The sequence below is a fragment of the Anabrus simplex genome, chromosome 5, assembly GCF_040414725.1.
Source record: "Anabrus simplex isolate iqAnaSimp1 chromosome 5, ASM4041472v1, whole genome shotgun sequence".
In the NCBI taxonomy this organism is placed as follows: domain Eukaryota; kingdom Metazoa; phylum Arthropoda; class Insecta; order Orthoptera; family Tettigoniidae; genus Anabrus; species Anabrus simplex.
In genome coordinates, this window is record NC_090269.1 from 452121344 (window position 1) to 452230002 (window position 108659).

At 40.0% G+C, this 108659-nt stretch overlaps 1 protein-coding gene across 1 annotated transcript; it reads left to right on the top strand.

Annotated features, from left to right (window-relative positions):
- The first annotated feature begins 810 nt into the window (after window positions 1–810).
- On the top strand, window positions 811–87752 carry LOC137501077 (gastrula zinc finger protein XlCGF17.1-like). Its single transcript, XM_068227993.1, has 5 exons — window positions 811–896; window positions 27239–27357; window positions 59488–59568; window positions 78320–78399; window positions 86618–87752. The coding sequence occupies exons 2-5, from the start codon at window positions 27301–27303 to the stop codon at window positions 87147–87149; spliced, it is 750 nt and encodes a 249-aa protein (XP_068084094.1). The 5' UTR covers window positions 811–896; window positions 27239–27300; the 3' UTR covers window positions 87150–87752.
- The last annotated feature ends 20907 nt before the right edge of the window (window positions 87753–108659 follow it).

The following is a 108659-nucleotide window of genomic DNA, read 5'->3' on the forward strand; positions in this document are numbered from 1 at the left end:
GCGTCTTTCAGAAATCTGAACACTGAAACCTGTTCACTACCCCTATAATTGTACTTACATCCAGGCACACAGCACATACGACCTATCGTATTAAACTATACAGATACTGCACAGTTAACTGAAAATATAGTAAAAACACTTTTAGTGAAGAACACTAGAACAATAACCTAATCACCCAGTAAATTGCTTAAAAAAATAAGCTTTTTAAGAATAAACGGCACTGAAAAAGGCTCCATAGCTTCTTTGAGGCTATAAATATATAAAATTTACGCTTAATAATAATCAAATTTAACGTAATTATTGAGCAACAACACAACTTCCACAATCAAAGCAAACTCATACTAGCACGCCGATATCCGCCATACTGGACAGTTTCGATAGATCGTTTAAGGTTTCACGTTTTGAAAACTATCGATTAATATCGATAGTAGAGCTCATACTATCGGAAAATATCGATAGCAATTACTATCGATAGTTTGTCTCTTCTAGGTACGTAAATGTCTGTTTTCTTTAGCATTGACCAATTCCATAGTGGGTATTATTAATACTCTAAGCGATTAGTACCGAGGATATGTATTGTGTGGCCCAAAGGTTCCGTAATAGTTATGAATTACCAAATAATTCAATTACCTATATCCGGTTCGGTTTCGAAGTGTTAGCTTTGTTGTCTAATTTAGAGTCCTTTATACGTATCACCATACTTTGTGCAGATATTTTTCCCATCATTATGTTTTTGATGTATAGTTCGTTTCATTACGGAATTGTGGTGAGGTTTTTGCAATCATTCACTGCGAGTCTCAAACCCTCTCTGCTACCTGTGCAGGATTTTTTATTTAACTCTATTTTGGCTGCCTGGGTGCCAGTTTCTTGTAGATGTCAAAATTGTATTACATGAGGTAGGTAGTGCATTACATTCCCACGGTTGTGTGGTTTGTACCGCAATGTATACAGCCTAAACAAGATGTCCTTCACGCAACCTGACAACCAGAATGTCTCTTTCAGATATATTAAATGGTACTCTCATCTATTTTTCACATTCATGTTTTGGTCTACCTCTACTGTTCGTACTACACTTGCCTTGAAAACTAAAACAAATCCTGGGTGTTCTAATATGTGTCATACTATTCTATCCCTTCTTCTAATCAAATTTCACCAAATTGTTTTCCTCTCACCACTTCTATTCATGATCTCATCATTTGTGATAATATCTACCCGTCTCTGCTTCAGCATTCTTCTGTAACACCACATTATGTGGTTATGTAACTTAGGTAGTTAATATCCATTATGTAACTTGTCCATTTTTTAAACTTGTGTGAAACATACCAAATTTGCTTAATTATTTCCTTTAACCATGTACAGTCCTCTGTATGTAGTATATTGTAACGGGTTGGCGGGGTAGATAAATAAATGAGTACAGCACCTGGTAGCAACCTATTTCTAAGATTTATTAACTAAGCACTACCACTACAGATTTACACACACACAGAGACGATAGCCGAGCTTACAAGTTACACACGTACACTTACACACTTACCGTTCGCGCGCTCTCTTTCTTAGTTTCTCTTGGGTTCCATCTACAATGACACACACACACATAGTAATCGATTATTTACAGTACACTCTCTCAGCCACTCAGTCAAACTTGTTACCGCTGTCACGGTTCACAGCCTACATGTCAGCCTCGTAGGTCGGGATAGTATCTGCTGTTCACTCGACCCGTTGAACTCCGCAGTCTTCACATGTTGTCTCCTAGTGTTCCCTTCTTCGCCGCTCCAGAACACTCCAGGTTCTCCTCCAGCAGCCAGCCTCAAGGGACACACACACACACACGACATCAGGAAAACAGGAACGAGTCCTCGGCTCTGACAGACAGATACTCGATCAGGCTGCACTCTCCCAAGCTATCACTAACTGTGCTCCAGCTAACTCAGTCTCGCTCCCACTCACTCACTAACTAACTCTCGCTCTCCACTTCTCACTCTCCAGTTCTCACTGACTCCATGCAGGTCGTTCCTCTCTTATATACCTGCGCTGGTTCTTCTAGAATCGTCCGGATGTTCGATGGATCGAGGAACCTCGTGAAACAGAAGACTCCAGATTAATCTTCCAGTCGTTTCCGTTGTCTTCTGCGGTGCGACCACGGATAGAAGTGAGAAGGGCCGGCCCAGCGCTTGAGTGTTGCTCGCGGATTGGCGCGCTCGAGCGTAAGGGGGGTGGGGCGATGGGAGACGCCCCCGGCGTGTAGTGAGTTAGCATGGCGGACTCTACAACCATTACAATATAAACTAAGTGTTGTGTTTGGTTTTGCCAGAATGAAGTAAGTCTTTTCATCATTTTGCTCAGCAAATGTACAGTAACTGAATCAGTCATTTGTTGGTTAACTCACCACTAGAGTCCCAGTTTGATCTGTTGGGTAATATGAGTAAAACTGAGATTCATCTCATGAGACATATCTCATAGGAGGATAGAGACTGAAGTCATTGACGAGATTGATCTCGCTATGTAGATGAATAAAATTTGTTGTCCGCTAACAAGATGTCTCCTTCCGCTCCACTGTCAGCTGACATCACAGTTATGTAAACATCTTGTGATCCTGCTTGATCTTTTACAACTATTCTATGTGAGAATAGTGGCGATGAAAGAGAATTTGCAGAGGTTCTGTTTCGTTTGATGAAGAATTTACAAATGTATGATCTGAACTTCCCAAAAGTGCTTCAAGGAAAACGCCGCTCAGGGTCGAATGTGCCACAAATATTGGAATATTTTAAAAAATTCAGGTTAATTCATTGGAATGAATCTATAGTATACTTAACAAATACAAAGAGTGTGTGAATAGCATGACAATTTTGTGCTTTGAAAAATATCCTTGCATCCTGTAACAAAGTGTGATGATTGAATCACACTCTCTGGTGCTGCGTCCTTGTTGGGTCTTGGTCTATCAAGTGACTGATGCCCAGCCTGAACCTTCAGGTTACGGGGTGATGCATGTTCGGCGCGACAAATTCCTTGGTCATTATTCTTTAGATCGGGTCGATATCTCATCTTTAGATAGCTCTTTGGTTGTTCCTCGTGTAGGCTGAGTGGACCTAGGACCAGCCTTTATATTGAGATAAAAATTCCTGACCTCACCGGTAATCGAATCCGAGTCCCTAGTTATATGTCAGACTCGCTACCCCTAAAATGCAGTGCCACCGTGAGTTGAAACAATGATAAAGGTTAGTTACATTTTGTAACCAGGAAACTGGTGAAGTAAAATGGAGTTTCAAAAGTGATGGAGAGACATGGCATCAAATTATATCATCTTCAAATGGTAGTTGAATTATTAGCATCATTAATTATCTCCTGCCTGATGTAACAGGCAGTTAAAGATAAACCCAGGAACTCTCAACGTGGGGTTGGTACCATGAGGTCCTTAGCTGAATCTGGGATTACTTCTACTTAGTTGTACCATTCTTTTCATGTTCAAATTTGCTAGCTGATGTCCTTCGGTTAACTCTTGTTCCTTCTCAACCCAATAATATTACTTTTCCTAGTCCTTCATTTTCACATTCTTACTGTTCCGTCTGTGCATTCTTCTAAGGACTGGACCTCATCCTTCCTCTGTTTCTTACTTTCTTTTCTCTTCTGAATAGAACTAAGAGAGGATGGTTGCCGAGTTGCATTTCCGCTTCGAACAATAATTGCTACCACTAGAATGAAGGCATTGGCAAAAGAAAAGTAAGACTTAAAGAGGGTGTAAAAGTACTCCCCAGGTCTCTAACGGAACAATAGTTTACTGAAGGAGATCAGATAGGGTAGATGAAAGTGTATAGCCTGATAACAGTTCAGAATGGGTCGTGGACTATGAAGTATATCTGGGAAATGATAGACAAAATTAGAAAAAGAAAATAAGTAATTGAGAAACCCCCCCTTACCCTTCTTCTGCCTTTGTCCCCTCCTCCACTTCCCATGGTCCAGCTTTCTAGCTTGCCGGTGTGAGTTTTACAGTACTGCTTATCAACTAGTGGTGAGCCTCGTAGTCGTTGTTTTCATTCCGTTTTGAACTGCAAATTTTATCATGGACACATCTGGCGGATAGGAATCATCTGGTTTAAGCATCATGTATGTAACATTGATGCTCCAACCATCATGGGGCCGCTTCTATTTTCCTTTTACTGCATGAAGCTCCATTTTTAGCAGAGGAACCTTACAAGCACTATGCATACAATCTAATGCCTCTTAATTCCAAGACGTAGTTGATCCATTTGAGTACCATATAACCTCATACATTTGCTATGACTTTACCATGTCGTTATATGGAAACTGTATCCGGACAATTTCTTGAACTCATACAAGAAACATTTTAATTTTTATTAGACTTCAGTTTTAATACCGCTACTTGAATTTGAATCATGTACCATTGGAGTGTTTTTACAGTATTATCACTGTCGATCTGATGCACTTTTAATATTGGAGCCTATGCACTTATTTGAATAGTTCTAATATGTGTTGTCTAATTATTGTCTCCCAGCTGATGATGGTCACATGTGAGCGAAACTAGTACCACCTATACAGATGTAATATAATATTTACACAGTAAGGATGTATTGAATACGTGGACCATTATATTCATTCTCTTCTTGAAGTTGCAATTCAATGCAGAACAATGTGAAGTTAATAGCATATGATTACAGCCTTATCCCTGTAACCACCTTCAACCAAGAACTCATTCAACCATCAAATCTCACTGCACCTCAATTGTCAAAATAAATGCCTTTGATTACTTTTAATAATGTATACTTAATAGCATAGTCCCCAGTACAGTGAACAGCTTTTCCCTCAGTGATCTGTCATATGGCTTCTCTAGATCTATGAAAAATTTGTAGCATTTTTGAAATCAGTCTGCACTTTTAATCCGAAGGCATAAAATAAATTTCATTGTAAAGCTCGTACTATCGTACCTATACTTAAACAAAAGGTATGGTCAAACGTTCCATCAATACAATAACTTACTCATTTTTTACTTATTTAAATAACATTTATAAATTACCTAACATGTTTCATCTATCTTGTAGAGATCATCAGCCAAAATGTTTTAAGGCTAAATACAAACGACAAGGATAAAAACACATTAAAATAATTTGGAATATTGGTTGCATCAGTTAAAATGCTGAAGGTTATGTTGGAATGTTCTGAGCCAATATTTGACACTGTTAAAACTGAAACTAAAGATACATGTTGAACACATGAGATATTTTAGTAAAATTGGTAATAGAGACCTTCTTGACGTGATGATGTTTTGTTGAAATACAGTTTGCCAAATGCGTCGATAGAAACTTGTTGATATGGAGGATAATATTTAGTTCTAGTAGAATGAAGATGAAATTGTTGCACATATGTTAAACATGAATGTTTGTTCGAGTAAAATAAAATTGAGTTCGTCTTGTCGTGATGATGTTAACAATTCTTGATAATAAGGTAGGCAGAATACCTGATAGTGATTTGACAGGTGGAAAATGTACAGTATAGTGCCCTAGAATGATAATGAAGGCTATTGTTGACGTTAAAAGTAGACAGGTATTGGAGCATCTAGTAGTACGAAAGAATGAAATAAAATGCCGTACATCTGACTACTTGCATCCCCGCCTTCTCAAGCGTGTATTGGTGTGACTGGAGGTGAACTGTGGAGGCCTCATGAGCACTCATTTAACAGAGTCCAATCATTCTTTCATCTCCATAAAGCAGGACTTAAACATTCTCTACTTTTATAACTAGGGCAATTTACTCAATGTTTTAGAAAATGTCTTTATTAATATAGACCAAAAATATAATCCTGCTTACAATTTAAATGGAATTTCAGAAACTGTGAACAAAATTTTCAAGGCATTACCCAACAGTTCTTATTTGAACAAGCCTCGCAACAAACTTCTATGCACTCGCTCCCCGCCTACCCTACCAGCTTCCGTCACACACGCCCTCCACAGTTCACCTCCAGTCAGCCATAAATATCAATGGATGCTGAAGCTCTTTGGCTGGTAGGGATGTGCTGCATTTTATTTCATTCTTTTGTACTACAAGAACTTGCCTACTTTTAACATTCTTGTTCTAGGGCATTCTACTGCACATTTTCTACCTATGAAATCATGATCACGTATTCCGCCTACCTTATTATCAAGAATTATTAACATCATCACGACAACAAGACAAACTCAATTTTATTTCACTGGAACCATCACTTCGGTTTAACATACGTTTAATAATTTTATCTTCATTCTACTAGAAATCAGTATTGTGCTCCATATCACCAAGTTTCTATCGACGCATTTGGCAAACTGTATTTTAACAAAAATCAAGTCAAGAAGGACTCTATTACCAATTTTACTGAACTATCTCATGTGTTCAGTATCTTTATTTTCATTTTTAACGGTACCAAATATTGTGCTCAGAACATTCCAACATAATCTTTCGCATTTTAACTGACACATTTGGTTTTATGAATTATTTTAATATGTTTTTCTCCTTGTCCTTTGTTCTTAATATTAAAAATTTTTGGCTGATGATGTCTATATGATAGATGAAACAAGTTCGGTTATTTTTAAATGTTATTCAAATAATTAAATAAATTAATAAGAAATTAGTATTGTAAAGGTGGAAAATTTGACCATATCTTTTGTTTAAGTATACTTTAAATGTGATCCTGGTAGCCCCTCCGTGGTCTGAAACCACACTGGTTTTCATCCAACTTACTCTCAACCACTGATCGCACCCTTCCTTCCAAAATGCCAATGAGGACCTTGCCTGGTGTAGTTATTATAGAGATACCTCTATTGTTGTTGCAATTCATTCTATTCCCATACTTATAGAGAGGTGCAATTACTGCTTTTATCCAATCAGAAGGTACCTTAGTAAAACTCCATGCTAATCTTATTAGTGTATGAAGCCATTTAATCCCTGCCTTCCCACTATATTTCACCATTTCAGGTCCGATTTCATCTATTCCTGCAGCTTTATGACATCAGAGGTTATTTACCATCCTTTCCACTTCCTCAAGTGTAATTTCACTAACACCTTTGTCCTCTCTCCAGAAGCTTGGTTGTTTGCGAAGTCACCAGGAAGATTTCCTTCTACATTGAGGATTTTAAAAATATTCCTTCCAGCTCACCAGTGATTCCCTGGGCTTTATTATGAGTTTGTCTGATTTACTCCAAAAGCCATTCATTTCCTTTTGCACTCACAATCTTCCTTTATGACTGTCCAGATAGGTTTTCCTGCTGTTTGACCTAGCCTTTCCAGTTTATTACAAAAATCTTTCCAAAGCTTCTTCCTGGACCCAGCAACTATTTGTCTTACTTAGTTTCATTCACGTATGTACAGATCCCCATCTCCATTAGTCCTTGTTTTGAACCATTTCTGATACACCTTCCTTGTACGTTTACAAGCTGCCTTCACTTCATCACTGCACCACCATGTTTGATATTTCCCATCTTTACACTCAGTTGTTCCTAGGCATTCCCATCCTATTTCTACTTCAGCATCCCTGTATGCTATTCATCCTCTTTCTATATCCATAACCTGCTTACTATACATTGTTTGGAACTTTTTGCTAAGTGTACTTAAGTCCACTTTCCTCATCATGGAGATTTTCTACCCTTATTCATCTGCAGACAGATTACACTTTTTATAACCCAGGTCTAGAGATACTTAGATCACTACAAATGACATACTAGTCCGAATCATCGAAAAATCCCCAGTAAACCCGCACATTCTGGATGAAATTCCCGAATTCTTAGTTGGTTATTATATTTTATGCTCTGGGGTATCTGTGGAATGCAGAGGTGAAAGAAGGTGCGGGCTTGATTGGGTCTATCTATAATATCAAAAATTAAGTTAAAACTTTAGAAGATTACATTTCTTTTCTGAAAACAAACTTAACAATTTTTATGACAATATTACAGGTATAAATAGCAAGCATTAAACAAGATTTGAAAAAATCCATGATTCAGAACCTTAACACTTTGGGCTTTAAGCCCCTAGTTTTACAATTTTACAAAAGGAAGAGGTATTATTTAATGAGGGGCAGAATCCCCTAATTCAAGAGCACTTGCTCTCTAAATCACCACTTACAAATTGAACTTATTTTTACAGGGGTTTTTAATACCCAACCTACGGGGCCTTCATGAAAACAGAACAAGTTAAATAACTGGCCCAAACACAAAAGGAATGGAGGCGTGCACTGCGCTCCAAGATAATGAACACTTAGAAAACTACAGGGCTCCAGGCCGATGAAACAGGGGATATTCCCAAACTACTGAGGTGACTCATATAGAAATTAAAGTTAAAGCATTATGAAATTCTTACATTAGCTGGAGAAGATTTACATTTTAGAAATGTTTGTTACATAATTAAATGGTGGGACCTTTTCCTCGCGTTGAACTGCGGAGGTAGCAAGAAAGAAAGAAAGAAGTTATCTGGCCATTACCTTGTAGATGTTCTGCTGACCAATGAAAGAGGCTGCCTGCCTCCTGCTTGGCACACACACTAAGATAGACGACGATCAATTGGCCAAGAAATGTGAAAAGCCGCAGTTGATAAGCCCTCAGGGAAGGTTTGAGATCATTCAAGACAAAACCAGCCACACCCTCACAATTTAATTGGTTACTCTCAAAGTTACACTCAGAATCGAACAAGACGCCTGTGATAGGTTGAAAATTAGTTACAGAAATTAGTGATTGTCTAGATTCAAAACTGGCGGAAAGGAAAAGGAAACATTGCCGACCCAAAAATAAATGAACATCAATCAGTTACAAAAACCTAGAAATACAAAACTTCTTTAAATTATAAGTTATTTCACTTTGCACCAGATGGCATGATTATAAATTTTTTAGTGGTGTTATCTGTTGAAAAATGTCCGAACTTCTTGATGAATGGCAAACATAACAAGGAGACATTCACTCATGTTAGGAAACTCCACAATAACCAAATTACATAATATATTGGTAGTGACATGTTCTGATTAAAGTTCTAACTTGTATTATTGGTTTCACATTTCTTTGATAGAGGAGTTCTTTTAGGCGCTAATTTTGAATGCACGGCGTTGAGGTGTACCTCCTGGTACATTTTATATCATGGATCTGATGCTTCTAATCTCCTGTGTGCAACGATGGGTAGCATTATCATTGAAGAATATATTTGTAACTGCTAATTCAAACTAGCACAGATATCCAGCAGATGCTTCCTGTTCCTATTAACTTCAAAATCTCCCCCACATTGAAGAGTTTTACTGTAATAATTATATAAAACCAGTGCTCAACTCATATACTCATATGATGAAAACACATAAGCATTCATAGTATCAAAGTGAAAAATGGATAACTGCTGACACAAATGGCATAATAGGAACCAATGGATTGTGATGTTAACCATATATGGTAAGTCAGATGAATAGTTTACATTACAAATAATGATATTTTAAATAAGGATGATAAGAGAAGAAACTTTAAGCAAAAGTAGGCCTTAGGTTCAGATTCATGGGATGCATATTGAGAAACCTAGAACTCATTTGGCTAAATTCAAAGGTAAGTATATATGGTAGGAATTTGGTATCAGTCAGGAAATGATACAGATATGAATTGATGGAGGATGTAATGTTTCAGTAGAAATGGGTAGGTAAGCACAGGGTATTGCATAGTGAAAATGGGTATTCAAATATTCTACAGACCTGCAGGGTAGCACAGGATATGGTGACATGGAGATCTGTAACAAAATACTCATCAGACCTGGAGGGTATTGCCGGATATTGTGACATGGAGATCTGTTCAAACTAGTCTACAGACCTGCAGGGTAGTGCAGGATATGGTGACATGGAGATCTGTATAAAAATTGTCTAATGACCTGCAGGATATGATGACATGAAGATTTGTATCAAACTAGTCTACAGACCTACAGGGTAGTGCAGGATATGGTGACATGGAGAGCTGTATTAAACTAGTCTACAGACCTGCAGGGTAGTGCAGGATATGGTGACATGGAGATCTATATCTAACTGGTCTACAGACCTGCAGGGTAGTGCAGGATATGGTGACATGGAGTTCAGTTCAAACTAGTCTACAGACCTGCAGGTTAGTGCAGGTTATGGTGAAATGGAGATCTGTACCAAACAAGTCTACTGACTTGCAGGGTAGTGCAGGTTATGGTGACATGGGGATTTAACTAGTCTACAGACCTGCAGGGTAGTGCAGGATATAGTGACATGAGATCTGTTCAAACTAGTCTACAGACCTGCAGGGTAGTGCAGGATATGGTGACATGGAGATCTGTATCAAACTAGTCTAATGACCTGCAGGATATGATGAAATGGAGATCTGTATGAAACTAGTCTACAGACCTGCAGGATATGGTGACATTGAGATCTATATTAAGCTAGTCTACAGACCTGAAGGGTGGTGCAGGATATGGTATCATAGAGATCTGTATCAAACTAGTCTACAGACCTGCAGGTTAGTGCAGGATATGGTGACATGGAAATCTGTACTAAACTAGTCTACAGACCTGCAGGGTAGTGCAGGATATGGTGACATGGAGATCTGTACCAAACAAGTCTATTGACCTGCAGGGTAATGCAGGATATGGTGACATGGATATCTGTATCAAACTAGTATAATGACCTGCAGGATATGACATGGAGATCTGTATCAAACTAGTCTAATGACCTGCAGGGTAGTGCACAATATGGTGACATGGAGATCTGTATCAAACTAGTCTACAGACCTGCAGGGTAGTGCAGGATATTGTGATATGGAGATCTGTATCAAACTAGTCTACAGACCTGCAGGGTAGTGCAGGATATGGTGACATGGAGATCTGTACCAAACAAGTCTATTGACCTGCAGGGTAGTGCAGGATATGGTGACATGGATATCTGTATCAAACTAGTCTAAAGACCTGCAGGACATGACATGGAGATCTGTATAAACTAGTCTATAGACCTGCAGGGTAGTGCAGGATATGGTGACATGGATATCTGTATCAAACTAGTCTAATGACCTGCAGGATATGACATGAAGATCTGTATCAAACTAGTCTACAGACCTGCAGGGTAGTGCATGTATGATGACATGGGGATCTAAATAGTCTACAGACCTGCAGGGTAGTGCAGGATATAGTGACATGGAGATCTGTATCATACTAGTCTACAGACCTGCATGATATGGTGACATGGAGATCTGTATCAAACTAGTCTACTGACCTGCAGGGTAGTGCAGGATATAGTGACATGAGATCTGTTCAAACTAGTCTACAGACCTGCAGGGTAGTGCAGGATATGGTGACATGGAGATCTGTATCAAACTGGTCTAATGACCTGCAGGGTAGTGCACAATATGGTGACATGGAGATCTGTATCAAACTAGTCTACAGACCTGCAGGGTAGCGCAGGATATTGTGATATGGAGATCTGTATCAAACTAGTCTACAGACCTGCAGGGTAGTGCAGTATATGTGACATGGAGATCTGTACCAAACAAGTCAATTGGCCTTCAGGGTAGTGCAGGATATGGTGACATGGATATCTGTATCAAACTAGTCTAATGACCTGCAGGACATGACATGGAGATCTGTATCAAAATAGTCTATAGACCTGCAGGGTAGTGCAGGATATGGTGACATGGATATCTGTATCAAACTAGTCTAATGACCTGCAGGATATGACAGGGAGATCTGTATCAAACTAGTCTAATGACCTGCAGTGTAGTGCAGGATATGGTGACATGGATATGTGTATCAAACTAGTCTACAGACCTGCAGGGTAGTGCAGGATATGGTGACATGGATATCTGTATCAAACTATTCTAATGACCTTCAGGGTAGTGCAGGATATGGTGACATGGATATCTGTATCAAACTAGTCTACTGACCTGCAGGATATGACATGAAGATCTGTATCAAACTAGTCTAATGACATGCAGGGTAGTGCAGGATATGATGACATGGGGATCTAAATAGTCTACAGACCTGCAGGGTAGTGCAGGATATAGTGACATGGAGATCTGTATCATACTAGTCTACAGACCTGCAGGGTAGTGCAGGATATGGTGACATGGAGATCTGTACCAAACAAGTCTGTTGACCTGCAGGAAGTGCAGGATATGGTGACTTGGAGGTTTGTTCAAACTAATCTACAGACCTGCAGGCTATGGTGCATTGGATATCTGTATCAAACAAGTCTATTGACCCGCAGGGTAGTGCAGGATATGGTGACATGGATATCTGTATCAAACTAGTCTAATGACCTGCAGGATATGACATGAAGATCTGTATCAAACTAGTCTAATGACCTGCAGGGTAGTGCAGGATATAGTGACATGGAGATCTGTATCATGCTAGTCTACAGACCTGCATGATATGGTGACATGGAGATCTGTATCAAACTAGTCTAATGACCTGCAGGGTAGTGCAGGATATGGTGACATGGAGATCTGTATCAAACTAGTCTAATGACCTGCAGGGTAGTGCAGGATGTGGTGACATGGATATCTGTATCAAACTAGTCTACTGACTTGCAGGGTAGTGCACAATATGGTGACATGGAGATCTGTATCAAACTAGTCTACAGACCTGCAGGGTAGTGCAGGATATTGTGATATGGAGATCTGTATCAAACTAGTCTACAGACCTGCAGGGTAGTGCAGGATATTGTGATATGGAGATCTGTATCAAACTAGTCTACAGACCTGCAGGAAGTGCAGGATATGGTGACTTGGAGGTTTGTTCAAACTAATCTACAGACCTGCAGGATGTGGTGACAGGGAGATCTGTATCAAACTAGTCTATAGACCTGCAGGGTAGTGCAGTTTATGGTGACATGGAGATCTGTATGAAACTAGTCTACTGACTTGCAGGGTAGTGCAGGATATGGTGACATGGAGATCTGTACCAAACTAGTCTAATGACCTGCAGGATATGATGAAATGGAGATCTGTATGAAACTAGTCTACAGACCTGCTGGTTATGGTGACATCGAGATCTATATTAAACTAGTCTGCAGACCTGCAGGGTAATGCAGGATATGGTGACATGGAGATCTGTACCAAACAAGTCTATTGAACTGCAGGGTAGTGCAGGATATGGTGACATGGATATCTGTATCAAACTAGTCTAATGACCTGCAGGACACGACATGGAGATCTGTATCAAACTAGTCTATAGACCTGCAGGGTAGTGCAGGATATGGTGACATGGATATCTGTATCAAACTAGTCTAATGACCTGCAGGATATGACAGGGAGATCTGTATCAAACTAGTCTAATGACCTGCAGTGGAGTGCAGGATATGGTGACATGGATATGTGTATCAAACTAGTCTACAGACCTGCAGGGTAGTGCAGGATATCGTGACATGGATATCTGTATCAAACTAGTCTACAGACCTGCATGATATGGTGACATGGAGATCTGTATCAAACTAGTCTAATGACCTGCAGGATATGACATGAAGATCTGTATCAAACTAGTCTAATGACCTGCAGGGTAGTGCAGGATATGATGACATGGAGATCTAAATAGTCTACAGACCTGCAGGGTAGTGCAGGATAAAGTGACATGGATATCTGTATCAAACTAGTCTACAGACCTGTATGATATGGTGACATGGAGATCTGTATCAAACTATTCTACTGACTTGCAGGGTAGTGCAGGATATGGTGATATGGAGATCTGTACCAAACTAGTCTAATGACTTGCAGGGTAGTGCAGGATATGGTGACATGGAGATCTGTATCAAACTAGTCTAATGACCTGCAGGGTAGTGCAGGATATGGTGACATGGAGATCTGTATCAAACTAGTCTACTGACTTGCAGGGTAGTGCAGGATATGGTGATATGGAGATCTGTACCAAACTAGTCTAATGACCTGCAGGATATGGTGACATGGAGATCTGTATCAAACTAGTCTACAGACCTGCAGGATATGGTGACATGGAGATCTGTATCAAACTAGTCTACTGACTTGCAGGGTAGTGCAGGATATGGTGACATGGAGATCTGTATCAAACTAGTCTACAGACCTGCAAGATATGGTAACATGGAGATCTGTATCAAACTAGTCTACAGACCTGCAGGGTAGTGCAGGATATGGTGACATGGAGATCTGTACCAAACTAGTCTAATGACCTGCAGGATATGATGAAATGGAGATCTGTATGAAACTAGTCTACAGACCTGCTGGTTATGGTGACATGCAGATCTATATTAAACTAGTCTGCAGACCTGCAGGGTAATGCAGGATATGGTGATATGGAGATCTGTACCAAACAAGTCTATTGAACTGCAGGGTAGTGCAGGATATGGTGACATGGATATCTGTATCAAACTAGTCTAATGACCTGCAGGACACGACATGGAGATCTGTATCAAACTAGTCTATAGACCTGCAGGGTAGTGCAGGATATGGTGACATGGATATCTGTATCAAACTAGTCTAATGACCTGCAGGATATGACAGGGAGATCTGTATCAAACTAGTCTAATGACCTGCAGTGGAGTGCAGGATATGGTGACATGGATATGTGTATCAAACTAGTCTACAGACCTGCAGGGTAGTGCAGGATATGGTGACATGGATATCTGTATCAAACTAGTCTACAGACCTGCATGATATGGTGACATGGAGATCTGTATCAAACTAGTCTAATGACCTGCAGGATATGACATGAAGATCTGTATCAAACTAGTCTAATGACCTGCAGGATATGGTAACATGGAGATCTGTATCAAACTAGTCTACAGACCTGCAGGATATGGTGACATGGAGATCTGTATCAAACTAGTCTACAGACCTGCAGGATATGGTAACATGGAGATCTGTATCAAACTAGTCTACAGACCTGCAGGATATGGTGACATGGATATCTGTATCAAACTAGTCTACAGACCTGCAGGATATGGTGATATGGAGATCTGTACCAAACTAGTCTAATGACCTGCAGGATATGGTGACATGGAGATCTGTATCAAACTAGTCTACAGACCTGCAGGATATGGTGACATGGAGATCTGTATCAAACTAGTCTACCGACTTGCAGGGTAGTGCAGGATATGGTGACATGGAGATCTGTATCAAACTAGTCTACAGACCTGCAGGATATGGTAACATGGAGATCTGTATCAAACTAGTCTACAGACCTGCAGGATATGGTAACATGGAGATCTGTATCAAACTACTCTACAGACCTGCAGGATATGGTGACATGGAGTTCGGTATCAAACTAGTCTACAGACCTGAAGGGTAGTGCTGGATATGGTGACCTGGAGATCTGTATCAAACTAGTCTACAGACCTGCAGGATATGGTGACATGGTGATATATATTAAGCTAGTCTACAGACCTGCAGGATATGGTGACATGGTGATATATATTAAGCTAGTCTACAGACCTGCAGGGTACTGCAGGATATGGTGACATGCAGATCTGTATCAAACTAGTCTACAGACCTGCAGGTTAGTGCAGGATATGGTGACATGGAGATCTGTATGAAACTAGTCTACAGACCTGCAGGGTAGTGCAGGATATGGTGACATGGAGATCTGTATCAAACTAGTCTACAGACCTGCAGGGTAGTGCAGGATATAGTGACATGGAGATCTGTATCAAAGTAGTCTACAGACCTGCAGGATATGGTGACATGGTGATATATATTAAGCTAGTCTACAGACCTGCAGGATATGGTGACATGGAGATCTGTATGAAACTAGTCTACAGACCTGCAGGGTAGTACAGGATATGGTGACATGGAGATCTGTATCAAACTAGTCTACAGACCTGCAGGGTAGTGCAGGATATGGTGACATGGAGATCTGTATGAAACTAGTCTACAGACCTGCAGGGTAGTGCAGGATATGGTGACATGGAGATCTGTATCAAACTAGTCTACAGACCTGCAGGGTAGTGCAGGATATAGTGACATGGAGATCTGTATCAAAGTAGTCTACAGACCTGCAGGATATGGTGACATGGTGATATATATTAAGCTAGTCTACAGACCTGCAGGATATGGTGACATGGTGATATATATTAAGCTAGTCTACAGACCTGCAGGGTAGTGCAGGATATGGTGACATACAGATCTGTATGAAACTAGTCTACAGACCTGCAGGGTAGTGCAGGATATGGTGACATGGAGATCTGTATCAAACTAGTCTACAGACCTGCAGGGTAGCGCAGGATATGGTGACATGGAGATCTGTATCAAACTAGTCTACAGACCTGCAGGGTAGTGCAGGATATAGTGACATGGAGATCTGTATCAAAGTAGTCTACAGACCTGCAGGATATGGTGACATGGTGATATATATTAAGCTAGTCTACAGACCTGCAGGATATGGTGACATGGTGATATATATATTAAGCTAGTCTACAGACCTGCATGATATGGTGACATGGAGATCTGTATCAAACTAGTCTAATGACCTGCAGGGTAGTGCAGGATATGGTGACATGGAGATCTGTATCAAACTAGTCTAATGACCTGCAGGGTAGTGCAGGATGTGGTGACATGGATATCTGTATCAAACTAGTCTACTGACTTGCAGGGTAGTGCACAATATGGTGACATGGAGATCTGTATCAAACTAGTCTACAGACCTGCAGGGTAGTGCAGGATATTGTGATATGGAGATCTGTATCAAACTAGTCTACAGACCTGCAGGGTAGTGCAGGATATTGTGATATGGAGATCTGTATCAAACTAGTCTACAGACCTGCAGGAAGTGCAGGATATGGTGACTTGGAGGTTTGTTCAAACTAATCTACAGACCTGCAGGATGTGGTGACAGGGAGATCTGTATCAAACTAGTCTATAGACCTGCAGGGTAGTGCAGTTTATGGTGACATGGAGATCTGTATGAAACTAGTCTACTGACTTGCAGGGTAGTGCAGGATATGGTGACATGGAGATCTGTACCAAACTAGTCTAATGACCTGCAGGATATGATGAAATGGAGATCTGTATGAAACTAGTCTACAGACCTGCTGGTTATGGTGACATCGAGATCTATATTAAACTAGTCTGCAGACCTGCAGGGTAATGCAGGATATGGTGACATGGAGATCTGTACCAAACAAGTCTATTGAACTGCAGGGTAGTGCAGGATATGGTGACATGGATATCTGTATCAAACTAGTCTAATGACCTGCAGGACACGACATGGAGATCTGTATCAAACTAGTCTATAGACCTGCAGGGTAGTGCAGGATATGGTGACATGGATATCTGTATCAAACTAGTCTAATGACCTGCAGGATATGACAGGGAGATCTGTATCAAACTAGTCTAATGACCTGCAGTGGAGTGCAGGATATGGTGACATGGATATGTGTATCAAACTAGTCTACAGACCTGCAGGGTAGTGCAGGATATCGTGACATGGATATCTGTATCAAACTAGTCTACAGACCTGCATGATATGGTGACATGGAGATCTGTATCAAACTAGTCTAATGACCTGCAGGATATGACATGAAGATCTGTATCAAACTAGTCTAATGACCTGCAGGGTAGTGCAGGATATGATGACATGGAGATCTAAATAGTCTACAGACCTGCAGGGTAGTGCAGGATAAAGTGACATGGATATCTGTATCAAACTAGTCTACAGACCTGCATGATATGGTGACATGGAGATCTGTATCAAACTAGTCTACTGACTTGCAGGGTAGTGCAGGATATGGTGATATGGAGATCTGTACCAAACTAGTCTAATGACTTGCAGGGTAGTGCAGGATATGGTGACATGGAGATCTGTATCAAACTAGTCTAATGACCTGCAGGGTAGTGCAGGATATGGTGACATGGAGATCTGTATCAAACTAGTCTACTGACTTGCAGGGTAGTGCAGGATATGGTGATATGGAGATCTGTACCAAACTAGTCTAATGACCTGCAGGATATGGTGACATGGAGATCTGTATCAAACTAGTCTACAGACCTGCAGGATATGGTGACATGGAGATCTGTATCAAACTAGTCTACTGACTTGCAGGGTAGTGCAGGATATGGTGACATGGAGATCTGTATCAAACTAGTCTACAGACCTGCAAGATATGGTAACATGGAGATCTGTATCAAACTAGTCTACAGACCTGCAGGGTAGTGCAGGATATGGTGACATGGAGATCTGTACCAAACTAGTCTAATGACCTGCAGGATATGATGAAATGGAGATCTGTATGAAACTAGTCTACAGACCTGCTGGTTATGGTGACATGCAGATCTATATTAAACTAGTCTGCAGACCTGCAGGGTAATGCAGGATATGGTGATATGGAGATCTGTACCAAACAAGTCTATTGAACTGCAGGGTAGTGCAGGATATGGTGACATGGATATCTGTATCAAACTAGTCTAATGACCTGCAGGACACGACATGGAGATCTGTATCAAACGAGTCTATAGACCTGCAGGGTAGTGCAGGATATGGTGACATGGATATCTGTATCAAACTAGTCTAATGACCTGCAGGATATGACAGGGAGATCTGTATCAAACTAGTCTAATGACCTGCAGTGGAGTGCAGGATATGGTGACATGGATATGTGTATCAAACTAGTCTACAGACCTGCAGGGTAGTGCAGGATATGGTGACATGGATATCTGTATCAAACTAGTCTACAGACCTGCATGATATGGTGACATGGAGATCTGTATCAAACTAGTCTAATGACCTGCAGGATATGACATGAAGATCTGTATCAAACTAGTCTAATGACCTGCAGGATATGGTAACATGGAGATCTGTATCAAACTAGTCTACAGACCTGCAGGATATGGTGACATGGAGATCTGTATCAAACTAGTCTACAGACCTGCAGGATATGGTAACATGGAGATCTGTATCAAACTAGTCTACAGACCTGCAGGATATGGTGACATGGATATCTGTATCAAACTAGTCTACAGACCTGCAGGATATGGTGATATGGAGATCTGTACCAAACTAGTCTAATGACCTGCAGGATATGGTGACATGGAGATCTGTATCAAACTAGTCTACAGACCTGCAGGATATGGTGACATGGAGATCTGTATCAAACTAGTCTACTGACTTGCAGGGTAGTGCAGGATATGGTGACATGGAGATCTGTATCAAACTAGTCTACAGACCTGCAGGATATGGTAACATGGAGATCTGTATCAAACTAGTCTACAGACCTGCAGGATATGGTAACATGGAGATCTGTATCAAACTACTCTACAGACCTGCAGGATATGGTGACATGGAGTTCGGTATCAAACTAGTCTACAGACCTGAAGGGTAGTGCTGGATATGGTGACATGGAGATCTGTATCAAACTAGTCTACAGACCTGCAGGATATGGTGACATGGTGATATATATTAAGCTAGTCTACAGACCTGCAGGATATGGTGACATGGTGATATATATTAAGCTAGTCTACAGACCTGCAGGGTACTGCAGGATATGGTGACATGCAGATCTGTATCAAACTAGTCTACAGACCTGCAGGTTAGTGCAGGATATGGTGACATGGAGATCTGTATGAAACTAGTCTACAGACCTGCAGGGTAGTGCAGGATATGGTGACATGGAGATCTGTATCAAACTAGTCTACAGACCTGCAGGGTAGTGCAGGATATAGTGACATGGAGATCTGTATCAAAGTAGTCTACAGACCTGCAGGATATGGTGACATGGTGATATATATTAAGCTAGTCTACAGACCTGCAGGATATGGTGACATGGAGATCTGTATGAAACTAGTCTACAGACCTGCAGGGTAGTACAGGATATGGTGACATGGAGATCTGTATCAAACTAGTCTACAGACCTGCAGGGTAGTGCAGGATATGGTGACATGGAGATCTGTATGAAACTAGTCTACAGACCTGCAGGGTAGTGCAGGATATGGTGACATGGAGATCTGTATCAAACTAGTCTACAGACCTGCAGGGTAGTGCAGGATATAGTGACATGGAGATCTGTATCAAAGTAGTCTACAGACCTGCAGGATATGGTGACATGGTGATATATATTAAGCTAGTCTACAGACCTGCAGGATATGGTGACATGGTGATATATATTAAGCTAGTCTACAGACCTGCAGGGTAGTGCAGGATATGGTGACATACAGATCTGTATCAAACTAGTCTACAGACCTGCAGGTTAGTGCAGGATATGGTGACATGGAGATCTGTATGAAACTAGTCTACAGACCTGCAGGGTAGTGCAGGATATGGTGACATGGAGATCTGTATCAAACTAGTCTACAGACCTGCAGGGTAGCGCAGGATATGGTGACATGGAGATCTGTATCAAACTAGTCTACAGACCTGCAGGGTAGTGCAGGATATAGTGACATGGAGATCTGTATCAAAGTAGTCTACAGACCTGCAGGATATGGTGACATGGTGATATATATTAAGCTAGTCTACAGACCTGCAGGATATGGTGACATGGTGATATATATTAAGCTAGTCTACAGACCTGCAGGATATGGTGACATACAGATCTGTATCAAACTAGTCTACAGACCTGCAGGTTAGTGCAGGATATGGTGACATGGAGATCTGTATGAAACTAGTCTACAGACCTGCAGGGTAGTGCAGGATATGGTGACATGGAGATCTGTATCAAACTAGTCTGCAGACCTGCAGGGTAGTGCAGGATATGGTGACATGGAGATCTGTATCAAACTAGTCTACAGACCTGCAGGAAGTGCAGGATATGGTGACTTTGAGGTTTGTTCAAACTAATCTACAGACCTGCAGGATATGGTGACATGGAAATCTATATCATACTGGTCTACATAAGTGGAGGGTAGCAGAGGATATGGTGTCATGGAGGTCTTTATCAAACTAACCTGCAGACCTGCAGGGTAGCACAGGATATAGTGACATGGAGGTCCTTATCAAACTAGTCATTAGACTTGCAGGGTATTGCAGGATATGGTGACCATATCCTGCATTACCCTGCAGGTCTGTAGACTAGTTTGATACAGATTTCAATGTCACTATATCGTGCACTACCCTCTAGTTGTTCAACTCAGTAGCTAGCCAGTCTGCTCTTTGTACTCATAGTGCCCACACACCCACAAGATTTTTGCATCTTATGTATGATACTTTTTATCGTAATATTTGTTTCTCAACTCAGCATGGTTACCTTAAATACCATTAAATTTTAGTTCATTTCTCTTTTCTTACCGAGAAATGAAAAACTCATTTTAACCTGGCGGGCTCGATCTACATATTTAAAGATTTACTTCCGTTAAGATATTGTAATTGTAGCAGATGGTCTCAACACCAAACCTGTGGGACTATGAAAGAGCATAATAATGCCACATTTAAGTACAATGGATCAACAGTCAAGCTGCTGTATTTCATTAAATCATATGCAGATATTTCATAAATTTGGGACATATAAATATAAATGTTCATATTTCAGTTTTTAACATTGTTGTAATGTCACCCACCGAGCTCGATAGCTTCAGTCGCTTAAGTGCGGCCAGTATCCAGTATTCGGCAAATAGTAGGTTCGAACCCCACTGTCGGCAGCCCTGAAAATGGTTTTCCGTGGTTTCCAATTTCACCCCAGGCATATGCTGGGGCTGTACCTTAATTAAGGCCACGGCCGCTTCCTTCCAACTCCTAGTCATTCCCTGTCCCATCATCGCTGTAAGACCTGTCTGTGTCAGTGCGACGTAAAGCAACTAGAAAAAAAATGTATTGTCACTTTGTCCACAAACTGTTGGCACATGGATCACTTTAAGTAAGGTTTTGATACACAGACATTTCATAGAACGGGGATATGATATGAAAGGATTTTCATGTTTGAATTTTCTAACATTGTAGTATTTTCAGTTTGTTCACAATCTGTCAGCACATAGTTCATTTTAAAAATGGTATTTGATACATGTGTTTTAGTAATAAGCTGAAGAAGAGGATATGTTCTTTTCTTTAAACATTTGCTTGTGTTTCTGTGTATAAGTGTGTAGATAAGTAAATGATAGTTTATAATAGTTTAAATATTAATACGTTCTGAACTGTATTCACTAGCCAGAACCTAGACACAATTAATTCTTATGGAGATATGTATCAAACTAGACAAACTTGCAGTGTAGTGCAGGAGATGGTAAGATTGACATCTGTATGAAACTAGTCTACAGACCTGAGGTGGGGGGGCACTGATAGTGTATTGGCATTGGCACTGTCTTCTCACCAAGATGCCCATGGTTCAGTCCCAGGGTGTGCATGTCGGATGTGTGAAACAACAGCCTTGTCCCTGTGATTTGATTTCCATGGAAGACTGAGTTTTGTGGCTGGGATAAAAACGTTGATGGTAATGGAGAACTACAGACCTGCTTGGTTAATTTGTTGGTCTATAAATGATGATGACGCGTTTTGTTTAAAGGAGCCTAACATCGAAGGTCATTGGCCCAGGTATAAAAATGTTGGCTTGATAATAATAATAATAATAATAATAATAATAATAATAATACAAGATGGCATCAGCGAAGGATGTAAGTGAAGATAGCTTCCGGTTCTCTTGCGAAATAATCGGGAATAAATGTGGTGTAAACAAGAAGCGAGTGAAGAATGGTATCCAGTGTGAAAAGTGTTTAATTTGGTACCATTTTGAGTGTAATTGTAGTGCTGGTTTTGCTAAAAATGAAGATACTTGGACTTGTGTTAGCTGTGGCGAGAGCAATTTGAATAGCGGTAGCAAACCTAGGCCTACAACGGTCAACGAATCGCTGGCGTCTCATTACTTGGAGGATGGAGGTAATGATAATGTACTTGTAATTTTCTCTTTATTGCAACAGGATTTACAAGCATTAAAAGCGGAGAATGAGATTTTAAAGGAGAAGGTCCGTTTACTGGAATCGAAAGTACCGGTACCAGTAAACACTCAGAACTCAGGTGGCTCCGAGAATTCTAGCATGTGGTGTCAAGTTGCTTCAGATTCTAGGAGGAAAAGTGTACAGTTTAATAAGGACAACTTTGTAATTGACACCAAAAATAGATTTTCAGCCCTGAGGGAAGTAAGCGATACGCAAGGTATCCGTATAGGAAGCAGTCAAACGTATAGCGCAAAATCCGTTGCGAGAAGCGGCAAAGTTAGGCCTAAAATCCCACACAGTGCACCGGCGAAAGTGTCGAACATTCTTATATTTGGTGATAGCCAGGCGAGGGGAATTGCAGAGAAAATGGTCAATGAAGATATTGCAGCATCGGCAGTCATCTATCCTGGGGCCCCAATGAAGAAGGTATTGGAAAATACGGAGCAGGCGGCAAGAAATCTCAGAAGTCGTGATGCAGTAGTGATCATCGGCGGGACGAACGACGTAGCTCACAACGACGCTAAGAATGTTATTCCTGAACTTAAATGTACACTAGGTAAGCTGACTCACACTAACATCTTTGTAGTGAACGTGCCCCACAGGCATGATTTGATTAGAGACTCATGTGTGAACATTGAAGTGGACAAAGTTAATACAGATATGGTTAAAATTTGTAAACATTTTCGTAATACACAGGTAATTGATAGCAGCAGTTTCGAGAGACACTGTTACACAAAGCATGGCCTTCATCTAAACAATTCAGGTAAACGAAAGATAGCAAATATTGTTCTAGATTTTATTAATCATAAAATATGTACTGTAAAAAAGGCAACTCCCTTGAGTTATAATACTGACCAGGAAAACTAGTAGAAAGAGCCAGCTGTACTTCAAGTTGGCTCTGCCAAATAGAAAATGAAACTCAGGAAATTAAGGAATTTCAAGTTACCCAATTGCAACAGTCAATTTTTAGGGAGGAAGGGGGTCTGAGATTGCTCTTGGTAAACTGTCAGAGTGTAGTAAATAAACAGTTAAAATTCAGTACATTGATGGAATCTTATGAGACTGATGTGGTGATAGGAGTGGAATCGTGATTGAGAGAAGGGGTGGGTAATAGAGAAGTATTTTCAGAAGGGTACACAGTCTATCGTAGAGACCGAGGAGATAAAAAGGGAGGGGGAGTGTTTATTCTGGTGAAGGAAACATATTGTTCACATGAATGGTTTACCGATGAAAGGGATGAAATATTAGGGATAAAATTAATTTGTGATAATATGAAGGAGGTGGGAATTATAGGAACATACAGGCCTGGAAGAGCGGAAAGAGACATGGAAATATTTGAGAAAATAATAGATTATACTCATAAAAACAATAATAATGATGTGGTAATAATTAGGGGGGATCTAAACTTGCCTGAGGTTGAATGGAATGGAGCTGCAAGTGAAGCCCATGAACAGAAACTGGCAAATAAGTTAATTTGGGACGGAGGATTTACACAAGTAGTACAAGAACCGACTCGTCTCAATAACTTACTAGATGTATTCTTGGTTAAACCATGGGAAATTGTTGATAAAACTGAGGTAATTGAAGGAATAGGTGACCATAAGGCTGTAATAATGGATGTAGGACTGGTTCCAAAAAGGCTTAATAAGAGGGTCACACAAGGCAAGAAATTGTACAGAAAAACTAAAGTTGATGAATTTGGGACTTACCTTAAATCACAATTCAGTTGTTGGATAAGCGAAGGGAGTAATGTGGATACACTTTGGGCTAAATTCAAAGGAATCGTTTGGGAAGGAGAGAAGAGATTTGTACCTGTTAAGAAGGGTAAAATGACCTCAGACCCTGTTTATTATACAAGGGAAATAAGAAAATTAAAAAGAAAATGTAGAATAGTAAACAGGAAAATGAAGGAAGGTAGGGAGAGTAGAGAAAGTAGAAAACAGCTAATGAGGGAACTGAATAGAGTGAAAAAGGAAGCAAAAGAGAATTATATGAATGGCATTCTTCAAGAGCGTAATGACCACAAAGGGAAATGGAAAAGGCTGTATTCATATATCAGGAATCAAAAAGGAAAAGGAATCCAAATTCCTACAATGGTGGGGGAAGGGGGTGAACACTATTTAACAGATACTGAGAAAGCAAACCTCTTTAGTAGGGAATTTAGAGATTCAGTAGATGATTATCAAGAGTTGGAAACCGAAACAGAAGTTACAGAGGGAAACAAGAAGCTTCTCGTTCACAAATGAAGATATTTCAGAGAAATCCAACTGCTTCAGCAAGGAAAAGCAGCAGAAAGTGATCAAATTACTGGGGAGGTGGTAAAGACAATGGGGTGGTACATAGTGCCGTATTTAAGATTTCTCTTTAACTATGTCATAAATAATAGTGTAATACCAAAGGAATGGAAGGAATCTATAATAATACCAATTTATAAAGGAAAGGATGATAAAAGGAAACCAGAGAACTACAGACCAATCAGCCTGACCAGTATAGTTAGTAAAATACTGGAGAGTTTAATGTCAAAGTACATCCGAGGGATATGTGATGATAAAAATTGGTTCATGAGGAGCCAGTATGGATTTAGAAAGAAATTTTCTTGTGAGGCACAACTGGTGGGATTTCAGCAGGACATATCAGATCAGTTAGATTCAGGAGGCCAGTTAGATTGCATAGCCATAGATCTTTCCGAAGCCTTTGATAGAGTGGAACATGGAATATTATTAAAGAAATTGGAGGGAATAGGATTGGACGTAAGGGTTACACGTTGGGTAAAAACATTTCTAAATTCAAGGGTTCAGAAAGTCACAGTAGGAATTAACGTATCGCAGGAAGAGAAAGTTTGGAAGGGAATTGCACAGGGTAGTATAATCGGTCCGTTACTTTTCTTAATATACGTAAATGATTTAGGGAACAATATAACATCAAAAATAAGATTGTATGCAGATGACATAATTGTTTATAGGGAAATAAACAACATTGAGGATTGTTCAGAATTACAAAGAGACCTTGAGAGTATCCAACAATGGGTTGAAGAGAATAATATGAAGGTTAATGGAGGCAAATCAACTGTTACAACATTTACAAACAGGAGTTTTAAAACTGAATTTGAATATACTTTGGATGGGGTAGTTATCCCAAAAGATGGCAAGTGCAAATACTTAGGTGTAAGATTTGTAAGTAATTTGCACTGGAAGGGTCATGTGGATGACATTGTTGGGAAAGCATACAGATCGTTACATGTCATAATGAGGCTACTTAAAGGATGCAACAAAGAATTAAAAGAGAAAAGTTACTTAAGTATGGTTCGTCCATTATTGGAATATGCAAACATTGTTTGGGATCCTCACCAAGAATACCTAAGAAAAGAAATAGATAGTGTGCAGAGGAAAGCAGCAAGATTTGTAACAGGGGATTTCAGGAGAAAGAGTAGTGTGTCAGAAATGTTAAAGAAACTAGGGTGGGAAACTTTAAGTAAGAGAAGGGAGAAAACTAGACTTATAGGTTTATATAGAGCCTATACAGGAGAAGCAGCATGGGGAGATATCCGTGAGGGGCTTCAGTTGGAAAATAATTATATCGGCAAGACTGACCACAAATATAAAATTAGAAGGAATTTTAGCCGAAGCGATTGGGGTAAATTTTCATTCATTGGGAAGGGTGTGAAGGAGTGGAACAGTTTACCAGGGGTAGTGTTTGATCCTTTTCCAAAATCTGTACAGATATTCAAGAAGAGAATAAACAGCAACAGAGAAAATAAATGAAATGTTAGAGGGCATTCGACCAGTGCAGGTTAATGTAAATAAAAAATGTGTGTGAATAAATTAATTCCATCCCCTGGTCTAAGGAGTTTGGACAGCCAAAGTAGGGGACTGCCTGTAGGGGTGAAGTACAGTGGGGACTTCGAGGACCCTGGGACTGCTACGGTAGCTGTGAAGGCCCTTCAGGAACTCTGAAAAGTGGTGGTAAAAGGGGCTCTGGTTAAGACGCAGCAGGTCGATATGCTACTTAGGTTCCAGAATGGGTAAAGAAAAGAAAAAGTAAATAAATGCAATGTAAATTTTAATCTTATACCAGTTGCACAGTATCATTTGAAGTAATTCCACATACTGTATATCAGATGATTATTTTTGTAAGTAGTACAGGAGATACAAGTAGAATTTTGTGAACAATGTAAATTTATTAAGGATGAGCTGTGTGTTTAATAGAAAAAATTGTTAGCGTAAATTATATAATATTGTATTATAGGAAAATTTTATTCTCTTGTTAATTTAATATTTAGTGCTTGACAATAATGTATTTTAGTGTACCATTTGCCACCGAGGTAAACACCTCATTTGCAAATAAAGAGATTTTGATTTGATTTGATTTGATTTGATTTGATAATAATATAATTCCTGTACCTTTTTTTTCAGTAAAAGACAGTGGAAGTAATTTTTGGCTCATTTCCATAAAAAGATATCTGTTGTTGTGTAAAATGGACCAGGAAATAGAGGTCAAGGAGGAACCTGTCTGGCTTGAAGGCACATCCTTCGTAAGTATCACTCCTGATTACTTTATAGTGATCGGAATTTAAGTGATATTCCAAAAGATTTTCAGATCTATAAGTTATGAAATATTTGACATGGAATAATGTTTGTTACATAACAAGGGGCATCAACTCTCCAAGTTTTAAAAGCTACTTTGTCAGATGTTTCGTAGCACGATACATCTAGATGGTAATCTGGCAGGTATGATGTAGATGTAAATGGTCATAAGGTGTGTGTTATGGCATGCTGGATGTCATTCATTGTTATTGGAAATGGTGGGTAGTTTTTGAAATTAGAACCTTGGATTATTGATTTTTCCCCATGGGTATTTTAAAGATCTTTTACTTAGCACTAATTATTTTCAGTGTAAATTGACTGAGAAGGCCCTGTGCTTTAGAGAATGTGTGCCCTCATCTTACCTACAGGGCTCCAGTAAGATCCTCAGTGACTTTGAGATATCATCACCTGAAACTAAGTGCTGATTCTGGATCCATTCACTGCCATGGTCATCATGTTCATTCGGTAAAACTACTGACAGTGACATTACAGAATATTTGATGGTAATATACTGCTACTTTTCTCACTGGCTGGGAGTTGTATTGCTGTGTATATGGGGAGTTTTCTAATTATAGATTTTTGCTCATGTTTTCTCTTGATTGACTAAATTTTATGACATTGACTGTCAATTTGTATAATTCATTCTTCCAGTTCACTATACAGTATAATGGGCCTGTGTTATCATCGAGGGAAATTTTTGTTGTGACTTTTTGAAAGTGTTTAGTTTTTTTTTTTTTTTTTTTTCTCATGTTGTATTCCTCTACTTCCACTCAATTTATTTTTTACTGTTTAAGATATCTGTAATTTATATATGAATTTGTTTATTTCATGATTTGAAATTTTTTACTGGCAGGTAGAAGATGTACAGCCATCTCCAAGGTCAGAGCTACATTAAGCTAACTCTGAACAGTTCTGCTGAGTTTTTCTGATTTATTTGCATGAAAAACAACCAGGATGTCCAACAGTTCTTGGAAGTCACTGAAAAACAAATTTAATAGATACGTATAGTAGCGAGTGATGTTTCTTTGTACTCTTCTAGTTGATCAACGTATGGCTTGCTCAGGAAGATCATAAATTGTTGCCAACGTTGACAGCGCTCCTGGGTGGAGCAGTTGGAGCAATTTTTGAAATTAGTGTCCTTACAATTGTAAGTACCCAGTAGTGTTTTGTAAGGAGTGCCTTAAATATGTCCCTGCCATACAAAAACTTATGCAACCTAGAAGAATATACAAACACCACCAGGCCGTCCTCAGTACTCAGTCCAATCCAGCATCCTGGTCGTTACTCGTCCAGGTAGCAATACAACTTCTGTCACTGGCAAGATGGAGTCCCATCTTGTTGGAACATTGAAATTATGAGCATGCTCCTTGGAAAACATTGGCAAATGAAATGGAATTTGATGGGGTGATATCTATATGGAGCTTTGCATTGCTTAAGTTTGGACGGTTTTGACGTACCTTTAGTCCTAGGCGATTCCTTTTCTCCAAACCCAATTGCACTTGATATGATAGCCACGGAAACGGACTATTGCCCTATATCTAATTTTCCACTGTAGAGGTATTTGGCAGAGTACAGGAAGAGAAATATTGTCCCATACCTCCTTGCACACTTTCTAAAGATCCGCAACAGTTGCAGGACATTTAGAAGAAAGCCCTCTTTTCAGGAGACCAAAGACAGAAATCCATTGGGGAAGCATCCGGGGATTTGACAGTGTCAATAAATGGTATGACAGGGGCACCCATCTCTGCTTCTTTTATCTCACATTAGGTGACCGTTGATCAGTCAGTACGACTGGATGTTTTATCTGTGTGGATCCAGACATTTGAAGAATTCTCACTGTACAGCCAAGAGGTATTTTCATTGAAATAGAGGTCCATGTAGCATTGGTCTTCACCTTTCTCGACAGTCTCAGGATTCTGAGTTTACCCTGCCGCTACCATGAACCTCCTAGTATTCTTTGTTTTCATTTATGAAATGTGAGTGCCCCTTTTGGCCTTTTGGGTGGTAGTAAATTGCCTGGGGCTTGTTGGAGTCATACTAATAAACCAAAGCTTCATCCAGGGTAACAACTGACTACCACTTACCTCTGCTAGGTTGTTTTCATATAATTTCCTGGCATTAGGGAACCACTCTTGGCCGTGCCTTGCTTTCAAAGCATGTCCATGTGCTGTATGCCACTTACCATGTTCAGATCTTCTTGAATTATGCAGTAGATGTGCTTGAGTGGCTGACAAGGTTTTGTGAAGTTGGTGGATTTTCCTTCAGGACAGCAGCCTTTACCTTCTTGATGATGTCCGGAGTACTGGAGGGTCAAACTCTCTTCTGCAGAAGTGTTCTCAAAGTTGTTGTTTCTGGCGGGAAACCATTCTGATACAGTTTCATCACATTAACTACAGAGGGCTTACTAGTGTTGAGGCCTTTCATTTTACAATGTTGCACAATCCTCGATAAAGAGATTTTAGTATCAGAAAGGCCAACAATGTAGCCTTGCAATTCGGGAGGCTGTGAGGTATGATTGTATGCAGCATTTCTCACTCACCAGACAGATGCTTCCAGGTGTGGTTCATGCGCTCAAGGTCGCGTCTTGTATCAACTGGAAAACCCTTCATATTAATGGGACCTTTGGAAGAAAGAAAGTAGAACTGGCTGAGTCAGCAAAGAGGATGCGCCTGATGTGGGTAGATATGGCAATTGCAGGAATTAGGATGAGAATTGTCTCAATGTACTGAACATGTGAGGGTGCAGGTGAGTATGAAGTTGACAAGTTTTATGAAGCATTGAATAACATCGTAGTCTGGGTCAACAGCAAGGATAGGATAGTTCTAATGGGCAATTTTAATGTGAGGGTTGGACATTTTCTTCTATTTGCTTTACGTCACACCAACACAAATGGGGCAGGAAAGGCCTAGGTGTGGGAAGGATGTGGTTTTGGCCTTAATTAAGGTACAGCCTGGTGTGAAAATGGGAAACCACAGAAAACCATTTTGTGGGCTGCTGACAGTTGGGTTCAAACCCACTATCTCCTGGATGCAAGCTCACAGCTGCACGCCCCTAACCGCACGGCCAACTTGTCCAAAAGTTGATAATCGAACTGAAGGATATGGCAGGCTGATTGGTAAGTATGGGGAAGATATGGAAGTTAATAGGAATGGAAGCATCATAAGGCCGTTTTCTGCTCCAAGTGAGAAGGTAGGGGCGTCAAATCCATAATAAACTAAATCATAACCAACCTTGAATTCAGGATATCTGTTAGGAGTTTGCAGGTTTTCTGGGGATTTTTTGATGATACGGACTACCAACTGATCTGTAGTGAGCTAAGTATTGTCCCCATATAGCCACCAATATCTAAAATCTGGTGATGCCCCAAGTAGCCAGCCACTCAGGCGTGTCTGGTCCTAACTTTCACCACTATTACAGATTTTGCGAACATATACTTCGCTAAACGGACATTGTATGATGGGTGAAGCTACCTACTGAATAATGGGCAGCAGATCCTAATTTATTCAAAAGAAGCAAACAGACAGTCAAGCAAAATAAACCACATCCCTTGATTCAATAATTGTGAAACTCATTGGTATATGAACGCCCAAAGTCCTTTACGTAATTAGCATGAAGATTCCCATTCACACTCTTGGATTTAAATTCCTTAATGCTGATGCGAAGCCAAAACTGTGCTTGTGTTTTATTTCTCGTTAAATGGTGTGAGTAGCTAAATGCCATGCACACAAAACATTGTGGTGAAATCCTATCCGACCTCTATGTAAATATTTAGGGTATGACTATCACTAAGTCTAATGCTTGGTGAAATGAATCGCACTAATTAATTTTTTATGCACAAACAACATTATCAAATCACTTATATCATCCCTCACTTGGATTTCAATTTACCATGGACACACATTATTTACAACAAATACATGACTCACACACAATACCTGAAAACATAATGTCACTTCCCCACACACAAACCAAAATGCATAATATTAATATTCAGCCATGAACACTGTTCTCCTGTCATTTATACTGCCCCCTTTTATTGCCGAGGTAAGCCAAGCCAATGAGCGAGAGATCCCAAGGGGGACCGTTCGTTCAGGGCTTTCTGTTTTCTAGAGGCATTTAAGAGAAAGGGGTGACAACCAAGCATAAAAATAAATTTAAAGCAACGTTCTGACATTTATTAACATAAGCATTTATTAAAACAAACAAAATATCCTTGCTGAACTTGAATACATATGTGCTTTCATGTTTTCTTGTCTTCCAGTATTAAATTACAAAGAACAAAATGATGTTCGTCCTTGCAGACAACGGTTAGGCTCTGAAATCAAATAAATTAAATTTTTACATGAAAATATAACCTGAGCCTCCTAAAATTCATAATTGCATTTACAAAAAGAAATCAGCTGGCATCTATCTCATCTATTATTTCAGTTACAAAATTTTAGCTCGATTTTCCATTAATTCATTAGAACTTTAACATGTGGTCAACGTTAGCTCATGATTAATTAATTAATTTAATATTATTAATTTTCAGCAAATTATCTGGGTAACATTTACTTCGATTATCATGTGATCATGTTCACAAATTGATATATTCCATTAGATAACTCTCACTCTAATCATGACACACTTGTCAAATCAATTATTTATTTAATTATTATCATTGTTACTCATTACCTCCTTAACTCAAAATTAATTATGTCGTTTGTAGACATTATTTTCTATTTGCACAGTATTTAAAGTTTTAGAAATTAGTTTGAAATCCTTCAAAAAATTAAATATAAATGCACTGAAAAATTTATTATAACCACTTGTGAATTAGTTGAAGACTTATTAATACATTGCTTGCCTTTGCAAAAATGTACTGGACGATCTTTCGTCTAAATCAGCATTAAATAAAAATTAAATCCTAATCTAGTCTTACTTGACGTTATTCTCAGCAAACTGTTCCTTAAGGTTCACCAAATAAATTATCATGGCAAATCAACGCTGACATAATCTGTATCGTCGCGATGTACGCACGACCAGATTAAAGCACAATGAGCAATTGAAAACATGAAAATATTCCTAACTACATTCACACAAGGGTAACACGTATTTTATGTACACAATATTTACAACGAATCCCGACATAATGAATTAATCACTTTTACATGGTCACCTCAATAAGATTCGGTAGATGAACTCTTGTCCGGTAACATTATCAACTCAATTAGTGGCTAGTGATCAAATTAGTGTTATCACTTTAGCTGAAATAGTCTTTAAAGAACAACGTAGATCCATCTAAATTTCAGAAATTAACTTGAAGATTCTAATAGAATTCATGAATCATTACCATCACATGGGTTACAAGTCGCAAGTATAGCGTTCGGGAGCCTTAATCACTTTATTATTATATATTCAACACGTGTTCCACGTTACTGTAATTGTTCCAAAGACACAAGCAACAAATTATTCAATTAATATCCCGCAGGATCACCAATATTCCAGGTGCAATTTTGAACAGAGCTCTTCAGTTATCATACACGAGAAAGTTCTAAGTTAATTTATAGCTCACGACCATTAAGTTACATTTAAACCCGGTCTTCTGTTTGAATTGTTATTAGTGATTATTAGGTCTATCAGTCCTCCTGAAATGTCGTGAAATCAGATGACACGATCCTCAAAAATTGCAAGTAAACTTAGATGACACTCAATTCGATACTATTTTACAAAATTGGATACACTATATCACGATATTTCAAATATCACATCTAAGCAAGTGAAGTTTATCACGTGGTCAGTGACTTTTACATGTCTAAATCCTATATTTGAGAATTCATTCAAAAGAACGACTACAACAACTAGTCTTATAGATCTCAAATTTCAGTCACACATGTAACTCAACTACCATGACACCTTGAGAATGAAAATGGAAATAACTCAAACTACTGCAAGAACTAATAGGACTACGATCTAGGGAAGAAAGATCATCTACTTTTACATAGATGAGAAAGATATCAGACAGTTAAAAATGGTACTTAAATGTAGCTGAAGTTCGATTCCGGCATTCCCCGTGAGTCACCTTCTCCAGCCAGAAATCCCTTACATGTTTAGCAGGTCATGGAGATACAGCAGTAGACGCTGAATCTTGTAGAAGATGACTGAGTCTTCGCCACGTGCCAGTAATGTTAAGCTGCGACTAATACAAAAAGCATTTAAATTTTCACACGCCAGTTGGAATGTTTAATATTCTCGTGGAGAAATGAACTTAACTTGGATCCACTTGGATCCATAATTTCGAAGTATACTTCGTAAGGCTTTATCATGAATGCAGTCAGTTAGCAGAGTCAATTCTTTGTCTACCAGGCTGAATTAATTTCCACGTTGTCCCGATGAACAGCAAGTACGTTGTCAGCAGCGCAGCGCAGAATATGCAGTAATCGGAAGAAGAAGACAAGGATTTAATGCGAACACGAGGTTTTATAGCTTTAGCTGGGGTGTGTGTCGTTTCTGAAGACGATCATTGGTTCACAGTGTCTCTTGTAATTGGTCGTGACTGTTCTAGAAGCTTGTCGCCTGCACGCCCGCTGGTCGGTACACGCGTACTTCCCACTTGTGAAACCATTCTGTCACGTCATAAACCCCTGCATTGAATCGAAGACAGATCAATACTCGCTTCCTCTGAATTGGAAAAAAACAGTCTGGTGCACTAACACAGCTCTTCAAATAAAGAAATCCAACCCTTGGCGGACAATAACATTTTCAATGTAGACCTGTAGTAAATAATCTAATAATGACGCAATTTGACGGGGACCATACCAACGATGACTATCCCTGAAATGAACTTAGCCTATGCCTTTCCCAGGTCACTTACGGAAAGCACTGTGTAACTCATTAAATAAAACTGTGGGTGATGAATGCGCATATGACAATCCTTGTGATATTAACTATTCACTTCACCCGACCACACTAGCCCTGGCGGCATTTACAAACTAGGAGATCAGACCCGCTCTGTAATCTCTATAACATGAGGCATTACGCTTCTCAATCTTACTATAACCTTCTCAAGGCATTTCTGTACATTAATTTGTTAATGTCGAAGATTCCTATGCCTGCTAGTATCTTCATCCTTACAATCGGTCTCCAGATGACTATCGTGTCATTACAATGAAGATTGCAGCCACGCTTAGTTACACCATTCTATAAGTACGATGCCCTGTAAGTATGAACTTTTCCTACTACAACATGACCTATTCGCTGAATTTACATCTGACTACTTGATTCCTTCCTACCTGACGAATTTAAAACTTATCAACACATATTTGACAGACGAACATATCTCACTGATTTTATTTAACACTTTGACTTCTCTCGATGATTCTACTCTTGATTAGGATCAAGGAACTGACAACATGCACGTAAAATCACTTTCATTCTCTAGCATCAGGAGAAAGTCGCGCATGTCCTCATTCATTTCAAAGCATGCGTACTACTAGATTACACTAGACTTGACATTATACTTGAGGCTTGTCTGCGCATGTATTAAGAAAGGAAACCCATCACTGAATGAAACGTAACTATCCACATTAATTTGACATGCATTTTCCGAACAAAACAAGACGAAATGTGTCTAGCTTTTACTCTTACGTTACTGGCGATTGCCTCCACAAACTAAAACGACTGTTTACAAATCCTATTAATATCTGCGTAAATTGCTACATAATTAAAATGTATGTTAGCTACTCAGGTCACTCCTTGCTTTCGATTGGATGGCCCAATCCTGTTTAAGCCGCGATGGTAGTGGGCGTAGGATGTCCAGACATCAGTTCCATCTTCCCTTTGGTCCAGCTGCTGTTCTCCAATGTCGCGCCTTCGTCCAGGGTCAAGTGTTCGTGAGGCTGCGTCTCCGGGATATATCGTGCAATGATGTCTCTTTGGTAGCCTAGTGACACTAGAAATTTATGGTCAACTTATGAGCTATGTACAACTGAGCTCCTGAGTTTGTGTGGCTAATATAGCATCCTAAAACTTGTACTGGTAGTAAATTTAGGTGCTAACATTGTCTCTCGCCCTCTGTTCACAGTTCATGGGCTAACCCGTTCGTTCGCGCCGCACTCGCCCGACAGAACATTTCTCACACTGTTCACCTCTTTTGGGACACGATTTGGACCTCGACGTCGGTCAAGCACACGTTTTGTCACTTTATGCGGTGAATAACAGCCTTCCACCATCTGACACGTTCTGATGGACTCGGCTGTGAAATGATAACTCTGATCTAGAATGACTGTTTTTCTGATTATAATTTTATTACCAGTTCAGCCGACGTGAGGTTCAGAATGCTTAAGCGTCTCTCTGACGTGAGGTGAATTGATATCTAAATATTCACACAATGTAACAGCGTCTCAACGCATCTCTCTGTGAATACGAACGTCACCAGTCAATAAGTGGAGTGTACAAGTGAGGCATCCAAAGTAACACGAACTTGCTTGCCGATTCACATGTGCAAGAGTCTGAAAATCTGAGAACAAGAATAAAACTGTCCGAAGAATGATACTAATACTGACAGTACTAAGAATTCTAATGTCGATAATACTACGAATGCGAATACCATACGGATATCGAATACGATTCGGCTAAGGATTAAGGAGTGCCTTTCTCGGTTCTGTGTGGCTAAATTTATCACTTTGGTTTTCTCCTTCCAATATATTCTTCATTTTGGTTTCTCTTGTCCTTAACCAATCCCACAAGGGTAATTAACATGACCCTCCTCCTCATTGGCTGGTCAGTTGTGATTGCTCGTACTGAATTCAATTCTTCCCCTGGTCGTGGGGGCTAGGGTTAGACTTTCTACTATTGTTCGATCTTTGCCTTGCTTTCTTGACCTCCACTCTGTATTTTTGACGTTAGTTCAGATCTGTTGTGAATTTATCACTTGGCTCAGTTGCGTACCCACACTCCTTTTTACCGTGGCTGGACAGTCGAAACACTGGCTCTCCAATCTACTTGATGGCAAGATACTCTTTCAATGAGCTCGTACTGAAAACTGGTGCATGCCCCGATTAGTTCAATTTTAGAAAAATCTTGAAATGCAATGAAGGATTTTTCTAAACTGTTTAGCTCTTGCCATAACCGTTCTTTTCCCATGCCTCCTTCCCCTTTCCTTCGAAAACCACGGGCTAGTAGCAAGTCTTGTTTTTCTTGTTTCATTTCTGCGTGTTCTCTCCGTTCTAATTCAACCAGTTGCTTGCGAATTGCCAATAATTGCTTCCTCACTTCCAACATTTCCTGCGCATAAGGTAGCTCCAACAGTTCCTCCGCAACTTGACATATGGATCCTAGCTTCGATTCCCTTTTCTTGTGGAGTTCCTTTCTTTCTCGGATTGCCGTTGCCACTACATTTCTCATTCTGACTCCTTCCATTTCTTCCCCTGTTATTAGCTCGGTATGCACCTCACCATCTCCACCATTTTCTCCTCCATTTACTTCAGATTCTGAGCCACGAACCTGCTACGCTGGCGTAGCAGAGGGAGAGGTGATACTCCCACGTGACGCGTCCCGGGTGCCGGATAGGGAGCCCTAACCGGCTTGCCGGCAGACTTGAGGGAAATAAAATACCTCTCGTGGACCTAACCCACTACCTCCTGCGGGTGGGGTACGCACATGTAGAATACACCCGCGATATCCTCTGCCTGTCGTAACAGGCGACTAAAAGGTGCCCAAGGGGCTCTCAACTTGGGAGTATGGATTGGCGACCACGGGGCCCTTTGCTGAGTCTCTTCCACTTACTTGTGCCAGGCTCCTCGCTTTCGTCTATCCTGTCCGATCTCCCGTCCGGTACCCGTGACTAGTATACCTAGGTGAGGAACCTGATCGGTTTGCGTTGGCTATGAGTGGCACCATTGTGTGAGAAACACCATAGGTCTGCGTTACCTGTACGAAGTACAATACTTTGAGTAGTACCATCATGTGTGGAACACCTCGAGTCTTCGCTACTTTTGATTAGTACCCCAACATGACAAATACCATGGTTCTACTTTACTAGCGACATGTACCATTATGGGGGCCATTGACCTGGATTTTGGAACCCTTTAGAAAACAAGCATCATCATCATCATCATCATCATCATCATCAGGATTGTACTTTAGAAGTGGTCCTTTGGTCGGTAACGCTGTTTCTTTCTGCTAGTTTTTGGGTAGGATCCACTAATTGTTTTGGGTTCATGTCCAGCCATTCATTCTTCATGTATTTTTTTTTCTTTTGGTCAGTGGATGATTTAAAACTTTTGTTTTGTCATTTCATTTTGTACAATCAGGGGCCGATGACCTAGGTGTTAGACCCCTTAAAACAACAAGCATCGTCATCATCATCAGATTCTGAGGTCTCCTGTTAGGTCACGTTGAGCTCGTCACCCACTCCTCCTTCTTCTTCTTCTTCTTCCGGTTCTTGAGCGATCGCACACTCCTCCGGATTTTCGTCTTGTTCCTCATCTTCTGGTGGATAATACAACTTGAGATTGGCCTCATTATACACACTTTCGTTTGTTCCGTCCACGCTCTGGACTTGGTAGGCGTTGTTCTCATGTTGTGAACTATCTTGTATGGACCAATGTATTATCTACAGAATTTTGCGTAGACCTTGGTCGCTACATCTAATAATAATAATGTTATTTGCTTTACGTCCCTCTAACTACTTTTTAAGGTCTTCGGAGACGCCGAGGTGCCGGAATTTAGTCCCGCAGGAGTTCTTTTACGTGCCAGTAAATCTACCGACACGGGGCTGTCGTATTTGAGCACCTTCAAATACCACCGGACTGAGCCAGGATCGAACCTGCCAAGTTGGGGTTAGAAGGCCAGCGCCTTAACCGTGTGAGCCACTCAGCCCGGCTGTCGCTACATCTGACACGGCCTACTCATAAGGGACGATGGTATCTCTTTCCACGGATACGTCGTAAACTTCTCTCGGCCTGCCTTTTCAGACATTCAACTGTGTTCTGTATGCACAGCTCATGTGACGGTCTCGGGTCGACTGGACATGGCACGGACATACCGGGTGTTACGAACGACGAAACAACATGTCGGCCGCACATAACAAAGTTCAGTTCCATAGGCGCACAAATACAATTTTGAAACCAGTCAAATGGAGGACCAGACTGCCCCAAACGAGCATCACTCGCAAGGTGATTCAAACACTGCATATTTACACATTATGTACACCAAAACACGTGTACTGCTGCTGGTCGCCATGTTCAGTGTCTGTCTGTCAGCAGTACGATGCCAACTGTAACAAAATGAAATGCGGCGGGCGAGTACCAACACAAAAGCCGCAATATACTCCCCACTCTTTGGGGATCTCAACACTCAAAATCAAAGTCGAGTGTTTATGCTCATCACAGACAAATGAATAAAAAGAAAACTCAGATACAACACATACAAATGTACAACTTCCTTGGGCAATGGACACAATTTCACTCTGGCACGGCGCAAAAGACCAGTTTTAGTCTTTACACTGACCACACGAGTAATATTGTCACAACCAGGATGGAGCTTCTGGATTATGCCAGTCTTCCAAACCAGAGGAGGAAGGTTATCCTCCCTATCTCCCACAGTTGGAGTCCAGTTCCCTACGGAAGACCATTCACGTCTTTGTTGAAGTGATTGTATGTATTCCTTTGACCACCTCTGCCAAAAATCGTGATAGAGCTGTTGCTCCAAATTCCATTCAGTTAGACAGGAGCGGGAGCTGTTGGATATGTCTGGAGAGGGGATAGAGGTCAATCGTCTCCCTACTAGAAAATGTCCAGGTGTCAAATAGCATTGATCATTGGGGTCGTCAGTCATTGAACAGAGAGGTCTCGAGTTCAACACAGACTCAATTTGATACAAAATAGTACTCAGCTCTTCAAAATTGAGAATGCATTTTCCAAGGGTCCGCTTTAAACGTGATTTTGTGAATTTCATTCCAGCTTCCCAAAGCCTGCTGAAATGAGAACTGGAGGTTGCAATAAACTTCTAATTCACATTCAAATTATAGGAATATTATATTTCAGGAGAGCTATCCTTAATAAATCTTAGTAACTCTTTGTTAGCTGCAACGAAATTTGTGCCATTATCACTCAAGATGAGATTTGGAAATCCTCTACGCGCCGTGAATCTCCTAAATGCGGCGAGGAAGTCCTGAGTCGTTAAGACTCTTCAACGTTTCAAGATATATTGCCTTATTGTCAAGACAAACAAAGAGAGCATTGTACGCTTAAAACGTTATCTTACTCCTCGGGTTATCACCTTTTATGATGACTGGGCCACCATAATCAAGACCAACCTTGAAAAGGGTAACGATGGTTCAACTCTATACGAGGGTAACTGACCCATTATGTGAGTGGTGAGTGGAGGTTTGCTCTTGAAACACTTGTATCATGAATGGATCACACCACGAACAACTGTCTTCCCACGTGGAATCCAAAATATGTTACGCAAGGAGAACAATACAGCCTGAGGGCCGGAATGCAATAGCATCTCATGTTCATGTTGAACAGTCAATTTAGTAACAGTGTTTCGGAGGAAGAATGATGGGGTGTTTTTCATGGTATTCCAACTAAGAATTCATGAGTCGACCACCGGCTCTCAACAACCCGTAATCATCAAGGAATGGATTCAAAGTTTTCAATGAGCTCGAAGAGGCAACTACATTATTAGACCTCAAGTCATGAAGATCCTTTCCATACTCACTAGCTTGCATCAGACTTATTATTTTCATTTCGCTAATCCTCAATTCTTCAGGGGTGAGTGGACCAATAACACGAGCATTCTTAGTGGAGCGAACATTGGTAATAAATCTCAGAACATAGCTATAATTTGCTTAAGTTTGAGAAAGGACGAAAACTTCTCAAACTCAAGTAGGTGCATGTTAAGTAGCAGGACTCTGAAAGGGGTTTCGATTCTGCATTCACAGCAGATTGTGTATTACTGGCAACAAAATAAGGGTACACGGGGGACAATTCGTGCAACCAGGAGGGACCCTGCCACGATACATCAAGCGAAAACATTTGTGAGGGTAAAACACCTCGATACAAGTGGTCAGCTGGATTGCTGTGGGTAGGTACGTGTCTCCAATCTGAGACTGAAGTGAGGGATTGAATTTCAGCAACTCTATTAGCGACAAAGGTTTTCCAACAATTGGCGGGTTCCTGTAACCAACACAGAACTATCATGCTGTCAGTCCAGCAGTATGTGCAGAAAGGAATGTGCAACTTCAGCGATTCAGTGACCTTACTCATTAGGTGAGAAAGCAATAGAGCAGCACAATGCTCTAAGCTCTAAACGGGCAATAGATTGCTGTTTTAATGGAGCAACTCTCGATTTAGAAGTCAACAGGATCACTGATACCTCATCATTACCAGATACTGTCCTAAAATACACACAAGCACCATAGGCAGCTTCTGAAGCATCAGAAAAGCCATGGATTTCAATAACCTTATTCTTAGCGAAGGACATTACATTTCTTTGCCCTCTGAGTTCGTTAAGCAAGGAGAGCTCATTGTAGATAGCATTCCAGATTTCAATAATTTCAGATGAAGGTTCTAACGCACCATCCCAATCAGTTTTCAACTGCTAAAGAGACTGCAGGATAAGTTTGCACTTAACCACGGCACATCCTAACAATCCAAGGGGATCAAATATCGAAGCAACGATAGTGAGAATGCTTCTCTTAGTGACTTCCTTAGGTGCTCTCTTCAAATTCATTTGAAATTGAAACTCATCACATTTAGGATGCCACACGATACCTAATGTTTTAATAGCTTCATCCTTAGTGAGGTTGCAAGGTGACAACATTTCTCTATCCTCTACAGGGACATTGGCAAGAGCTTCTGGACAATTTAACGTCCACTTTCTACGATGAAAAGATGCCCTATCAAGCACAGAAAAGATTTCTGATTGAAGCTCTGTAGCTTCTTCAACTGAACTAATACCTGTCAGCAGGTCGTCAACATAAAAACGAGAGCGAATGATCTCTGAGGCAGTAGGGTGAGATTCCTTGTGTTCATCAGCAAGTTGAACTAGATATGTCGTAGCAAGAAAAGGGGCGGAACTTGTGCCGTATGTGACAGTAGTAAGATGGTAGTCCTTGATTTCTTCATCAGTAGATTCACGCCAGACAATTTTCTGAAGATTTCTGTGGTCAGGATGAATTGGCACACATCTATACATCTTAGCAATGTCAGCCGTGAGAGCAACAAAATAGGTTCTGAACCTTAAAGCAATGGACAGCAAGTCAGGCTGAATAGTTGGACCAACCATTAACATAGAATTCAGTGCTATCCCATTTGATGATTCACAACTTCCATCAAAAACAACTCTCAACTTGGTTGTAGTGCTAGAATCCTTGGGCACACAATCATGGGGGATGTGAAAGTTTAAAGAGTTAGAGGTCTCTGGAGGTGCAATTTCCATGTGACCCATTTCACTGTATTCACGCATGAAATCTACATACTTTCTTTTCAAGTCTGGAAACTTAGCAAATTCATTTTCCATCTGTTCGAGCCTTCTAACAGCATTATGCTTAGACTCGGCTACAGGTGGCACTTCAGCACGAATAGGAAGTTTGACAACAAACCTACCAGAATCATCTCTTTGAACACTATTCACAAAGTGTTCTTCACAAGCCCTTTCTTCAGGAGTTAGAACTGGTTGATGATGTTCTTCAAGCTCCCAAAACCTTTGGAGTTTAGAGTCAATAGAATAAAGTTTTACAAGATTGGCACGACGAGCCCCAATGCACGACTCAGGGAAAGTGCCTGACAGCATCCAACCAAATTCGGTATCTAATAAGGTGGGATAACCCTTCTTATGCAAAATATTAGAAGACACAATTTCATAGACATCAGCACCTAGCAAGATATCAATAGTAGAAGGCTGATTAAATGCCCTGTCACTCAAAATAATATCATCAGGAATAACCCTATTAGAACAATCAATTTCCTGCGCAGGAAGTGGACTTGTGATTGTGTTCACGACTGCACAGTTCAACTTCAATGTACAATCTGATACATTGGAGAATAAAACAAGGTTACATGTGGAACTTACAGGAGACACATTCGCATTACCTACACAAGACCTTGTACGGATAGCAAGCTTCTTGACAAGATCAGAAGTCACAAAGGATAAGTGACTCGCAGAGTCTAACAAAGCTTTAACTAGTATAATCTCTCCTGAGCTATCTTTTACTCCTACACACGCTGAACTCAGCAAAACATTAGAACCCAGTCCTGAAACAACCTTCATAGCAGTGGGTGAAACAATTGCAGAAATTGTAGAATTCATATTATTATTGTTATTATTGGGACTTGCTTGTTCCTTGTGAACCACTAAGTTGTGGGGCCCATTACACTGGGGGCACTTGTTTTGCTTACACTGCTTAGAAACATGAGAAGCGGAAAAATAAAGATAACAAAGTTTATTTTCCCTCACAAACTTGTGACGATGATCAATGTTTGCTTGTTTGAACTTTCTACAATCAGAGATGCTGTGATTATCAAGTTTGCAAAACCTACAGTTCAAGGTAGTGCTATTGTTGGTAATGTGAAGGGCTTTTAGATTGCATTTTAAGTCTCGTTTTTGGTCAATATCAGGTATCTTGCATTCCGTTTGCTCTAATGTTTGACATTTCCTTTCCAAGGTAAGGTAAGGGTTGTTCTGCCCGAAGGCAGGTCCGAACCTCCGCAGAGGTGATCCTGAGCCGGAGTTTACGTGCGGTAGGGTGGCCAGTTCCTTTCCGCTCCTCCATTCCCTTACCCCCACCAACAGCGCGTGGCAAACCATCCAACTCCTGACCACGCCCAATTTGCTTAACTTCGGAGATCTCACGGGATCCGGTGTTTCAACACGGCTACGGCCGTTGGTTTTTCCTTTCCAAGAAATCAATCAAATTATTTAGTGTGGGAATATCAGTGGAGGCAAATTTGTTTTCCCATTCACTTCTATGGATGGGCTTGATCTTACTTAGAATCAATTCCTGTAGCAAAATTTCATGTAGTGGAACTTGACCCTCCAAATTGTCAACAGCACTAAGGTTAGATTTTACTAGGTTTATCAATTTGCGATATTCAACGGAAGATCCACTAGTACAATTATGGAGGTTGAGCAAATGATTTACGTGCTGTGAAGCAATCAAGCGTTTATTATTGTACCTTTCATCAATTAAATTCCAAGCAACAGTGAAATTATCAGCACATATGGATAGGTTATCTAACAAATCCCTAGGTTCGCCTTGAAGAGACGACAATAGGTAGTGTAGTTTTTGCACATTGTCAATGCGGGTATTGTTAATAACTAAGCTTTGAAAGGCGTTCCTGTAACTCAAGTATTTTGTCAAATCTCCTTTAAAAACAGGCAATTCAATAGGAGGGAGCTTCAAGCTACAGTTGGACGGAGTAAGGTATCAGAAATAATGGATGCATTGCTTGGACTTGTGGATCTCTCAAATGAGCAAAGCAATTCCTGAATCGTACCAACTATTGCATGATATCTGTTTTCAAATTCATCATGCTCCCCAAAGTGAGTTTCGCTAGATTTTCAGTCTAATTCACATTCTAGATACTCCCTAACAATGCTGAATTCCTTCCAAATTTCTGGTAGCTTATTTTGCCTGTAAATTGGTTCGTGATGGTTGATGTTATCTTGCTTCAAGTAATTTTCGAGGTGATTTAATGACCGTTTAAGTAGACCACTTTTTTGAACAGCCTTTGCTTCGGATTCAAACACCACGATGAATAGTTCGGGTAATCAGTTATTGACAAGATAATAATATAAAACAACCGTACAACTCTGGTGACTATACAAACAATAAGCTCTATATTCAGTGCACTGGATTCATTTTGGATTGTTGGAATGAGTGACAGTCTTTGAATGGAACCAACAATGTAGGTAGATGCACAAAAGCATGAAATAACGTATAATAAACCACGTACGTTCTAAAATATGCAAAGTACACAAAGCGGCCAAACTAATTATTAGCACGAAATCTTATAATGCCCGTGAGAAATCAAGACAAATCTGTTAATTCTATACATGGAAAGTGCTAGCAGTAGGGTTAGGATGTTAGGCAGGATGTCCACCCTAGTCAAGATAGGAACAATATAAGACAAAGGGAACAGACTTACAGTACATAGCGGTGCTGTATCATTAATCATCACTAGGTACCACTGGAACCACTCCTTGACTGGAACCACATGGCCAAAGTGACTGGAAGCTCCAAAGGATGGCGTGTGCGATGTAATGTTCGCTGGAGTCTGAATTCCAAGCAGCATTTAACATCCCGAACATGAGGGTATCAGATACAAGCTGGCATAAGCAGCTCACAAGAACAAATGCGTTAGCACGTGGAAACTTCCACAGATTGTTAACGTGCGATATCAAAACAGTTCCAAAACAATGTAGACTTCGTTGAAATCTCAATATGACGAATTCAAACATTCGTAATAATTAGTCTTAAGCACGATATCCTGGTGCTTTTATACAGTAACTGTTCACGATGCTTTTCACGCCAAGCCCGTTGCTATGTTCGAATGGCGGTTGCAGGCAGCAATTCATGACGATAACAATTTTATGGTGACTAGCACAATGTTCAAAGTTCACAATGATTCTCTTCGCGGCCCGGAAGGACCAAAATTTTATGTTGCGAACGACGAAACAACATATCGGCCGCACATAACAAAGTTCAGTTCCATAGGCGCACAAATACAATTTTAAAACAAGTCAGATGGAGGACCAGACACGAACACATCACTCACAAGGTGATTCACATTTATTACACATGAATAAACACTGCATATTTACACGTATGTACAACAAATTCAGAGGTACACCAAGTCCCATGTACTGCTGCTTGTCGCCATGTTCAGTGTATGTCTGTCAGCAGTACGGTGCCAACTGTAACAAAATGAAATGCGGCGGGCGAGTACCAACAGAAAAGCCGCAACACCGGGTACTGGTTTAAGTGTTCGACGGCTGGGATCTGCCCCGTGGACTCATGTACTTTACTTGTACGGCTTGCTTTTTGAATTGTGGACGAATGAACTTGATGTCAGATGCCAGCATCCTTGATGAGTATTTCTTAGTGAGTGTACAGTAAGAAAATTATTTTGTTTTTTTGCCTCTTCTGGAGCCGACCTTGATATAGTAAGAGCGGAATACTTTTTCGCTTCATTTTTAATTGAACGTGATATCCCGTTAGCTGCTGCCGATCATGTTGGTGCTCTGTTTGGGAAAATGTTTCCAGGTTCAGAAATTGCAAAAGAGTATGGCTGTGGTCGTACGTAAACCACACACATTTCGAAAGAAATGGGTACGGATTCAAGAAGCGAACTCCGTGGTTATATGCACCATGAGCCATTTTCATTAGCTAAAGATGGGAGCAATAGTAGTAATGCTAAGATTTACCCTATTGTCATCACGTGTTTTGTGTCAAACAAGGAAAATATAGTTAGCTCAGAGTTGTCTGTCCCAGCCTTGGTGGGTGATTCAACGGAATGTAATGTTTTTAATTTTGTAATTTTACAGTTAGAGTAATACAAAATACCAATTCAAAATTGTGTAGTTTTAAGGGAACCACAGTCATCTGTCTTCCTACTGGGATGCTCATGCCATTTGATTTACTTGGCTGCTGAGAAAGGTGCGAGCAATTTTCCTGTTAAAGTTGATGAACTATTAGTCGATATCTTCTATTATTTAGAAAAGAATTGTAATAGGCAGGAACGCCTTAAGAAATTCCAAATCATCGCCATAAGAGCTTCACAAAAAGGAAATGAAGAAGATACTGAAACATGTTAGGTGTCTGCAAAGGCTGTTACAGCAATGGAATCCATTACTTGGTTTCTTTATACCCTGTAGATGAGGTGCTTGTTACTACTCAGTATGCATGAACTACCTACTAGCTTAATATTATTTACGATCCCAGAAGCCAAGCCAGGTAGTTCCTAAGACCATGAAAAGATGAAAGCTCTGAGTCATCAGAATTGGTCGCTCGCAAAAGATTTGCATATGTCTCAAAATCTGACACTCCTGTGCTAAGGAATATGAACCTTATTCAAAATAGTGAAGAAATTATTTTATGGTTCTCTCACCAGGCCTAAATAAGGCATAGTGTGCTTTCCTGATGCTGCAATTCCTTGAGAATCTCAATTATACACTTCATAGTGCTTCCCTTCACATTCATACACTACTAGATCTAATGACGAACCTGTTAAAAGTAGCTGCTTTCCAGACTTTTTTTTTTTTTTTTTTTTTTTGCAAATTGCTTTACGTCGCACTGACACAGATAGTTTTTATGGCGATGATGGGAGAGGAAAGGGCTAGGAATGGGAAGGAAGCGGCCATGACCTTAATTAAGGTACAGCCCCAGCATTTGCCTGGTGTGAAAATGGGAAACCACGGAAAACCATCTTCAGGGCTGTCGACAGTGGAGTTCGAACCCACGATCTCCCGAATACTTAATACTGGCCGCATTTAAGTCCAGATTTGTTAAACCAGAAGTGATCAAATGTTCCCTTTACCATTCTATTGATAAACAGAGGGGAAATGATGAGCTAATCATGTGACAATGAACTTGGTGAAGGAACTTCTCATCTGCCAGTGGTCACTTCTGCACAGCATGTGAGTATATTGTTAACAAGTTCCCTCTCAATGATGAAGTACTGAAACATGCAGAATGTGCAGATTTGTCAAAAATTGAAGATGCCCAGTTTTCTTGTGTACAATTCTTTATAGAAAGATTTCCGTCATTGCTGCCAAGGAAGGACAGTGGGTCTGTTGAGGATGCAATGAATGTGCTTCAGGACCAATTTGTAGTTTTTCATATTGATGACTGTTCCGCTGTTGAGAGTGAGAATCTCATACATGACATTTATTTGGCTCGCTTGATGAGCATTCGTGGAGCTGATGGTGTTCCTCAGTATGATAGGATATCCGGGCTAATGCATTCTGTTCTGACTCTACCGCACAGCAATGCTGAGTGTGAATGCGTGTTCAGCTTGGTGAAAAAGAACCAAATCAGTTTAGCTCCTCAATGTCAAATGAAATTCTGGATTCTATTTCTGTTTTGAAAACCAGAAGTACTGGTGCATGTTACTCGAGTAGTTTTCCTCCATAATTTCTGAAGAAAGCAAAGAAATCAACTCATCTCTGTCTGTCCTCTTCATCCTGTGACGGATAATAGCCTGTATAATGTGAATTTGAAAGAATTTTGTAAATAAGTGTACATGTTTAGCTTAATTTTGACGGTGACATTCATATTGTGACCCACGAGTTTAAAGTGCAGAAAAACACTAAGTGTACTGTGTCAACTGTTATGTGAAGAGAGATGAGCACTCATCAAGATGTAACAGTGTTTAATCATGACATGTATTTGACTTGTATTAGTATGGTTTTCAGGCTCCCCCCCCTTGCCACTCTTTTTCATGTGTCTCAAGACTTCCCGACGCATGCACGTGTCATAAAAAATTTTCTGCATTATGGTCTTCTGGATTTCTCTTTTTCAAAGTTGGCAGGTGAACAGTCACATAAATGAAGCAAAGTGCAAGTGCAGTGCATATTCGATGATAGAAGACCTACAGCCTGTGACCCGGCCAAGGATGGAATGAATGAAGACCCCAACTTGCGGTGAACATATGAATTTTGCCAGCTGCCGAAGCCTATCGCACTCCTCTGAGGCAATGATTAATGGCTGACAAATGAAATGATACTGGAGATAGTTGCTGGAATGAAAGATGACAGGAAAAACCAGAGTGCCCGGAGAAGAACCTGTCCCGCCTCTGCTGTGTCCAGCACAAATCTCACATGGAGCGACCAGGATTTGAACCACGGAACCCAGCAGCGAGGTTCCGATGTCCTGCTGTCTGAGCCAAGGAGACTTCACTTGATGATAGAAATATATATTAATGTTTGTAGAATCTTGAATGTCAGTTTCTTGAAGTTTGGAGATGCAGAACAGTTGACATAAAAAACAGTTGTGAAGAGAAAAAGTTAAAAAGCATTATATTAGAACAACTGAGAAACACATTAATACAGCATGTTATTCTCGAAGATGAGACCTGAGGACGTTCCTGAGGTGGCGTAACGTATAAATTTAAATGTTATAATGATCTGAACCGTAAATTATATCATAATACACAGTTCAATGCGGTCTTCATTCATTCCATCCCTGACCCGGTCACCGACTGAAAATCAGGTTGTAGATTTTCTATTATCGAGTATATTAAACTGTACTGTACAATTTTGCACCTAGCAGCACATGCAGGCTTGATCCTTCAACTATTTATTCTTTCATCGAGTTTCATAAACATTTGGAAGCACATTGCTGATCAGCACATGTTTTGCCGCTCTCCAAGAACTTGCATCTTGCTTCGTTTATGGCATTGATCCTCAACTTGTTCAGGATTTTGGGAACGTTTAATATGCAGCACTAATCCCTAAAGTGTTAAAGTGCTTCATGAACTTCCAATGGTGAAAGATATGTATTTCACTTATTGGTTTCCTGTGCATTGTATATTTGTTAAGTGATCGGCTGATTACGACCTGTAATAGGGGTCAAACGGTACCACTTGTAATCAACTAGGAATGTGACATCACATTTCTAATTCTACTTGTATTGAAAATGTTGAAACATTATACATCTTATCTCAATTTAATTCTGGACATTCCTTTTTCTCAGGCATTTTCATATCTTCTTTCTTGCAATGCTGTCATATGCCATCTCAGTATCAAGAAAATCCATAAACAGATCTTTGCCTTTTCCCCACTATTTGTTCATTAACATCTGGACACTGAAGACTAGGTCTGTTGGGGACCTGTTAAGCCTGAAGCCTTACTGTGGCTCTAAGATGACTTGCAATCTGCTTTCTTCTCGAGAACCTTAAACCATGAGAAAGGAGTGTTATTCCCCAGTTGTGGGGCCATTTTTGGCATTCCCTTTCTTAAACATGTGGGGGGGGGGGGGGGTATCGACACCCTTGCTCCAATCAGTAGGTATGTTTTCATCTTTTCAAACTGCATTGAGGACTCTGTGTAGCCACTGTGAACCCTGGACTTCTGCTGCTTATGTCCGTGCTGACTTCATCAATTCCTGGGGATTTCCCTTGCAGCATCTTCTTAAGGGCTCCTTCATTTTCTGCCCATGTATTGGGAGGCCTCCTCTGCGAACCATGTGACCTTGCCGCGGTGGGGAGGCTTGCGTGTCCCAATGATGCAGATAGCCGAGCCGCAGGTGCAACCATATCGGATGGGTATCTGTTGAGAGATCAGACTAACGAATGGTTCATCGAAAGGGGGTAGCAGCCTTTCGGTAGTTGCAAGGGCGGCAGTCTGGATGATTGACTGATACTGCCTTGTAATAATACTCAACATGGCTTAGCTGTGTTGATACTGCTACACGGCTGAAAGCAACGGGAAACTACAGCCGTAACTAACTCCCGAGGACATGCAACTCTCTCTGTATGAATGATGTACTGATGATGGCTTCCGCCCGGGTAAAATATTCCGGAGGTAAACTAGTCCCCCATTCGGATCTCCGGGTGGGGACTACACGAGAGGGGGCGATCATCAGGAAGATGGATACTGACATTCTGCGAGTCGGAGCGTGGAATGTTAGAAGTTTGAATCGTTGTGGTAGGTTAGAGAATCTGAAAAGGGAGATGAATAGGCTAAAGTTAGATGTAGTTGGCATAAGTGAAGTACGTTGGCAGGAAGAACAAGATTTTTGGTCAGGCGACTACCGAATTATCAACACAAAATCAAACAGAGGAAATGCAGGAGTTGGTTTAATAATGAATAAGAAAATAGGGCAGCGGGTAAGCTACTACGACCAGCATAGAGAAAGAATTATTGTCGTCAAGATAGACACCAAACCAATGCCCACCACAATAGTGCAGGTCTATATGCCTACTAGTTCAGCAGATGATGAAGAAATCGAAAGAATATATGAGGAGATAGAAGATTTAATACAATATGTAAAAGGTGACGAGAATCTAATTGTGATTGGAGACTGGAATGCAGTGGTAGGCCAAGGAAGAGGAGGTAGTACAGTAGGAGAATTTGGATTGGGACAAAGGAACGAAAGAGGAAGTCGGCTGGTTGAATTCTGCACTGATCATAATTTAGTCCTTACCAATACTTGGTTCAAACACCACAAACGACGGCTGTATACGTGGACGAGACCTGGAGACACTGGAAGGTATCAAATAGACTTCATTATGATTAGGCAGAGATTCAGAAACCAGGTGTTGGATTGCAAAACTTTTCCAGGAGCAGACGTGGACTCTGACCACAACTTGTTGGTCATGAAATGCCATCTGAAGTTGAAGAAATTGAAGAAAGGAAAGAATGCAAAAAGATGGGATCTAGACAAGTTGAAAGAAAAGAGTGTGAGGGATTGTTTCAAGGAACATGTTGCACAAGGACTAAATGAAAAGGCTAAAGGAAACACTATAGAGGAAGAGTGGAGAGTCATGAAAAATGAGGTCAGTAGGGCTGCTGATGAACTGTTAGGAAGGAAGAAAAGATCAACTAAGAATCAGTGGATAACTCAGGAGATACTAGACCTGATTGATGAACGACGAAAATACAAGAATGCTAGAAATGAAGAGGGCAGAAAAGAATACAGGCGATTAAAGAATGAAGTGGATAGAAAGTGCAAGGTAGCTAAGGAAGAATGGCTGAAGGAGAAATGCAAGGATGTCGAAGGCTGTATGGTCCTGGGAAAGGTAGATGCTGCATACAGGAAAATCAAGGAAACCTTTGGAGAAAGGAAATCTAGGTGTATGAATATTAAGAGCTCAGATGGAAAACCACTTCTAGGGAAAGAAGACAAAGCAGAAAGATGGCAGGAGCATATCCAACAGTTGTATCAAGGTAAAGATGAAGATAATTTGGTTCTGGAACATGAAGAGGCTGTTGATGCTGATGAAATGGGAGACCCAATTTTGAGGTCAGAGTTTGACAGAGCTGTGAGAGACCTCAATAGGAACAAGGCACCTGGAATTGATGACATTCCCTCTGAATTACTGACTGCCTTAGGCGAAACCAGCATGGCAAGGTTATTTCATTTAGTGTGCAAGATGTATGAGACAGGAGAAGTCCCATCTGATTTTCGGAAGAATGTTGTTATACCTATTCCCAAGAAAGCTGGTGCTGACAGGTGTGAAAACTACCGCACCATTAGTTTAGTATCTAATGCCTGCAAAATTTTAACACGTATTATTTACAGAAGAATGGAAAAACAAGTTGAAGCTGAGTTGGAAGAAGATCAATTTGGCTTCAGAAGAAATGTAGGAACACGTGAAGCAATCCTGACTTTACGTCTGATCTTAGAGGATCGAATCAAGAAGGACAAGCCCACGTACATGGCATTCGTAGATCTAGAAAAGGCATTCGATAATGTTGATTGGACCAAGCTATTTATGATTCTCAGTCTTGCCTAAGCCACGGACGAAGGAGGTCGCAGTGAGCTGTGGGTCCCGGGAGGGGAGTGGAGTTCGAGAGTGTGGACTGTTGGAAGGTCGCTGAGAAGTGGGCCGACAATGATTGGAATAGAACAGTACAGAGTGACGATAGGAAGATGGCAGAGGAAAATGAAGAAAGAAGAAAAGAAGCCAGGTGGGTGTAAAATGGATATGGAGAGGAAAGGAGAACTATTGTTATCGGCAGCAGTGATTATAATTTTACTATGTATTGGGGGGGTCGAGTTGAACCCAGGCCCGTCATCTAGTAGAAATGAGGAAAGGGAAAATATGGACGCTATCAAAAGAGCTGTAAGAGAGGTGTTGACAGAAGTTTGCCCTTTCGGGCAAATAAAAGAGATGATTGAAGAACAAACCAGTAAGATTGAAAAAATGGAAGTATGGATAAGAGAAAAAACGGACGACATGGATGCACAGGCGAGAAATAACACCGAGGAAGTGGTAGCATTAAGGGAAAAAGTAGGACGACTTGAAGAGGAGAATTGCAGGCTGAAAGCAGAGGTGGAAGCAAATACTTTATACAGAAGGAAGAAGTGCTTGTTTATTTATGGAGTGCCTGAGGAGTCGAGAGAAAGCAAAGTACTTACAACTTATAAAGTAGTGGATCTAATACAGGGAAAAATGAAAATAAACTTTAGTGAAGTAGATATTGATGATGTGCAGAGAGTGGGGAGAACTAGAGGCAACAGGCCTATAAAGCTACAATTGTTTTCAACGTTGATGGCGGATGTTGTGTTAGCAAATGCGGGAAACGTACAGAGGGAGAAAATATGGATAAAGAGAGACGTGGGAAGTGACGCGATCAAAAACGAGAGGATACTCAGAAAACACAGGATACTGGCTGTAAAACAGGGGCTGAAGGCAACTATTAGAGGTCAAAATCTAGTGGTGTCAGGCAGGAGCTGGAAGAGGATCTGGTCTGTGGATAGATTGATGGATTTAGAATTGAAGTTAAAACAAGATGAGGAAAAGGAGAGTAGTGCAATAAACTGTAGGCAAATGAGGAGAAATACAAATAACAGTGTGCTGAGGATGGACGTAGGGATGAAGTCAAAGCAGGCCGAAGAAAAAGAGAGTAGTGCAGCGATTAGTGGAGATGATAGGCAAAATACCAGAAGTATCAGTGTACCGTGTGAAGAGAGGCAGGGAGAAGTGCCAAGTGCTAAAGTGACCAATAACAGTGTTCGGAGCGAAGAAGTGCTGGTAGAGAGGCGAAGTGAGAATATGGCTATTTGCAGTGAAGAGGGAAGTAAAGGAAGTGTATGCAGTGAAGTAAGGGAAGCGCAAGGTAAAAAGGTAACGGCAAGGTTAAACTTGGGGAGCCTCGACCAGAGTAGGGCCAGATACAGGAACAGAGATCTGACAGAAATGTGGGGTACAAGTGGATACGAGAGGGGGGTAGTTACTAGAAGTAAAAAACAGTAGTAGGTGGTTTGGTTACTGAAAGTAGAGATGAGAAGCGAGAATGGTTGGTAAGGTTTGGACATTGGTATATAGAGTACTTGTGTAGGGTAAGATGTCTTTTAATTATAGTGTATTTCAGAGAAGTAGTGGATAGGGACCTATATGTATATGTGAGAGTGGAATAGGTATTATGGGGTGCTCCGGGATCGCATATGGGATATTTTAAGTTTATTATTTACTGTAGGTAAGGCAAATGGTTCATAGAGGGAATCTACCGTTGGCCAGTTGATTATTAATATTATTATTATTACTATTATTATTATGAGTATTACAATTATTTTATTATTATTATTATTATTATTATTATTATTATTATTATTATTATTATTATTATTATTATTGATATCACTATTATTATTTTATATGTGGGTAGGGGGTATTGCATATTTAGTTATTTATTTATTTATCCATCTAATTATTTATTTGACGTGATAGTGTGAGAGAGGTGAGTTTATTATCATTTTGTAAATTTTGGTTTGTTTGTATGGAAAGGAGAAAGAAATATGAGGTTGGAGAAGGCTTAGTATTTATGATTAGGTGATGTATGGTTTGGTATTGAGATGGTTTATTTACGGCTAATTTCGTGGGATTTGGGAGGTGGTATTATTGTATTTGTGTCTGGTATGAGAGGTGTTGGTATATGCGTGATTGGTATTTGTTATTCATTGCTGAAATTTTTGGGAGATGGAGAGGTAAATTTTATTATGGAGTGTTATGGTGGAATAAAATGAAAGGAAGCAAAGTTAACGTGGATTGGTAAAAGCTGTGGTATGATGGATTGGAATGTAATGACGGAATAAATGCAGAGTGATGTTGTTAGCAGTATTGATTAGGTGTAGGTCAGTAACAATAAAGTGACGAAAGCGCAGAACGAAATAAGGTCACTTGAGGGGCATGCTTGAATATTGAGTAAGAGACTGCTACAGCAAATGACTGTTATGAATAATACTCTGATACATAGATTATTATTATTACTATTATTATTACTTTCATTATTATTATTACTATGATTCTCTTTTTTTAGTTCTACTCTATTGATTCTGGGGGGTTAATTCTATGGAAGGAGGGACATGGCACGAGGCTCTGAGGATGACTGCTGTGGTGGCTCTACTTTAGGGGTTTCACGTTTCCGGAGTGTCCAAACGAGCCTTATGACATGCCTAGGGGATACGATAATTTTTTCTTCTTTTTCTTTTTCTTTTTTTTTGGTGATCTGAGTGATTTATTATTATTATTATTATTATTATTATTATTATTATTATTATTATTATTATTATTATTATTATTATTATTATTAGGGTATTTATTTGTGGAGGCTGAAATGTTGTGACGATGGGGTATTCATTGTTAAAATGTGGTGAGAGTAGAAGTATGTCTGTTAACTAGATTGTAACTAGAGAAGTTGGCATAGCAGTCTAGGTGTATGTGTGAGAGTAAGCAAAATCTGGAAGATGGCTGGTTTGGTATGCAATCGTGTAATGTTGCTGTTGTAGCTTATTTTGGAGTAGTTCAGGGAACAATAAAGGTGATGAAAATGCTGAAGCGTGAAGGTTTGCGTGATGAGTGGGTACGTGTGAATGATAACAAGTAGAGAGTTGCAACACCAGCAATAGAATGTAAATATAGGCCCGGCTGAGGAGGTCTGGTCTATAACTGTAGCGTTAGGTTTTTTGTTTTATTGTTCATTTTATTTTGTATATGGTGGAGAGAGGTGGCTTAGGTTGGACTACGTTTATTAATTTTATTAGTTATTGAAGTTTTAAGTGTGAATTTAGAATTAGACAGGGGAGTAGCTGGACGTGGCATGAAGAGACGGAGGATGACTACCGTGGTGACCTAACTTTTGAGGTCACATTTCCGGAGTATCTGACAGGCTTCATGGCACGGCCAAGGTGTACAGTAGCAGTATTTAGTATTTATTTATTTATTACTATTGTGAACATGTACTAGGGGCTGAACGCCTGTTTTGTTCATTAATAAACATACAACTACTTATTTATGATTCTGAAGATGATAGGGATCAGATACCGAGAACGAAGAATTATCTACAATCTGTATAAAAATCAGTCTGCAGTGATAAGAATCGAGGGCTTTGAAAAAGAAGCAGCAATCCAGAAAGGAGTGAGGCAGGGCTGCAGTTTGTCCCCTCTCCTTTTCAATGTTTACATAGAACAGGCAGTAAAGGAAATCAAAGAGAAATTTGGAAAGGGAATCACAGTCCAAGGAGAAGAAATCCAAACCTTGAGGTTTGCCGATGATATTGTTATTTTATCTGAGACTGCAGAAGATCTCGAGAAGTTGCTGAATGGTATGGATGAAGTCTTGGGTAAGGAGTACAAGATGAAAATAAATAAGTCCAAAACAAAAGTAATGGAGCGCAGTCGAACAAAGGCAGGTGATGTATGAAATATTAGATTAGGAAATGAAGTCTTAATGGAAGTAGATGAATATTGTTACTTGGGTAGTAAAATAACTAACGATGACAGAAGTAAGGAGGACATAAAATGCAGAGTAACGCAAGCAAGGAAGAGCATTCTTAAGAAAAGAAATTTGCTCACTTCAGACATTGATATCAGAATTAGAAAGATGTTTTTGAAGACTTTCGTGTGGAGCGTGGCATTGTATGGAAGTGAAACATGGACGATAACTAGCTCAGAAAGAGAATAGAAGCTTTTGAAATGTGGTGTTACAGAAGAATGCTGAAGGTGAGATGGATAGATCGAATCACGAATGAAGAGATACTGAATCGAATTGGTGAGAGGAGATCAATTTGGCTAAATTTGACGAGAAGGAGAGATAGAATGATAGGACACATCTTAAGACACCCAGGACTTGTTCAGCTGGTTTTTGAAGGAAGTGTAGGTGGTAAGAACGGTAGGGGTAGACCAAGATATGAATATGACAAGCAGATTAGAGCAGATGTAGGATGCAATAGTTACGTAGAAATGAAAAGGTTAGCACATGATAGGGTGGCATGGAGGCTGCATCAAACCAGTCTATGGACTGATGACTCAAACAACAACGTATTGGGAGGCTCCTCTATGCAGGTTTAAACAGCTGGTTCTTTTGTTCTCTGATCTGCTTCTGTCCTGTTCAATAGGTGATCATGAAGATTCATCAGAATCTCTGTGATGTCCTCTTCTTGCCTGGCCAGTTTTCCATTAGGATCCTCAATTGCATGGATAGTTTGAACTGAATTTATTTTGTTCTTGATCGCTCTCAACAATAATTTCTTATTGCCTCAGCTGTCTTCCTTCAGTTTTTGACTCTCAATATCTTGCCCTGGTTAACTTGCTCGAAGTCTCTGACCTTTGCCTCATCCCTTACCTGTTGTGGCTAGGATTTCTTTCTATGTCGTTCTTTTTGTGCTATGTTCCTTTCGTTTATTGAGAATCTTACTATTTCAATCCACGAGGGTGTCTGTTTTTTCCCTTACTCTCGCACTTGTGTTCCTACAAACCTCTACTGCTTCTTTTATCAGGGTGTTTTAAAATCTTGTCGACTCTACCTCACCACTCTCCGTAGGCAGTTGTCTTCTTATACGGTTGTGATATTAGGTCCTCTTTCCAATTTGTTGTAGTTTCCACACCTTAATCCTAGGTAATATTCTGGTTGTTATCTTTGGTACATTAATGTCTTTCAGATCTGCTACTAACAACCAGTGGTCACTATTGAGGTTCTCATTTGCAATCATTTTGACATCAGTCACACGTTTACTTCTTTCTTTATCTGTAATGACATAGTCAGTGACCGTCTTGCTCTTTCCATCCCAGCTATAACGGGTAATCTTGTGACTGATTCTTTTGTTGAACCAACATTTTTTTTATAATCACAGCAATAGAACCAGCTTTTGGGTGGTTAGGCCGTGTGCATTATGCAGAGTTTCGTCCAGACGTGCCATTTGGACTCATGAGTCCACCCAAAAGCTGGTTCTATTGCTGTGATTATAAGATCTGCGGCCGTGAAAGCCTTTTTTGACAACATTTTTTTTACCACCAAACAGTTTCTTATGCAGAAGTCTAGAAGATGTTCCCCTTTTGAATTCCTTCTCCCATAGCCATGTGGTCCCATCACCTTCTCATAGCCGTTCCTGTCTGTCCCAGGATGTGCGTTGAGGTCCCGATGATGACCGTCCACTCTTCACTGATGATCTTTTCTAGGTCTTCAAGAAATTTGTTCCTATCATCTTGACTGCAACCTGTCTGAGGGACATACTTTTGCACCAGTATCAACTTCTATTTCCCAAGGTGGTCTGTTGCCTTGATAGGCATAATCCTCTCATTAATGTACGGGATCTCTGTAATAACATGTAACTCTTATGACAATATCAATCCTACTCCATTTCTCATCTCTCCGTTGTTACCATTCCGGTAAAGGGTAAAGTTTTTCTCAACTCTTTCTTCCCTTTACCTTTCCATTTAGTTTCACTCAGTCTTAGGTATGATAATTTTCTTCTCTCCACATTTCCCCGTCAAACTCAGTACACTGATTGTTCTTATTAGAGTGTGTTGTCTTCTCCAGGGTTCTTCCACAATTGCAAAGACTATCATCAGGCTGTAAGCCATCGTACCTCACGTGGGTCTGCGGGTGCTTTTGTCTACTTTGAGTTTTCTGTTTGTGTCCGAGGCTCATATAAGTGTGGAAAATGATTGCAGTTACTCTCCAATTGACTTGCTAGGCCCAACGTTGAAGTAGATTTTCTGTCAGAGTTATCTCCCTTATCTTTTAGCAGTTCCCTACCACATCAGCAAGGCAGCAGCTTCCAGTCGAATTGACATGTCATTTCCTACATGTTGGCTTCAACAAACTGCTAAAGTTGAACTCCTCTGCCATAGACACTGGATTTCTCTAAGTTTGACAGGTTTGGTAACAGCTGCACAACCCTCGGCCAGACAGCAGCAGGTAGTGCTATCCACTATTGCATACGGTAGCAGGATGTACCTGACCTGACCTGAAATAAATTTTACAATGTGTTTTATTAGATACAGGAATTAACAAAGCAATGTCAGTTATTATTCAGTAATATTCACTTTAAACAAAATATATCCATGGTCTAGTTACACTGATTAGCACAGCCTTATGCTGAACATTGGGCTGGTATTCTTGAAGGCGACAATCAAACTTTTGACTTAATACGAATGAAGCCCAGTGACCATGCAGAGTCTCCCTGTCAGTTGATCATAATTATGTTCTCATGCCTCCATATCAGGCATAGAGCCCCTTCATGTTATTGTAGCTCGATGTGGTTCAGATAACCTGTAGGAATAATTGTTTATATGGTTCGTGTGGTTTGGGCCTTATGTCCTTGTTGACTTCCTTTTAAAATTTCATATGAGGTGGCCTGCCCTAATCCATCTCCGGTGAGATACTGCATGCTCAATGCCTGATGTCTTCTGGATTGGCCCAGAACAAGTTTGTCACTTGTATTTTGTGTCACAGTCTCATCCTTGGCTCTGAAAATATGAAAGTAACTGAGATATGAGCTGTGCTGGTAACACCATTCCTAATACAGCCACATCCATTGGAAAGGGTGTGGAATCGACGTTCATATGGTTGGTCCATGTATACATTTAAGTGAAATGAGAGACTGGTATGAAACAGCACTGTCTGGCTAGGAGAGGAAAGCGGTGGAAAACTAACTCACTTTTCATTTCCTTAGTTTGCCTCCCCAGTGACACCTAGCTCTCTATGGCAGAGCTGCTGAGGATCCTCCCTACCTTCAGGCTGAGCTGTATTTGCTGATACAACAGGTGAAAAATGACAGTGATGAATTTTAAAGTTTTAAATATTTCAGAATTGGTTTCTTTGTGCTGAGCAGAATTTTTTTTCAGTATTTCTGTACATTTTCTTAATTTTTCAGTATTATTTTAGAAGTTCTTATATAATATTGCTCCACACTTCAGAAGTATCCCTGAGCATTCAAACAGGATATTTTTCCATTCCTGGAGGTTTTTTGGTGTTAGGTTTTTAAGGATCCTCAACATGGAAATTTTCTGGAAAACAGTAGAGAACAATTGAAACTGAAACTGACTCATTTAATAGGAAATTATGAATTTTATGCCAACTCATATGTAACTAAATTTCCCAATATATATGAAGAATGTGCCTAATATATTAACTCTTCCACAGGACAACTGTGTACTTACATTGGACGAGATGCATTTGAAGGAAGAAACCAAATCAGAGCTGCCAGACCCAGGACAGACACAGGTTAACACATATGAAGTAATCTAATATTTTGATGATCCTTTTGTATGATTATGCAAACTGCGAGTAATCTGCTGAATAGATTTCAATAAAGAACTCCTCAGATTAAAGGGGAAAAAGGTATTTATAGCAAGTTTGCCAATGTTTTGAGATTATATATATATAAATCTTAATGTACTTAAAAAATGTTTGCTACTGCCTGTGGGTGTGGGGCGCAGATGAAGAATACAAGCCATGGTATTGCCTGAGTATCATAAGAGGTGATTAAAAATGGTTTCAGGAGTTCTCAACTTGAGAGCATGGGTTGGTGATCATGGGGCCCTAGCTGAGTCTATTATCATCTCACCAATCGTTGCGCCCTATAGAACGCCTCTACATAGTCTACCACGGACCCTTCCCCCAATCAAAGGGGAACGCCAACAAATTCGTTCTAGTGTGTGTAGATGGTTTCACTAGGTTTTCCTGATTATTTCTGACTAAACTGGCTACCACTCAGTCATTCATTTCTTGTTTAAATACAATATTTGCTTCTTTTGGTCCTTGTCAGTATATTTATTCATTCATTTATTTATTTATTTATTTATTTATTTATTTATTTATTTATTTATTTATTCATTTGTTCGTTTGTTTGTTTGTTTGTTTGTTTGTTTGTTTGTTTATTTATTTATTTATTTATTTATTTATTTACGAAGCACAAGACACAGTTACACTGAGCAAATTTCACTTGCACTGTCAACAGACTATTTAACAAACATAAACTTTCATAATAAAATATAACAAACATAACAAAATATAACAAGAGCAGGTATACAGCCTACTAATAACAACTGTCCAAATCGAAAACCATGAGAATGTTCATGTTCATAGCCAAGTCATCGTGGGTCAAGATGGCGGTATAATCCCTTCACATCAACTTATCTTTAAGAGACTATTTACACACCTCTCGAATATATAGTTTCTGATAATGCTAAAGCATTTACCTCCAACCTCTTCCGTAATTACTGTTTTGATCTGTCTATATCTCACGTAACTACATCGGCGTATTATCCTCAACCATCTCTGGCTGAGCTTCCACTTACTTGTGTCAGCTTCCCACTTTCACCTATCCTGTCCGACATCCATTAGTGAACTCTTGTTCTTTTCCATCCCAACGGTATTAGAGGATTCGATGCCTTTGTGGCCCTTGTACTTCTTTATCTGGTACTTTGTTTTTCTTACCGCTGGCTCCTTCTTCTCTCTCTTGTACTCTCTGTGGTTGGGGGACATGGAAGAAGACTACACCCTCATTACCTGCCTGTCATAAGAAGTGATGAGGGGATGATTAGATTAAAACCGTGAGAATACTTGTGATTAGTACCATTACCATGGGTCAGCATTACATTATGTGAGGAACACAAGGATTCTGGGCGTTGTTTATGATAAGTGTAGTCGTGTACATTCAACTGGTGTGTTCCACGGTGTTACGTATGAGTAGTTCCACTTTGTGACAAACACCATGTGTCTGTATTTTCTGTTATTAGTAGCACTATGTGAGAAACACCACAGGTTTGGCTGCCGCCCATGATTAGTACCATTATGTATGGAAAACCATGGGCCTGCATTACCTATGAGTAATACCATTATGTGAGGATCACCAGGAATATGTCTTGCATGTGGGCATTAATATAATGTGTGAATCACCGAGGGTTTATATTGTTTGTGATTGGTACCACAATGTCAGAAACACTACAATTTTGGCTGGTGCCTGCATTTAATGTCACTCTGTGGTGTCTGTGAGTAGTACCCTTACATGGGAAACACCATGGGTTTGTTTTGCACATGAGTGGTGATGTGACATACCTCGTATCTAGTACCATCATGCAAGAAAAACTATCTATGATTAGCACCAATATGGGAGGAACACCATGATTTTGCTTTACCAGTGATTATTACTCTTCTGGGGTATCTGTGGAACACAGAGGTGAAAGGAACTGCCGGGGTAATGCATCTAACTACCATGTCAAGAATTGAATTTAAAACTTAAACTGAAGGTTATATTTTCAGAACTTTAAACTTGACAATTTTTTCATGACAATATTACAGGTACAAGTAGCAATCATCAAACAAGATTGGAGAAAATCCAAGATTCAGAACCTTAATACTTTGGGCCTTAAGCCATAAGTTTTACGATTGTGGAGATACCGGATTCAGGTTACAAAATTTGAGTTAAAATTTGGGAACCATTAAGTCAAGGGGAGAAATCCCCCAAATCAAGAGCACTAGCTCCCAAAATTAAAATATCTAGCATTCCAGAGGCACTCTTTAATTTTACAAAAACTTTGAAAAAGGGCAACCCGGCTCTCCGTATCTTCTAGGCCATTCCGTGCAACATTACATCAATCTCTGATCTCTCAAACCACCTTTTACAAATTGAACTTACTTTTACAGGGGTATTAAATACCCAAACTACTGGGACTTCGTGAAATAAGAATGACAGGTTAAATTAATGGCCAGAACAGAAAATGAACACTAAAAAAACTAAGGGGCTCTAGGCCGAGGAAACGGGGCTATTCCCAAACTACTGAGGTGACTCGTGTAGAAATTACATTAACACATTACAGTAGACAAAACAGATCAAGAAAAATGTAGTCACCTCAAACCAAGATGAAGGGGAGCTCGAGAGGGTAATTCATTGTCTATCCCTGATTTACAGTTAAAGATTTTTGAAGATTTTACATTAGCAATGAAAGAAAAGTTACATTTTAGAAAGTTACGTTACATAGTTAGAGATCCGGACATTTCCCTTGCGTTAAACTGTGGAGGTAGCAAGAAAGAAAGAAGTTTGTGGCCATTACCTTGTAGATGTTCTGCTGACTGATGAAAGAGGCCACCCGCCTCCTGCTTTGACACACACACTCAGTAAGATGATGATCAATTGGCCAAGAGACGTGAAAAGCCGCAGTTTATAAACCCTCAGGGAAGGTTCGAGATTTTTCAAAACTAAACCAGCCACACCCTCTCAATTTTATTGGTCAATTTCAAAGTTACACTCAGAATCGAAGAAGAAGCCTGTTATAGGTTGAAAATTAATTATACAAATTATTGATTGGCTAGATTCAAAACTGGTGGTAATAAAAAGGAAATATTGCCAACCCAAATATAAATGAGCATCAATCAGTTACAAAAACCTAGAAATACAAAATTCTTTAAATTATAACTTCTTACACCTCACACTAGGGTGCGTGATCATAGTTTTTAGCAGTGTCATCTGTGGAAGAATGTCCAGATTTCTTGATGAATGTCAAACAAAACAAGTAGAAATTCACTCAGGTTAGGAAACTGCACAATAACAAAATTACGTTATATTTCTGTGGTGACATCTTCTGATTAAAGTTCCAAGTTGGTGTGGTTTCAGTTTCACCGTTTTACCAATAGAGGAGTTCATTTAGGAGCTAGTTTGAATGCGCGGCGTTGAGGTGTACCACCCGGTACAGACCTCCCCCTCCCCCCAAATGTCCTTCCTTATGGCGACACAGAAGAATTTGAGAAAACATTTTCAGTTGAAGAAAATTTCTAAGTCCTTTCCGGAAGATGATTTGTAGCAAAAATTATTGAATGCAGATTTAGAGAGTCCAGGTAGTCATTGAAGTTCATTACATGCTGATTGGGTTAGACAGCAAGACCTGCCACCGCTGCCGATACCCATTTGAGGTCGCCGGGACCCCTCAAGTACCCTCGGATACACCTCTCCCTCTACTGTGAGAGGGATAGTCGTGGTGATGGACGCCGCAGATTAGAAGTATATGTACAGTCCCCAGATGAGTTGGTGGTAAGGTCACCACACTTCAGCCTTTGCCGGGAGATGGACTTCGGCGCGCCATTCACAGGGAGTCTTCATAGGAGTGGACTGGGCCCTTACCCCACTTCAGTTGCAGTAAGGCGGCGAATGGCTGAGGGGGCACTGAAACAGTAAGTTCTAGGCAACAGAGAAGTGTTGTTGCAGACTTGACAGTACGATCTTTATTGGTGATGCAGAGGGGCAGGCGGCGTGGAGAGTGCTTTAATGCCAATAGTGCGGATATGCAGGAGACGGGGGCTGGGTAATGGCCACTAAGGAATTGACAGCAGGAAAACCAGAGGGGAAGATCATACATACAGATCATACACATAAAGAAATAAGACCATAAGGCAGAAGGCCTTAAATAATAATAATAATAATAATAATAATAATAATAATAATAATAATAATAATAATAATAATAATAATAATAATATAACATTTAAACCCTTGCTGAAATTTTAATGGCAAAAAAGGTACTTTAATCATACTGGTCTCAGTTGAGAGAGGTGCACTCTAAGGATCCTCTCCGTGGCTGGATTGCTTGCTAATAATGTAACGGGAGTCAGAAAATCCAGTATAATGCACGACCCATGAAATCTGGTGGCAAGCTTGCCCGCGGGAACAATGTCTCTAACCATGACTTGATCTCCGACTTTAAATTGGTGGGCCTCCATCCACGATCGTATCTTTCCTTAACTTCTTCATGAGAAATCTTCAGATTGTCCTTAGCCTTCTTCCATAGATCTCTAATATTATCGGGATCTGTTGCCTCTGGTAATACATCATTAAGTGACCAAAGGTTAGAGAGCAGCGTGTTAGGAACAAATTTAAACATCAGAGGAGCTGGAGTGAACTGGTGAGACTCATGAACCGCCGAATTTAAAGCAAAGGCCATCCGGTGCAGAGACGTATCCCACCTGAAATGAACATCATGACGAAACGCAATTAGTGCAGATCTAAGATTACGATTGACTCGCTCAGCCAGAGATGGTTGAGGATAATACGCCGATGTAGTTACGTGAGATATAGACAGATCAAAACAGTAATTACGGAAGAGGTTGGAGGTAAATGCTTTAGCATTATCAGAAACTATATATTCGAGAGGTGTGTAAATAGTCTCTTAAAGATAAGTTGATGTGAAGGGATTATACCGCCATCTTGACCCACGATGACTTGGCTATGAACATGAACATTCTCATGGTTTTCGATTTGGACAGTTGTTATTAGTAGGCTGTATACCTGCTCTTGTTATATTTTGTTATATTTGTTATATTTTATTATGAAAGTTTATGTTTGTTAAATAGTCTCTTGACAGTGCAAGTGAAATTTGTTCAGTGTAACTGTGTCTTGTGCTTCGTGAATAAATAAATAAATAAATAAATAAATAAATAAATAAATAAATAAATATACTGACAAGGACCAAAAGAAGCAAACATTGTATTTAAACAAGAAATGAATTACTGAGTGGTAGCCAGTTTAGTCGGAAATAATCAGGAAAACCTAGTGAAACCATCTACACACACTAGAACGAATTTGTTGGCGTTCCCCTTTGATTGGGGGAAGGGTCCGTGGTAGACTATGTAGAGGCGTTCTATAGGGCGCAACGATTGGTGAGATGATAATAGACCTAGATTAGTGGACAAGGTGGGATTAATAAGCAAACAAGATTTACAAGCTTTCACCAATTCTCGAATTTCGCCGTCCATACCTTTCCAAATGAACATCTCTCGGATCTTTTCCAGAGTTTTGAAAATGCCTAAATGCCCTCGTAATGGGGTCTCATGATAGTACTTAAAGATCATAGGCACAAGATCAGCTGGAACCACAACTTTCATCTTTTGATCATGCCTAGACGGGCAACATAAAATCACATTCCTCAACACATAAGGGACGACATGTTCCCCAGAAGTAAGGGTTTCAATAATAGGGGCCAGCACAGGATCTTCACGTTGATATTTTCAATATTCCTAAACAACATGTGGGCATCAGTTAGAATGGCATTAACACCTGAAGATATGGGCGCGAGAATACCTTCATGAGCAAACATGCGGCTTAGCCCATCCGCAACAACATTTTCAGATCCTCTGATATGTCTTACATAAAATTGGAAAGCAGAAATCCTGATGGCCCAGCGGGCTATACGACCAGTGCGACGCTGCCTAGCTAAGACCCAACTTAAGTCTTCATTATCTCTTTCCAGGTCAAACTTGACATGTTCCAGATAGAGGCAGAACTTCTCTAGCGCAAATAAAACTGCCCAACCCTCAAGTTCATAGATAGAATATTTGGCCTCCTGGGCCGATAAGGTCGTAGGTGCATAGGCGATGGGTCAGTTTCCTGAATAAGCACAGCGGCCACCGCCAATGACGAGGCATCGGTTTGAACAAATATCAGGCATAGCAAGGACGGGGGCATTGCAGAGAGTTAATTTCAGATCTTCAAAAGCGGCTTGTTGAGACGGTCTCCACTCAAATTTGAAGCTTTTCCTATGAAGTAAATTCAAAGGCGCCGCTCTGTTAGCGAAGTTAGCAATAAATTTCGTGAAGAAATTCACCATGCCGATGAACCTGGCAATACCTTTGATATCCTTAGGACGTTTGAAATCAAGGATGGCTTGTGTTCTGGAATGATCAATACAAACCCCATCGAGCGACACAATGTGCCCTAGGAATGACATGGAAGGTTTAGCGAAAGCTACCTTAGACAACTTCACAATCAGCCCAGCCTTACGAAGGCGATTGAGTACTTCCCTCAGATGATCTAGGTGTTCTTCAATGGTCTCAGGAAATACGACGAAATCATCAAGATAATGATACAAGTGTTCAAATTTGATGTCGGAGAAGACCTTATCTAGCAATCTAGTGAGCACAGCTACCCCGGTGGGGAGCCCGAAAGGCACACGGATGTACGCATACAAGTTCCAGTCCATGGCAAAAACTGTTAGATGTTTCGATTCTTCAGCTAGAGGGATCTGATTGTACGCCTGATTGAGATCGAGGATGGTAAAAAACTTAGTTTTCCGAAACCAAGAAAAACAAGAGTGAAGGTTGGGAAGAGGCACCGATTGTAACACCACCTTCTGATTTAACGCCCTATAGTTAATGACAGGCTTGAAGCCACTTTGGGGTTTTGGCACCAGGAAAGTGGGTGATGATTACGCCCATTCAGAGGGTCGAATAATACCATCTTTTAACATCTGGTCAATGATCTCTTTAAGAGCCTTCATTTTGGGTGGAGACAGCCTATAAGTTGGAAACTTAACTGGGATTAAATATGTAACCTCAATCTTGTATTCAATAAGTATCGGAAAATACATCAGGAAACGACTGACATAATTTATGAATACTATCAGCCTGCTCCTCAGGTAGATGTCTAAGGTCTAACATCATCTCATCCTGGGTAGGCGAAACAGTTGAACATGACACAGAATTACACTTAAGCAAAGGAATTTTAGAGTAATTAGCAAATTTCAAATTGCACGACTTGCTCTGAATGTCGAGCACTAGACCGTTATGAGACATGGAAGTCTGCTCCTAATATTATGGGACAAGACAAGTGTTTGGCCACTAACAATTTCACTTTCCAATGAATTTAGAAATGCAAATTTTGGCAAAGATAAATTTCTAATGGAGACGAATTAGCTGAAACGCATTGGATCAAAGACGAACAATAATCTGAAAATTTACAAACAGTCTTTAATTTGGAATACCATTCAGCCGAAATTAGAGAACAAACAGTCCCCGAGTCTAATAGAGCCATGACCCGTTCTTTATTCAACTCAATTTTAAGAAAAGGTATAAGTGCGGGGTTCACCGCCGCAATCCTAAGGCATTTTTTGGGCATTCAAATGATGGGTTAGAAGAACCCTTATCCTTACCCGAGCTTCCGCTGGGTTTAACAGGGCCTGAGCCTGGAAAAGATGAACACACCGACTCAGCCGATGACACAAGTCACTTTCGATTATTAGAGTTCGTGGAGGTTACACCAGAAGTTGAACAGGAGGGGGTGGTATTGGCATTAGGGCAATTCTTGGCGATATGAGTAAACATTAAAACATCCTTGTGATGACCCTGCTCCATTCTTTGTCCCACTGGATTTGATGGAAGGGCACTTGTTACGGAGATGTACCGTAGAACCACAAGCATAGCATTTACATGTGGTGAATGTTGGGCATGCTGAAGGCCGAAAACTATTAGAAGATGGAGGTGGCTTTTTAGCAACTCATAAGGTGTGGGCATACCTAACTCCTTCGGCTGAGACCGCCATAGCCTCTAATTCTGCCAAGGTTTAGGGACGAGACTCAGAACATACCAAGGTGATGAGATCCCTTCAACAATAGTTTGCACTATCTGGTCTTCGCAAAATGCAGGGTGAACACTCGGGTATAAAATGATATTTTGGATGTAATCTGCTAGGTTTTCGTCCAGGCGTTGTACCCTAAAATAGAACTTCTGTATTAAAGAGGACATTGCCCTAGCTGGAATGAAATTTGCCAAAGGGGGAGTATCGAAGTCTTCTGTAGGTGATCTATCCACAATAGTCTTAACTATCTTGTCTGATAGGACATCTACAGAATATGGGTACATAATTTGAAGATTTTGAGAGTGAGAAAGGGAAAAGACTAGTACATGATCCTGAAATTCAACTAAAAATCTTAGAAACTAAATAAAATCATTAGTGGAATTTACTAAAAATTTTGAAATTCCCCTAAGCAACATAGCCAGAGGATGGGGCAGACTAAAACAAGGTGACGAAACAAGTGACAACTTAGATGGTTGAGAAGCTTCTGATACAGCATTATTCAAATAGAAAGGTAGAATTTGTTTGGGATGACCCGACTCTGTTTCCATTGGGGCAGATGTTTGTTAAGTAGCTACAGATTTTCTACTTTCTGGATTCTTTGAAGAATCTTCCTTGCTTATTATGTTAATCGCAGGGGCTTGGTCGGTTTTGGGAGCAGCTGCTCCAGACAACAATTGATTGACTCTACTAGTCATTTTTGAAAGATAATCAATGAGATTACTAGCTTCCTTAGCATGATCTTCTTTTTGTTTGAGAGACAATAGGTCCCTAGCCCTATTATAAAAATGGAACAATCTAGCCTGTACTCTTTTAAGTTGGTTATCAGAAGGATCACTCACTTCAAAAAAACTTACTACAGACGCTAGTTCAGTGGTATTATCAGTGATCGTGGAGAGAGCCTCATCAATTTCCTTCTCTCCCAAAGTTGGGATACTAATTGGTAATTCTAGGGATTCCTTAAGTTTGGTTGTATCTGCCAAAACTGTGCCTCCAGATTGAACCTTCCTGATAAGTAATTCATAAATTAATTCCTCCTTGTGCAAGTAACCGGGGCGGAGGACTTCACGATGGCCAGAGATGATAAAAGAAAATTTACAAATTTAGAAGAAAAAAATAATTCCAGTGACTGAAAAAATTCTTAGAGTTGGATATGGGTACTACATTTAGCCATCAAAAGGGCTTAATTGAGACCCATTCAACCACGCTCTGCTACCACTTGTTCCGGGGTATCTGTGGAACGCAGAAGTGGAAGAAGGTGCCGGAGTGAATGGGTCTAACTACAATGTGAAGAATTGAATTGAAAACTTAAACTGAAGGTTATATTTTCAGAACTTCAAACTTAACAATATTTTCATGACAATATTACAGGTACAAGTAGCAATCATTAAACAAGATTGGGAAAAATCTAAGATTCAGAATCTTAATACATTGGGCCTTAAGCCACCAGTTTTACAATTCCAGAGATACCGGATTCAGATTACACAATTTAAGTTAAAATTTGGGAACCATTAACTCAAGGGGAGAAATCCCCCAAATCAAGAGCACTTGCTCCCAAAATTACAATATCTAACCTTCCAGAAGCACTATTTAATCTTACAAAAACTTTTGAAAAAGGGCAACCCGGCTCTCCGTATCTTCTAGGCCATTCCATGCAACATTACATCAGTCTCTGGTCTCTCCAACCACCTTTTACAAATTGAACTTACTTTTACAGGGGTATGTAATACCCAACCTACTGGGACTTCGTGAAATAAGAATAACAGGTTGAATTAATGGCCCGAACGCAAAATGAATGGAGGCGCATACCTGCACTCATAGATATGAACACTAAAAAAAACTAAGGGGCTCTAGGCTGACAAAACAGGGGCTATTCCCAAACTACTGAGTTGACTCATATAGAAATTAACACATTACAGTAGAAAAAAACAGATCAAGAAAAACGTAGTCACCTCAAACCAAGATGAAGGGGAGCTCGAGAGGGTAATTCGCTCTCTGTACCCGATTTACAGTTAAAGATGTTCGAAGATTTTACATTAGCAAAAAAGAAAGTTATGTTTTAGAAAGTTAGGTTAGATAGTTAAAGATTCGGACCTTTCCCTCAGCTTAAACTGTGGAGGTAGCAAGAAAGGAGGAAGTTATTTGGTCATTACCTTGTAGACGTTCTGCTGACCGATGAAAGAGGCCGCCCACCTCCTGCTTTGACTCACACACTCAGTAAGATGACGATCAATTAGCCAAGAGACGTGAAACAACGCTGTTTATAAACTCTCAGGGAATGTTTGAGATATTTCAAGACTAAACCAACCACACCCTCTCAATTTTATTGGTTGATTTCAAAGTTACACTCAGAATCGAAGAAGAAGCCTGTGATAGGTTGGAAATTAATTACAGAAATTATTGATTGGCAAGGTTCAAAGCTGGCAGAAGTAAAAAGGAAATATTGTCAACCCAAAAATAAATGAGTTACAAAAACCTAGAAATACAAAACTTCTTTAAATTATAACTTCTTACACCTCATCTATGGAAGAATTTCTAAACTTCTTGATGAATGTCAAGCACAAACAAGTAAAAATTAAAAAAATTTCATTATATTTCTGTGGTGACATCTTCTGATTTGGTTCCAATTTCACCGTTTTACCAGTAGAGGAGTTCATTTAGGTGCTAGTTTGAATGCGCAGCATTGAGGTGTACCTTCCCGTACAATTACTGTTATGAGGGGCATCCGATATGTACTTGGACACCTTTAGATAGGTATCATCCGAGAACATTGTGAGTGGGACCCATTGCTTTTTTTTTTCATTATAATTTTTTTCATCATTATTTGTTTTAGATTCTAGTCAGTGGATATATTTTGAAATTATAATTTTCATTTAATTTACCCATTACCATTAGGAGCTGATGACCTAACTGTTAGTCCCTCTTATCCAGCAGACATATTCAAATTTAATGCTAGGTAATGTATAGCAGCTATTGCTGTTTAAAGCCCTTCCACTGCATCACATCTGGTTTCATTACTGCTACTGCTACCTTATCCAAACCCAGTGTAGGCTATGAGCATAGCTGTCTTCTTTTGTCATGTGTCGAAGAGCTCCAACCTATTTCTTCGAAATGTCAATCCTTGATGTTCTTTTTCCCTGAAGAATTACTTTCAGCAGACCATTCTTTTTTTTTAGTCTTCATAACGTTACCCATATATTCCAGCCACCTGATGTTAATTGTCTTGATGAGCTCAGGTCAACAGTACTTTGTCAAGTACTTTCCTATTCTTACTATGCTCAATCCAGAAAATCAGTGAGGTTAAACCCACTGTCAACTGCCCTGAGGAAGGTTTTACATGGTTTTCTATTTTATACTTGGCAAATGCTGGAGTTGTACCTTAATTAAGGCCAAGGCTGCTTTCTTTCCACTCCTAGCTCTTTCATATCTCATCATCACCATATGACCTATGTGTGACAGAGCGCTGTAAAGCAACTTGTGAAGAGGAGGTTCTTGTTTGGAATTTTATGAATAGCAACTATTTAATTATAGCTCATACTTGTTATACTGTCCTTTAGGTTAAGCACCAGTGTTGTATACTAGCCCAGTGGTAGCAGCACAATCTGTGTTCATAGTGGTCTGCTGCTGACAAATCTCTGGAACTGTCCTGAAGTCGTATCTTCATCTTGGGAATCATCTGAGTGTGACAACAGCTTAAGTCCGTGGATATTGGTGGATGGTACTATTATTCCCAGCCCCATTCACCAAACAAATCAGCCACAGTTTGCACTGTTCATACTGTGAGCCTTGTCATAGAAAATGATGCATGAATCCTGCAGAAAGTGTTGCTGCTTCTTTCTGAAACCCGGTTCCTAAAATGAACAGTAAAACTTCACATTGACAGTCTGCTTTGGAGGAGCATAATGTTACGATAACAACACCACCCTTGTACCGAGAATAACCATAACTTTCACATGGCTGGTGTTTTGAAAAAATTTTTATCTTTGTGATTACCTATAATATTACCATTAATTTGATTGGCGTGTCAGTTGTTGGTCATAAAATTTATATGTCTCATCCAGCATAATGTTATGGCATCAGGAAGCCTCCCCTTCACACTTAAAACGCTGCAAATAGTTACGGGCCGTGTTTTATAGTAACCATTTCTGCATTTCTTCAAATCATCTGAAGTCACTGTGATGCAATTTTTCCCATGCCCAGGTGTTCCTTCAAGCACAGTCGTATTCCCTAACTAGGAGTCTCTGGCTATGTCTTCTTCACTGGCACGAATACGACCTGGCTGATGCATGCCTGCCACATTTTGGCATTGCCCTTGAAGTCTTTTACCACCGTGCTACTATCATGCTGTATGACCTCGTTCACTCCAACTCCACTGTTCATGTTACAGAAACATCGGGACAGATCATGAACTAACTAGGTTGTGTTCCTCTTGCTACTTCTGATGTGCATGTTCTTAGAAGGGAGAGTCTATTTGGGATTCCATTGTTCTGTTTTCATCCTCAAAACTCATTGCTGACTTAATGCCTTGTTCTTTAAATGAGATGAGAAACATAAATAATTACAAACAGAAATTACAGAACCAAACCTCAATTGTAATTCAGTAAGACTTACTTAAAAATAATGTACCCTTGTTTTAGGTAAACAAATAAGTGCAGTTATATGCTGATTATAGCACTGGCATTCTTGAAAGCGACAAGCTAACTTTTCACTTCTTAAAACATATGAAGGCCAGTCACCATGCATAATCTTCCTCTCAGCTGATCGTGTGTTCTCATGCCAACTCAAAACATGACTGCCTTAACAAGGAGTGTTGATGCCAGGCATACAGCCCTTCTATATTATTATAATTCGTAGTGGTCCAAATAACCTGTAGGAATAGTAATTTGTATGGTTCATGAGGTTTAGGGCTTATGTCATTGATGACTTCTGTACCGGGAGATGCATCTCATACTCCAACATACATATAAAACACTTCACTGACATAGTTTGCAGAATTCCAACCACACCTGACAAGTGCACCTACGCTTATAAGCCTAACAGATGTACCAATCATTCCGCCACACGTTGGAAAGCCAATTGTAACTTTTCTTGATGAATACTAATAAATAAATTCATGAATATAATATATAAATAAAATTACTCAAAAAATTAATAAAATTAATAAGCATAATTAACCGAAATGTCCGTAGTATGGGCGCTAGAGTTCACCAGAATGGATCCCTCGAATTTAGATAAGAGCATGATAAACTTTATATCCCAGGGCGTATACATAATGCTGCGTACTGGTACATCTGCTGCAGGCCTTACCTAACCTCCTGAAAACGACTAATTAGGTAGGAACTGCACCTAGGTTCATCAATAACACTGATTCTAAAATAGCTAACTATATTCTGAACAAATTCCGTGCATGAGCACCTCATCAACATACAACATTATACATATAATACACACATAAAATATTGCTGGAAGACTCCATATTTACAACAACAACAATAATGAAAATCGTGGGAAAATGAAAGCGAGAACTAAGCTACCATTTGTAGATGGTCCGATGAACAATGTACATGTATGAAGATAATACCCTTCACTGTCTCTATATCAATTCGACTTACCGATTCTCATAATCGGCAGTTATCACATCACACAGATACTGTACCTTGTACTACTGTGTTCACATATTTTAACACTTGTTGTAAAGATATATACACACGTCTGTCGATCCTCAACATAAATTTTTGGCCGCCACAAGTGCTACCGTACTTAATGCGCAAGCACTCTCCACAATCAGCCACTTTCCACGAACATAACAAGACTACGCTCCACGAACGTTTGAAGTCCAGTCCATTGCAGCCGTGTCACTCCAGTACCGTGTATCAGCACCACTTCCCGTACAGTGCGTCAGTTGTAGTTGTAGTTATCTTCCTTCTCGTTCCTTTACAATCACCTCTACAATCACCTTTACAATGTCCCTTACAATGTCTTTTACAACGTTCCTGGTTGCCGCCGTATGATCAACCTTTATAGACATCAACATCCCCCTCCTCTCAGATGATACGTCTGGATTGGTGCTTGCCAGCCAATCATGAGTGAACCTCTTCTTTCTCCCAAGTTATAAACAAACACTCGGGAGTTTTACATGAATCATTGAATTTCCCTGGTACAACAACAAGCTCATCTCATCAGGCTGGGATATATACATGACTCATGGAATTACCCGACACAAGTACATCACAACAAACACTGGGGTAGCCATATGACTCATTCAAATTACCAGAGTTATTAAAGCAATGTTTTCCCACTCGTGCAAAACAAATTACTCATACCTACATATATGGATATCTTCCAACTTACAAATAAAAATGGCAAAATATACAAATGAAGTACTGATAATAATAATAATGATGATGATAATAATAATAATAAATCAAATACTGACAATAATATCTCTAACTTCTACATATAATTCGGGGGTGCGATATATGTACTATCACAAGGTGACTATGTTTTGTAACTGTATAGTAACTTAATAGTTTGGGAATAGCCCCTGTTTTGGTCTAGAGCCCCTTAGGATTTTAAGTTTTTGCTATCTTGGAGCGCAGTGTACGCCTCCATTCCTTTTGTGTGTGGGCCAGTTATTTAGCCTGTTCCTTTTCAGTAAAGGCCCCATAGGTTGGGTATGAAATACCCCTGTATAAATTATTTTGAATTTGTAAGTTGTGCCTTGAAAGGCCAGAGAATGTAAGGTTATGTTGCCTTAAGTAGGCTTGAGAAACTGAGAGCCTGTTAGCTCTTTTCCAAAATGTTGTAAGAGTAACAAATGCCTCTTGAACGCTAGATGTTGTAATTTTGGGAGCAAGTGCTCTTTGAAGTAGGGGATTTCTGCTCTTGAATAAATTTGTGCTCTTTTGTAAATTTGAGCTAGGAGCTCAGGAATTGTAAAACGAGGGGCTTGAAGCCCAGAATGTGTCAAGTTCACTAATCTTGTATTTTCCTTGACTTGTTTAAAATTGTCATTGTACCTGATGTTTCATTATTATGAAAAATTATTAATCTTGAAGTTATGAAAATATAGCCTTCAGTTTAAGTTTTAAATTAATTTTGGCATTGTAGTTAGACTTATTCAAGCCCGCACCTTCTTACACCTCTTTCTGCTCCACGGGTAACCCCGGAACAACTTCCTTTCCAAATTTCATATGACGTGTCCAGCCCTAATTCATCTCTGGTGTGCTACTGTGTGCTCAATGCCTGAAGTCTTCTGAATTGGCCCAGAACAAGTTTGTCACTTGTTTTTTGTGTCTGAGTCCCATCCTTGGCTCTGATGTTATGAAAGTGACTGAGATGTGAACAGTGCTTGTATCACCTTTCCTAATAAACCCAGATCCAGTAAGAAAGGGTGTGGAATTGACATTCATATTGTTGGTCTGTATGTACATTTCATCGAACGTAAGGGACTGGTATGTAACGCCACTGTCTGGCTAGGAGAGGAAAACAGTGGAAAACTAACTCACTCTTCATTTCCTTAGTTTGCCTCCTCAGTGACACCTAGCTCTCTATGGCAACTAATGGTAGCACTGTTGAGGTTCCTCCCAGCCTTCCTGCTGATCACTTCACCGACAACAGGAGATATGGACAATACAATTTCTAAGTTCTGTGTATTTAACCTTTTAAGTGCTGAGTTACCAGTTGACTGTTTGGTACCTCAGTGCTGAGTTTTTTCATTCGTAAGTAAAACATTTTTTAGAAGCCTCAATTTTTATCTTATCAGTGCAGCGATTAGCTAAAAATGTTTGGAAATGTTGGTTGTTTATAAATCTAATTGCAAATGGAAAATCCTACGCTTATGTTCAGTATTATTTTGAGAGAAAACAAAATTACACGTATGTGCCCATACGTGCATTATCTTCATACAAATTAAAGAGCCCAAAATAATATAATATTATTTCCTAAAATATGTAGGCAGCTAATACATGTAACTTCTTAGAAGTATATAAGTTAATAATAATAATAATAATAATAATAATAATAATAATAATAATAATAATAATAATAATAATAATAATAATAATCGTAATCATATGGCCTCAGCTACTGTGTGCAGACTTTTCAATTTGACTCCATCTGGCTGTCTGCTCGTCAATTTTGACATTCTGTTTTAGTCTAGCCCCACTAGATAGCAGACCAAGCAACCAAAACTCTCTTGGGCGTCTATGGCTGAAATTTAATGAATTTTGTCGGGTAAACACCAAATGTGCCACCAGAGATCTTTTACATGCTGACATTGTATATAAGTTGATATTTTATAATACATTCCAAACCTGGAATGTGGTGATAGTTAAATGTTTTCTACTGGTTGTTTGTGCTGCCGATTTGTGCAACTTTCTGCACCAACTCCACTGGCACAAAAGTTTCTAAAAAAATAAATGATTTTCGGGTTGTCATCAAACATTACTTGACTCTCAGAGCCTGTCACAGTTACCTGAAACTCTGGTGAAGAAAAGTAATCCGTCGCCATGAAATTAGTGATAAATAGCTTTTGTACTTGCAGTGTTTTTCTTCTTTCCTTTAGAAGGAGGCTCTGTTTCTCTCTCGCATACTATATTTTAGGCACTCTCTCTATCACTCTCACTTTAAAAATCACTTAACAATTCCTTAAAATGATCATCTCGATCATCACTTTCCGCTGTGGTTAATAACTGAAAGATTCTGTGATCTGAAATAACATCGCTGCAAGAGCAACTAAATTGTTGTTCTGCCATGTTGGTTTACACCACACCTGAACTGCACAGACATCTACAAAAAGCTCTGTAAGTTACTTCCCGAAGCTGTAATCTCTGATCCCAGTTAGTTCTTCATAATGCCCAACAGATGGCAGAACATATCAGAGATGAAATTCACACTCGAAAGTGAACCGGGAAATGCAAAAAATTAAAATTCTCGTGCATCGTCTATAGGCGGACGTAGCACTGGTGGACCGGCCACGTCAGCCCGTCTATAGGCGGGCGTAGCACTGGTGGACCGGCCACGTCAGCCCGTCTGTAGGCGGACGTAACACTGGTGGACCGGCCACATCAGCCCGTCTATAGGCGGACGTAGCACTGGTGGACCGGCCACGTCAGCCCGTCTGTAGGCGGACATAGCACTGGTGGACCGGCCATGTCAGCCCGTCTATAGGCGGGCGTAGCACTGGTGGACCGGCCACGTCAGCCCGTCTGTAGGCGGGCGTAGCACTCATTGGGTTAAGGATTGGTTTGTTTATGGTGAGCAGAATAGTTTTCAGTATATCTGTACATTTTCCTGATTGTTCAGTGTTATTTTAGAAAATTTTATGTTATATAACTTCTCCTCACTTCAACAATATCCTTGAGCATTAAGATAGGACTCTTTCTACTCATGAAGGTCTCTTTGCTGTCATGATTTTAATTATCCTTGACATGGAAATTTTCTGAGAAACATTAATGAACATTTTAAGCTGATTCATCTAGTAGGAAATAATGCATTGTTAATCCCACTCATATGAAAATTATTTGCCAGATGTGTCTGGAGATTTTGCCAAATATATTAACTTTTCCACAGGACAATTATGAACTTTCATCACATGAGATGCACTTGAAAGAAGAAACGAAATGAGATTTGGCAGAGGTGAACAAATAATAAGCAATCGAACAGCATATACATCACATCATCTGCCAGGTTGTCCTTTTTCTTTGAAATATTACTTGTTCCAGACTCTTCATTTCAGGAGTCCTTATAATGTGACCCACGTATTCCAGCCTTCTCATTTTAATTGTCTTAATGAGCTCAGGTCAAAAGTTCTTTCTTTAGAGTACTTCTCTTGTTTATTATGTTGCAACCACAAGATCAGTGGGTTTAACCCCACTGTCAGCAACCCTTAAGATGTTTTGCTGCTGTTTTCAATTTTTACACCATTCAAATGCTAGGGTTGTACCTTAATTAAGCCCACACCTGTTCCTTTCCCCTCCTGGTCCTTTCCTATCCCATCGTATCCCAAAGACCTATCTCTGTCAGTGCGACATCAAGCAACTTATAAAAATAACACAAGATTTGTAATATTTACTATTGTATCCACATCTTGAAAGTTTACATTCTCTTTTCTCTGGGTAATGATATATATATAGGGCTGTACAGTATTTAGTCCAACAAGTGATAATTTTTTATCAAGTCATGGACATGGTAGGGGAGAGGTAAAGATCCAAAATACTGTAGGCCTATGTCTCTTTGACAGTCAGTCATCTGTGTGAACATAAGGCACAAACAAGTGACAAGTCATTTATGAAGACTAAATATGATGAACACGATGATGGGATGTTGTGAGAAGAGAAAAAAAGGTGTGTGGGGATTATACTTGTCCTCCTAGTTTGTCTTCTCCTATTACTCGCTCTTCCAGAACTGTCATCTATATCCTATTATGAGCTCCGTTTCTTGCTCCTGTTCTTCATTTAATTATCACATGACACATATTCTTGATTTCATTTTTACATCAGTAGAATATATTGATGTTTTCATTTTGCAACTATGAAATTTATATTATCAGCTAGGTCATGTACATATTTATAAACGTTTACTCTAGTATCGGTTTACATTTCTTACCTTGTTTTGCATATTTGTTCCTTACAGCCTACTACTGATGTTAAGGAGGAAATAAGCGTAGATGAACCTACAGTTGGTGAGGTGGTTGTGTGTGTCAAAGAGGAAAAGTAAGTACAGTTTAGTGTAATTAGATTTTGCACCGCTAACCCTCGACAATATGGAATTTACTGTTTATGTGTTCAGTAGTTCCATATTCACAAGTGGTCGAGTGAAGGCCTCAAGAAACCAATATCGTGGATTCAATGCCAGCACAGGTCCATCCTGAATTCTGTCACCTGTATTTCATTCATGGTCCAAAAATCTTGGTTTGATGGTGGCGTGATAGAAAATTCCACAAGTCTAAAACAACTCTGCCCATAATATCTAGTAATTAGCAGGCTATCTAGATGTTACCACTTGGTAGCTGAGTCAGTAAAATGATTTTTAAAATTACCATCACAGATCTGTTCTCCTAATTGTTATAAATGTTCCTGAATGACTATGACCTTGCAACTTGACCAGTCCAGCAAATCAACATTCCGTGATTTAGACATGTGATTATGTCTCCTTCAGATCTCTGTACATCTCTGTATTCTTCTATTGTACCTCATTTTCTTTTGTAAGTGACACTTTGCAAATATCTTCTTTCTGTGATATCAATTGATTTTGTCAAAATTTGCTGAAAACTCAACTGGATTTTCTCACAAGAATTGTTCCTGCTGATGAATCATGTTTCACACATTACGGAATTCATAATTTTCTTAATACTGATATCTGGAATGATGAAAATCTTCATCATGTTCTTCAGCTTAGTTTCTCGTTGAATGTATAGGTAGAAAGCATTGTCAGAATCGATGGTCATTCATACTGCCACTCCATTCAACAGGCCAACAGGACCTGCAGTTCCTAATTGAAATGATGACAGAGATTCTGAATGACATTCCTCTGCACATACAAAAGGGTATCTTGATTGTATGACACTCGCACTTCTCTGTCATGCAGGAGTACTTAGACACATTTTTTTCAGATGATTGAATTGGCTGAAGTCATCTATTTCAGTGGGTGGAATGAAGCGTTGAAGTAAATCCCTTTGTTTTTTATTTCTTTGGGGCCTGCTGAGTGGCTCAGACAGTTCAGGTGCTAGCCTTCTGATCCGAAATTGGCAGGCTTGATTCTGACTGAGTTTGGTGATATTTGAATTTGCTCAAATAAGTCAGCCTCATATTGGTAGATTTATTGGCAGATAAAGGAAGTCCTGCAGGACTAAATTCTGGTACCTCGGCATCGCCAAAATCTGTAAAAGTAGTTAGTGGGACGTATGGCCTATCTGCTACTTCTCTAGACTATGCTGTTTTCTAATTCAAAATCACCAAACTGTATTTTGTCCTAAATGTTTTATCTTTCGGGATGTGTTGGAACAGCAGTGAAAGTACCCATTTCACTCCTTCCCCAATGGTGACTCTGACGTGATACTGGTGAGTCTCAGTCTGGTTATTATAGGTCTATTATCGTAACGGAAGGAATGGAGGCAGTACTTAAGAAACGTAAAGTGGTGAGAGCAAGTTTTACTAAAACTTACGACAGTTTTACACAAGAAATAGATTCTGAGAATCCGTATGAGGAAATAGTGCAATCAAAGTTTTCTACGTTAGATAGGTTATGTGGCGATCTTAATAAACTAGACGATCAAATGGCCACAGTGATGTTCGATGATGAAAAGGCTGACTTTGAAACAGAATATAACACTGCAGAAGCAAATAGAGAAACAATGGATGGTGTTAAGGTGAAAGTGGAAACTTTTGTTACAAAATGCGCTCAAGTAGAACTAGTCAATGATGCCCAGTCAGTTAGTTCATCCCTAATCTGAAGCAGGAGGAAACTTAAACTTCCTAAAATAGTGCTGAAACAATTTAGTGGAAATGTGAAAGACTTTTTGGGTTTTTAGAATCAGTTTAAAAGAATTGATGAAGACAGGGATATGGAAGGTGCAGATAAATTTCAGTTTGTTTCAGGCTACAGTAGAAGGTTCACTAGCAAGAGAGATTGTAGAGAGTTTCCCCGTTTCTGCTGAAAATGATAACAAAGCTCTTGAAAGCTGAAAAAATAGATTCGGTAAGGGAGAATTGTCAACCGAATATTACGTGAGAGAGCTACTAGGAGTGATGATAAAAAATGTAACAGAGACCCAAGCCAGGCTTGAAATAGCTCATCTTTACGATAAGTTAGACGCACACCTGAGATCATTGGAATCAATTGGGATGACATCAGATAAATACGCAGCAATGCTATTTCCACTTGTGGAATCCTGTATTCCAGAAGATCTACTTCGCGTGTGGTTAAGGAACCCTGTAGCAGTTGAACAAGAGAACGAAGAAGGTATTTATGAAGACCGATTGAAATATCTTTTAGCATTCGTGGGGTGTGAAGCTGAGGGTGATGAACGAATAGCACTACAAAAGCTGGCTTCAAAGTTCATGGAGATATTAAGCAACAGGAGAACAACGGAGAGCAAGTTGACGACAATGATGTTACGATTACTGCAGCAGATGGTGAGAAGAAGAAGAGTCCTGTTCTGCGATAAAACTCATGACAGTAAGGATTGTTTCCATGCCCGAAAATTATCCCCTAGCCCCAAACAAGACTTGGTGAGAAAAGGGAGAACATGATCATCATCATTAGTCGTTGTGCTCATTACTGAGCATCGTGACCTCATAACTCCATTTACGTATTTCAACCTTGACAAGATGTCTCCATCCCGAGCGGTTTTCACATTTCGTTAATATGATCTGAAGTGGTAGCCCAGTGATCTTCTTTGCCTGATCTATCCACCAGCTTGCTGTTCTTCCTCGTGGTCTACTGCCTTCAATTTTGCCTTGTAAAATTACCTTTTCAAAGTTCTCTCTGTCTCATCTTAGAATGTGGCCAAGGAACTGGAGGTAACGCTCACTCACACGGGAAGATAGGCGTTTCTTGATGCAGAGTTCGTCCAGAATGGAAACATTAGTTCTTCTTTCTGTCCAGGGTACATGTACCATTCTCCGCCAACACCACATCTCAAAGGCATCAATGCGTTTTTTGTCTTTAGCATTCACTGTCCAGGTCTCACAGCCACACAAAAAGACGGAGAACACTAGTGATTCTACCAAGCGCATCTTCGTGGCTTTTGATATTGCCCGGTTCTGCCAGACCTTAGTAAGTTGAACCATTGGAGCACGACCTAAGAGCTCTTTATCTCAGCTTCCCATGTCATTGATGACAGACCCCAAGTATACAAATTCCCTAACTATATCCAGGTCCTTTAGGCATCCTGTAAGTTGGATTTGACCTTGCCGATCAACTACCATTAGTTTGGTCTGTTTGATATTTATCTCTAGACCATACTGAAGACTAGTATTCTTCACCCTTGTAAGCAGGTCATGAAGTTCCTCTTCACTACCAGCGATGAGGGAAGTGTCATCTGCAAAGTGCAGGTTATTAATTTTTCTGCACCAAGCTCGATAGCTGCAGTCGCTTAAGTGCGGCCAGTATCCAGTATTCGGGAGATAGGAGGGTCGAACCCCACTATTGGCAGCCCTGAAGATAGTTTTCCGTGGTTTCCAGTTTTCACACCAGGCAAATGCTGAGGTCTACTTTAATTAAAGCCACGGCCACTTCCTTCCCACTCCTAGCCCTTTCCTGTACCATCGTTGCCATAAAACCTATCTGTGTCGGTGTGACGTAAAGCAACTAGCAAAAAAAAATTTCTGCCACCAATTGAGATTCCACCATTCCAGCCATTGAGAGCTCTTTTGATGACATACTCTGCATAGATGTTGTAGAGTTGAGGTGATAATATACAACCTTGCCTTACTCCATTTGTCACATTGAAAATGCCTGAGAGATCACCATCCACCTTTATGGTTGCTGCATGGTTTTTATACAGACTTTTCAGTAACGATATTAAGTGCAGTGGAACCCCAAATTCCTTTAGCACCTGCCACAACTTGTCCCACATAACACAATCAAGGGTCTTTTTGTAGTCCAGGAAGCAAATAAAGGCAGGGACACAAAACTCGCGACATTTCTCAGTTATCTGTCTCATGTTCAGGATAGATTCTCGTGTTCCTTTACCTGCAACAAAGCCTGCTTGTTCTGCGGATATCTGAGGTTGCTGGAATGGTTTTAGGCAATGATTTATTATGTAGAGCAGAACTTTGCTTCCTTGGGATATTAATGCGATAGTACAATCCCTTATAGACCCCTTTTTATGAAGAGGGATTAGTATTTATGTCCTGTCCTTGGGCCATTCATGAGTTTTCCACACCATATTGCATACCGAATGTAAAACACACATTCCCTCCTCCCCCATCACTTTCAGCATTTACCATCCATACCTGGGGCTTTGTTGTTCTTCAAGTGATTGACAGCATTCACAATTTCAGTGAATAAAATATCAGGTTCTTTGTCATACCTCATAGAAATTTCCTGTTCGGCAGAATTATTTTCTTTGCAATACATCATTTCACAGTATTGTTATGCATGTTTAAAACATGGTCATCAAGCAAAGGACTGCAAGCAGAGAGTAAGTTGCATAATCTGCTCCAAAAGACATTTTACAATCATGTCTCCAAATCTAGAAAATTCACGGAAAAATTTATCTGTAGAAGAGAGAAAGGATGAAGGCGGCAAAACATGTTTATCTAGTCAGTGTACCTCAGAGGTATTTCTTCAAACACTCATGGTAAATCTCATTACAAATGGAAGAAAGCAAGAAGTGAGGGTACTAATTGACTCACGTTCACAACAATTGTATATCCAGAAGGAGATTGCAGAAGAAATGAGTTGTTGACATGTAAACACTGAGATGGTAAAACACGTCCTCTTTGATGTAAGCCCAACCAAGAAAATGGAGCACCGATGTTAGAGCATCTGCTTAGAAAGCTTGGAAGGAAACTACACTAGCAACGTTGACATTCTAGACCAGCCCATAATATTTGTATCCACATCTCGACTCTCGTCTACCCCAGCTTTGTTGAAAGAGCTGAACCAACGTGGAATCAAAATAAGGGATGTCGGAAATGGACAGCCAGCGATTGGGATACTGTTAGGAGCGGACGCTATGGCAATGCTTTACACTGGAAAAATTGAAGAAATAGAATATGGACTCACAGCAGTGGAAACTCAACTAGGATGGGTTGTGATGGGACAAATGGAAAGAGGGCTTGGGCAACCTAAGGATGCCGTGATGTTAACCACCATGCTGACACAAACCAATAATTTACCAGATGCAACAGGATGAGATGTTCCTAGCATCAATTTTTTTAGTGCTCCCTGGTGTTCAGAAACTCCATCATCAAGAGTGTTTGTGTTTTGTAGTTTGCTTACTCACTCAACATTCAGTTGTTTATTGATAATTCTGGAGTTTTTAACACTGTGATTAAATTGATCCACCAGTGATTTGGTTTGATAACAAAACTTTATCAATTTGTCAAATGCAATTTGATATTATTGTTTTCATTACTTTCCTGTTGACTGTCCACTTTTACAATCATTTAAGAAAGGCTAGGAAAACAACAGATAGGGAACCTGCCACCTGGGTGACTGCCTTAAATGCATATCAGTATTGATTGATTGATTGATTGATTGATTGATTGATTGATTGATTGATTGATTGATTGATTGATTGATTGATTGATTGATTGATTGATTGATTGATTGATTGATTGATTGATTGATTGATTGATTGATTGATTGATCGATTGATCGATTGATCGATTGATTGATTGTCCTAGTATCTTGAAGCAGTGTGTTATTGAGTGTCCCATGTAAGTGAGGAGATCTGCTTCAGGTGACTTAAGGGAGTGTGTTAGATAGCAGAGATGATTATTTTAGTGATAGTGGTCTAGTTCCCAATAGAAAAGAAACTAGTTAGGCCTTCATAGGATATTTATAATGACAGTCATGGCAGAAGACTTGCTGTGAAAATTGAGTGGGAATGTAATGTCAGGGCAATTCATTGTAGTGTATATCCTGGGGCTACTAATTCTGTGACAATGGCAGGTCATTAGGAGGAATATTAAACACGTGAAATCAAGTTTGTCCCTTTTAGATTCAACAAACTTTTTAATTACTAAATTGCCCCATAGGCATGATCTTCCAGAATGGTTTTGTGTGAATAAGGAAATGAGCAAAACTCACAATTTTTTATTTTATGTAAGAACGTTAATATTAAGGCATTGTATGCATATGTGTAACTGGGATAGAAATTTCTTGGTGAGGGAACTGTGTGCATGTATTAAAGAGTTTATGGTACCACAGAATTTAATTGCACTTCTATACTCTCAAAGACTAATTGAAGGCACTGAAAGGAGTACAGGAGAAGAGAACCATGGAATTCAGGAAGCGTTAGGAATTTTAAGTTATCCAATTGCAGTTTAAAGGGGGAAAGGGGTTCTGAGATTGCTCTTGCTAAACTGTCAAAGTAGTAAATAAGCAATGAAAGTTCAGTATTTTGATGAAATCTGATGAGATTGATGTCATAGGAGTGGAATCGTAGATCATGGCTGAGATTAGGCATGGTCATAGGGAAATATTTTTAGAGGTTTATACTGTCTGTCACAGAGACCAAGGATATTTGATATTGGAGATGGATGTTTATTCTGGCAAGGGAAACTTATTGCTGACATGAATGGCTTAGTGATGAAAGGTATGAAATATTAACGATGAAATTAATTTGTGATGATATGAAGGATGTGGGAATTATAAAAACATATAGGCCTGGAAGATAGGAAAGAGACATGGAAATATTTGGGAAACAGATAGATTATACTCATAAAACAATAATAATGATAGGAAAATAATTAGGAGAGATCTAAACTTGCTTGAAGTTGAATGGAATGGAGCTGCATGTGAAGTTACCTAAGTATGGATTGTCCATTATTGAAATATGCAAACAGTGTTTGGAAATCTCACCAGGAATACCTAGTTAAAGAAATAGATGGTGCACAGAGAAAAGTGGCAAGATTTTTAATGGGATTTCAGGAGAAAATGTAATGCATCAGAAAAATTAGGTAAACTTTGTGGGAAGATTTAAGAGAAGAGAGGGCACTACTGTTAAAGAATTGCATAGATACTATACAGGAGAGTAGGGGAGTGGGAGTAATATCCAAGAGAATATTCATTTGATAAATATGTTGGCATGGCTCAACACAACTATAAAACTACATGGGGTTTCAGCAAAAGTGATTGAGGTAAATTTTCATTCATGGGAAGGGCATGAATATGTGGAAGAGTTTACCAGTATAAATGTTTGATTTTTTCAGAAAACTGTGCAGATATTCGAGAAATGAATAAACTGTAATGGAGAAATGAAATGAAATATTTAATGGCACCCAACCTGTGCATGTTATACGTATAAAGAATATTTGTGAAAAAATTAATTCCATCGCTTTGTCTATGGAGATTGAACAGCTGAAATAGGGGGCTCGCAATTGGAGGGAAGTACTGTGACATATTTGAGGGCCCTTCTGCCTGTACAGTAGCAATAAAAGCCGTTCTGGAACTGTGGAATGGGGTGGAAAAAATTGCTCTCATTAAGACACAGCAGGTGTGATGCATGATATGTACTAACATGGGAAACAAAATAACGCATTTTAAATCGTATAGCCATTGTATAGTATTAATTGATGTGATTGTACATACTGTATATGAGTTCATAATGTGTAAGTGCAGTTGGTATTTAGAAAAAAATATTGTATAAACACATATTATTAGGAATGGGCTGTGTGTTTAATAGAAAAACTTTACTGTAAGTTGTATACTGCTATATTTTAGGAAGCTTTCTCCTTTTCTAAATTTAAAAATTGAAGCTTGATAATGATGTATTTTTGTGTATATTTGACTCCGAGGTAAATGAGGTAATTTTGATTTATTCTGAATGGATCAACTTGCATGAGCATGTAAGTCTGTGTTTTGATGTTTGTTAGCTGTAACATTTTTTGGCCACTATTTGAATACATTGTAGAGAGAACAGAGAAAAAGAGACAGCCTTAGCGGGTGTAGCTGTTCTATGGCTGTATGTTCTTGGTAAGCCAGTCTTATTGTTTAGTTTTTCCATTGGGCTTTGCCTTCGGTACCATTTCTTACACTGAGTAAGTCCATAGCTTTGTACAACATCCGAATGTATGCTTTCAAGACAACCTCATTTTTATGTAGCATCTGCCTACACTTGGTTGTGTAAGGCTGTTTAGATTCTTGTGACAGAATTGCCTTATAATTTGTAAAGAAATATTTTGGTAATTTTTAGTGAGTTTGCTTGTGGATTCTGTTTTGATCCTGTTGTCTTACGTTTGGTTCTTTTTATTCTAGGGTTCCTATGGATACAGGTGATAGTAGCTTCAGGATATTGGAGAAAGGAAGTTATCTGAAGAGTGATTTGCCACCTCATAATGGACCTGACATACTGCTCATGTCATGGTCTGGGGAAAGGCCAATCCAACCTGTGAGCGAGTTGATGCTCTGTTGTAATAAATGTGGTAGGAAATTTTTGCAGAAATCTCGCTTTCGGAATCACCTCTTCATTCATACTAGAGAGCATTACTACTGCTGTAGCGAATGTGGAAAAAGGTTTCGTAGGAAGGATCATATGATCAAGCATTTCCAAACCCATACCGAAGAGCGTCCGCACGGCTGTAGTGAATGTGGTAAAAGGTTTCGAGCGAAACAGGGGCTACTTTATCATCTCAACACACACGCTGGAGAGCGTCCGCACTGTTGTAATCAATGTCGTAAAGTATTTCATACGAAAATCGCACTAAGAAATCACCACGTGACGCATACTGGACGGAGGCCGCTATATTGTAGGCAATGTGGCAAAGCGTTTCTTAGGAAGTCGCCTTAACAAAACACATTCTTATACATTCCGGAGAACATCCACATTCCTGTAGCCGGTGTGGTGCGAAGTTCCGCGAAAAACGCAACCTAAACAGACACTTGCTCTCACATACTGGGGAACGGTCCTACTCTTGTAAACAATGTGGTAGAAAATTTGACGTAAAAAGCCGCGCTCGTTTATCACCATGGAACTCATACTGGAGTTCGTCAGCACGAATGTATTGAATGTTTTAAAAGATTCCGTGAAAATAGCGCTCTTAGAACACACATGCTCACTCATAGTCGAGAACTTCCATTTGGCTGTAATGAGTGTGGTATGAGGTTTCGTCAAAAAGTCCACTTAAAAACGTACATGCTCACTCACGGTGCAGAGCCTCCGCACGGCTGTAGCCAATGTGGTAAGAGGTTTCGTATGAAGGGCACGCTAATTAAACACCTGCGTACACATTCCTAATAGTGTCCGTACTGATTGGATGACTATGGTGATTTGTTATCCCTTAAGTGTATTTTAAGTGTAGAAGAATAGCACAGAGTGTAATTTTGAAAGGTACTCATACCTGCAGTGTGCTGACATTATTGCAATGATTGTGGAAAAATGTTTTTGTAACTAGACGGCGATTAATAAACAGCTGTTTACAAATACTGGAGGGCTCTAACGCTCTTGTCATAAACCTTGAAGTGCACTTTTCCTTGATTACAAATTTCGAAGAAACACGTTCACTTATACTTCATAGCACCCGCACTTGTAAAAATATGTTGGTAGTAACTTTTAATCAGAAAACTAATCTGCCAACGCACCTGCTCATTTATACCGGAAAGAACTCGCTCTTGGCACGAATGAGGTGCGAGCTTTAGTGGAAATGATTGTCTTAGATACATCAGGTCTGTCATTCCACGCTACGGCTATGCTGTTGGTATCCGTGTGAAGATAAATTTGCTCAAGCTTGTATTAAATTACATATGCTGACTACAGTAGAACGGGGACATACTTCTAACGAATTGCGTAAACTTTATCACAGTGTCGTTCCGAAATTGGTGATAGGCTCTAATACACTGCTGTAACGAGAGAGTAATAATTTCTCACGCACCTCTCCTCACACACTGATGTAACTAATGTGATAAGAGATTTTTAAGGCTAATTTTATTAAATATCTGCTCTCCCAGTCTCCTGCATAACTAGTTTTGTGTAGGAGGTGGGGTGGTACTATTTCTTCGATGTCTTAAGGAAACCATAGCCGCTAACACTGCAGAACCAACACACCATTATAATGCATGAGTTAAAACGTTTTCCCCCATGTCTCGTCTTCCATTATACCTTGTATCTCACTCTAGTGAATAGCTAACTTAATGAAGTGTATCATCCGTTGTTGTTTTTGGAACTATGCCCCCGGGTAACACAGATTAATACATTACGCATAATGCCCATGGTACCGGGTGGTACACCCCCACGCCGCTAAGTCAAACTTTGCGCCAGTTGAAACTCCTCTACTGGAGGAAGTCTGAACTTTATCTACTGTGTTAATTTTCAAGTTTCTCAGAAGATGTCACCACTTGGAAATTTTGAAGTTTCTGAACTGGGTCGTTTTCGATGTATTTTTGTTTTGCCTGTAGTAAGAAGTGCGGACATTCTCTTCCAGATGGCACTACTGAAGAACTACAATTGTGCACCCTAGTGCGAAGTGAAAGAACTATGTTTTTGGAGAAATTTTGAATTCATAAGTTTGTTCTTTGCTAAATTTCTTTCTGTTATTGTTTAAGTTGGCAATATTAACCCTTTCTTTCTGCCAGTTTTGAAACTGGCCAATCATAATTTTCTGTAATTAATTTTCCACCAATAAGGTGTTTCTTCCTCATCTAGTGTAGGGGTTTTCGTCGTTAACCAATAAAATTTTTGTGGGAGGGTGTTCTCATTCCTGAAACGCCTCGAACTTTCCACGAGGGTATATAAACTGCTGATTTTCGGGTCTGCGCGCCACTTCAGTAACATCTATCAGTGCGTAAAGTACGTAGCAGGGGGCGGGAAGCGCCTCTTTCTTCGGGCAGCAGCTCAGCCACCAGGTAATGGCCGTTTAATAACTTCTTTTCTTGTCAGCTCAGCAGTTTAACTCTCGGGGCAGGTCCGAAGACTTTTCGTCATGTAACTTTTCCCCTAAAATGTAAAGACACTTGGTATCAATTTTATCTTTTTAAACTACATATTGGGATGGAGAGTGCTTAACCCTCTCGAGCTCCCACTCATATTGCATTGAGGTGAACAAATTTTCTCAACCCTTTCTTCCTTAACGTAATGTAAATTGTCTCCTTCTATAAGTCACCTCTTTAGTATGGGATTAGCCCTTGTATTAGAGGCCCAGTGCCAAGTAGGTTTTAATAAAGCGTATTTGGAGTGCAGTTTCGCCTCCTCTCAAGTTGGTATCGTGGAGGCCATGTAATATTTCTGTTTCTTCACTGAATAGGCCTCAGTAGGTTGGGTATTTTTACCCCTGTTTTCATGTCCTTGGAGGACAACTTGAATGTGGAGTTTGGTGTGGCCTTTGATAGGCTTAAATTTTGAGAGCGAGTTGCTCTTTCTTGAAAATTGAGTTGTTGTATGCTTCGAGGAGGCTTCACCGTGTAAAGAGGAGCAAGTGCTCCTAGGCATGATTGGGGTCTTCTGCCCCTTTGTTGATTCTGTATATCGTAAGGTTGGGCTTATAGCTCAAAATTGTGTGTCTGGCTCTCGGAGCCCAAATCCTGTAATCACTGTAATTGTACATTTTCGAATTGTGTTTCGGCTACTGAGTACCTGTTCAATTTGTTAGTTCTTATTCTTGAAAAGAAAATATAACCTTGTTAAATTTTAAATTAACTTAAATTTCGTAGATTGAGACCTGTTCATCCCAGCACCTTCTTTCACCTCTGCACATCCACAAAACTCCGTAACAAATACATTACCGATAATGCCCATGGTATGTTTGAACGTTATTTTCAGGAATTATTAATCTTAAAAAAGGATTGTTCTACAGTGGCTAAACCCTGTATTCTTCGTGCAAATATGTTCTAAGTCCAAAGATTCAGCTAGTTTGAAGATTGTTAACTCACTGTGTGCCAAGGCCAGTGTAAACATTCTCGGCAGTACAATCGTTCGTGTTAACAGTCCTCTAAGTCCTATGGATTGCTGGGGTGATGTGCAGGCTTCCTGACCCCAGTGTGTCACGTTCGATCCTGGCCCAGTTAAGTGTTTTTTGGAGGTACTCAGATACGTGAGCCTTGTACCAGTGGATTTAATGACACCAAGAAAGTCCTGGTGGGTTAAGTTCCGGCACTTTGGCATCACGTAGAACTGTAAAAATCAGTTGGTGAGACCTAAACCCAATGACATAATTAGTATTATTTTTTTGCTAGTGGTTTTACGTCGCTCCGACACGGATAGGTCTTATGGCAACGATAGGAAAGGCCTAGGAGTTGACAGGAAGCGGCCGTGGCTTTAATTAAGGTACAGCCTGGTGCGAAAATGGGAAACCACGAAAAACCATCTTCAGGGCTGCCGACAGTGGGATTCGAACCCACTGTCTCCCGGATGCAAGCTCACAGCCGCGCGCCTCTGAACGCATGGCCAGCTCGCCCGGTAGTATTATTATTAACCATGAAATTATCATGCCTTAGATCACCTCAAAAAGGCCTTGAAAGGTCGATGCTTCATGTCGGAGGGAGTTGTGCAGGAGGTGGTTACACAGGAGGATACGGTGTTTTACCACACGCGGATCTTCAAAGTGGTCTGTCGCAGGGGTGAGTACCTGTATCATCAGAACTCGCAACTGTACGTCCGTCGACCGGAAAATTTTTGATCGCTCTTTAATTTCAACTTGTATAAGAGATATAGATTTGAGGTTATTTTTCTCTGGTAAATGACGAAAGTTTTACTTCAGTACAATTTAGATGTTCTGTATTATTGCTCTATCCGCACTGAATTGACCGCTTGGTGTTGGGCGCTGATACAAGTTACCACGTCAACCTGTAGGCACTTGGCTTAAAGTTGACTTGTAATACACCGAACATTACAGTGAAAACTCACAAGTTATTTATGATTCCGCTGCAATTGCAGTCCTATAGTCCCTGAGTAAATTCCAGGCATATCAGTAATACCAGTTTCTTGTGGAAATATGGTGGCCAAAATTAGAAACGACATGAAAAATCAAACGAAAGTATTTATTAGAACGAAAATTGCCCAGCATTTTCCTCGCCCAGCGCAGCCTGCGCATACTAGAAGCATATGAGATAACGCTGACTTGCATTATGCAGAGCATAACAGTGGAATCATGGAAGACAATTGTTCATTAAGTTCTGAATATTCGGCTGCCATTAGAGTGACACAACGACTGTGTTCAGATAATTTGTATTGGAGAAAGGCATTAGCGGAATTTCCCCCCAAGCTCTAACGCAACAGTAGTTTTTCTCCGATAATGTACGTATGTTCTTAGTTGTACATCATAATTCCACACTACGATGGAGAAGATTCCAGTGACACAGACATAAATTCGAGGATCATGTGGACAAGATCCGTAAGAATGAAACGTAGGCGTACATTATTGAGCCATTTCTTGTACTTGCAATTCCTCTGTACGGCGGTGCGGAGTTCACTACACCTGTCGTGGGCCTCCGAAGTCACTGCCTTAACGATCATGACCACCCGGGAGTTGAAAAACCAAAGATGCAAACTCAGGGTCAAATCCTTACAGATTGTGACTCTAAGGAGAAATATAAAGTTTACTCCTGGAAACTTGTGCGAGGAGATTTTATTACCCGGCAGAACGTAGGCTTCATAATGTTTCTCATACAGGAGTTGGCGTTAAGCTTCAGTGCCGAGTTAAACAAGCAAGCTGGTAGCTACTAGAAGTGTAGTCTGATGTTGAAGGAAGGAACATGGGAGGTTTCGTGGGAATGAATAAAGTGAACACTCGCTTGTTTCCTCCTGATTGATAGAATACAGAGCTGCCACTGCATGTTTCAATCGGTCACTTTGCACTTGCGGTGTGACGAGTTCTTCCGTAGACAAATAGGTACTGCGTGTAATTATTTTCTTTGTAGAAGGCAATTCCAAACGTGAGGTTTTCCTTGTGTGCGAGGGTTTCAAGTCTTGTTTGGAATCTGTTGGTTGTAGCTGTTAAAGTTTTCCTTTTCGACAGTAATTGTTGCAGTTACAAATACTTATATATTTGGATAAATGGATGCTTGAAAAGGGAGGGCTGATATTGTCGCTGTCTACAAGAGCTTGACTCTAGTTGTGATGTCTGAATAGAATCTGTCTGTTTTTAAAATAGGCTTATATCCTAATTTGATTTACAAATAGTAATTTCGCCCGTGTGCCAGCACGCACCTCTACAGTGAGTAATACTTCTTACAGTTCTTGATAGAGAAAGCTTTACTTCCTTACGGACAGTACGATTGTCCGTGGAAGCTAATACAATAAGTTGCGTGATGCAGGTTGTAGTGGGTTTGATTCAAACTGCATAAATTCTGTAAACAAGGTATTTCATTCGCTTATTCATCTCAATCGTCTGCTTGTTTATAAAGACGGGGAGACTTCGATCGTGTTTCTATGCCTCCCTTTGTATTTACTGAACGGACTTGTGGTACCACATTCTGCTAGATGTATATAGATTTCGGCTATTTTATACTTTGAAAATGATCGCTATTTGTATTCCAAGGTTAATTAATTAAAATGGGTCAAGATTTAAATGTGAATCATTTGAGTTTATAAGAGACGAGGAGCCACTACAACGTGTCATATAATTTTAATACTATATTTTCGTTTTTACACGGATTTGCGGTGTTGTAACATTTGTGCCTAAGTAATTTTCATTGTAATTTAATTTTTTAATTCTTTGAATTAATTTCGATTATTTTGGACTTGATGTTTCGATTTATTTCAGTTAAATTATATTTCGTATTTGATAATAAATTAAATTATATTAGTTATCTAAATCAGTCTGGTTCGAGTATCATAGGCCGTAGATTAGGTTCCCTACATGTACCCTGAGATAAGAGAGGAGACCGGAAAATATTCATCGCAACGAGGCAGAAACCAGAGCCAGCTCATGCACAAAATTAAAGGATCGAAGGGTACAGTACCTTTCCATAAATCCAGGTTAGGATACCTTTGGCAGTATTCGCTGAGTGCTGGAACTGTTTGGCAATCTACCAAGTCAGAAGCAATGGAGATAAATACGAGGGCGAATGAAAATTAAGTTACACTAGCTTGACCGTGGCCAATGCGGAGCAAGCTACAGTAACTGCCGACACGTCTGATAGGCAGGTTCGTCGTGTTGTGTGTGCAGAGCGGGCCAGGTTAAATGGCGCGTCTACTGTATGTTCATTTCTAATTGGAGGTGAGTGCAACGATCAGATTTCTATTGGCTAAACGGCCAGTTGCACGGATATTGATCGTGAATTCACTGCTGTATATGGTCAGAGTGCAGTTTGTGGCCCAGGTATTGTAAAGTCGTGTAAGCAATTTGACGCCGGACGCACGGATCTCACGGGTGAATATTTCTAAAGCAGGCCCGCAACGCCCAATACCGTTGGAAATGTTGACCGTGTGGATGGGATCATTAGAGAGAATAACACTACAGGAAATAGCCAGCATGCAGTGTGGCCTCCGTTGCTCACCAGCACCTTGGATATCGTAAACTCTGTCGAAGATGGGGCTCACGGATGTTCACAAGGGACAACGTTTCCAATCGTCACTGGCATTCTGTCTGAGGGGCTGGAACCACCGAGTCAAAGAGAACATTAATGGAATGGCTCCTAGGCCAACAGAAAAGTGTTTCTTGACATGGAAGGTGCAGTGCATGAGGCAAGACAATCAACTCTGCTTCGTATTGTCAAGCCATGCCTAAGGCAGCTAAGGAAATACGCCGGAAAATTGAGCGTCGGTGTGATTTTGTTGCAAGTTAACGCAACACCCCAAATGGCCCGCCCAACGTCCGAAGCGATGCAGCAGTTCAAATGGGAGATATGTCTACATCCTCCATACAGTCCAGATTTAGCGCCATGCGATTATCATGTTTTTTCTTCGTATGTCATGTCCTCAGAATGTTGGCGATCAGTAGCATGATCGGTTATTTGTTCATAGCTGTTGTGAACAGAGTAAGCTTTGTCACCTCAAACCACTGGCTCAGGTTGACAAGCCACGATGTCTTACTTCTCCCCGGACCACGTTTAGCATTAATTTCCCCTTGGAGTATTATTTGAAGAAGGTAGTATTTACTGTTCCGCATCATATGATCAAAGTATTCTACCTTCCTTCTTTTGATGGTAGTGAGAATTTCCGGTTCTATGTTCATACGGTGCAAAACTTCTATATCGGTCATTTTAGCTTTCCAAGGTATCCTCAGCATCCTTCGGTACGTCCACATTTCAAATGCTTGCAACTTCTTGCACATGGTCTCGGTTACTGTCCTTGCCTCAAGGCCGTACGACAGAAAGCTGAAAACGTAGCACTGGAGTAGTCGTGTCCGTAGTGTAACGGAAAGGTCACGGATTGTCAAAAGTTTTCTAAGTCTCTGAATAGATGTTCTGGCCTGCTCAATTCTGCATCGGATCTCATGAGCAAGGTCCCAGTCATCATTGATGTGACATCCCAGGAGTAGTAAAATTGGACAGTTCTGCAGCCACCACCTCCTCCGGCTCCCAGAGGCCTCCTCCACCACCACCACAGCCAGAGGCCTCCTCCACCACCCGCGTGAAATTTGAATTGGTAAACAAAGCCACGTGCTTTTTGACAGCTATCATCGACAACAACGCATCGCTAACCTCACTGCTGCCATCTTGACGGGCCTAAACCTCAGTAGTACCAACTTAACCTAACTATCGCGAGATTTGAATTGGTAAACAAATCCACGTGTTTTTGACAGCCACGTGCTTTTTGGCAGACAACAACGCATCGCTAACCTAAATACTGCCATCTTGACAGGCCTAAACCTCAGTAGTACCAACTTAACCTAACTAGCGCGAGATTTGAATTTGTAAACAAATCCACGTGCTATTTTGACACCTGTCATCCGCCATCTTTAAACTACAGAGCACCGTGCTGCCCTCTTTATCGTAGTAGATGTAAATTCGTCACCTGTCATCGGCTGTGCTGCCATCTTGGCGGGCCTAAACCTTAGGGCTACCAACTTAACCTCACTAGCGCCACATTTGAATCGGTAAACAAATCCACGTGCAGCTGTCATCCGCCATCTTTAATCAAGAGAGCACAGTGCTGCCCTCTTTAGCTACTTACCTTTGAAATGTGGTGGCGAATAATTTGAAAAATGCTTTTTGACAGCAGCCATCTTTAATCCAGAGAGCACCGTGCTGCCCTCTTTAGCTAGATACCTTTGAATTCCACGTGATAGCAGCCATCTTTAATCAAGAGGGCACCGTGATGCCCTCTTTGTGGCGGTGGCAAATTCCACGTGCTCTTGTTTGGAAACAAACTCACGTGCTCTTTTCTGACAGCTGTCATCCGCCATCTTGCATCACAAACCTCAGTGCTGAACTCTTTAGCTAGATACCTTTGAAATGTGCTGGCGGCAAATTCTACATTCTCTTGTTTGGAAACAAACCTATGCGCTTTTTTGACAGCTATCATCCGCCATCTTTAATTCAGAGAGCACCGTGCTGCCCTCTTTAGCTACTTACCTTTGAAATGTGGTGGCGGTAAATTCTACGCGCTCTACAAACTCATCTGCTTTTCTGACAGCTGTCATCCGCCATCTTTAATCCAGAGAGAACAGTGCTGCACTCTATGTGATGGCGGCAAATTCCACGTGCTCTTGTTTGGAAACAAATTCTACGTGCTCTTCAGCTGTAATCCACCATCTTTAATCAAGAGAGCACCGTGCTGCCCTCTTTGTGGTGGCGGATAATTTGAAAAATTATTTTCTGACAAGCAGCCATCTTGAATCCAGAGAGAACAGTGCTGCCCTCTTTAGCTACTTACCTTTGAGGCGGTTAATTTGGAAAATTATATTTGACAAGCTGCCATCTTTAATGAAAAGAGTATCGTGCTGCTATCTTGCGGGTAATTTTTACGTCACAGCTGTCATCCACCATCTTGCATTGCTAACCTTAGTGCTGCCCTCTTTAGCTACTTACCCTTGAAAAAAATCTATTTGACAAGCTGTCATCCGCCATCTTGCATTGCAAACCTCAGTGCTGCACTCTTTAGTTGAAATGTGGTAGCGGATAATTTGAAAAAAAATCTTTTTGACAAGCAGCCATCTTTGAGCACCGTGCTGCTATCTTTATCGTAGTAGCGAACAATATAATATCTAGATGCTTTTTGCTAACAGCTGTCATCCGCCATCTTGCATCGCAAACCTCAGTGCTGCACTCTTTAGTTGAAATGTGGTGGCGGATAACTTGAAAAAATCTTTATGACAAGCATCCATCTTTAATCCAGAGAGAACATTGCTGCCATCTTTAGTTACCGCTATCTTACATCGCTTACCTCGGTGCTGCACTCTTTAGTTGAAATGTGGTGGCGGTAAATTCGAACAAGTTTAATCATACATCGGGGGGGGGAGCTAGAGTAAGCTCGTGCTGCAGTGATGACTTCATCATGCATGATGAGACATGTCCGTTTTCTTAAGAGTAAGTCGGTGTAAAGGAATGTGGTGGCGGTAAATTCGAACAAGTTTAAACATGCATCGGGAAAGCTAGAGTAAGCACGTGCTGCAGTGATGACGTCATTGTGCATGTTTAGACCTGATCGTTTTTCTTAAGAGTACGTCGGTGTAAAGCAATGCAATAAGTACAACACTTTTGAATGCGATCAAATATTTATTTACAAATGTACTACAACAGTGTTCGTTTTTGCTGCTGACAAGTTTGGTGTGCTTCTTAACAACCTATGCTTCTGAAATGCCCCCTGCAACATTCAAATTAAACAAAACATTTAGAAATATACTAAGTATGTTATGCTTTACAGAGAAGATCATATACTTCTTACCTTGTTGTTATTCCTTTTCGGAATCATCATCATCATCACGAGGTACTAGAGAAAGTTCATTCATACACTGTGTACAGTGTTCAATCCTCGGATTTGGTCCATCCCAATCATCATCACCACTTTCTCCTCGATACTTGTAATGTCGTTTACAAGTTCTGCATAAAGCTACTTCGATCGACATCTTACTGTGTAGAGGAAGGATGTCCCAAAAATTATGTACGTAAGAGGCAGCGTACGTAGATAAATATCCTGGTGGTAAGTATTGAATAAGATGTTTCGGCATCGACGATCCATGTTTATAGAACATCTTAATAGCCTCACTCACTCGTGCAAGATAAATAAGATGTTGCGTATGAGCATGCAAACAGCATGCACATTTACAGTTTTGTTCCATAGCGTACGATGTCGAAGCACACACTAATGAAAATGATAAAGATCTAGTCTTATTTATAGTCTCGTAACAATATTCGTTAGCGGATGGTAAGTAACATCACTCATATGAATAATAAGACAATAGGCTGCTGTGTTAGCAGGAATGTTTTCAGATGTTTCAAATTCTAAACGAATATCAACTGGAGATTCTTTTATAGATTCTTCATGATAAGAGCAGTCTATAACTACAATCGGTGCTTTATTTTTAAATTCTTGAGGTGTAAATAGCGGACGATCTTCTTTCTGATAATACGATGATTGAAATTTACAAAACATGTCATAGAGCTTCCCAAACTTATTTTTCTCAAAGTTAATGTCTATGTTTTCGTAGGGATACGTAATTCCGTTGAGATATAGTCTAACGTGTCATAATTTACAGTGATCAAACAGTGAGCTATCTTTTTCGAGATTGAATTTACGATTAGTTTGAAATCCAAAAATAATGTACAAGGGCTTCTCAGTAAAACGTGATGTTTTAACAGCCCAGCTATGCTTGTTTGTAGGTGGTAACACAGGATATTCATGCAGCTCCCAACTTCTAAAACGTATAGGTAATGGTGTATCATTTTCTACAATCTTGAGCAATCGAAGTTTTTCACGATCAGATAAGGTTACATGTGGAATCCGCCACAGTATACGATGCAGTGTTATTTTCGATTCTACTGATGTTTCTACTGCTTTAAGAGAATTGTAATCATTTCGATCACGGATTAGAATAAGCTCTTGTTTTGCGTTGATTATAATACGTGTAAAGTCTTTTTCGAATCCAAAAATATGTTTCAGTGATAACATACCCGCAAAAGTTCCATCCTCATTAATCATCCAGTTGTTAGTAGCTTTTGGACACCATCCAGCCATCCGCAAAAGATTACTTTCTTCATCACAGAAAGAAGGGTAGAGTTTCATTTCACTTGTAAAACCAACATTCTTCGTTCGATCTATTTCAACATTATTTACTTCATATCGCGCTTCAGAAAAGAGAAAAGCTAGAGCATGGTTGTTTAGTTGTGAAGTGCTTGGTCCACTTCCATCAGACTTTTCTAGTCGTCCTTCAATATAGAGGTAGCTTTCGTGTGGTAAGGTGCAAACATCTTGCTGATTAATAATAAAATGAATTTCATCATTGTTATTTAATCCAAACGTAAAAGATTGATAGGAATGAAGCTCACTTCGTACTACACTTTCACGACTTTCTACTGTATTCGTAATGTCTAGCATTTCTTCCATTCTGTTGTAGTAGTGTATATCCTAAATCTTGGAGTATCTGCTTATCGGTATCTGTTAAATCGATGAGTCTCTGCACACATGTACTATGTCTTCGGAATGTACACCGTGTTTTATAGATGGTTTTCATACTGGTTTAAGACGTAGTTTGTAAGCTACGTACGCGTGCTGATCTAAATGAATAAGCTGATTATGTTTATTTACAAGTCTAAGAGTAATGTTGCTAATGTGTTTTACAGACACAGGATGATAAAGAACTACTGCTGGTTTCTCACAAATAGTATATCCACGTTCCTCTGTAACAATAAAGTCGTGCAGGACGTGCGAAGGTTGTAGATTACTATTCAAGTCTGTAATAATATTACAAGTAATGTTCACATTATAATCATCGAAGAGTTTTATAGGTTGATCAGACTCGTAACATACGTTCGGTAGGAGCTTCCTCGATGAAAATCCAAGCAGTGGTCCAATCGAATCAGGTTGTGATTTGAAGTCAATCTTAAATGAAGATTCAATAACACATTTATGTGTAATGTTGCTTATAGTGATTGAGAACTTGTAATTATGATTACTAAAACTATCTTCCCCAAACTGATCATTTAACGTACTTTCAATATAGTCGTGAATATCGTCTACTGAATAACTACCTGAGGGCAGTGTTAGCACATACTCATCGTAATAGAACTTGTTTACACCATCACGCACATTATAGATTTTATTGTAGCTTTCAAACGATACTAGTCCAGGACTATGCGGCTGATAGCTAAGTTCGATTGGTGGATTAAAATAGATGGTTGTTTCAGGTCCTTCTCCACGTACAGCAAACGTTCTTTCACTGTTCGTCATCACGTAGATACTAATACACTTTCTCTACTGTCTGGGTTTGATATAAGAACATAAGATATAATCGTCCGCACATGCGTGTATTAAAGTTTTGCACACGGTTTTTATTGTAAACAATGTCCGCACTGCTTCCGAAATAACGTATGAGCTCAAAAGGGGGAGGTAAGTCTCCATAGCTATCAAAATACCATACTTTAGATTTACGTTTTACATAAGCAACGTAATGAGTTCCAGGTCCACGAATGTCGTCCAAGTTAATTACGGCACTTTCACGTTCACGTGGGCGCGCTGGTAGTTGATCGCGCATATACACTCCTCGAAAATAATGAATTCCTAGTTGTTTAGCAAACGTAAAAACTTCATCATGCGTTAGAGCTCGATATGGCAGTGCATTCAGTACACGTTTTTTGGAGAAATGTAGATACCAAGCCCTTTCTTGTATGGCGCTAGCTTCATGTTCACACCTTTGCCTCGTAACGCAATTGCCCCCATCGTCTTGTTATGACGTTCACTCTCTTTCAACTGTTGTTTCGCTTCTTCTACAGCTTTGACAGTCCTCGCTACAGCACTAGCACCACCTAGCAATGACCCAAAAGCTGCTAAGCCAGCAAACAGCGCAGGAAGAAATCCTCCTCGTTTTGGTACAGGAAAAATTCGTGCACGTTTACTAAATATTGCTCTGCACTTTGGAGAAATTCTCGCTCTTGCTGCGCGTAACGCCTTAGTAATAGCTACACGAGGATTGTATTCCCCTCGAATAGCTTTTTGCCCAGCCTTTATAACATATTTCTATCTAACAGCTTTCACTTTCTTCTTCTTCTTCATGTCGTTTGGATATCGTTGTTTCACCATGCTGGACACGACTTTACTAGTCAAGAGCAAATCATAAACTAACCGTTACCTCTTGTTTCGTTTAATATATATATATATATTACTATTACGTAATTTATGATTCAGTTATCATGAAGATTATAAAGCAGCAAGACACGCTACCTGTTACCGACATTGTACCACATCTCTTACCTAGTTCTAGTACAACTACAAGAAAATGTCATGGAACGTTGTTTCCTTTTACTGTTCGATGTATTATATCAGGTCCGTCGGGATGCGGGAAAACAAATCTTTTACTCACACTTATTACTTCTGTAAATGGTATACGCTTCGAGAATATTTACGTTTTCGCAAAGTCACTCTATCAGCCGCTATATACTATTCCACAAACTGTAATGCACGATCTAGTTAAAGATGGAATAAGATATTTTAAATTTAATTCGCATGAGCAAGTACCATCACCAGACGATGTGCTTCCTCATTCTCTTATGATCTTTGATGTTGTCGCAACAGAACAGCAAAACGTTATTCGTGCATTCTTTAGTATGGGTCGGCATAAATATGTTGATTGCATCTATTTGTGCCAAACCTATTCTCGTGTGCCTAAGCCGTTGATACGAGACAACGCAAATGTTATTGTGCTTTTTCGGCAAGATGAGCGCAACATGCGACATGTGTACAACGATCATGTTAACACTGATATGACATTCGATGACTTTAAACGTATGTGTGCTAAATGTTGGTCATTACAACGTTACAGCTTTTTAGTTATTGATAAAGAAAGTGATGTACAGCATGGACGATATCGCATGGGTTTCGATCATTTTATATGCATTAACACAGAATTAGAGTAACTACTTGATTAAAAACCATCATCGTGTAAACATCTAGCAAGGAGATCACAAAACATATCATCCAAGCTCGAAACAATATTCGACGGAAATTTAAGGAGCTTAAACGTATTCAAGCAGACACGGATTTATTTTTAAAAACACAAGTAAGTACACCACTCAAAGAAATTTTTAATTCTGCTTCATTAACGCAGTCTACTTCAAGTTTTGCTTCTATGCAAACATCATATCATAAAGAGAAGCATGAAGAAGAAAAAGCATGAACAAGAAAAGGAAGAGAAGAAGCAGGATGTAGATCAAGAAGAGGAAGATAAGGAAGAAGAAGAAGAACTTAATGATACATCACCATCTGAGCGTGTTGAGTTTTTAACTTTCAGATGTTATTGCTGAAACACCTACTACATCGACGCAAAATCTACCATCTTTGTCTGAGATTATGATTACACCAGAGTATCGCAATCACTTTAGAACTTTTATTCAAGATACCTATGGATCTCTCTTTGCACCTTATATAGAAAAACGTTTTACAAGACAAACTGACACTACCTACGGTATTCGCTACGAAGATGACTGTTTCCGGATAGGAAATTCAAATGTTAAGATTAATAACAACAAACTCATTGTAAAAGGTGTTACCTATAAACCTACGAAAGGACTCTTAGAACTTCTTCTCTCACGAATACCTGACAAGGATATAATTTTACAAGATTATCTTAAAAAATATATAGCAATACTTTTTGCTACTGATGCAACACGACGTAATTACAAGAGAACAGAAGCTGTAAATGCGAATAAGAGTTACAAGTATCGTGAGTTTATTTCTAAGCTGTTTCCGACATGCACGTAGTCTTGATGTTATCTACAAGCCTTTGTTGCCGTATGTGGATGTAAGTTACTGGAATGACCCAAACTTACTCGTTGAACGATTACAACTTTTAAGAGCATCGCAAGAGGCTGGTCACACTGGTCACGGATCAGAAATTCTAGAAATAGAAAGAGAACGACGTTATGCCGATATTATTTTGTAATGGCTCGTCAAGGGAAGATCTCACCTGTAAAGGTAAACATCGCACATGAGTTACATAAACTAGCACGTCGCACCTACTGTCGCAGACGCGTTATTACACGAGGAAAAGATGATCTCTGGCAAGCAGACTTAGTAGAAATTATTCCATATGCCTCTAGTAATAAGGGGTATAAGTATCTACTTACTGTTATCGATGTGTACTCGAAGTTTGCTTTTGCACAACCCGTGCGTTCTAAAACAGCAGCTCAAGTTAAAGAAGCATTTAAACATATTGTTGAAGAATCGAAACGCTGCCCAAGGCTTCTTCAAACTGATCAAGGTAAAGAGTTTTACAACAAGGATTTTTCTTCTTACCTCAAGTTACTTGGCATTCAACACTACTCTACGTTCAGCAATCTCAAGGCAAGTGTTGTAGAACGCTTTAATCGTACACTCAAAACAATGATGTGGCGAGAATTTACAGCGCAAGGTTCATATCGTTGGATTGATCTGCTACCTAGACTTTTATCTACCTACAACGATACACCTCATCGCACTATCGGAACAAAGCCACGTCTTGTTACAAAGAATACACCTCGTATAAATGCTATTCATGTTGTAATTAAAAGAGCTGATCCACGTCGCAATCGCTTTAAAGAAGGTGATTTTGTTCGCATCAGCAAAGACAAGTCTGTCTTTGCAAAAGGATACACACCTAATTGGAGCACTGAAATTTTTCAAATCAGAAGTGTTAAGCTTACTAATCCAGTTACGTATTTACTTCGCGATCTCAGAGGACAGCCTATCGAAGGAGGATTCTACATCGAAGAACTGCGAAAACAAAATATCCTGATCACTATTTAGTTGAACGTGTTATTCGACGTCGTGGCAATAAACTGTATGTTAAATGGCTTGGTTTTAATAACAGCTTTAATTCATGGATTAATAAAGAGGATGTACTTTAAATCTTATGTGTGTTTTCTTTTAATCCTCTACGTTTCCTTTCTTCTAAGTCACTAGGACATGCTGTAGGATTAAACAACACCTGTAATATGTTTTGACAATTCATACTTATTTAAGAATATATATATACATTTTATCCTTTGTTTATTTTACGGTCTTTGTCACTCAGTTTTCGTTTTATTACACCAACAACGACAAGTGCTGCTATATTCTTCTGAGCAGCTAAAGCACTAGATAATGACACACACACACAGCATAACTGTACGAAGCAGATTTTAACAGCTACACGACATACTCTATGCAGGCAGCATGTAACTACGTGTCAGGCGAACGTGTTCTAGGGCCGCAGGGGAGATGAAGCACGAAGAAAAGAAGATCAATCACTCTATTGATGAGTCCACGCCCAACATGCTTCCTCATCTTTCTCCCAGCACGTTTCTTCACCTTTTCCTTGTTTACTCTCTCCACAGCCATGATAAGTGTTTATAAGCGAAGACAACTCGTTAGTTTCAGGTCCGTGATACAGTTTAATTAGTTGACATGTACGGGACTGTCTCACAGAAGGTCTTCTACCTAAACTCACGTGTTCATGATGTAAACTACACGTTTGAAGCTCTGACAAAACAGGATCTTGAGTCCACTCACGAGGCACCTTATCCCAAATCTTCTTTACAACATTCGCAGCTACATTAACCAAAAATGCCTTTGGTAATACATTTAACTCTTCTTCAGAAAAAGTGTATAGTTTCTTTTTGCATGCATAAAACTTTACGATCGCCTTTTCAACTGCATTACACTTAGTATCTGTTAGATATGACATGATGTCTTTACTCTACAAATGTTTCTTTTACACTAAGGTTATTTCGACACTGCAGTTTACATATGTTGTTCCCTTCCCGGCATGCACTGCAACACAACCAATCAAAGAGCATGCATACATGTTGTAAAGACTGTTTACTTGTTTCTCTACTATGCTCTTTCGGAAGAGTTTTAAATGATGGGCACCCCAATTCATGCATGTCGATAATTTCACACGATGATGGTAGAAAATCACGCAACCATTCTTTCTTTTCACAACCCTTTAAAAGAACCAGATCTGCTCTTGACAAATGTGCATTCATCATTAAAGGTATAAAACGATAAGGTATTCCTTTTTCTTCCCACTTCAAACCTAAATTGTTTTCAATCCACTGAGTCTGCTTTTTATCTTCATCTGTTTGCAAACAGTAAGGGAACGGTGGACTAAATACTAAACTAACAAGTTTTGGTGCCCACTACACACTGCAATCTAACACAGCCACCTCTTTAAACACAAATTTGTTTCCGTTTACTCTAAAGCATTGCACATCAACTATTAATGTTTTTGTCATGTTTGCACTCCATTCTCTATCACTGTTTCTCGAAGACTAAAGCTTTTAGTCAACGAACGGGTTTAAACTTGCACAATAACGTCATCACTGCAGCACGTGCTTACTCTAGCTCCCCCGATGTATGATTAAACTTGTTCGAATTTACCGCCACCACATTTCAACTAAAGAGTGCAGCACTGAGGTTTGCGATGCAAGATGGCGGATGACAGCTGTTAGAAAAAAAGCGTCTAGATATTAAATTGCTCGCTACTACGATAAAGATAGCAGCACGGTGCTCAAAGATGGCTGCTTGTCAAAAAAGATTTTTTTCACATTATCCGCTACCACATTTCAACTAAAGAGTGCAGCACTGAGGTTTGCAATGCAAGATGGCAGATGACAGCTTGTCAAATAGATTTTTTCAAAGGTAAGTAGCTAAAGAGGGCAGCACTAAGGTTAGCAATGCAAGATGGTGGATGACAGCTGTGACGTAAAAATTACCCGCAAGATAGCAGCACGATACTCTTTTCATTAAAGATGGCAGATTGTCAAATAGAATTTTTCAAATTAACCGCCTCAAAGGTAAGTAGCTAAAGAGGGCAGCACTTTTCTATCTGGATTAAAGATGGCTGCTTGTCAAAAAAGAATTTTTCAAATTATCCGCCACCACAAAGAGGGCAGCACGGTGCTCTCTTTATTAAAGATGGTGGATGACAGCTGAAGAGCACGTAAAATTTGTTTCGAAACAAGAGCACGTGGAATTTGCCGCCACCACATAGAGTGCAGCACTGTTCTCTCTGGATTAAAGATGGCGGATGATAGCTGTCAGAAAAGCACATGAGTTTGTAGAGCGCGTAGAATTTACCGCCACAACATTTCAAAGGTAAGTAGCTAAAGAGGGCAGCACGGTGCTCTCTGAATTAAAGATGGCGGATGATAGCTGTCAAAAAAGCGCATAGGTTTGTTTCCAAACAAGAGAATGGAGAATTTGCCGCCAGCACATTTCAAAGGTATCTAGCTAAAGAGTGCAGCACTGAGGTTTGTGATGCAAGATGGCGGATGACAGCTGTCAGAAAAGAGCACGTGAGTTTGTTTCCAAACAAGAGCACGTGGAATTTGCCACCGCCACAAAGAGGGCATCACGGTGCCCTCTTGATTAAAGATGGCTGCTGTCACGTGGAATTCAAAGGTATCTAGCTAAAGAGGGCAGCACGGTGCTCTCTGGATTAAAGATGGCGGATGACAGCTGCACGTGGATTTGTTTACCGATTCAAATCTGGCGCTAGTGAGGTTAAGTTTGTAGCCCTAAGGTTTAGGCCCGCCAAGATGGCAGCACGGCCGATGACAGGTGACGAATTTACATCTACTACGATAAAGAGGGCAGCACGGTGCTCTGTAGTTTAAAGATGGCGGATGACAGGTGTCAAAATAGCACGTGGATTTGTTTACAAATTCAAATCTCGCGCTAGTTAGGTTAAGTTGGTACTACTGAGGTTTAGGCCTGTCAAGATGGCAGTACTGAGGTTATCGATGTGTTGTTGTCTGTCAAAAAGCACGTGACTGTCAAAAAAACACGTGGATTTGTTTACCAATTCAAATCTCGCGCTAGTTAGGTTAAGTTGGTACTACTGAGGTTTAGGCCCGTCAAGGTGGCAGCAGTGAGGTTAGCGATGCGTTGTTGTCGATGATAGCTGTCAAAAAGCACGTGGCTTTGTTTACAAATTCAAATTTCCCGCGGGTGGTGGAGGAGGCCTCTGGCTGTGGTGGTGGTGGAGGAGGCCTCTGGCAGGTCTCTGGCTGTGGTGGTGGTGGAGGAGGCCTCTGGGAGCCGGAGGAGGTGGTGGCCGCAGAACTGTCCAATTATACTACTCCCAGGTATTTAAATGTTGCCACTCTTACGATCTGGTTCTTTGCTGTGAGATTACGTTGTATGCCATCTTATTTCCTGCTTATAAACATCTGTTTGGTCTTCTTTGTATTAAGCCTCAAGCCAATGGCGCTGCTGGCTTCAATAACAGCATTTAATAGTTCCTGTAGATCCTGGAGATTGGGTGCAAGTAGCACAGTGTCATCGGCATACCTGATGTTATTTATGGTGAAACTATTAACTACAACTCCTTGAGTCTTTCCGTAAAGAACATCTCGAAAAATCTTTTCTGAATAGCTGTTGAAAAGCATGGATGAAATAATACAGCCTCGGCGAGCTCCTTCATCCGAGGCACGACCATCAACTCCTCTGGTTCCAGTAGAGATTACCAATAATGCAGATCAAGTCCTAATTCTTGAAGAATGTTCATCATGGCGGACTGTATCGAAGGCTTTTTCGTAATCGATGAAACAAGCAAAAACATCGAAAGTGACATCTCGGCAACCTTGTACTAATATCTGCAGACTGAATAATGCCTCTCTAGTACCAAAACCATGTATGAAGTCAAACTGTGAGGTTCAAATATTCTCCTGACATTTATGATAAATTCGCGCGTGCAAGACCTTCAGGAATACTTTCAGAACGTGGCCCATCAAACTAATTGTTCTAAACTCACTGCAGAATTTGGCATTGGCTTTCTTAGGAAATATTACGAAAGTTGATTTGACCTAGTCTCGAGGAATGGTTCCACTGCGGTGAATACTGTTGAATAGTTCAAGCAGTTTCAATATCTCAGCATACTTATCATCAGGGTCTGGAGCCTTTCCATTCTTCGCTGTTCTGCACGTGGGATATCCACAACATCGTCTGCCCAAGCACCACGATCCTTATTTCCGTGGTCCAAGAAGAGATTTTGTTCATATTCCAGTTCCTCTTCTGTGCTTGCTAAGATGTCACTACCTTTCTTCTTGTATACACCGGTTAATGTTTCACTTTCTTGTTCATGTTGAAAAAATCATGTTTTGAATTCAGTAATTCTATTTTGTTGCATTCCTCGGAGAGTTGTTGATCTTTTGCATTCGTTACATAATGTCGTATTAACTTCGGCGAACTTTTGTACTTTACTTCAGAATTTCTTCTGTCACCCGCGGATTGTTGTTCCTTCTTCCAGCATCTCTTAATTTTACTTGACGTATGTCGTTAACTGCGTATTTGATGCGTTTCCAAATGCCTTCAATATAATTTACATTCTCGCTGTTTTGAACTTCCGCAGGTTTTACACGTAGGGCTGACTGACATTCATCCTTCAGTGGTTGATGTTGAAGTTTCTGAATCTCAATCCGACTGAAACTCCCCTTTCAATGGCATTTCCTCATCCTGAGATTCATAGAAGCAAACACTGAGTTGATATCGGTACCAGGGTATGTTTTCACATATTTGATAGAATTTCTGAGCCGCTTGTTAATTGTGACGTAACCATTCTGGTTTCCAACAATGCCGTCAGCACGTATAGAGGCGACTTGGAGGTACCTGGAAATATGTGCTTGCTATAATAATGCCCTCCTCCTGACACATCTGGACCAGTCGATCACTTCGAGGATGCGTGCTCCTAATCCGTAGTTACCGACTACATCAGCACGTCCGCCCATCACAATGTTTATCTCAGGTGGTTTGACAGGGCTGCTTCTATTTTCGTGTAAAAATCTTCGACATCAACGTCTGACGCATCACATGTTGGAGCGTATGCTTGGATGATATTCACTGAAATTGGTCGGGCATTAAGCATACTCTATCTGATACTGGTACAACAGCTTTCACATACTAACTGATGACTCGATGTACAATTAAACCTACGCCGTTAAGATGGCGAGGACCGTCATTACGCGAATAATATACCTGGTAATCACTGACTACACTCTTTCCTGAATGAGGCCAACGCTTTTCATTCATGACAAGAACGTCGATCTCGAGTCTCTCCATCCCTCTGATGGTGTTATTAGTCTTTCCACTTTGAAACAAGCTACGAACATTTCACGCTATCCCTCTCGTGACTGCCCGGTGATTTTTAGCACCCCCTGCTCACTGAAGGGCTGCCGGGGACTGGGGGCTTGGCTTTATGTTTTCCTGTTCTGCTAAAGATTTTCCTGGGGATTGTTTCCCTTTGTCTTCCTC

Coding starts and splice junctions, on each gene's coding strand:
- LOC137501077 (XM_068227993.1), top strand. CDS start 27,301: ATGGACCAGGAAATAGAGGTCAAGGAGGAACCTGTCTGGCTTGAAGGC. Junction 27,358..59,487: donor GGCTTGAAGGCACATCCTTC/GTAAGTATCACT, acceptor ACTCTTCCACAG/GACAACTGTGTACTTACATT. Junction 59,569..78,319: donor CAGACCCAGGACAGACACAG/GTTAACACATAT, acceptor TGTTCCTTACAG/CCTACTACTGATGTTAAGGA.